Below are 144,179 nucleotides of genomic sequence, written 5' to 3' on the forward strand. Positions count from 1 at the left end.
TTTAATTTCCAGACTATCATTTTACAGATGTATGTTGAAAAAGTTTTTGGGAGATGCGATGAATCATTGGGGATCATTCAATATTCCCTTACTTTTGTTGTTCAGTGAAATCACCCATTGTGAAGAGTCAACTCATTATTAAAGTTCAATTCGTAACTACGTTTTTTTCTGTTGGAAGGATTTAATCATTTGCAATTATGTCTACTTATGATAAGGTAAAATGCTTATGTTTCTGTCTCCATATGATATGGTAAATATATCCAATGCAAAAATGGAAAGGGCCTTGCTTTAACAAAGTTAACCATTTTCGCTGTAGTGTCCAAAATGTCTTTCAAGCTGTCAAGCATTCCCTTGGCAGCAAGAGCCTCTTGGTGGATGCTGCAGTGTACCCAAGTGGCGTTGGGAGCAACTGCTTGCACGCACTTACCACTCCACTATGTCTCCCTGTCATGGCGTTTGTGCCATCAGTACAGATACCAACACATCTTGACCACCAAAGTCCATTTAATGTCACAAAGCTGTCCAGTACCTTAAAAATATCCTCTCCTGTTGGCCCGGTTTCCAGTGGTTTGCAGAAGAGGATGTCTTCCTTAATTGACCCCCCATAAACATAATGGACATATACCAGGAGCTGTACCAGGCCCGCCCTGTCTGTTGACTCATCCAGCTGTAACGCATAGAATTCACTGGCTTGTATGCGAAGCAGCAATTGTTTCAAAACATCTCCTGCCATGTCATCAATGCGTCGTGAAACAGTGTTGTTTGATGAAGGCATTGTCTGTATAGTTATTTTGGCCTTTTCCCCAGCATTGTCCCAGCCAAATCCACGGCAGCAGAAAGAATTAAGTCCTACACAATAGTATGGGCTTACCTGTCCTAGCCACTTTGTAGCTCACCATATAAGATGCTTCTAGTCCATTCTTATTAATGGTGTCTGTTGCTTTTATACCTGTCGTAATACTCGAAAGTTGTCTTAATTCTCGCTCAAAAAACTCCCGTGGCTTATTTTTCTAATTGGCATGTTTTGTTTCTAAATGTCTGCGCAAGAGTGAAGGTTTCATCGAGTTGTGAGATAGTACTTTGCACATATAACACACTGTGACGGAGGAAAGGCACTACTCCCAATATAAGTGAACCAAATCAATGTAGTTCTCATCATATTTTCGCCTCTTTGATGGTCCAACGTCCCTGTCTATGAGTTTTTAAAGTACACTTTTCATTCCTCAGTTGTGGACCTCCTGGAACTACTCTCTTATGGACTGCATTCGGTTGCCTGGCTTGCATTTTTAAGTAAAACAAGGCTAAGTTACTCAAGAATGCCCCTTGGTCAACTTCATCGTCTTTATCGACATGTGCATCTGCGAATTGGAATTGCAGGATTTACACCTGTACATTACCAATAAAGCTACTTCCAGCTACCAGCCAGCCTGCAATATTAAATTTACACTACCCCCACCCACCAAATTGCATGCAAATTGAATGCACACAGCTGAAGAGCTATCAAGCTACAGTTACCATGCAACTCATGCCAACCATACAATCTCAAAAAACATTTGGCCCTCCAAATACACCTCCGCTGTCTTCAACCAGGATCTCAGCGATCACTGCCTCATTGCCTGTATCCGCTACGGAGCCGCAGTCAAACGACCACCCCTCATCACTGTCAAACGCTCCCTAAAACACTTCTGTGAGCAGGCCTTTCTAATCGACCTGGCCCGGTATCCTGGAAGGACATTGACCTCATCCCGTCAGTTGAGGATGCCTGGTCATTCTTTAAAAGTAACTTCCTTACCATTTTAGATAAGCATGCTCCGTTCAAAAAATGCAGAACTAAGAACAGATACAGTCCTTGGTTCACCCCAGACCTGACTGCCCTCGACCAGCACAAAAACATCCTGTGGCGGACTGCAATAGCATCGAATAGTCCCCGGGATATGCAACTGTTCAGGGAAGTCCGGAACCAATACACGCAGTCAGTCAGGAAAGCTAAGGCCAGCTTCTTCAGGCAGAAGTTTGCATCCTGTAGCTCCAACTCCAAAAAGTTCTGGGACACTGTGAAGTCCATGGAGAACAAGAGCACCTCCTCCCAGCTGCCCACTGCACTGAGGCTAGGTAACACGGTCACCACCGATAAATCCATGATTATCGAAAACTTCAATAAGCATTTCTCAACGGCTGGCCATGCCTTCCGCCTGGCTACTCCAACCTCGGCCAACAGCTCTGCCCCCGGCAGCTCCTCGCCCAAGCCTCTCCAGGTTCTCCTTTACCCAAATCCAGATAGCAGATGTTCTGAAAGAGCTGCAAAACCTGGACCCGTACAAATCAGCTGGGCTTGACAACCTGGACCCCCTATTTCTGAAACTTTCCGCCGCCATTGTCGCAACCCCTATTACCAGCCTGTTCAACCTCTCTTTCATATCGTCTGAGATCCCCAAGGATTGGAAAGCTGCCGCAGTCATCCCCCTCTTCAAAGGGGGAGACACCCTGGACCCAAACTGTTACAGACCTATATCCATCCTGCCCTGCCTATCTAAGGTCTTCGAAAGCCAAGTCAACAAACAGGTCACTGACCATCTCGAATCCCACCGTACCTTCTCCGCTGTGCAATCTGGTTTCCGAGCCGGTCACGGGTGCACCTCAGCAACACTCAAGGTACTAAACGATATCATAACCGCCATCGATAAAAGACAGTACTGTGCAGCCGTCTTCATTGACCTTGCCAAGGCTTTCGACTCTGTCAATCACCATATTCTTATCGGCAGACTCAGTAGCCTCGGTTTTTCGGATGACTGCCTTGCCTGGTTCACCAATTACTTTGCAGACAGAGTTCAGTGTGTCAAATCGGAGGGCATGCTGTCCGGTCCTCTGGCAGTCTCTATGGGGGTGCCACAGGGTTCAATTCTCGGGCCGACTCTTTTCTCTGTATATATCAATGACGTTGCTCTTGCTGCGGGCGATTCCCTGATCCACCTCTACGCAGACGACACCATTCTATATACTTTCGGCCCGTCATTGGACACTGTGCTATCTAACCTCCAAACAAGCTTCAATGCCATACAACACTCCTTCCGTGGCCTCCAACTGCTCTTAAACGCTAGTAAAACCAAATGCATGCTTTTCAACCGATCGCTGCCTGCACCCGCATGCCCGACTAGCATCACCACCCTGGATGGTTCCGACCTTGAATATGTGGACATCTATAAGTACCTAGGTGTCTGGCTAGACTGCAAACTCTCCTTCCAGACTCATATCAAACATCTCCAATCGAAAATCAAATCAAGAGTCGGCTTTCTATTCCGCAACAAAGCCTCCTTCACTCACGCCGCCAAGCTTACCCTAGTAAAACTGACTATCCTTCCGATCCTCGACTTCGGCGATGTCATCTACAAAATGGCTTCCAACACTCTACTCAGCAAACTGGATGCAGTCTATCACAGTGCCATCCGTTTTGTCACTAAAGCACCTTATACCACCCACCACTGCGACCTGTATGCTCTGGTCGGCTGGCCCTCGTTACATATTCGTCGCCAGACCCACTGGCTCAGGTCATCTACAAGTCCATGCTAGGTAAAGCTCCGCCTTATCTCAGCTCACTGGTCACGATGGCAACACCCATCCGTAGCACGCGCTCCAGCAGGTGTATCTCACTGATCATCCCTAAAGCCAACACCTCATTTGGCCGCCTTTCGTTCCAGTACTCTGCTGCCTGTGACTGGAACGAATTGCAACAATCGCTGAAGCTGGAGACTTTTATCTCCCTCACCAACTTCAAACATCAGCTATCTGAGCAGCTAACCGATCGCTGCTGCTGTACATAGTCTATTGGTAAATAGCCCACCCATTTTCACCTACCTCATCCCCATACTGTTTTTATTTATTTACTTGCTCTTTTGCACACCAATATCTCTACCTGTACATGACCATCTGATCATTTATCACTCCAGTGTTAATCTGCAAAATTGTAATTATTCGCCTACCTCCTCATGCCTTTTGCACACATTGTATATAGACTCCCCCCTTTGTTTTCTACTGTGTTATTGACTTGTTAATTGTTTATTCCATGTGTAACTCTGTGTTGTCTGCTCACACTGCTATGCTTTATCTTGGCCAGGTCGCAGTTGCAAATGAGAACTTGTTCTCAACTGGCCTACCTGGTTAAATAAAGGTGAAATAAAAATAAATAAAAATAAAAATAAAAATTTCTGAAAGATTAGCAAAAGCAAGAGGGAAAATTCTACTCCCGTGGAAAAATGCCACGACCATGGACTTGAATAATGCTGCTAGTTAACCACACAATTTGAGGAAAATGAAAATAAAAGATGACTTTCATATCCTGCATGGGCAAAATACCAGTCTGTGCTGTGCTGAATTAATTAGTGTAATGGATTAAGAAGGATAACACATGCAGAGGGAATATTCCACTACACTTCTACTGTCACAAGCACCCCCAGACTGAATATAGGTACAGTAACCAGAGATATTTAAAGAAAGATGGCCAGTGGAATTCCCATCTCTGAGCTATAGCTAACATTAGCAAGCACTGTTCCCCTTTCATCTGAGATGCCTACCATTCCAACTACAGAATCCCCAAAAAACTATACATCCCAAAGGCAAAATGTCAGTCTGTGCCTGCTGACAAACTAAAGGTGCATTCGACCTAGCTAAACTCTCACTCCCTCCCTAGCGGGATAGTCTTTTTGTGTAGCCTAGTACGACCACTTATGCCAGTAATATCTAATCAAACTTTATTTGTCACATGCGACGAATTCACCAGGTGTAGACCATATTGTGAAATGCTTACTTACAAGCCCTTAACCAACAGCACAGTTCAAGAAAGAGTAAAGTTTTTTTAAAACCAAATTAACTAAAGTAAAAAAATATTAAAAAGTAAAGTAACACAATAAAATAACAATGACGAGACAATATACAGGAGGTACCGGAGTTAATGTGCGGGGGTACAGGTAATTTGTACATGTAGGTAGGGGTGAAGTGACTATGCGTAGATAATAAACAGTGAATAGCTGCAGTGTAAAATCAAATGGGGGGGGGGGTCAATGTAAATAATCTGGTGGCCATTTGATTAATTGTTCAGCAGTCTTATGGCTTGGGAGTAGAAGCTGTTAATTAAGGAGCCTTTTGGTCCTAGATTTGGCGCTTTGGTACCGCTTCTCATGCTGGAGCAGAGAAATACAGTCTATGATGTAGGTGACTGGAGTCTCTGACAATACCAACATTCACACCATGCCACCTGTGTCATGCACCCTCCGGTTAAGTAGCCTATCCAATGAAACACACATTAGGATTTCTGCATGTGGTTAATATTAAAATGATTTGCTCTATAGCTACAATATCTCTGATCATTCTACCAGCAGAAAAGATCAACGTAACAGACCGACATGTCAACTTGGCTTGCTAACACAATCCAAGAAAGCTAGCTAACTAACGTAGCTTGCATATTTTGTATATGGAATTAGTACATACTAGAGGTCGACCGATTATGATTTTTCAACGCCGATACCGATACTGATTATTGGAGGACCAAAAAAGCCGATAGCGATTAATCGGACGATTTTTATTTTTTATTTTTTAATGTATTTGTAATAATGACAATTACAACAATACTGAATGAACACTTATTTGAACTTAATATAATACATCAATAAAATCAATTTAGCCTCAAGTAAATAATGAAACATGTTCAATTTGGTTTAAATAATGCAAAAACAAAGTGTGGAGAAGAAATTAAAAGTGCAATATGTGCTATGTAAGAAAGCTAATGTTAACGTTCCTTGCTCAGAACATGAGAACATATGAAAGCTGGTGGTTCCTTTTAACATGAGTCTTCAATATTCAGAGGTAAGAAGTTTTAGGTTGTAGTTATTTTAGGAATTATAGGAATTTAGGAACTATTTCCCTCCATACCATTTGTATTTAATTAACCGTTGACTATTGGATGTTCTTATAGTCACTTTAGTATTGCCAGTGTAACAATATAGCTACCGTCCCTCTCCTCACTCCTCCCACTCCGTTCAGTTACACCAGCCTCATCTCAGGAGTTGATAGGCTTGAAGTCATAAACAGCGCAATGCTTGACGCACAACGAAGAGCTGCTGGCAAAACAGCATGAGAGTGCTGTTTGAATGTATGTTTACATGCGTGCTTCTGCCTACCACCCCTCAGTCAGATACTTAGATACTTGTATGCTCAGTCAGATTATATGCAATGCAGGACACGCTAGATAATATCTAGCAATATCATCAACCATGTGTAGTTAACTAGTGATTATGATTGATTGTTTTTTATAAGATAAGTTTAATGCTAGCTAGCAACTTACCTTGGCTTACTGCATTTGCGTAACAGGCAGTCTCCTTGTGGAGTGCAACGAGAGAGAGGCAGGTCGTTCTTGCGTTGGACTAGTTAACTGTAAAGTTGCAAGATTGGATCCCCCGAGCTGACAAGGTGAAAATCTGTCTTTCTGCCCCTGAACGAGGCAGTTAACCCACCGTTTCTAGGCCGTCATTGAAAATAACAATGTGTTCTTAACTGACTTGTCTAGTTAAATAAAGATTAAATAAAGGTCTAAAAAAATATATTAAAAAATCCGCAAATCGGCGCCCAAAAATCAGCCATTCTGATTAATCAGTCGACCTCTAGTACATACCTAGCAGCTGCTCAAAAATATTATTATTATTATTAGTTCAGAGCAAGACGACCCGCCTCACCTCTCACTGCAAATTCAAAATCAAGGTGGTACTGAAAATCAAATCAAATGTATTTGTCACATACACGTGGTTAGCAGATGTTAATGCGAGTGGAGCGAAATGCTTGTGCTTCTAGTTCTGACAATGCAGTAATAACCAACGAGTAATCTAACCTAACAATTCCAAAACTACTACCTTATACACACAAGTGTAAAGGGATAAAGAATATGTACATAAAGATATATGAATGAGTGATGGTACAGAACGGCATAGGCAAGATGTAGTAGATGGTATCGAGTACAGTATATACATATGAGATGAGTAATGTAGGGTATGTAAACAAAGTGGCATAGTTTAAAGTGGCTAGTGATACATGTATTACATAAAGATGCAGTAGATGATATAGAGTTCAGTATATACATATACGTATGAGATGAGTAATGTAGGGTATGTAAACATTATATTAAGTAGCATTGTTTAAAGTGGCTAGTGATATATTTTACATCAATTTCCATCAATTCCCATTGAAGATGAGAGATTTGTTTTCAACATGGCTAGCAGCTAGCAAGCCATATTTTGTTATTTAAAATGTTCCGGGTGCCAAATGTCATCAGCAAATAAAAATCGAATAGCATAATCTGAACAATTTAACATGTGGCATAAGATAAGGGCATGATAACATCAATACTGAGGGAGTTGCTGCATATCAATATTTGCTGGTGCTGTAGTGACACCCACTGGACATTAAATAAATTACCATAAGGGGAGAAGACATGACTCTTTCTGCTCCTTTTCTGATAGTATAATAACCAGCAGAGGGGTCAAGTTGCTGTCAGAAATGATGCGGTTGACTTGGTGAGTAAGATCACGGGAGAGTGCACCAATCCTCCCCTGAGATATGAGCTCGATTTCAACATCCATTATTTCACCCGCCCTCGCAAATATGTTGACATTCTCAACTTTATTGATCATGTTCACAATGTATTTTATTTTGAATTCAACACATATGGTGTGACATTGACCCCATACTGGACGTCAGATCGTAGGGATTGCTATCACAGCTGTCCGTGGTACTGAATCCCCGATTTTCAAGCCATAGTTTGTTTAGGCTACTGTCTGCTACCATTCTTCACATCGCATGGACACACTCACGATGATGAAATAGTTATTCAGACTTTATGATGCAGTCGGGAGGAGGATGGATAGTAAGGTTTTGTGGTTCATATTCTAATCTAGATGACTATTTCTGAAATCTTATATATGGATGGGATATAACTTTTTTTTACTTTTAAATATATAATCACATAACTATTTTTTTTGAAAATGTCTATTCAACAATCATTTGTCAACAAAGGTTGAGTTTCATGTCTTGCATTTTTCTTGTCTTCTTTTTTCTTGTAAAATACAGGATCATCAAGAAAATTGGAAAAGGGACATTTGCAGATGTTGTAAAGACCAAATGTCTAATGGATGGAAAGTAGGACTACTCTGCCTGTAAGACAATAAAGCAGCCTTTAGAAAGGTAATTCAGCTCACAGACCAGCAGAGATGTGCACCTTGTAATACAGATATTTATACACACTCTCTCACACACAGCATTATTTGACATTGTGATTAAAAGTTAAAAGTGATTAAAAGCTGTTCGTCAAACATCTAATTCCAAAATCATGGGCATTAATATGGACTTGGTCTCCCCTTTGCTGCTATAACAGCCTCCACTCTTCTGGGAAGGTTTTCTACTAGATGTTGGAAATATTGCTGCTGGGACTTGCTTACATTCAGCCACAAGATCATTGGTGAGGTCCGACACTGATTTTGGGCGATTAGGCCTGGCTCGCAGTCGTCGTTCCAATTCATCCCAAAGGTGTTCGATAGGGTTGAGGTCAGAGCTCTGTGCAGGCCAGTCATGTTCTTTCTCACAGATCTCAACAAACCATTTCTGTATGGACCTCGCTTTGTGCACAGGGACATTGTCATGTTGAAACAGGAAAGGGCCTTCCCCAAAGTTTTGCCACAAAGTTGGAAGTGCAGAATTGTCTAGAAGTCATTGTATGCTATAGCGTTAAGATTTCTCTTCATTGGAACTACAGGCCTAGCCCAAACCTTAAAAAACAACCCCAGACAATTATCCCTCCTACACCAAACTTTACAGTTGGCACTATGCATTGGGGCAGGTAGAGTTCTCCTAGAATCCGCCAAACCCAGATTAATCCATCGGACTGCCAGATGGTGAAGCGTGATTCATCACTTCAGAGAACGCATTTCCACTGCTCCAGAGTCCAATGGCGGGGAGCTTTACGCCACTCCAGCAGACGCTTGTCATTGCACATGGTGATCTTAGGCTTGTGTGCGGCTGCTCAGCCATGGAAACGTTGCTTTCAGAGGCAGTTTGTAACTTGATAATGAGTGTTGCAACTGAGGACAGACGATTTTTAACGCTACACGCTTCAGCACTTGGCCGTCCTGTTCTGTGAGACCTTCCACTTCGCGGCTGAGCTGTTGTTGCTCCTAGACGTTTTCACTTCACAGTAACAGCACTTACAGATGAGCGGGGCAGCTCTAGCAGGGCAAAAATGTGACGAATGGACTTGTTGGAAAGGTGGCATCCTATGACGGTGCCACGTTGAAAGTCACTGAGGTCTTCAGTAAGGCCATTGTACTGCCAATTTTTGTCTATGGAGATTGCATAGCTGTGTGTTCGATTTTATTCACCTGTCAGCAACAGGTGTGGTTGAAATATACTAATTTGAAAAGGTGTCCACATACTTTTGTAATATATAGTGTACGTAGATGTTTGTTAGTGACTGTGTTCTGGTTCAGCTCAGGGCATGTCTGTAACCTGAGGGAGGTCCAGGCTAACAGGAGACCGAGTTCTCATCTCAACATCCTGCAACTACGTCAGATCATCTTGTGAGGAACACTGAATGTGTCTGTCCATTCCATAGGCCATCTAAGGCGACAAGCCTCAGTCACAGGCATTCGTAATTGTTACTAACATTTTATTTTTGGATAGAGGTTTAGTTACGTTAAATCTACATGGTTGTCTCAGCTCCTATTTTGAACGCATGTCACTTCAAATAAGCATCAGTTAACTGACTAGTTATGTTCTGTTCTTAAACAGAATAACTCTTCTGTACTACTTACCAAGAATTCCTTTCTGAAGTCATCATACTGAGGATAAACATTTAATATCAAGGCACACATGCTAGTTTCTTTCCCATTGCCACACTCTTCTTCTTCTGTCTGATGTATCCTGTCAGTGATGAGAACAGTGGTGCCATAGAGAGACAGTTGAAGTCGGAAGTTTACATACATCTTAGCCAAACACATTTAAACTCAGTTTTTCACAATTCCTGACATTTAATCGTAGTAAAAATTCCCTGTCTTAGGTCAGTTAGGATCACCACTTTATTTTAAGAATGTGAAATGTCAGAATAATTGTAGAGAGAATTATTTATTTCAGCTTTTATTTCTTTCATCACATTCCCAGTGGGTCAGAAGTTTACATAGACACAATTAGTATTTGGTAGTATTGCCTTTAAATTGTTTAACTTGGGTCAAACATTTTGGGTAGCCTTCCACAAGCTTCCCACAATAAGTTGGGTGAATTTTGGCCCATTCCTCCTGAAAGAGCTGGTGTAACGGAGTCAGGTTTGTAAGGCCTCCTTGCTCGCACACGCTTTTTCAGTTCTGCCCATACATTTTCTATAGATTGAGGTCAGGGCTTTGTGATGGCCACTCCAATACCTTGACTTTGTTGTCCTTAAGCCATTTTGCCACAACTTTGGAGGTATGCTTGGGGTTATTGTCCATTTGGAAGACCCATTTGCAACCAAGCTTTAACTTCCTGACTGATGTCTTGAGATGTTGCTTCAATATATTCAAATAACTTTCTATTTTGTGAAGTGCACCATTCCCTCCTGCAGCAAAGCACCCCCACAACATGATGCTGCCACCCCCGTGCTTCACAGTTGGGATGGTGTTCTTCGGCTTGCAAGCCTCCCCCTTTTTCCTCCAAACATAACGATAGTCATTATGGCCAAATAGTTCTATTTTTGTTTCATCCGACCAGAGGACATTTCTCCAAAAATAACTGTCTGGCTTTTTTATGGCAGTTTTGGAGCAGTGGCTTCTTCCTTGCTGAGCGGCCTTTCAGGTTATGTCGATATAGGACTCGTTTTACTGTGGATATAGATACTTTTGTACCGGTTTCCTCCAGCATCTTCACACGGTCCTTTGCTGTTGTTTTGGGATTGATTTGCACTTTTCGCACCAAAGTACATTCATCTCTAGGAGACAGAACGCGTCTCCTTCCTGAGCGGTATGACGGCTGTGTGGTCCCATGGTGTTTATACTTGCATACTATTGTTTGTACAGATGAACGTGGTACCGTCAGGCGTTTGGAATTTGCTCCCAAGGATGAACCAGACTTGTGGAGGTCTAAGATTTTTTTTCTGAGGTCTTGGCTGATTTCTTTTGAGTTTACCATGATGTCAAGCAAAGAGGCAGAGTTTGAAGGTAGGCCTTGATAAACATCCACAGTTACACCTCCAATTGACTCAAATTATGTCAATTAGCCTATCAGAAGCTTCTAAAGCCATGACATCATTTTTTTAAATTTTCCAAGCTGTTTCAAGGCACAGTCAACTTAGTGTATGTAAACTTCTGACCCACTGGAATTGTGATACGGTGAATTATAAGTGAAATAATGTCTGTAAACAATTGTTGGAAAAATTACTTGTGTCATACACAAAGTAGATGTCCTAACTGACTTGCCAAAACTATAGTTTGTTAACAAGAAATGTGTGGAGTGGTTGAAAAACAAGTTTTAATGACTCCAACCTAAGTGTATTTGTGTAAACTTCCGACTTCAACTGTCTGTGAGCTGATTAAAGGTCAGTGAAGGTTTATGTAGTCTTAGTCTACACTTAGTATATGGCTGCATTTCATTTCAAAACATTGTTCCCTTCCTTCTTCATTTCTCTTCATAGATCTCAGACTGGTGGTCATAACCAGTTTTTCCATCTAGTTTCCCGCCATATTTCTTCTACATATCCAACCCCATCAGAGTGAAAGCGGGCAAAAGGGAAGGAACGTTCACAACTGCCGGGAATGAAATGAAATCTTTGCCTTTGTTGGAATTTAAAATGCTTTCAGCAGTAAACAGGTGATTCTTATCAGGTGTGAGGTGTAAATACTATGCTTCATTACTACCATAACCCCTGACCTCTGAGTTAGCCCGACACTACTCCATGCCAGAGAGCAGGCCCCACAACTTCATGTACCAGCTCTGCAAGTCTCTGGACCACATGTACAGGTAAGCACAGATGAGCATAGGAGAGCAGGCTCACTTCTGATACTGTGTCAAGGGTACTTTCAGTTGATTTCTGTGACGTGTAGATTCTCTCCTCACAGTTGTGGGCTCTTCCACCAGGATGTGAAACCAGAGAACATTCTGATCAAGGTGAGACAGACTCCCTCAGACAAAGATCTATTGAGTTTAGCAGAGAACTCCATTGCATCCATCATGGTGGCACTAAGAATGCCATGACAAACACAGTACATTTCCATCTCTGTACGAACAAGTTATATTCTACCCTACTCCGATAGATGATTATAGGCTCTGTCTACTTGTCCCTCTAGCCCAGAGAGGAGTCCCATCGCCCCCCTGGGCTGCACATGTGGAGGGGTCCACAAAGACCCAAAACACTAATAGCTTCACTACTCCTAGGTCCATAATGTTTGGGTGGGGTAGGTGGAGACACAATGTTGTGGTTTAAATTGTTCCAAGAAACCATTTCCGCTTTTTTAGTCATAACGCTATTGAACAGTTGGTCAAACAAAACATTATGTTGAGTGATTTGAGACAGTCGTCTGTTCAAATGAAATTGAAGTGTCATTTGTCCACTCAATACTACCAAAACAAGAGTGTCACAGCTACAATCATAATTGTTTAATTCAAGTGTGAATAGAACAGAATTGAGAGGGAACTTTTGACTGACTGTCCATTCATACTCATTCAGCCCATAGGCCTACTAGTAAAGACTGGAGGTCGGAGACAACGAGGTCTGTCAAAGTTGTTTAATAGGTGTCACATGGAGGAAAAAAATAATACTCCCACAGTTAGACCTTGGAGAATCCTCACACTGCCTACCTGGGTGCTTCACAAAACTCCCTCATCTCCTGGGGTGGGTTCAGGGAGGTGAAACACTCGGGTGCAAGTTTCCCGGACGCTTCACAGCGCTAAAATAATTGTTATAGACGTCCATTGTAGGCAATGGTTGTAAGATGATCTCAGTGCCATGAAGCTTTCGGAAAACGCTCAGCTGAAATGAGCACCTAGAAATGTCATGAATAGAGCTAACTCCAGTCCCCATCTACACGACAGATATTCCCATATCTTTTCTAGACAATACATTTCTATGTGAACGTTTCATAATGTTGCACCCCCGTAAACAAGGCCCAGCACTCATATCGCCATCAAGTAGTGACGTTTATCAACAGTGTCAGTTGACCAGAAATGTGGTTGACACACAGTCCCATTGTCATTACTCATGTAGCGGCCATAGTCCACACACACCTATAACACCGGTTTAGTCATATTTGTATACTAGGTAGGTGAATTCACAGATATTTTATGTACTGGGGCCTAATAATGGGTAAGAGAATTATGTTAGCGTTAGTCTTCCGTGGTTTACCTGAGCTCTGAGTGATGGCTGAATTAGACAGCTCCTACCTTAGCCTACGGCCCAGTCCCAAAACAACCACTAGCACCTAAGCCCTGTGACACTTGTGGCGATCTAAGAAGATTGGATAGGTATATGAGCAATATGGTAAAGTATATATCTAGTCTTTCAATTTCCACATTTCCTATACAATCCTCTCAGCATAGCATAGAGAAAAATATTACTCAGAACCCCGTCGACAGCACCCCCAACCCAAAACTTCCCGCGGCCATGCTCTCAGGACTTCACAAGTGCATAGGGAGCAGGAGCGAGTTTGGGACTGGGAAAACTTTTCTACATAGAGGAGTCTGCAGCGACAGGCTAGCTTTCAGCACTACCTACTAGATAAAGAGGATTCCATAGAGACATCTCCTATAACAAACATTTCATTATGAAAAATACACCTGAATTCTCTTTATGTACAACAGAAAGGAAAAAACATGAACCTGCATATTCAAGATTCATTTTTAATATTATGTATATTTTTCTGAATTAGAAATATCACTATTTTCTGAAATGAAGAACTTCAAACTAGTGTAACAATGAAAATTTCACCAAATCATTGAAGTACAATATTTACATATAATACAGAGCCCATGTTTTAAATCTGAAACAATATTAAAATAAATGTTCAATAGATAAAGGTTTTTAATTCTATTTATATTTTTAACAACCTTGTCGGGGGAGTCCTTGCACACTCCAAAATTGTAAAGCCATTCTCTTCTAACAAACTATTAAGTGCAAACATTTCTCTTTTTCTTTAAAAAAAACAACTATGATTTTAGCATCCAGACAGAGATTACTCGCCACAACCCAAGTGCATCCAAAGGCTATCTTCAACCATCTTGTTTTTGTCATAATTATGAATAAAAATTTACATAAACAATAAAATCAGTGCAACGTACTCAAGCTGTGATATTCTGATTTAAATTCAAAAATATTTTTTTTATTGTAGTTATAGGAAGCTAACTGCTCCGGTCTCCCTTTGCTATGAACATGTGATCCAACTCCACCAGGGTTAGTCATGGATGAGGATCAAGCTAAAAGCGATAGCACCTGTCCCAAGACAACACCTAGCCCCTAATACCTAGGCTAGATCTGAGAGAACTGAATAGTGGAGAAATGTGCCTACTACCATAATGATTAAACCTATCCAAGGTCTTTCAGATCTACATGAAGAGCCTAGGGGGTAGTAGTGGCTAGGGGTGGTTTCTGGAGGAGGCCACGCTATTAGAGACAAGCCCAGTCTGAAAACAAGCTGTAGCTTGGGGGTTGTTTTTGGACCGGGAAAGAGAATGTTGAGAGAGGAAGGGAGGTGAAAACAAAGTAAACACATCGCAGCCAGCCTCCCTCTCTGAACAACACTTTAAATCCTCCTGGACGATTTCAAGCATTCTGCACCTTTCACACGATCCTTTACACTCTTTTCAGACGGTGGGCCAACCCATCTACCCTCAATGGCCCACGTTAGCTATCCATCTTTCTATCTAAAGATTAACAGAACAAAAAGAGCTTCAGTAGTGGTGATTTTGATGAAGGTGTGAGAGAGAGAGAACAGCGCTGCAGGGCTGTGGCGAGGTGTGGCCAGGTCATCCTGTCCTGTCATGTCTGGTGGAGCTCGGTTTAGTTTAGCAGCACTAGCACCAGGGCTATACAACAGTCCCACTAGGAGAGTTGGCCGGGTTCTGAGATGATAGTAAGCCCTGTGGAGGAAGAGAGCAGAGGGGAATGAGTTAGAGGAGAAGAGATGGTTTTTGGACACTCAGAACGGTAAAACAATTTGAATTCAAACTTAGGTAATTGAGGGGAAACGGTACGTTTTCATCATCATAAAGAAAATCAAATTAAGTTCCTGGATTGATAATCACCCTTGTAAGCGAATCACAGTGGGCAAAAGAGGATCCTGCGTCGCAAACCCCAACTCACTCAATCATTTTCAGAGATTTATGATGTGTCTAGTCTAGGTGTTAGATGTCAAACTGAAGTGTCTGGGGTTGAAAGTGGCTTGGGGTTAAGACTCACCACTTTCCAAGGCCTGGCCCATATGTCTAGGGGTTAGGGGTTGTAACAGACTCACCACTTTACCGGGCCTGGCCCATGTGCAAATGAAGCCCTCCTGGCAGGCTGTGACCAGACAGTCCTCCAGGAAGATTAACACAGTGAGTCTTTCGTGAGCAATCTTCTTACACACCAGCGGCTCCAGCAGAGGAACCTCCTCCATGCGCGGGCACAGCAGCGTGCCCAGAGTCTTAGCGGCGTCCGCCTTGGCCGTCCGCGCCGCAGAGCTCAGTTGGTTGAGCTTATCGCTGCTCTTGCTGCTGATGTGGCCCATGCTGTGGTTGCGTTTGTGGTCCTTCTCGTGGCGCTCCTTGCGTGTGTCGTGCAGCGACAGTGTAGCGAACTTGCTGACGCCCGTGGCAATGAAGGTGCTGTCGATAATGCTGCTTCCTTTGCTGCTGCTCGTGTGACAGTTAGGCGTGGTGTTGCCCCCTGCGGGGCCGGAGGAGTGTGGCAGGCTGTTGGAGCGCGGCAGGGGGGCGGGGAGCGAGTTAGCTGGGGCGCCACTGTTACCACTACTATTGCTCACTGTGTTGTTGCCATTGGTACCAGGTGGGTTAGTAGTAGGAGTAGCAGCAGTAGTAGCAGTAGTAGTAGCAGTAGTAGTAGTAGTAGTAGTAGTGGTAGTAGCAGCAGCAGCAGTAGTAGTAGTATTAGTAGTGCCCGCCCCAGTAGCCGGGGGGCTGGTGGCACTCATGACGTTAGTGTGAGTTCTGGTACGTGACAGGGGCAGGTGGGGAAACAGGATGTCCTCAGTCAGGTCCCACAGACACAGCTGGGTGTCCTGGCCCACCGAGCCAAAGCGATAGGTCACGCTGACTGGCCTGCCGTCTGTAGAGTTCCTCTTGGAAAGATGTGATTGGGAACTATTAGCCCGGTCCCGCCCCCCTCCAAAGTGGATCTGCTCGTGGAACTCCTCGTCACTCCCGCTGAATTCGGCGGGTGGGTCGCTGTCCTCCACGCTGGTAGTACAGTGATCAAACGCCACCACGCTCACCCACGACTTGTGGCCGTGGCCCCTGGCGATCACCCTGCAGTCTGAGAAGGACCAGACGGTCACTAGGTCGTCCTCCCCCCCGGCCACTATATATCGTCCGTCCGGGCTCCAGCACACGCACAACAACCCTCCGAAGTAGCTCTTCATTGTGCCGTGCAGCTCGGCTGCGTCGAAGCCAAACACGCGCAGGAAGCCGTCCTGGCTGGCGCACGCAAGGAACTTCCCATCGGGGGAAAAGGCAAACTCGTTCAGCGCCCCCTCACCTACTGTCCAGCGTAGTAGGGGGTTGCGGGCCGACTTGCTCTTGCAGGTGTGCACGGCGTAGCCATCGCCCTGTTTGAGAAGCTGGTAGTGGGGTGGCGTGGTGCCACAGGTGTGCTCTACGTTGTACAGGTACAGGCTGCCGCTGGAGTGGGCCACTAGGAAGAGGCTCTCTGAGCCAGGAACCCACCGTACACATGTCACACGAGACTTGTCTATCAGTCTCTGAGGGAGAGAGGGGGAGACAATGATTGTCAGCGAGAGACAAATAACTCAAGTGTCAAACATGCATTCCAACAAGATATCAACACTAGCGTTACACTTAAATGCATGCCTAATACATTGGATATTGGAACAGAACCTTTACTCTCATTTTGCATTAGAAAACAGTTTCCTCCCAGTAGGCAGTCAACATCATACATTGATATTCAACCACAGGACACCCATCTTAGCCAGCTTGGCTAAAGTAAACGCTGTTAAACCTACCTCCTCATTGAAGAGCTTGCTGGTCTCCTTCTTGATTGGGTCAATGAGCTGCACCTGGCCGGCCGAGAAACCCACGAGCAGGGAGACGCTCTCCGCTGTGGCTGTGAGGGGGTTGAAGTCATGACACGTGGGCTGCGTTCCTTTGTAGATCCTCTTGTCTATGGGCTTGCTCAGGTCAGCCGCCTAGAAACGTGGAGAAACACAGGACACAACGTCTGACTCACAGGTAGAGCAATTATCTTGAACATACACCTCAGTTATTTTACAAAGCCATTCCTCCTGTCTATATAACACTTGCAGATCATCATTGACCTAATGAGAAATAGTATCATTTCCATGTAAAAGGACCCATGATCACCAACATGTGAAGTTCATAGGAGAATATCAAATTGAGTGTCAAATGAGTCTATAATGTTGAGGGATTAAGGGACATGTAAATTGTTCAACCATTTTCCATCCTAAAAACTTGGAATAATCAAAGGCTTTGAATTCTGGTCAAACAGATAGAAAACGGGTCTTAGAAAACATCTACCAGAAAAATAAGTCTTAAAAGGTATTAGAAATACATTTTTTCCCAGCATTTAATAAACATTGCCTTGTGCTTTAACGCCGTTATCAAAAACCCACATATCTAAGATATTTTCAAATCGCACTCCCTCACGAGGGAGAATAATGAAAGTTCACAGATGTAACAAGGTAGACCTTTCAATTAGTTAAGTGTTTTTACTGATAGCAAACGTGTTCATTAATTGTTAAGCGATTAAAACTAAATTCCGTTACAAAATTAGTAATGTAATTACTAAACAAAAATCGGTAACAGACTGTCTACAATTGAATTGGCTACAACAGTAAATCATAGTAGTCACAAACCACAGTAGAGTTCACAAGTTTGGACTGTACAGCACAGTAAAGAAAAGTAGAGTACAGCTCACTAAAGTACATAGCACACACTAGAGTTGAGTATACTATAATGTACTGTACTCTACTTTGATGTCCAAACTTGTGAAACAGATGTCTATGATTGGTGACGAGTTGGTGCAGTCCAAACATTGTTAAAAGCCTTCCTTGTGCATAGTTGTATGGATTGTTAAACTTTGAAATCAATGTTTTTTGTTAGGCATACATTTTAAGTGACAAATCAGAGTCTCAGCACAATTCCCATACCGTGGAATTGCCCTATAGCAACAATATTAGTAGAGATGTAACGATTCACCACCGATAAGCCATGTCCCCAGTTCAAAAGTTTAAGATACGACTGCATCGGCCTGCGTCCGCTCTTTCAGTGTCGAGCTAAGTATGTCATTATGTTGACAGTCATTGATCTACAAATCATTTTTCATATCGAACAACGCCAGGCAATATCAGTAGCCTAGTCAAAATGCACTGCGTCGAGAGCTGACCAATAAGGAGGTAGGCCTATTCCTGATCTGGCACATCTGTGCGTCACCTTCAGCATTAAAATGTTTGTAAAAATGGCTTGGGGAACATAAGGCTTTATTAGTTGAATGACAACCCAATGTCATTTGATAGGTTATTTTTTATCATGTGTGTTAAATTGTGTTTTACTGGAATAAAAATAGCCTAAGCTACCACCGGTGCCAACTCATCTGACTATATGTAGGCTACACGCTGATCAGGGCTGACATGAGATTTTATTTGATTGCTCAGATCTTCCATCACCAATAGGTTTGGTAGTTTTTCTTGAAACAATCCGTATATATGCTGGCGCGGATCCACGAGGGGGCAAACAGGGGCTTAGCACCCTCAGTGAAGTTTTATATGCCAATATATTGAAAGAAGCTAAAAAGTTCTACTGATTGAGTGACAAGTTGGCACAGAATCTGTATCTCCGCTGCGTTAGCACCATAGACAGCGCACGCTGCTGTGTGTATAGGGGGACTATGGAAAGCCACTGGGGTGGGTTAGGTATGACTCCTTTGGGTTTCCATAAAAAGCAGGGGGTGCTTATCTGTGGTAAGCTAAGTGAATAACATGACACGCCTCCACCTGTAATATTTGATTTAGATTTAAGGGCGGGGGGTCAAGTTCACCATTGAAGCTGCTTCTCAACTCTGCCTCATGCCCCACCACTACAGAGTTTAGTTAGCTTCTTAGCTTGCTGTATAATTTTGTATTTTTTTTAAAAGTCAGCCTATTTAGCTAGCTCGAACCAGCTAATCTGCCACGGTGGATATCAGAAATTGGCTTCGATAAAGTACTCAAACAAAGCCAAAGGAGAAGGGGACACATGGCAACTGTGTCAGTGGTTGTTAAAAGTTGACAGCATTGTGAAGTTTCTCTGTGACATCAAATGACCATTTTTGTACAACACAGAAGTAAGCTTCGAGGCTACAGGGCTGCTGAAGGCAGTGACGGACCCTGGCTTGAAATTTACAGCCACCATAGAACAGAATCAGTCTTCTCGATCCTCCAAACAAATTACCCCATGCAAAAGCAACAGATCTTTAGACTAGAGTCAAAGTGGTCCGCAGTGCGTTGGAGTGTGTTGAGAAGCTGAGGTGTGACAGCGAGTTCGAAACCATTTGGGCACAGTTCCGTGCCAGTGGCACTGACTCACCACCAGCTCCAAGCAAACGACAACGTTATGTAAGTACATATCTCCAGCAATACATGGTGGACAGTACAGTAGGCCTATGAGGACAGAGAAAAGACAGTGTAAAAAGACTTCTTGGACGCGTTCATTGGTGAAATGTCAGAATGATTCAGCGAACGCAACAGCCAACTGGTGGAGGCCCTGTGTGCCCTGAGAGCCATGACTTTCCAGATGTGAAAACGTGAAACCACTGCTGGATCTAAGCAAAACAGATTTGGTGGAAGCTGAGGTTAGTGTCACTTGCCAGTTTTTGCGCCAATGAGGACAAATGAACCCACTTGATATCCTGCAAACGAATCTCTGGGCCTCTCTCCGCTATGCCGACAGTGCTTACTGCACATGGATTGACTTTTGGGGCATCCACAGCTTCATGTGAGAACTCCTTTTCCACTTTGACAAATGTGTTCAGTCAGCACAGAAGAAGCATGCTACACCCAAGGAAAACTAAAACAACTGGCATTTGAGGGGGATCTTACAAGAAGATTGAGAATGGAATGACCGATTATTCAGGACGTTCCACAGAGGATCTTTTGAAAAGGTAAACAATCTAGCTGTTTGATTTTTCAAAAAATCTTTGTGGTATAGCCAGCAGCGTCATTTCGGCAAAAACCTAGGGTATGGAGTGATAAAATTACTTCCTTAACGAGCCTAAGTTTTCAACAGCCTTGCTTTAGTGTGTAGGGTGCTTGCTCAAAAGCAATCAATGGTCTCAGCATTTGAACTTACATTTATTATGGTATAGCGGGATAAGTTTTTTTTTTTTTTTAGTATTCCAATTTTTCATTTCTTTAGCACTATCACATATCATTATAGACGGTAATTTTTACAATACATACTGGTATGTGGCTGCATAGTCAGATCCACCATCCCTCACACACAGTTAAAAAAAATCATAACCTAGCAAGTAGCAACATTGTCAAACTTGCCCAAGGACAATCATATCAAGGGCATTAGAGGTATCGCATGTCTGTAAATTCATTATCTCCAGAGGCACAAGACGCTGGTCCTACTGCCTTCCTGATGCCCGACCAATCATTAGCAGAGCGAGCGAGAGCGAGAGCTGCAATGTCTACCAACAGGTGGCTAGGGCAGAGACGCACCTCTGGGGTGACAACTTGACTCTAAATCAGAGAGATGCTGCCGTATAAACACTATAAGAGGGGTCATTTGTAATGTCGGTAATTTAACAGCGGTTGTCAAATTCATGGATGTAAAACATTTAAGAGTAAGGGTTTGTGGACAGCTGGTCGGTACTAGGCAGTGAGTGCTACAGTAGGTCACTGCAGCTGGATTTGAGGCCCCCCGAAGGTATAGGGTAGGTTATCACTTGTAAGATAAGTAGCTATATTGTTGACGATTAGGCCAAGAATTTTTCCTGTCCATGTGAACTGAACAGGAAAAACACCTGGCCATAGTTTTACCTTTTCTGAGGAAATTCAGAAAAACTCCTGGCCCAAGGGATGATACTGTAGGAGTCAGTCTGAGACCCCGGTGATGCAACTGAGTGGAGGGTCATCGGAGGCAGCGAGGGAGATTATATGGCTGTCATAAGACTGCTGACAGATCTGTCAGAGCACGGCCAGCACACTTTGATATGCCAAGAGTCCATGCTGCTCCAAAGCCCTCAACAAACTAATGACCATAGGCCTTTTCTATCCATGGCACTTTAAACTTTAACTCATGTCATGTGAAACTCATTCCAAACACACAAAAGACAGGCAATTGATTAGGCCAAGCCTATGTCTGAGAGAATAATGCAGAGTTCCACTCAGGATCAGATCTTGCTGATCTGTGGACCCTCAGATGAAAGACACCATGACAAATTCAATCACACACACCAAGAGCCACAACAGGGCATAAATGCTCTGTCAGACCTGCTAACTCCGAGCTCCAGCATGAGTGATGACAGTGAGTGATTGAAAATTAATGTCAATAACCAGGTTTCTATTAGGGGTGTGAACATTTTAAAGTTAAAAACTTTGAAATAAAAGTGTGATCTTTAACATTGAAGGAAAATGTAAATAGTGCAGTATTCACAAAACATGATTATCGGTGTTATAGCCTAACTAGACGATAGGCTATAAGGCCTGGGGAAAATTGTGTAATTTAAATAGAACTTTAGGCTACTTTGGTAAATATATGCAAGGCATGCTAAACAGATTAACAAGACATTCGCATCACAGCTTTTTCTGCCTGCCCCTTCCTTGCACCGGCTCTCCTAGGGCGTATTCATTATGCCGATTCTGTTTCAAACCATTTCTTAAACGGAAGCAAACAGGGAGCAACCTACCAGCATTTATACAATAGAAATCTTGTTTTAGTTGCAAAATGTTTTGAGCCGAGATCTACCGCTCAATATGTTACTTTTTGGCCGACCCAACCAAAATCACATAGAAATGTGAGCTATAGATCTGTCACTCATTAATAGCAAGTCTAAGAAGCGGTAAATATGTTCTATGATTCAGGTTCTTAAGTTTGGTTTTTGTAAAATATTTCACATGGGTTTAGATGGTACAATAATTCTCTACACTACACACTGCTTGTTTAGTCACAAACTGAAATTGGGTAAACTGTTAGAATTTTAGCAACCAGGAAATGGCGGAGCAATTTTGCACCTTTAATAACCTATTAAAAACCGTTCTGTAGCAATGAGGTTTGTGCAGGCTATAGGCCCAATACATTATCACTGCATTTTGGCTATGCTTGAATTGCCCTGCCAGTGTTGTTATTCTCAGACCATTTAAAAATGATATTTCAAAACTTGAGGCATATGAATACACTGGTAATATATCATTTGTTGCATTACTTGTGAGGCACAGCTGAGTGAACAAAAACTAAAATAATTCCTTTTAATTTTACTGGACTGATTGTGCCTGCATCTGATGGCCAGCCTCTCACAGTTCCTCAGCTCTCGTTTCCTCCGCTGAGACTGACCAAAAAGGGGCCACCGTCTTGCACCACATTTCATTATTTCTGCCTCATACATGAATACATGTTCTTACTACTATCACCAGAGAACATGAAATATTCCTCAATATTAAAAAAGGCAAGCCGCTAATAACATAAGCCAATCGATACTTTGTAGCGGGAGTGGATAGGGAGAAGCACATTTTCTGGCTTATATAAGTGTTGACAGTGCTGAAAAAAAATACAAACATTCATTCACTCAGAAAAACAGCTGTTCTTTGCGGTATTAGTTGAGTCTCTAGTCATGGTTTTAAAGGTTTAGAAATGTCAGTATCAACTTCGCTATGGGCTCGTGGAAGCTGCAGACATGGTGATCTGATTAGCCAGCAGTAGGCCTATAAGGGCACTTGATTTGCTCTCCCGGCCTTCCGGGTAGTAGTTTTTACATTCAGACAGATTAAATAGCTCAAAATGGGAACACTTTTACTACCTAGCATGCAGGGCAGCTGAATCCAGTACACCTACCGCAAAACTAATAATACTTAATCTGTTTTTTATTTTATATAGAAATGTTTGGTGATGGACTGATTGGTGACCACTGGATTAGACTAAATTACACCCCTGCTCTTTCTCTTCGCTAATGATACAAGTGTGTTCAGTCTTCGGTCTGTTGCGTGTAGAATATCTTAGCCTATTCATTGATAGGACCTGCTTTACTGAAATCGCAAGCCAAGAAATTGTGAGATACATCATTCCATTGCGAGATACAGCTTTGGTTGTCAGATAGAACCGCGCACTACGCCGGTCTGTCTGCCTGCCTGGTGGCAGACCTGCCTATGTTGTGCTCCTCCCCTTACTCTCACACCATGCCCAAACGCGTCAGCCATCGTGCGCAAATTGATTTTGTCCCCCCCCACACCAAATGCGACCACAGCACGCAGATTGAAATATCAAAACAAACTCTGAACCAATTATCTTAATTTGGGGACAGGTCGAAAGCATTAAACATTTATGGCAATTTAGCTAGTTAGCTTGCAGTTGCTAGCTAATTTGTCCTGGGATATAAACGTTGAGTTATTTTACCTGAAAATGCACAAGGTCCTCTACTCCGACAATTAATCCACAAATAAAACAGTCAACCGATTTGTTTCTAGTCATCTCTCCTCCTTCCAGGCTTTTTCCTTCTTTGGACTTTATATGGCGATTGGCATCTAACTTTCATAATAGGTGTATTACCAAAACCAACCGACTGACCTCAGTTCATTTTTTAATCACCCACGTGGGTATAACTAATGAGATGGCACGTGGGTATATGCTTCTATGAGAGAGGCAGGACTTGCACCATGTTCAGCGTCACAAATAGAACTGACTACTGTTTGGCAACACAGACGCTTGTTGGCGCGTGCGAGCAGTGTGGGTGCAATGATTGAATAACGTGTATATTTATTTTGCGACGCAAGCGGTGTGGTCAGAATGTCAGTCCCTCATTGCTCGCTATGAAAGTTGTGAGTATTTGTGTTCTCGGAAGTACAGCAACTAATCAGTCTCCTTTCCAAAAAGACTTAACATTAAGAGTCGGTTCAGAGCTGAATCGAGTCCTGACACACAGAAATGGGAGTAGACGTGCAATGATTAGAGGAATAAATTATTTTGGAGTAGACTTTCTACCACTACGCCACCGTCGTTAACAGTTTTTTTGACCTTTTTATGCAATTAAAGTAAAAGTACATGTTGGATTAAAACAAAAAGTCAAGACAGGCCTGACGGAAACAGATAATTTGTCAGTAAACTTTCCAAACGTCCAAAAAAAAAAAAACCTAGACAAGATGGGATCTTGGTAAAAATGAATAATGTGATAAATGGTGGTAGAAATGCCTTTATGGGCAAATATTGATATAATAACCATCATATCGAAGTCAACTTCGAGTCACACGATGTGTTGTGTGGTCCTCCCACTACGATTTGGGAATTGATGCAGTTTATTACGCTACAGCTGAAATAAATTATTCCAATAAATATCAAGGGTCTTATTCTGGTGACATGATAATCAATGCTTGGCTGGCGTTTGACAAATACAAAGAATCTCGCTCTTTTGTCCATAATAATCTGATCATGTAGGCCTAGGCTATACCGCACTGTCTGTGAGCGGTTGGCTAGAGCGCACATGGCAAGACCAGAGTGGGAACATTCACTATATATATATATATATATAATAAATAAAACACACAATTTGTGATAAAACCATCAGCAGAGTTGAAAATCCATTTAACAAAAGTTATTTTTCTATACACTACGTGATCATGCATTTTATCCACAACAAGTCAATTGCATGGAAACATCTCTGGTGGGAAAATGCAGATATTGTTTGAATGATTTTAGAATATTCACATGTAAATCTGTCTCCAAATGGAACGATAGCTATCTAGTGACAACAAAAATCAGATTAGCCAATTAGACTGGAGGGTGCTTAGCCTTCTGCCTCCTTGTCTTTAACTGAGAAAAGTCCACACCGACACTGCTAAAATATAATCCAATGCCACTATTACACTCATTTCGAGATTCTCTGGTAATGAGCGAGGGACTGTAGTCCTACTCCCTGCTATAAAATGACTTATCACAGGGAAACAAATGCATCTCCTGCTTTAAACCAACCCAATGAAACCAAACAGCACCCTCAAAACTAATCAACGGGCATTAGGTCTGCAGCCCTATTTACCTAGGGGTGTTCTACAAAACAAGATCAATGAGTTAGCCACCTACCTCTAATAAAACTGCAGAAATAACCATTGATTTTCTTGTTAATAAAAAAAAAAGCTAAACTTAGATGTGTTATAGTTTGTTTAATCAATTAGACCACACGCATTTCAAGCTTCTCTCTCTCAAAAAAAAGTTATATCAGAAGATTTAGGCAAGTTAGCTGGCTTGTGGTATACCCTTCTGGCATGCTTCACTGACTACAGGAAGGACTACATAGAGACCTGCTGAGTCCAGTCCTGGGGAGGGCAGGTTTGCCAATCTTACCGACCTGTGCTAAGAGAGCACTGTTTACAGGAAATAACAATGTGACAGGAGTGAACTCAGTGAAGAAGTAGGCCTTTATGATGCATTAAACCAGTCTGTCCCTTAAATTATTTTCCAGACAGGGCACAGAGGCCTCCAAAGCAACATCCAGGCCCTCTTATACAAAAGATTTTGTGCCAATTGTGTCAAGGTCAGTAGACCATTTGTCAGGAACACTTGCAAAACTTGGTGACAAGTGTTAAAATATCTTACAATCTCCCACACAGATCTACTCCATCCAAGAAGTGGCCCACAAGTTCCCCATGTTAAATGGGCAGTGCAGTCAAAAACATGACTTTCCCGTGTTTAACAGTGACTTTGGAAAGTATTCAGACTCCCTGACTTTTTCCACATTTTGTTAGGTTACAGCCTTATTCTAAAATTGATGACAGTTTTTTTCCCCCTCCAATTTACACACACAATACCCCATAATGACAAAGCAAAAGCAGGCAAAAAAAAAAAATTTGCCAATTTATATAAAAAAAAAAAAAACTGATATCACATTTAACACAAGTATTCAGAACCTTTACTCTGTACTTTGTTGAAACACCTTTGGCAGTGATTACAGCCTTGATTATTCTTGGATATGAAGCTACATGCTTGGAACACATGTATGGGAGTATCTCCCATTCTTCTCTGCAGATTCACTCAAGCTCTGTCCGGTTGAATGGGGAGCGTTGCTGCACAGCTATTTTCAGTTCTCTCCAGAGATTTCGGTCAGGTTCAAGTCCGGTCTCTGGCTGGACCACTCAAGGACATTCAGAGACTTGTCCCGAAGCCACTCCTGCGTTGTATTAGCTGTGTGGGAACGTTGTCCTGTTGGAAGGTGAATCTTAGCCCCAGTCTGATGTCCTGAGTGCTCTGGAGCAGGTTTTCTTCAAGGATCTCTGTACTTTGCTCAGTTCATCTTTCCCTCGATCCTGACTAGTCTCCCAGTCCCTACAGCTGAAAAACCTCCACACAGAATGATGCTGCAACCACCATGCTTCACCGTAGGGATGGTGCCAGGTTTCCTCCAGACGTGATGCTTGGCATTCAGGCCAAAGAGTTTAATCTTGGTTTCATCAGACCAGAGAATCTTGTTTCTCATGGTCTGAGAGTCCTTTAGGTGCCTTTTGGCAAACTCCAAGCTGGCAGTCATGTGCCTTTTACTGAAGAGTGGCTTCCATCTGGCCACTATACCAAACAGGCTTGATTGGTGGAGTGCTGCAGAGATGTTTTTCCCATCTCCACAGAGGAACGCTGGAGTTCTGTCAAGAGTGACCGTCCGGTACTTGGTTACCTCCCTGACCAAGGCCCTTCTCCCCCGATTGCTCGGTTTGGCCTGGCGGCCAGCTCTAGGAAGAGTTGGTCATTCCAAACTTCTTCCATTTAAGAATGATGGCAGCCACTGTGTTCTTGGGGACGTTCAATGTTACAGCAAATTTTTCATACCCTTCCCCAGATCTGTGCCTCGACACAACCCTGTCTCGGAGCTCTACGGACAATTCCTTCGACCTCATGGCTTGGTTTTTGCTCTGACATGCACTGTCAACTGTGGGACCTTATATAGACAGGTGTGTGCTTTTCAAAATCATGTCCAATCAATTGAATTTACCACAGGTGGACTCCAATCAAGTTGTTGAAACATCAAGGATCATCAATGGAAACAGGATGCACCGGAGTTCAACTTCGAGTCTCATAGCAAAGAGTCTGAATACTTACAGTACCAGTCAAGTTTGGATATACCTCCTTATTCAGGGTTTTTCTTTACTTTCATTATTTTCTATATTGTAGAATAATAGTGAAGACATCAAAACTATGAAATAACACATACGGAATCATGTAGTAACCAGAAAAAAAACTGTTTAATCAAAATGTTATATTTGAGATTCTTTAAAGTAGCCACCCTTTGCCTTGATGAGAGCTTTGCACACTCACGGCATTCTCTCAACCAGCTTCATGATGTAGTCCCCTGGAATCCATTTCAGTTAACAGGTGTGCCTTGTTAAGTGAATTTGTGGAATCTCTTTCTTACCGAATTTGAGCCAATAATTTTTCTGTGACAAGGTAGATGTGGCATACCGAAGATATACCAAATAGGGCTAACACCAAGTCCATATTATTGCAACAGCTCAAATAAGCAAAGAGAAATGACAGTCCATCATTACTTTAAGACGTCAAAGTCAATCAATGAGAAATTTCAACAACTTTGAAAATGTATTCAAAAGCATTCGCAAAAGCCTATACTCTTCTGTAAACTAGTCATCTCTGTATACCCGTCGCAAGACCTACTCAGGGCTCTATGGTGCTACCATTTTGGTCACATTGGCTCCTAAATATTTTGCTGTACTACCTGACATTTTTATTTGGAAGCGCCAGTGCCCCTACAGTACTTGGATAACATTTAGTGCAACAAAAATACATTAAAAGGTATAGCCTCTTCAGGAGATGTTTTCATGTGCTCCTACATGTTTCAACTGAGGTGCACATGTGCTCCTCGTCAAAAATCTCAGCGTAGAGCCCTGCCACTGGTTGTTGCTTATTTATGAAACCCTCTTAGGCCTCACTCCCCCCTATCTGAGATATAAACTGCAGCCCTAATCCTCCACATCAAATCAAAACAAATCAAATACAACACCCGTTCTGCCAGTCACATTCTGTTGAAGGTCCCCAAAGCACACACATCGCTGAGTCGCTCGGCTTTTCAGTTCGCTGCAACAAACACTCAAACTGGACAGTTTTTATCTCAATCTCTTAATTCAAAGACTCAATCATGTACACTTACTGACAGTTGTGGCTGCTTTGCGTGATGTATTCTCTACCTTCTTGCTCTTTGTGCTGTTGTCTGTGCCCAAAAATGTTTTTACCCTGTTTTGTACTGCTAACATGTTGTGAGCTGCCATGTTGTGTTGCTACCATGCTGTTGTCATGTGTTGCTGCCATGCTATGTTGTCGTCTTAGGTCTCTCCTTATGTCGTGATGTGTGTTTTGTCCTATATTTTATTTATTTTTTAATCCCAGCCCCGCAGAAGGCCTTTTGCCATTTGGTAGGCTGTCACTGTAAATAAGAATTTGATCTTAACTGACTTGCCTAGTTAAATAAATCAAATAAAAATGTGCAAAAGCCATCAAGCACTCATGAGGACAGCCACAGGAAAGGAAGACCCAGAGTTACATCTGCTGCAGAGGATAAGTTCATTAGAGTTCCCAGACTCAGAAATTGCAGCCCAAATAAATGCTTCAGAGTTCAAGTAACAGACACATCTCTACATCAACTGTTCAGAGGAGACTGCGTGAAATTAGGCCTTCATGGTCCAATTGCTATAAAGAAACCACTACTAAAAGGACACCAATAATAAGAATAGATTTGCTTGGGCCAAGAAACACAAGCGATGGACATAAGACCAATGGAAACCTGTCCTTTGGTCTGATGAGTCCAAATGTGAGATTTTTGATTCCAACCGCAGTGTCTTTGTGAGACGCAGAGTAGGTGAATGGATGATCTCAGCATGTGTGGTTCCCAACGTGTAGAATGGCAGAGGTGTGATGGTGCTTTGCTGGTGACACTGTCTGCGATTTATTTAGAATTCAAGGCACACTTAACCAGCATGGCTACCACAGCATTCTGTTATTCAAAAGGACAATGAGGGGTGGCATGTAGCCTAGTGGTTAGAGCGGTGGGTCAGTAACCTAAAGGTTGCCAGATCAAATCCCTGAGTTGACGAGGTAAAAATCTGTCGTTCTGCCAACCCACTGTTCCTAGGCCGTCATCTGAAATAAGAAATTGTTAACGGACTTGCCTAGTTAATTTTTTTTTTTTAAATTACCCAACACACCTCCTTGACCAAGAAGGAGAGTGATGCATCAGATGACCTGGCCTCCACAATCACCTGACATCAACCTAATTGAGAGGGTTTGGGATGAGTTGGACTGCAGAGTGAAGAAAAAGCAGCCAACAAGTGCTCAACATATGTGGGAAGCTCCAGGTGAAGTTGGTTGAGAGAACGGCAAGAGTGTACAAAGCTGTCAAAGGCAAAGGGTGGCTACTTTGACGAATCTAAAATAACATTTTGATTTGTTTAACAGTTTTTTGGTTACTACATGATTCCATGTGTTATTTCATAGTTTTTACAAATGTAGAAAATTCATTAGGCCCTTATCTATGGATTTCGCATAACTGGGAATACAGATATGCATTTGTTGGTCACAGATACCTTTAAAAAAAATGTTTTTAAAAGTAGAGGCATGGATCAGAAAACCAGTCAGTATCTGCTTCATGCTGTAGGAAACACCTCCTTTGCATCGAGTTGGTCAGGCTATTGATTGTGGCCTGTAGAATGTTGTCCCACTCATCTTCAATGGCTGTACGAACTTGCTGGATATTGGCGGGAACTGGAACACGCTGGCTTACACGTCGATCCAGAGCATACCAAACATGCTCAGTGGGTGACATGTTTGCGTATGGAAGCCATGGAAGAACTGGGACATTTTCAGCTTTCAGGAATTGTGTAGAAATCCTTGCGATATGGGGATTAAACATGAGGTAATGGCGGTGGAATGGCATGACAATGGACCTTAGGATCTCTGTGGCAATTGTGTTCGTTGTCCGTAGTTTCTGCCTGCCCATACCATAATCCCACTGCCACCATGGGGCACTTTGATCACAATGTTGACATCAGCAAACCACTTTCCCACACGATGCCATACACATGGTCTGCGGTGGTAAGGCCGGTTGGACATACTGCCAAATTCTCTAAAACAACGTTGGAGGCGGCTTATGGTAATGAAATGAACATTCAATCATCTGGCAACAGCTCTGGTGGACATTCCTGCAGTCAGCATGTAATTTTCACACTCCCTCAAAACTTGAGACATCTGTGGCATTGTGTGTTGTGTGACAAAACAGCACATTTTAGAATGGTCTTTATTGTCCCCAGAATAATGTACACCTGTGTAATGATCAGGCCGTTTAATCAGCTTCTCCATGGGGCGGCAGGTAGCCTAGTGGTTAGAGCGTTGGGCCAGTAAATTCTGTTATCTTTTATTTAATCTCATGAAACCAACACTTTACATATTGCATTTATATTTTTGTTCAGTGTATATTTGCACACTAAGAGGTTTGAATAATACTTGGGGGGTGCATCCAGTACAGTAGGTGGCGGTAATGTACTATAACGTTGGATGCCAACAGCCAATTAACCCCACAGAAGAAGCTAGCTAGGACAATGGGAGACAGTGTCCTTTGCCCCACCTGTCAGGCACTGCTTTCCTGCAGTTCTGTTAATGACGGCAAGGGGCAGGTGTTCAACAGGCTGAAGCGAAGGACAGACACTTTGCTAGCTAGGAAGACTCTGGTACACAGCAGATACTTTTATTTTCCTTTTAATTAAGCCACATTTTTAGTAGCAAGGACAATCAGGAAAAATACAGAATACCATTAGTGTCACACAAGCATGAAGATGCTGTGCTCGAAAGGGGGGCATTCATGCAGGAACCAATGGGACGCTCGAGGGAGGAGGAATTTATTATTGTTTTGGTCTGCCTCGTTAAAGCTAATAGACCAAAAACAAAGAGTTCCCAATAACAGCTCATTTTCTAGTTACACATCAGACAGGGGAGGAGATATTAATAATACTCGGGGTAAAAGAGAATGTTTTGGGATTTTCACCCTCCAGACATTATTTCCTAAAGGACTTAATGATGAAATGCCTATGTATGTTATGTTGTGAATTTGAACATGAAATATGTGTCTCTTGTAGATTATTCTGACGTTTTTCGTATGATGTACCCTATGACTAATGAAAATTTGCTATGTCCTCATTGAGATTTTACAGACGTGTTTAATACGCCTTATTCATACACTTTTGTAATATTTATGAAATGCATATTGTTATATTTGGTAGCACTTGTATATTTTTCCTTTGCCTCCAACCCCCTTCGATGTGTAGAACGGATGTGGGTGGGGCCAGGTCCACAAAATGGTGCAACTTTCAAAAAATCCCAAAAGCTCTGACGAAGGCCGTGTGGCCGATACGTAAGCTTATTAAAGATCGGTGATACTATCAAGAGCAGTGTGTGGTTTCCTTTTTCCTTCATCTTGTTACATATCCCTCCCATTCAGCTCCTCCAATTAGGTACCTCTCTGAAGACTACTCGTGCAAAATTCTTGCGTGAGAAATAGCTTATCAAAAGCTACGAGTTTCTTTTTGACAATTTTAATTGAAAACAAATCACAGTAAGATAATTAATTGTTAGGCAGAAATGATTTGATATTGTGATAAAAACAGCTGCAATGGACCTTTTATAACCAACTAGGCCAACACAGTAAGTCATGGAAGTGGTAAAACATCTTCCTCATCATAACACTAGAAAGCCCCTAGCAACCAATGGATTATTTACTGGTGTCTGATAATGGTCTAAGTTGAACTTGTTTTATGATTTAAACATGTTTAGAAATGTGTGGATCAGACATGTGATCACCATCATCGTCACTAGATACCGTAAACAAGCATACAGCTCGATGCAGTGACATCCCCAAATGTTGCATCACCACCACTGTCAGAACCAGACAGATCACTTGCATGACATCATCATCCCGAATCATCAACAAACACAGCTTACTTCCAACCTAACACACATCCACAATACTGTACAGCGCTGGCTTTGGGGCCTTGAAGTACTAGCAGCATATCACACATAACTAGCTTGCTATGCAATGGTCAACTATTCTATGATTGCAAAGAACCTGTGCAGAATCAATTAAACAAGAGCACTAAAAACACAACCAGTTAATTATCACTAACGTCAAAATACACTATGTCAACGAGGAAACGTGTCTTATTTAACATACTCTGAAACTGCAGATGTCAATCAACATGTCAGAACTGAAGACGGGCACGAGCCTTTGCCCACACTCCAAGGTTAAATCGTACATATTCATATAGAGCAAATAGGCATCACACAAGAGTAATCTCATGCCTATGCGTAAACAGTCCACCATAACAGAAGGAGGGCCCTTCGCTTGAATTGAACTGGTTAACTGACCAGCTAGATAGCTAAGTAGGTGGGTGACATGTAAACCAGCATATCTCCACAAGGTGCGGGCAAAACAAACTGTGGCGATGCTAGCTAGCTAGCCACCATAGCTAAGTGGCCTAGTCTGGCTATCTGCGCACGTCAGTGAAAATACCATACTGGACAGCAAATTACTATGCGTTTGAACACACACATTCACTTCTTGATAATACAGGCATTGTCACCTGAGTGCTATGTACCTTTCTTACGCCTTTGTAGATATAAAAATACAGTTCCCGGCCCACATTGAAACAGATTCTGTCGCCGTTGCCGGACTGGTCGTTGACGTTCACGAAGGAGACTTTCACCGGATTCGAGCCCTGTGAATTGAAAGGCACCCTGTTTGGGCGGCTATATTCGGAGTGAGTGAGGAGTTTATAGACACCTTCCCGAGTGGTGAATTGAGTTTTAATTTCGTTCATCTCCTTCCCTCCTCCCTCCGCCGCCATCTTGGAAATTGGCGTTCATCCTGTCCAAAACCCGGATCTTACCCACAGAGCATGCGCTCGGCAATTGATTCTAGAACCCATGCGCTAAAAGCATCAATGAACGTTAGAAGTGACGCTCTAGTTTAGCGAAAGCAGTGAGGTATTTGATGAAGACGAAATTCACTTCTAAACCCTCGACAAAAATACATTTAATAGTTTAATCTAGTTTAAACGCTCTTGTGGAATTGCATGGATGAGTACTTTCTTATTGGGGATCTGTGGGTCCTTGAATCATGGTGGACCTTTGGAATATAATATCCTCCTGAACACGCTCGAGAATGTCGTAAAGAAAAAAAGTATTCTTTCAATTTGAATACAATCCCCCGACATTTATATTAATGTTGTGAATATGAATATGTGATGAATATTTGATTGATTAGTTACATAAATGTATGACATTGAAATTGCAAACTCTAGTCATCCACTCCAATCATCATAGTTGCAAGCAATTCAATGTATTCCTTCTTGTTCATTATTTGTTCTGTCCAGATGTTCTCTGTAGTGTGACCATAGTCTAAATCTAATTATTCTGTCTCCTCTCGATGTTTACATCCACTAGGGGAGATACAGTAACTTCTCGAAACAACTAGATATGTTTTAATAACTCGTCTGTTGCTAATAGTGCCATCGTCTGGTCAGTCTGCGGTCAAACACTGTGCAGTATACCCATGCCTGAGAATTCTGGTATTTTCTATGATTTGACATGAAAGATTTTCTAATTTCTTCTTTATAATCAAGATGTGTATTGTATATGTGTTAGCCTACTCATGTCAAACTCCTCACACAAAATCAACATATTGCAAGTCATGTTAATATTACCATTATAACTAAATGAGCAGTAGTGTCACCATTAGGACACAAAACACGCCCTCTTGTTGGGATAAAACCACACAAAAGAGTGTATTTCTATAGGCCTACAAGTGTTTTATTGGTTGGCGGGATTAAAGAATGTAGAAGTAAACTCTTTATCCAATTTGTCAACACAGTTTCTGTGGCCTAGAACTGAACCATTACTTGAACACATCTATTCTTTTCCAATCTCACAGGCCCCAAAAAATACTTGTGGCCAGCCTGTTATCTTTCCAGAGTCCTTCTGCCCTGCGTCTGTCTGTCCGGATGGTTCAATGGGAGCAGGTGGTTTGAAAGGCTGCGCACAGCTGTGACATTGCTGACACGCCATAGGGGTGTATGGTGGGGCCTAGTGGGCCAGGCCTGACACACTATCATGACGCCTCAGGCCCCCGAGTGGCAGGCACCCCTTATGACTGTGCTGCCCTATAAGGACACATGTGGTTTATGGCGCGGACCCCTCACAGCTTTCACTGTCACCCCCACCCTACTGGTCATTTCTCTCTTAGCCTGTACTGTAGTGGGACTGGGCATTCCTTCTGGAAGCTTCTGAATGGGGGCTTCGAGAAAGCTGCCCCTTGTATAAAAAGAATGGACTAGGCCCAGGGGTACTCAGATACAGAAAGTGAGAAGACATTCACCTGAAGCCATAGAGGATTTAGGAGCAGTGAAATACAGAGATTTAAAGACTACCTTAATCTGCAGAGGAACAGAAGTGACGCTCAGAGATTCAATCTACAGCGATCAGCAAACGAGAAGTGAAGCACAGGAGCTCATTCTTATCTATTCAAGGTAAGAGAGAGAGGGTATCAGGGAGAAAGGTAAACCAAATATGTAGCTACTTGCAGATCAGGGGCACAAGGAAGATCAATTGACAATATTCTGGAAATACATTATGCATTGATATTATAAAGGTGAAACACCAGCAGGAAGTAAGCAGCCTACAGTATATATTGATACTCTAAATTGAATAATATATCATGGGGATGAATTGCACTGTATTAATCTGAAATGGCATTAAATCAGTGAGGAGACTTTGATAGACAGTTACCCTGGATCTGGTAAAAACCCTTTTGTGGGTGCATGGCAAGAGATGAGCACATGGCATGGAATATGACCCTGGTTAGAAGGAGCAAGGGACATGGCAGTTGAAGAGAAAGAAGAGAGGCCTGGCAGTCAGCACAAATAATTATTACAATCAAGTTATCTATACCAAGTTATTAAATAATGCATTTATTAGACTTGAAAGTGTCTCAGACCAGAATTCTACTGGTTCATGTAGTGAATTTGAAGCCAAGGACCAGGAAGGATTCATTTATTCATTCATTGAACTGGAAAAATGCCTTTGATGTTTTTTATTGATAAGCAGCTACTTTAGGAAAAGGTATCTTTCATGGGAAAGAGTGTTAATGGCATTTGATGAATACTTCTCAGTATATCAGTGCTGTTAAACAATCATAACTTTTAAGAGCAACTCTAATATTTTTGCTGAAAGTTAATAACATATAAAACCCTATACTTGAGAGAAAAATGCAATGTTGAAGACAGCCTATGGGTGGATTTACATGAGTAAAATATGTCTAGTGAGATCTATCTCTCTTCAACACCAGATTTGCAAATGTTCTGTTTACACTAGCCTTGGATGTGGTGTGGCCAAATCCACATTCTTGCTTAAAGTGTGACTGCAGCTATTAATTAACATACCGTAAAAACCATAGTATATAGACAAACAAAATAAGGGTAGCAATTCAAACTATACAGGCGCTTCTCATCTAAACCATATTGCACAGTGTACATATTGCACACTTTATTCATGCAATGATTCACAAATGTGCAGATATTTTAAAAGCCTTTCATTTTCTATTTGGCTAACAGAGCAAAAATGCTCTCTACTGGTGTTAAGGTCATTGTTGCAGGGATATGTGGTGTGGGAGAGCTATTGTCTTTACACTGTACAACTCAGAGGAGGATATGTTGTGTAGATGTCTTGCACACTACCTGCAGAGGTAGCGTGGGAGAAATCTCTTAAAAAGAGAGATTTTAATATAGATCCGTCTCTTTACACTAGACAACTATATCTCCTGGACCTAGTTTGTGTCATTTAAGTAGTGTAGTGTGAAGAAGCTCTATTAATACAACTCTACATTACTCTATTCAAGCCAAGTCTTGCTTCATCTTAATACTCCATTTCAAAGAAAGGGTATCACATGGCATGACTGCAGCTGTTGGCAAGGGGGTGTGAAAAGGTCTGGAAACTCCGACAGTTTTTCAAATGGCAGAGGCCTTGATTGACAGATGTGGCCTGTGCAATAGGAGCCTCTGACGGAGGGCTGTAACAGGTGCCTCTATTCCTCAATACTTCAATCGCTTATTGCCTCATTGTCATGTGGTCTGACTAGACTAGAGGCTGTATACAAAAAAGCAGGTGTTTCTGGCTTTAAAAGCTGTAAAATATAAAAGTCCACATTTCAGACATGATCATTTGCAAACTACTATAAGTTGTATTATTTTTTTATTTAGCTGAAGCAAGTCTTATTGCAAAATGCAGAAAAAAGCCTTATGTGCTTTTCAAAAACATGTCTTCTGAATAGCCTTATTAATACAATATTCATCCATTGTTAGGATAATTGAAGAACAATTCAAACCTAAGTGTTGAGGCATCAAAGTCTCCATCAGTCTGAAGTACAAACTCTGCTATTTTGTTTCTCCTTCCAGATGCCAGAGAAAGCCGGCCACACCATGGATGAGGAAGTGGAGACCTTTGCCTTCCAGGCTGAGATCGCCCAGCTGATGTCTCTGATCATCAACACCTTCTATTCCAACAAAGAGATCTTCCTTAGGGAGCTCATCTCCAACTCTTCAGATGTGAGTAGATTAATCATAATGCTGAATTGACCAATGTAACATTTTACCTTAATAAGCAGCCACTTATACACTGCTCTCTGAGCCAATATAGTAAAACAAGCTATATCCCAGAGTTAACCTGCTAAACACTTTGTTAAATTCGCTCAAGGTATCAACCATGACACTTTTCTTTTACCCTTGTGACCTCTTTTTGCCATGATCTGACAGGCTTTGGACAAGATCAGATACGAGAGCTTGACAGACCCAACCAAATTGGATTCTTGCAAGGAGCTGAAGATCGAGGTCACCCCTGACCTGCGCACTCGTACCCTGACCCTGGTTGACACCGGCATCGGCATGACCAAGGCCGACCTGATCAACAACCTGGGAACCATTGCAAAGTCTGGCACCAAGGCCTTCATGGAGGCCCTGCAGGCTGGAGCTGACATCTCCATGATCGGGCAGTTCGGTGTGGGTTTCTACTCTGCCTACCTGGTGGCTGAGAGGGTGACTGTCATCACCAAGCACAATGATGATGAGCAGTACATCTGGGAGTCTGCAGCTGGTGGCTCTTTCACTGTCAAAGTTGACACTGGTAAGCATCTTCAACAGTATTGATTAATATGCTGCTGCAATTACTTTTCTCCAATACAACACCATCAACCTACATCCTGGATCAGTTGAATCTTCTTTTCAACAATGTCATTCAAAAGGAAGTAAGCTTAGATCCAATGACTAAGTCTGATTTTTCTGATCTGAAGGTGAGTCCATTGGCCGTGGCACCAGAGTAATACTGCACATGAAGGAGGACCAGTTTGAATACTGTGAGGAGAAGCGCGTCAAGGAGGTTGTGAAGAAGCACTCTCAGTTCATTGGCTATCCCATCACACTCTTTGTAAGTTCAAATAGAACTTTATATTTCTTTGGTTGTAACAATGTAACAACATAATGCGGAGATTGACTGAAATCTGCTGTAAGAACTAGGAAAGTAACCTGTTAAAAAAAGTGGATCCAAACATTGCTCCCCATACTGGACAAATCCTTCAACTTTTTAATAACAAACATTTTCAACCAGGTGGAGAAGTCTAGAGAGAAAGAGGTGGACCTTGAGGAGGGAGAAAAGGATGAGGAGGCTGATAAAGATTCTGCAGCTGAGGACCAAGATAAGCCCAAGATCGAAGATGTCGGTTCTGATGAGGATGAGGACACCAAGGATTCCAAGAACAAGAGGAAGAAGAAGGTCAAGGAGAAGTACATTGATGCAGAAGAGCTGAATAAGACCAAGCCTATCTGGACCCGTAACCCTGATGACATCACCAATGAGGAGTACGGAGAGTTCTACAAGAGTCTGACCAACGACTGGGAGGACCACCTGGCTATCAAGGTGAGTCTCTATGATGGCAAACTGAAAATCAAAACTCAAACCTTATGGGTTTGTCTTGATCCAACCTATGAATTAATATATTAGTATGACTGTATGAGTCAACGTTTATCCCATTATTCCTACAGCATTTCTCAGTGGAGGGCCAGCTGGAGTTCCGCGCTCTGCTTTTTGTGCCAAGGAGGGCTTCCTTCGACCTCTTCGAGAACAAGAAGAAGAAGAACAACATCAAGCTGTACGTGCGCAGGGTGTTCATCATGGACAACTGTGACGAGCTGATGCCAGAGTATCTCAGTGAGTACTGTACCTTGAACCTTTAGCCTTTCAGGGATACCTCTTCAGCACCGCACTCAAGCATGACATTGAGTAAAGCTGTAAGTAAGATGTCTGACCAGTTGCCATTCTCTTATCTCCAGACTTCATTAAGGGTGTGGTGGACTCTGAGGATCTCCCCCTGAACATCTCCAGAGAGATGCTGCAGCAGAGCAAGATCCTCAAGGTGATCCGCAAGAACCTGGTCAAAAAGTGTATGGATCTTTTCGTCGAGCTCTCAGAAGACAAGGACAACTACAAGAAGTTCTATGAGCAGTTCTCCAAGAACATCAAGGTAAGGTCTTCCTCCCTTTGAAATGGATTTTCCAAGTTCCTGAAACTCTTCAACCAGAACTTCTCCTTCTCTTTTTGAGGGACCTTCAGCTTGAACATTTTCCATCTTTCCATTAGCTGGGAATCCATGAAGATGCTCAGAACCGCAAGAAGCTGTCAGACATGCTGCGCTACTACACCTCCAACTCCAACGCTGACGAAATGGTCTCCCTGAAGGAGTATGTTTCTCGCATGAAGGACACCCAGAAACACATCTACTACATAACTGGTGAGCTGCTATCTATTTTCACTCTCCATTATTCCTCCTTTGTTAAATCCATGTGACATAAAAATACATCATTTAAACCAGGGTATTCTAACTGTTAATAACTGTGTATTCTCTTCTAGGTGAGACCAAGGAACAGGTCGCCAACTCTTCCTTTGTAGAGCGCCTCCGCAAGGCCGGCTTGGAAGTAATCTACATGATTGAACCCATTGATGAGTACTGTGTCCAGCAGCTGAAGGAGTATGATGGCAAGAACCTGGTCTCTGTGACCAAGGAGGGTCTGGAGCTGCCTGAGGATGAGGATGAGAAGAAGAAGCAGGAGGAGCTGAACACTAAATTCGAGAACCTCTGCAAGACCATGAAGGACATCCTGGACAAGAAGATTGAGAAGGTACAAGCACAACTCACCTGAACCCAATCCCTCTGCAATGTGTCTACGCCTTTTAATAACATACCACTTCATACACAACTGTCAATATGTCTACAGGTTTCAGTTTCCAACCGCCTGGTCTCCTCCCCCTGTTGCATCGTCACCAGTACATACGGCTGGACGGCCAACATGGAGAGAATCATGAAATCTCAAGCTCTCAGAGACAACTCCACCATGGGCTACATGACAGCCAAGAAGCACCTGGAGATCAACCCAACCCACCCTATTGTCGAGACTTTGAGAGAGAAAGCTGAAGCTGACAAGAACGACAAAGCCGTAAAGGACTTGGTCATCTTGCTGTTCGAGACTGCTCTATTGTCATCTGGGTTCACGCTGGACGACCCTCAGACCCATGCAAACCGCATTTACAGGATGATTAAGCTTGGCCTGGGTGAGTTGCTTTGCCTTAATGCATTATTTGCCCTCAACTTTTGTCTTGGTTGATGGGGTTTAAAGGCTCCTCCTAGAGCAATTTACAGTACAGGTCTGCAAACACCAAGTAACTTACAGGACTATCATGGTAGTACAATGGTTAGGAATAAGGCTTTTGTTTTTTCCCATACTTTGGCTGTCTGAATAGCAGATTGTACACGATGTGAATATGTTTTTCTAATGTTGCCTCTACAGGCATCGATGGTGATGACTCAGCTGTGGAGGAAATCCTCCAGCCCAGTGAGGATGACATGCCTGTCTTGGAGGGAGATGATGACACATCAAGAATGGAGGAAGTTGACTAAAGATATATCAGAAGTACATCATTTTTTCCCTTTTTAACATTTCATTTTTTAAGTTACTTCATTGTGTCCCAAATAGACTTTACATTTTCATGACTGTTGAGTCGTAGGGAAAGTGTTGTAATTAATTCATCATAATTAATGAATACCATAATTATATAGTATATCTACTGCTTTCAACCCTATTCAACTGTAAAAGTCAACAGGGATTTGACTTGTGTCTTTATCTATTTCTGTAAGCTATTTTCTATGAAAAACGACAAGGTTTATAATAAAAAAATATTTTGAAACATATTTGACATGTTTTCTCTTTATCAAATAGTCTGGATTATTGTGATGGCATGTTTAGAATTCCATACTGGACTATCTATTTTGCATCTTCATTCATACTTTTGCAATCACCTTACCCCCATAAGAACTCCCTGTATTTCAGATCTTTTTAGAGTAAACTTTTAGGTAAAAAGTTTATTTTAATTGTGAAATCTTGTGAGGGTCATGAATGATGATGAATATCCCAGGTACACTATATACCCACTGTACAGATTTGATATCGCCACGCCCATAGACCCGCCTTCACGATAGAGTTAAATGAAGGAGGGGCGTGGACAGAGAAACAGTAGGGTTTGATTGATATTCCATCGCTCCTCTCAGTGTACACGCTCATCCTACACACAGTAGAAGCGTCAGGAAGATTCCAGACGGTTCTGGAAGCTGATTTCTCGAACACTCTCAGCGTCTATAAAACCTAGCCAGTTATCATCTCCCCATCTTCTCCGATAGCTGGCTAGGTTTCGTTTCGTTGGCGACCAACTTCTGAAGAAGAATTCAGGGATATTTCCACAGCAAGGTAAGACATGAAATAACATTTATGTTCCAACATGATGATGCGAGTGTCATTATCCAATTAATATAGTCAATGGAAGTTTAGAATATCAACATAATATCATCAAATATCGTTTTTACTCTCAGAATAATCCACTCGAAACATTATTTTAAATTTTGTTGCAATGAATTGCATTGTACATTTCCTAATTTGTAGGTCTCTAACGACGTTATTTCAGAATGAACTTCGTCCGCTATTTCAGAATAGGCTACCACATTTTCTATTAAAGTTGACCTATAAAACCTAGGCCAATACATCCACATTTGGGTCTTGACTGCCACACATGCTTTGATAATCCTTTTCATAAAAGTATTTTCATTCACGTCACTTCACTGTCGACATGACAACTATTCATCACGATTTGGCTCATATTTATTCAAATAGGAAAATTCATCAAGATTCACATTCAAACTCGTTATGGTACGGGGTCGCGAGATTGAGAAAGGATGGAAACGTTTGATCGATCGTTCTGGTAGTTTCTAGAATCATGTTATTAGCTGCGCGAACCGGCAGGTGGAGTATGTTTTGCCGTTGCGCTTGGTCAGTTTACACTGGGATATGGAATAATGAATGAAAGCCAATGAAATATATCCGTCCCTTCAAAAACTGTGCATCATCATTATGGCTGGTTCTTACATAGTCTACCAGCAATGTGGAATGTAGAATATTTGATTCCATTTGATTATATTCTAGTGTGCCTGTCCAAAGTACAAAATTATCAATTTATGATTTGCCTATCAATTTCCTTACAAGGAACTAATTTCAGTTTATTGGAGAACATTTTCCTAAAACCCTTTCCTCTGTGGAAAGGGTTCTACATGGAACCAAAACGGTGTCACCTGGAACCAACAAGGGTTCTCTTATGGGGACAGCAGAAGGATCCTTTCAGAACCCTTTTTTTCTAAGAGTGTAGCGAGTCCCACTGATTCCCATTGACCTGATTCCCGTTGACCTGAAGTAGGCTTGTGGACTGTCATAACCATACTGTGACTAACATGCTGATAAACAGTTGTTTATTTGGGGATGGAATATTTGATGGTTGCAAGGGGCAACCAAACCATGCTTTAAGTGGCTGTGCTAACAGCCAAAGGAGTGATGCAAGCTGTCAGAAGACAATGCAGTGCCAGGGTGTTTTGTAGTGTTATGCCTCCTTCTCAGTATGTGCTAACGCTTAACCCTTATTCATGACTCCAATTCCATTGTATTACATTAACCTATTGGACGCCCCCTTTACAGTGTCTCTGAAGACAATGTGGGCGGTAAAACTACGGAAAGCCATTAATTTCCAATGGAAGAGAAGCAAAGTGGGTGGAGGACCTTTGGGGCGATGCGAGCATGGGCGAGGGACGTGAACTGAGCGGCACCAAAGTTGGGGAAAGCTGAACTTTATGCAAATACTCCACGACATTGTGGCACGCTCCTTTCTTAACTCAGAGGCGCAACATCGCAAGACTTCCAGGAACGCTTGAGAAACAGATCAAACAGACTAGGCCGAGGTTTAGGAAATCAATGAGAGAAGCGTAAAATTCTTAAGTTGTTAATTATCTCTAAAACAAAAGGCACAACGTAGGTTTTGAACCAATGTCTTAAGTAGTTGAACATGTTTTTACTCCAAGCAATCTGTGAAAGTGACAAACTGACATGTTTAATTTGTCAGAAGCAACTTTATATTGAAGGAGAACCTTTGATTTGAGGACCTGATTACATATTTTGCGCATGAGGTTTGCGAGCCAACGTCACCATGACAATGCCTACAAGTATGATCTGGGATTTCGATTGGAGATACAGTTTTTGCCAATATTCATGCTGTACTCTCTTTGTGGCGAGGCGGAATATAAGTACTAGTTAAAACGATCTGTTAGCCTTGTGAGAGAAATGCTCCGACGCTGCTCCAGTGCCTTGCACTCGATACATTTGGAACTTAACTTTAAGTGAGAAATCGTTTAAAAAATACAAAAGATACACATACTGTACGCAGTTTAGGAAAGTTGCACCTGGCTGTATTTTCAAGAACACTGCCTCCAACCGAGAATACACTTCCTCCCCTCCATTTTTTTGATTCAAACTTCTCCTATGGAGCGTATCTGGGGAGGAGGTTTCGTATCACTGCTTGGGGCTGTGTTTTAAACAATTCTGCAGGGTGTAACCAGGATGCAACTTTGCTGAACTGCGTACAGTAAGTGCATCATTTGTTTTTGAAAGATTATTTACTGCTGTTATGAAAGTTAAGTTACAAATGTTTCCAAAACTGTACCACAAGCAAGGATTATTCGTTTCTAAATGTTAAAACAAAGCGTTGGGATTGTAGTTCACATGGAACCAGCTGTCCTCCATACCATCAGCTGAGAACCTAAGGCGGGGACTGGCTGTAAGCCACCTTGGGCCCCCTTGTCACCACAGTGTGTTTACAGTATATTCATTCAGTATGTGTGTTGTGTCTCCACAGATGCCGGAAGCCCATGACGCCCCGATGGAGGAAGAGGCAGAGACCTTTGCCTTCCAGGCTGAGATCGCCCAGCTGATGTCCCTGATCATCAACACTTTCTACTCCAACAAAGAGATTTTCCTTAGGGAGCTCATCTCCAACTCCTCAGATGTGAGTACTTCAGGCACCACAGGCGTTTAGACTACTTGGTAGTTTAGTATTATTTGATGATTTACAAAATACACACAGGCATATTACTTTCAATACTTGTTTATTACACCACTATTCATATTTTATTACATATCTATAGATAGTTTATTAGGAGGTATTCATATTTTATTACATAAAATATTGACGTAGCCTGCAGAATACATTTACATATAATTAAGAGTTTTGTTAATCTAGTGACGTCAAAAACAGATTTATTTAGACCTACGTATTTTCATTCAACTAGGCTCTAGACAAAATCCGCTATGAAAGCCTCACAGACCCATCCAAGATGGACTCTGGCAAGGACCTGAAGATCGAGGTCATTCCCAACAAGGAGGAGCGCACCCTGACCCTGGTTGACACCGGCATCGGCATGACCAAGGCTGACCTGATCAACAACCTGGGAACCATTGCAAAGTCTGGCACCAAGGCCTTCATGGAGGCCCTGCAGGCTGGGGCTGACATCTCCATGATTGGGCAGTTCGGTGTGGGTTTCTACTCTGCCTACCTGGTGGCTGAGAGGGTGACCGTCATCACCAAGCACAACGATGATGAGCAGTACATCTGGGAATCATCCGCTGGCGGATCCTTCACCGTCAAAGTCGACCCGTCAGGTAAGGACAGATTATAGTTTTACACGTAACTTAACCAGAGCTTGTTATTATATTAATATATTTTATATAAATTGTGTGAACTGAAGAGGCCTACAGTTACAGACTATTGTTTTCCTGGTGTGGTCTGTTCTTAACACCCACTAAACTCCCATGTCACTACTATAGCTGAGTCTATTGGTCGTGGGACCAAGGTGATTCTGTACCTGAAGGATGACCAGACAGAATACTGTGAGGAGAAACGTGTCAAAGAGATCGTGAAGAAGCACTCCCAGTTCATCGGATACCCCATCACACTCTTTGTAAGAGCTAGCAGGCATGAGATAGTGGAAACTCCACTGAGTGATTACCAAATTGTTGTACTACATCTGAAACTTCCTTTCAGGTTTACATAAGAGGTGTCAAGGGAGGGGCTAGGAGTTGATTTCAGATTGGACAAGTAAATGACTGGATGATAAATTGATGCAGATATCTTTCACTTTTAGCATTTTTTTATTGAATGAAAAACAGGCACAGTGAATGAAATATTTTAGACAACTACCCACTTAAAGTCAGCTACAGTACATCAACACATTGAATGTGTCCCCTAACATTCTCATGATCCTCTCTGTTCAGGTGGAGAAGGAGCGTGACAAGGAAGTGAGTGACGATGAGGCAGAGGAGGAAGAGGAGAAGAAGGATGGGGAAGAAGCAGAGAAGAGAGAGGTTGACAAACCCGAGATCGAGGACGTAGGCTCAGACGAGGAGGATCACCATGACCATGACCACGACAGTGCATGCGGTGACAAGAAGAAGAAGAAGAAGAAGATCAAGGAGAAATACATTGACCAGGAGGAGCTGAACAAGACCAAGCCCCTGTGGACCCGTAACCCCGATGACATCACCAACGAGGAGTATGGAGAGTTCTACAAGAGTCTGACCAACGACTGGGAGGAACACCTGGCTGTCAAGGTGAGGATATTCTATTTATATTGGCCAACAGAATAAGTTCCCACGCTGTTTATTTACTAAGTTTCCCTCGCTGATGTGTGAAGTCATAGATAGTACCAGTATTAGTCAGCTGATAATGGGTGAGGTAATTTCATAACGACAAATATACATGTACATTAAGGTTTCAGCAGTTGGCATTCTGTTTGTTTACTTACACAGCACTTCTCAGTTGAGGGCCAGCTGGAGTTCCGTGCCCTGCTCTTTGTGCCTCGCCGTGCACCCTTTGACCTCTTTGAAAACAAGAAGAAGAAGAACAATATCAAGCTGTACGTCAGGAGGGTCTTCATCATGGACAACTGTGATGATCTTATCCCTGAGTACCTCAGTGAGTCAGACAGAACTGAAGCAGATGCTCACGTAGATCTGGGAATGAGCTATAATCTAATTGAAAAGGTGTCTGACCAATTGTCTCTGTCATTTTCTCCAGACTTCATCAAGGGTGTGGTGGACTCTGAGGATCTCCCCCTAAACATCTCCAGAGAGATGCTGCAGCAGAGCAAGATCCTCAAGGTGATCCGCAAGAACCTGGTCAAGAAGTGTATAGAGCTCTTCACTGAGCTGTCAGAGGACAAAGAAAACTACAAGAAGTACTACGAGCAGTTCTCCAAGAACATCAAGGTCAGTTTCATACTTTTTAACGCAACAGTATAGAACATAGTAATAATGGATTGCATTATTTATACAGATATTCTCACTAGTTCTTTCTGACAATTGATGTTGCAGCAGCACCCACCACATGGGTGATACAAGGCTGCCATTTTGTGCTAGCAGGTTCACCACGAGTCAGCTTTCATCATTATGTAACATTGCCTTAAAGGTCAACCTAAACTGAACTTAGGATGCATTGTATTTAGTGGTAGACATGATCTAGGTGGAGACTACGATGACCCTTATCACCACCTGTTCTTTTAAAAATCCTTGGAACATTCTGAATGGTGTAGTTGTTGAATGTTCCACTAACCTTTAACTGGTCACCACCCGTCTGATCCCCTCGCCATCTTGTCTCCTCTAAACCTGATATAAGCGGCTTAGGGCCCAGTCCTTCACAGAGCTCCTTACCACCATCCTCTGGCTTTCTGTAATGTGTTTAAATGACTAGACAGACTCTATGGCATATCGTTAGTTAAGGTAAACCTTGGATTCCATGTGGAAATAATCTGCAGGGGGTGCAACTTTGTCATGTCTGCTGAAATTATGTGAAATCTATCTGGTTTTAATCTTAAAGGGGACGTTTACCCCGTTTATATATATTTTTGCCTAAGTACACTAATTACATAGTCAGAAAAACCTTACTGACAAGTCAACAACACGCCCCTTGTTGGTATCATATTTACTGAACTTAGGTTACTTCCTGGAAAATGTTGTAACACATCAAGATATTTTTGGGACAGTTGTTATTTAACCTTTTACTGCAATGGGATAAATCATGGTCATACAGATTGATTATTGGTAGTCTTAAACAAATCTACTTTGAAACAAGAGTATGAACATCACACACATGGTTATGGGCTTAAAAAAAGTCTGTACCATGTCAGATTTAGAGTTGAAATGTATTCAATTTTGAGTTTGCATCTGTAACGTGTATGCTGGGAGTCAGGAAGCAAGTATAGGGAGTGTATTTAATAACTAAATTAACATAGATCAAAACAAGAAACACAAGGAGAGTACAGATATGGAACAGTCAGTAATGCCTAGGGAAAGAACCAAAGGGTGTGACAGATATAGGGAAGGTAATCAGGAAGGTGATGGAGTCCAGGTCAATCAATCGTGTTTATAAAGCCCTTTTTACATCAGCCGATGTCACAAAGTGCTATACAGAAACCCAGCCTAAAACCCCAAACTTCAAGCAATGCAGATGTAGAGAAGCACGGTGGCTAGGAAAAACTCCCTAGAAAGGCTGGAACCTAGGAAGAAACCTAGAGAGGAACCAGGCTCTGAGGGGTGGCCAGTCATCTTCTGGCTGTGCTGGGTAGAGATTATAACAGTACATGGCCAAGATGTTCAAACGTTCATAGATGACCAGCAGGTTCAAATAATAATAATCACAGTTGTAGACTGTGTGACATGAGTAAATGTCAGTTGGCTTTTCATAGCCAAGCATTCAGAGTTAGAGACAGCAGGTGAGAGAGTGCACGTCCGGTGAACAGGTCAGGGTTCCATAGCCGCAGGCCAGTTGAAACTGGAGCAGCAGCATGACCAGGTGTCTGGGGACAGCAAGGAGTCATCAGGCCAGATAGTCCTGAGGCATGGTCCTAGGACTCAGGTACTCCAAGAGGAAGAATTAGAGGGAGCATACTTAAATTCACACAGGACACTGGATAAGACAGGAAAAATACTTACGATATAAAACACAAACTATTGCAGCATATATACTGGAGGCTGAGACAGGAGGGGTCGGGAGACACTGTGGCCCCTCCTGACGATATCCCCGGACAGGACCAACCAGGCAGGATATAACCTTCACCCACTTTACCAAAGCACAGTCCCCACACCAATAGAGGGATATCTTCAAATCACCAACTTACTACCCTGAGACTAGGCTGAGTATAGCCCATGAAGATCTCCCCCACGGCACAAACTCAAGGGGGGCGCCAACCCGGACAGGAAGATCACGTCAGTGACTAAACTCACTTAAGTGACGCACCCCTCCTAGGAACGGCATGGAAGAGCGCCAGTGACTCAGCCCCTGTAATAGCGTTGGATGCAGAGTATCCCAGTGGAGAGAGGGGAACCGGCCAGTCGCTCCATTGCCTTTCCGTTCACCTTCACAACCCTGGGCCAGACTACACTCAATCATAGGACCTACTGAATAGATGAGTCTTCAATAAAGACTTAAAGGTTGAGACCGAGTCTGCGTCTTTCACATGGATAGGCAGACCATTCCATAAAAGTGAAGCTCTATAGGAGAAAGCCCTGCCTCCAGCTGTTTGCTTAGAAATTCTAGGAACAATAAGGAGGCCTACGTCTTGACCGTAGCGTACGTGTAGGTATGTACGGCAGGATCAAATCGGAGAGATAGGTAGGAGCAAGCCCTTGTAATGCTTTGTAGGTTAGCTGTAAAACCAGTATAGAGAGGCTAGCACTGGCGAAATGTGATCAAATGTTTTGGTTCTAATCAAGATTCTAGCAGCTGTGTTTAGCGCTAACTGAAGTTTATTTAGTGCTTTACCTAGGTAGCCGGAAAGTAGTCTAATCTGAGTCTGAGACGCTGTTGCGAGTAACGATGTGACAGGTGTGCGTAATAAGCAGACTGGCGACCTCGAGTGCTTGAGAGGGAGTATACGTGAGGGTACACCCTCCCTGACGCGCGGCCTAAGCCACAGGACACCGACCAGACGGATGGTCCCAGGGACCAGGAGCGAGCCGATCGCTTCTGCTGAGGCTCGGGAACCTGTCAAGCCAGCTGAGGCATGGGAGCCTGACGAGCTAGCTGAGGCATCCTCCAAGTCTTGTAAACCTGACAAGCCCGCTGAGGCATCCCCGGTTGCTCCTGTAGTGGTACCCGGACCCGGCGTAACCTACAAAAACACTCCCTGATGCGCCCCTATGGTGAGGTGATATTCTGTAACGTATATGCTGGGAAGCAAGTACAGGGAGTGTATTTAATAAAAAAATGAACAAAGAACAGCCGGCTCGTCGGGCTCCCGCGTCTCAGCTGGTTCTACGGGTTCCCGCGCCTCAGCAGAGGCGACCGGCCCGCTTCAGGTCCCTGGGACCGTCTCTCTCGTCGACGTGCTGTGGATGGAGCCACGCGTCAGGGAGGGGGTACTGTCACATCTACTCCCACTCCCCCTGTCTGGCTCTCGTTGTCGCCAGTTTATTCATTAGTACGCACACCTGCCACCATCGTTACACGTACCTGCGCTTCATGAGACTCAACTGGACTCCATTACCTTCCTGATTACCTTCCCTTTATCTGTCACTTCCTTTGGTTCTTTCCCCAGACGTTATTAACTCTGTTCCATGTCTGTACGCTACTTGTGTTGCTTGTATTGGTCCATGTTTGTTTATATATTAAATATTCACCTGTACTTGCTTCTAGACTCCTAGCGTACACGTTAAATCATCCCAATATTACACTTTTATACATCACAGAAGACTGAAATATAACAACTGTTTGACATAGAAACACCAGATTTTCATAGTTTCATAATCTTTTATGAAAAATATTAATAAAATTCCACCCATGAGGCCAAAGAGGGTGGTTTTTGTCATTGACTGCAGGAAAGGACCACATAACCTATCCTGTGTTTTCTCTCTCCCAGCTGGGGATCCATGAGGACTCTCAGAACCGTAAGAGGCTGTCAGACATGCTGCGCTACTACTCCTCAGCCTCAGGGGACGAGATGGTATCCCTCAAAGACTATGTCACACGCATGAAGGAAACCCAGAAACATATCTACTACATCACTGGTGAGGAAACACACTTCTCTCTGTACAGCCCAGTTCATAGGTTGTCACATGATAAGAACCTGATTTCTCAAGTTGCTTTATCTACTGTATGTTTCAGGCGAGACCAGAGACCAGGTGGCTAACTCTGCATTTGTGGAACGCCTTCGAAAGGCCGGCCTGGAAGTAATCTACATGATTGAGCCTATTGATGAGTACTGTGTCCAGCAGCTGAAGGAGTATGATGGCAAGACCCTTGTCTCTGTGACCAAGGAGGGTCTGGAGCTGCCTGAGGACGAGGACATGAAGAAGAGGCATGAAGAACAGAAGTCTCAGTTTGAGAACCTCTGCAAGATCATGAAGGACATCTTGGAGAAGAAAGTGGAGAAGGTAAGAACGCTTAATCACATTGCTTACATATATAATGTTGCTGAAGGGGTCCTTTATGTTAAGACAAATGTCAGGAGGCTTGACATTACCTTAAAAATGCCACCAATATTTGCCACTGTATTTACATGTTCACTGCCAGTACAATGATTGCCTGGTTCAATGTTGTTCTGATCATCTCCCTAATAACCAACCTCTCCTATCTTCTTCCCCCCCTTTATAGGTGACAGTGTCCAACCGCCTGGTCTCCTCCCCCTGCTGCATTGTGACCAGCACCTATGGCTGGACGGCCAACATGGAGAGGATCATGAAGGCCCAGGCCCTGAGGGACAACTCCACCATGGGCTACATGGCTGCCAAGAAGCACCTGGAGATCAACCCAGACCACCCCATTGTGGAGACCCTGAGGCAGAAGGCAGAGGCTGATAAGAATGATAAATCAGTGAAGGACCTAGTCCTTCTGCTGTTTGAGACGGCTCTGTTGTCCTCTGGGTTCACCTTGGATGACCCTCAGACACACTCCAACCGCATCTACAGAATGATCAAGCTAGGACTGGGTGAGTTTGTCTAAACAAGAACCATGTTTGCTGTCAATATATGATCAATGCTAGCCCCTTGTCTGTATTCCTTTTGTGTTTGCTGATCTGAAGGACCCATGTTGGTGTAATAATGGCTCCATCTAGCCCTCCTTCATTTTCTCAGCATTAAGTGGTCTAGATATGAGCGAACATTGTTTAAGCTTCAGTAACTGACTGACACTCTATTCCCTCCCTTCCCCTGTCCAGGTATTGATGAGGATGACCTGACCCCCGAGGAGCCAACCTCAGCCCCTGTGGAGGACATGCCTCCCCTGGAGGGAGACGAGGACACATCCAGGATGGAGGAGGTTGACTAGACCAGCTGCAGTGTTACTGTAACTACACCAGTTTGCTCTGACACTAGTAGTGTTGTAAATTAAGACAGGATGACTTTGTTTGTTCATGAACCTGGAATTTCCCCCCTTGCCCTCCTTCTCGATCCACAAAATCCCTTGACCTGCATTGAGCATATGCAGTTTAGATTTATTCCCATAAGTGTTAGTGTTTACAAAACAAGAGCCTGTTGAGACTTTTTTTGTATCTTGAGTTGTATCAATGATTTTTTTTTTATTGACATTCCAACTTTCTTTTGTGTGTTGACTTGGCTGTAAATATTTTCTGAAATTGATACTGTAACTTGAAATGGTGGGACCCCAAAATAAAGTTGCCCATGTTAACAAATTCCATTGCTTCATTTTCGCTATTTATGTTGTTGAATGAAATGAGCTCTTTTAGAGGTTTAGTTAGATACTGTACAAATACTCAAGTTTGAGGTGATGCGAGTTTATTTGGTCACTTACTGTGCTGAGAAATACTTTATTACAATTTAGTCTACACCAATTGCACAATACATAATTAGAGTTGCATATCCTGTGCATGCACACCACGAATGGAAAAAAACTCCATAATCTGAATAAATATGCACAGCAGTCAGCGAAACCTACAATCTTGCGTCAGACAGCTTGGCCACCAGATGGCATCTGCGTCCATGACTACCCCACACAGTGACTGAAAGAGGTCGGCATATTGAACATGTTTAAGGCACTAACTACAGTAGCTACTAGTAATAGCTACATACACGTATTTGCTAATGTGCATCGTTATTTATTTGTGAAATATATGTCAGAGCATCTGACACAAATACAAATAATTTATAGATAACTGACAATTCTGGTCTCCAGCAGATTAATAAAAAATTGAAGTTAGCCCCACACATTAAAAGAAACTGCTACCTGCCACGTTGGAGAGGGAACAAGACCCACCCAATGACTGTATACTTGACTTATGCTGTAATTTGTCTCGCTGGCAGGGTGCTTCCATCAGGAAGGTATAAAGAACTCCCTCCGATGCACTCTTTTAGAGCACGTTGAGTCACCTGACAGATATCAGCCTATCATATCCGAGAGGATAGGCGAACGGCTAGTGCAGTGGAGAGTTGTCAGGATTTAGCTTCGGTGTGTCAAAACGGGAACGACGGCGGTTATTTTTGTGCAATGCCGAATAAAGCGAAAAAAGAGAAGGTGAGTTAGGAGTTTGCTTGTAAAACAGTTGATACTAGTGCAGAGTACTAACGAGCTATTTTTTTTATGTTTTAAAACTACGAACAGACACCCATCGACGCGATATTTGTAATGTCCCATCAACGCATCATCAGCTAGCTAACTAGGCTTGCTAGCTACCTGAGTGTTTTAGTGAAGCTAGCTATAGTTTGAGTAACGTTAATATCTAACGTTACCGTATGTACGTTTTGTGGTACAAGAAAACGCTAGCTAACGTTTGCTACAAAATTCACTTTTTAAAGTCAACTTGTTTAACTAACCACAACTGTCAAACAGTTTAGTTAGCGGAAAAGTTAAAGTACTAGCTAAATTAACGTTAGTCTAAACTTGCCTCTGTCCCTTCACATTAGCTGACTGGTGAATAATGCATCTCCATTTTTTTACAGGACTCTCCTAAATATGGAAAAGTTAACAAAACTGGAGGACAAGAGAACTCGGACATTGAGGTAACTTTATAACACGTGCATGCTGACCACACCGCTTGCGTGCGCCAACGTTTGCATGTTGATTTTGTCCACCAGCAACAGACTCTACTTAAAAATGAAACGTTTAATTTCACCTTTATTTAACTAGGCAAATCGGGTAATAACAAATGTATTATTTACAATGGCCTACACCGGCCAAACCCAAACGTCGTTTGGCCAATTGTGCGCTGCCCTGTGGGACTCAAAATCACAGCTGGATCTGTGATAAACTGAACCAACTATATTAATTTGGGGACAGGTCAAAAAGCATTAAACTTTTATGGAAATGTAGCGAGCTTGCTATTACTGGCAAATTTGTCCTTGGATTTAAACATTGGTTGTTATTTTACCTGAAATGCACAAGGTCCTCTACTCAGACAATTAATCCACAGATAAAAGGGTAAACAGTTTTTAGTAATCTCTCTTCCTTCAGGATTGTTCTTTGGACTTTATAGTGGTTGGCAAACAACTTTTAAGCTGCATTACAACCACCAACTGGAGTGTGGACCTCAGTTCATCTTTTAATCACCCATGTGGGTAAATCCTCCTAAAAACCAATGGGGAGTTGGGAGAGGCGGGACTTGCAGCGCATCACAAATAGAACCAAGTTTTATTTTAGCGCCTGGCTATGCAGACACTCGTTGGCGCACAAAATGATTGAATAACATGTATGTGTACATTTATTTGCAGCGCATGCGGCATGTGCTATAATGTCAGCATGTTAGCTAATGTTATATAACCAACTAAATATGAATTAACTTTGGTTTTGAATAAAAGTGTTTCCATTTGGATGCCATTTGGTCTATCCAAGTAGCTGTTTTCAACCTGAATCACATGGAGATGACACTGGTTGTTAGTGTTGAAGTCAGTTTCAAAAACATGGTAGCCACTACAATACTTTCCTGTGGATATTGTCTCACATTTTAGAGTGGCCAATCATAAATGCATCTATTTTGTCCAATAGGTCAAATGTTTATTGTGTAGATACTCTCATAAGAACACCAATGGTCCAAACTTCATGTCTCTAACATAATTTGTTCAAACGTTATGGGTGTTATTACTCTTGTATGATGGCCATTATTATGGTGACTAATGAAGGCCAGAGAAAAAAGTGCTACAAAATCAGGAAAATTGTGTCGTGTCAGCTAGGCTGGGTTCTGTGCAAGAATTAAAGATGGATTATGCAGAAATTTCTTTGCCATTTTGTGGTTGCAAAAATTCTAATAGTTTGCCTAATTTCAGTTTGTGACAAAACAAGCAAGTATATTGTAGGGAATCAAAGTACCTTCTAAACCTCTGAATTATATTTTCCATAACCAAAAATATTGTTTTCAGTTATTTGAAGCTGGTGTACAAAACCTAAAAGTTAAAGACTCAAGTTTATTTATTTTTTTATTTTATAAAAATATTTTTTTTTAAATAATAATAATAATACTATTTTTTTTTAAATAATATTTTTTTTTTCCCACCCCAATTACGTGGTATCCAATTGGTAGTTAGTCTTGTCACATCGCTGCAACTCCCGTACGGACTCAGGAGAGGTGAAGGTCGAGAGCCGTGCGTCCTCCAAAACACAACCAAGCCGCACTGCTTCTTGACACAATGCCCACTTAACCCGGAAGCCAGTTGCACCAATGTGTCAGAGGAAACACCGTTACCCTGGCGACAGTGTCAGCATGCACTGCGCCCAGCCCGCCACAGGAGTCGCTAGTGCGCGATGGGATAAGGACAACCCTCCCCTAACCGGACAACCCAATAGTGGGTCTCCCGGTCATGGCAGGCTGTGTCAGAGCCTGGACTCAATCCCAAAATCTCTAGTGGCACAGCTAGCACTGCGATGCAGTGCCTTAGACCACTGCGCCACTCGGGAGGCCCTGCAAAAACTAAATTTAAGAACGGGAAGCATAGAAATAGCCCACATAACATATCTATTGCTTTTTAGACTTGCTTTCAATGAGTGACAGATCTATAACGCGTACTTCTATGTGAATCTAGTCAGGTTCCTCCAAAAGTTATATATTTCAGCTTTAAGGCTGCTCTACCTGACAGGCTCCACTTTCTCATTGAATTCGTCATATCATATCTGCAGGACATAAAACAATAGAGGTTAGATGGACATTTTGAGACATGACATGTAGTATTTGTTTTATGGACTGGTTGGCTGACAACACAAATGCTGTGCGCATCGATGTGGCTGGAAGGCATGCGTTATGATTCTAAATGGTCAGCCCTAGCAACAATGACAAGAAGCTGCCGTGTGGGGAATCGTAGGTGGCTCGTGTCTTATGGATACCATGTCTTGTTTTGAGGTGTTGACTGATGTCATGTCTATGCTAATATGGCAATTATTTGTTAACTAACCAACAACAACTGTATTTGAGAGACAAGTGCTCATTGTGCAAATGTATTTGTTTTCAATAAATATTTGGAAACAAAATAAGGTTTGCATGTTTTCAACTGTCTAAGCCAACTGCCTGTTTTGCCTCGTAATTGCGCACGTGTCAGTTTCTGTTGTTAAACAACCAACAAGTCTATTTTTAGTATATACTTTTCATATTAATTTGAAATCTCTCCCCCCCCCAAAAAATGGATGATTTCTCATAAAAACAAGCGTATCGCTGTGAAATATTTTTTGATAAAATGTTAAAGACCCCACTGAACGATTCAGAACATGAATAATCATATTTGTCTTGGTAAATTGTATTTAAAACAGAAGGAAGTGAAATTGAATCACCAAAGCTCGCTTTCACAGTTGAAAGACATACCGCACAGACAACCGGCAGAGTAGGGTTAAATGTAATTTTATATAACATTCTGGCTTGTAATTAACATTTACATGATTTTTGCAGGCAGTTTCAGACTGTATTAACGCCTGATTTAAGCAGACTAGGTAGCCACTATCCCTTCAGAATGGATGGTAAAAATAATGTTTGCAAAACATTAGCTACTACCATTGTGCGCTGAGACCACTTGAGATGATTAGCTATGTCTGTTCAAATCAGAAAATATACTGAAGACCAAAACGAAGATGTGGCCTTAAACCCACAGAAACACACAAACCGATCGGTAATGAAAAAAGCTCATAGAATGGAAGATGTCCCTTGTTAACACCCAGTAATGCATTTCTTTATTTTGTGTAGTCTGCTCTTCTCTCTGGGGCTATAACCCTGGATTATGTTTCTGTGTGTCATCAGCCATGAGGCAGATCTGCTAATGTGCCAACCTTGTGTCAAATTTAAATCGATGGACAACAAGCTGTTGCTGTATTACTCCCCCACCCCTTCCCTGCGTACAGCCAGGCTCCACTCTCCTCACGGATGCTTGTGGGCACTAGGGCTCTAAGCTTTCGACGTCAATGGGACAACGACAAAAACATGAGTCATATTAAGACAGGCTGATTCAGGCTTGGTAATTTCCTTTGTTTAAGTGCCAATGGTCTGTGAGCTGGCATTATCTTCTCATTGTTTGAGCAAGGTTAAAAAGGGCACTAAAAGTAAGCAAAGAGGTCTGTTAATATGTATTCTGCTGGTTTCTGAACCGACATTTCTGCCTCTGGTTGATATAGCTAAACCTATTTTCTATCCATCTTGTGTGTTTTGGATGTATGAACCACTCCTCTTATTCAATCTCTAACCCAAGGGCCTGACGAGCCGCAGTATGAAGAGAATACAGTATATGAAGCTATTAAGACCAGACATTTATGAAGCTAATGCTGTTATTTGAAGGTAAAAAGAAGCTGGCACAGTAAGAAACTGGCACACATTGGGTAAATGAATCAGCGGGAGAAAAGACCTTCGGTTGGGTCACATGCGTCAGTAATCCAGGCCCATCACGGGGTTCAGCAGCTTTAGTCTCCCAGACAGTCAGCCAGCCGGCGGCTCACTAAGAAGGCCTAAAACCCTAAACCCCTGTCTTGTAGTGTGAAGGGCAAAATTAGTTGAGGTTCTAAGTTCATTTGACAATTCCCACCCCCCTTGTTGTCGTGTGTGTGGTGATGAATGGATCCCAGCAGGCAGATGGGACAAGACAGGAGAAACTGCCCACATTCACCAGATTACATATCTAACCTAGGGGAGATTGGGGACAACACTGGGTTGTGCTAAAACCTTTTGAAATGAATAGTCCCTCCCCGTTTGTCTTTTTTCTTTGTTTGGTGTCTCATGAACAAACCCAGGTGCATGCTCTGATCCACCTCTACTCTTTCCCTCCCTTCATACAGCAGGGCTCCAACAGAAAAGGCAGTAACAGTGTCCCTCCTACCACTCAGCTGCTGAAGGGCAAGCAGCTGGGTTCCCAGATGCCTGTCAAGAAGGACAAGAGGCAGAGCTCGTCCCGCTTCAGCCTCAGCAACAACAGAGAGCTGCAAAAGCTGCCCGCCTTCAAAGGTATGACTGGACCTAATCTAGTCTATTCCTTGCCTTGCTGTAATGCAGCCCATTCTTTTGCCTTCAAAAGTATGACTGCGTAGTACGCCACTACTAGGCTAGTTGGGGCTGGGGGATATATCGAGTTAAATAAATTTGTTTTTGACGATATGTCAAATGCCTGTATTGCAAGAATCAATTTATTTATATTTATGAGCCACTTGTTCACATGTTTTTGGTCTCGCCCCCTTCGCTCCTTCTGAGGTGTGCACATTCCCATTTACGTCAGAGATCTGTATATAATGATGAGATGCGCATGTCTCCACCCTAACAATGGAAGTCGTTGTCCCAAAGGCGGGAAGGGTGGCTGCAAGCTTAGGTCCAAAATAACCCATAGAAATGCATTAGGCTTATTTTTGTGCAGATTTGTGAGATTGAAACCTCTCGCTTCACCTCTTCCTCTTTGTTTACACACACACACACCAAGCCTCTAACCTGCCACTCACAGCAACAAAGATGGGAGATCAATTCTTCCTCTGACAAGCGGTTTCAACTCGCTATTTGCATTTTGTTGAGTTTTTACTTTTTTTTCACCTTTATTATTTAACCAGGTAGGCAAGTTGAGAACAAGTTCTCATTTACAATTGCGACCTGGCCAAGATAAAGCAAAGCAGGTCGACACCTACAACAACATAGTTACACATGGAGTAAAACAAGCATACAGTCAATAATACAGTAGAAAAATAAGTCTATATACGATGTGAGCAAATGAGGTGTGAAGTGAGGTAAAGGCAAAAAAAAGGTAATGGTGGGGAAGTAAATGCTATATAGCAAGTAAAACACTAGAATGGTAGATTTGCAGTGGAAGAATGTGCAAAGTAGAAATCGAAATAATGGGGTGCAAAGGAGCTAAATAAATTAATACAGTAGGGGAAGAGTAGTTGTTTGGGCTAAATTATAGATGGGCTATGTACAGGTGCAGTAATCTGTGAGCTGCTCTGACCGCTGGTGCCTAAAGCCAGTGAGGAAGATAAGTGTTTCCAGTTTCAGAAGTTTTTGTAGTTCGTTCCAGTCATTCGCAGCAGAGAACTGGAAGAGGCGGCCAAAGGAAGAATTGGTTTTGGGGGTGACCAGAGAGATATACCTGCTGGAGTGTGTGCTACAGGTGGGTGCTGCTATGGTGACCAGCGAGCTGAGATAAGGGGGGACTTTACCTAGCAGGGTCTTGTAGATGACCTGGAGCCAGTGGGTTTGGCGACGAGTATGAAGTGAGGGCCAGCCAACAAGTGCGTACAGGTCGCAGTGGTGGGTAGTATATGGGGCTTTGGTGACAAAACGGATGGCACTGTGATAGACTGCATCCAATTTATTAAGTAGGGTATTGGAGGCTATTTTGTAAATGACATCGCCGAAGTCGAGGATCGGTAGGATGGTCAGTTTTATGAGGGTATGTTTGGCAGCATGAGTGAAGGACTCTTATTCCTGGCATGAGTAGCAGGACTTTGAAATTTTGCGCGAATATATATATTTAAATGAGAGCGGGAGGGGGAAAGGCAGCTAAAATCATCAAGGTTCCCATCTGCAGAGCACGCAACTCTGCTGTCCCCAGAACTGGATAATTATTTTAATTTCACATCGCTGACTAATTTTACATTCTTATTAGGCCTGGGCTTCTATACGTTGTAGCCTACATTGCTAACAATAGGCAATGGAAATAGGCCTAATCTACATGTCTTTTCATAAGCTTTACTCAGCTGTATCTTTTGTCTTCTCATTAGATTTTTCCATCTTGATCTTGTTTGCTCAATTTCACTTCTTGTTGCCTGTAATATTTGTCATTCAAAATAAAGCTGTGAGAGAGAATCACCTGTAGACTCTGACTTTAACGATTGTTCCCATTTTGAAAGCTGCAACTTTAGGACATTAAACACTTTATTAGAATAGCTTATTTGAGAATTACTTTTCATAACTAACTTAATGCTTTTGATAGGTTGTTTTTTAATTAGTAGGATTTGGCTTTTGGCCATTTTGTTCACAACAGCAATGATGGGTGCATGAATAATTTATTGTATAATAGACTAGGCTTTCAACTGTAAGGTTTGTTCAAACTATCTTTTGATTTTTCTATCTTGCTCTTGTTTGTTCTACCGCTCTCATTATTACCTTAGGCCAATCATGTTTTTATGTTATTCATAAACAACTTAACTTTCTTATAGCCTAGAACTCCGTTAGATAATTCATTGTTTGATCATGAGGTAGCGTGGCGAGACAAAGCCAGCATGCATAAAAAACCGAAGTCATATTCATATCTAATGAAGAGAAAATACCAAATTTGGCTCTTTGGCTATATGACCCAGATCTTCCAACATTCAGAGAGGGAGTTTGGGGGGGGTTTGACTGGACATTTTGCACTGCTTGGTGTAAATCTTACATCTGTCTACATTGTTCTCTTGCATTCTGTAAATTGTTTAACATCTTGAAATAATAGGTTATGCAGGTTATAGCAAAGAAATAGGCCACTTGGCATGGCCCTGCTGTGCGCTGCCCGGTCAGCTCCTTACTGCGTGGTGCTGGTCAAGTTGAAATGGGCTATACATTGTCTGTCACGTCACGATGTCGTCGCCATCTTCAATATCCGATACTAACAGAAGATTTCCCAACCCTTTTGAACCACTTTTGATTGACTAGTCAACTAGTCGTTCAGGACAGAACCATGTATAGGCTTGGTAAGGTTTGGTTTCCCAGCCCACCTTACTGATGCCTGTCCCCTGGCCTTGGCTTAGCCTTTAAGTTCAGCCTTAACATAGCTGCCTGCCATCTCAGTCTGCTTGCATTCTTATCTGATGTAAATCACACCGTGTCTATCCCTCTCTTCTCTCTCTGTGTGTGTCTGAAAATCCACACTGCTCTGCTATAAAATGCACCGCCACGGTGGTGCGCAAGCCATGGTAACATTAAATGTAAGTGACTGACTGTGCTTGATTTAACCCAAGTGTCTATATTTAGGGAAAATCCAGAGATAAGGCTTTAATGCTGCGGGTCCTTGTGTTTCAGGATGCTGCCAGTGCCTAGATAAGTGGGTGGCTGGCAGGGAGCTACAGTGTACAACTGCAACCCACCTCTCATCCCCTGCTCCTCTCATGGAAAATGTCAGCACTGGCAGATGCATGTCCAATGCTATGCTATCATGTTACTACTTTGAGTGACTGGCACTAAGTTGGCTCTCCATGGCCAAACTTTTAAAGATGTGGAAAGTGCACAGTGAGCAAATCCAGCCGATTTTACAGGAGAGATGATGCAGTCTTGCAAAGTCCATAATAATGTTAGTGTTTAGGAGCTTCTAGAGTTTTAATGTAGCTGTGTTTGGACCACTGTGTGGATCCTCTCCATGCTAATCTACCATGACCTGAACCACCAAACCTCTCTAGGGCAAAGTAGAGAGCCGCTATCTGGCTTCAACTCAGTCTAGACTGGAGCTTTGGCAACAATCCAGCCGTACACACACACCACAGTTGCCTTGTTACAGTTGCCAACCAAGCCAGCTACCTCAGTAGTGATATGGTGTCATGACCTGTATTCACCTCTCATTCTTCCCTATGTCTTCTGTCAGACCGCAGTGCTTCCCTCTTGGATTTTTTTCAGCAACGGTGGCAATGGTTTGAGGGGGTGCATGGCTGCTAGGGTTAGTGAATTGCTTGTTAGCGCATTGACATGCTAGCTGTTCTTATAGACTTCAAGTCATTTGAGCTAACGACTATCCATTTAAAAGCTTGTCTCTTTAGAGCCACCGCTGCTAAATTTTAATACTTGGGAAACACTGGACAGAATACATTGTCAGACACAAAGGACTGTTTTCTCTGATCATGGAGGACCTTTTATCTTGGTTTTACTATGGTCTTTACAACACATTCCATAAGCTTTGATTTGTGATAACAGCTGGGCATGTCCAGCGGCCCAGCAACAAGGGCTTCTCCAAGTATTGTCCCATGGGCCATGGATGTTGTCAGTGGTCCTGTCCTGACAGGTAGTCCAGGAAAGGCTTGTTTTCAGAGTTTTACCAAAGTGCTCACTCTGGAGACTTGGGCTACATGAAGTAGTAGAGGGCTGCTTTTGGAAAGTTAGTTCTTCTAGTAAGTGCCTCTTTTGGACAGCAGTCTATAGGCAGGAAAAGATGCCTGATACCACCTCACATTATTGCTGAGTGGAAGATGCGGTATGCATTGTGTTCATTTGGTGATTAATGCTTGAAAAGAGCTGTGCCACAGTCGCAGGATAATTGATAAGCATGACAAACATGCTATTTTGGGGGACAGCAGCACCACAGCGTTTCAGACGGGTGCCTTTAAAAATATATTTTAAAATTCACCTCAACTCTCCAGCTGCAAGTGTTTGCCAAAAGGTAGTGAACGAACAAACAGCTGGTTATAGTGTGAAAAGAGGAACTGTCCTGGGAGGGATAGTTTCTCACGCTCGGTCTCCCTCTGTTGGGGGGAATGGGAACTGTGGTCTCATAGTGGATAAAGTTCACTGACGTGGTTGGATGATAAATAGCTTCAAGTTCCGTAATCGAGGTCAGTAGAATCTCGAGGGTCAGCGGTCTCAGTCTTCAATTCCTGTCGTTGACTCCTCTTTGAAATCGCTACAAAACAGACTTTGTTAATGTTAATAGCCAGAGTCAGTCACAAGATCAACCCTGTCGTTCTGCACAGATGTAGAGGCTGAGTTTATAAATAACTGGAGCCCGGTTACGTGTGCCAAAGTAGAGGATAACCGCAGACCGCTGGAGAGAAAGTGTGTTCGTTCACGCAGGCGTGCGCTTATTTGGTCTGTATCAGAAGAACAACAGCTCTTCAGACAGGAGAATGCCCCATGACTAGACAGTGGGAGGATAGTGAGTGGACTCGTTTGAAGGATTTCCAGTTGAGTCAAATCTGTCCACGGCATGAGAGTGCTACAACATCTGCTTTATGTTTGGTGAGACTGAGCAGAACAGATGGAGCTCCAAATGTAGTTAACAAAGGACAAGGCTGCAGGTCTCTATCAATAACTTGAGAAATGAGTCAATAGCAACATCAATGCTTCCTCACACCTTCCTGTAGCCACCCAGCCCAGGACCTACAAAGTTCAGACTGAAAACATTCAGCAGCTAACCTGACGGGTCAAGTTCTGTTTTACCTGTTACAAACAAAGCCAAGAAGTCCCGCTTAGAGTTGGGGTGTTTTCTGTTCACTGGATGCACTATGACTAACTTCACCTAAGGATTTAGGTCATCAACAACAGTAGGAGGAATACATTGACTCTTCTATTTTATTTTCTCTATGCACTCTCACTCCATATGCGCACACTACACACTTACTCGCACAGTCACACTGACACTCCAACACACTCACTAAATTTGCTCACACTCTCGCATACAGTCATCATATACACTGATGCTACTCTGTTTATCATATCCTGATGCGTAGTCACCTTACCCCTATGCATGCATACATGCATACAGTAGCAACCTCTATCACTCCAGTGTCCCTGCACGTTGTAAATATGGTATTGGAACTGAACTTGTATACACTGTAGCTTACTTTCTCAGGTTTTTATTTCTATCTCTAGTGTTTTTGTTCCACTTTTTTATGTATGTATTCATTTTTTTTATAGTACTACAGATATTGATTACTGCATTGTTGGGAAAGCATGAGCAAGAAAGGCAATTTGCTGTAATTGTGCATGTGACATTAAAAACATAACTTGCCTCTTACAATGAACGTGGTTAGTCAGTCTACACTCGTGTCAAAGTCTTATAAAGCAGAAAAGTCTGATACACAACTAAGAACAATAGACGGATGTGAGCCATTGCTGTGTGTGCACTATGTGGTGCAGATGGGGACATTGCGTTGGTGTTCAGCACTGTAACTGCTCTCTCTGGGAGAGCAGCTGAGGCAGAGCACACTCGCTCACTGGCTTCCTGTTTTTTGTATAATCGTGGCTTCCTGTTTCTCACACCTGGGCCATCTGTCCACACGTCAGCAGTGAATTCTGTGTTTATAACAGCCTTTTACTGAATGATAATCAATGCTTCCCTTCAAGTGTTGGTTATTTTTCACATCTCTAATTGTTCACTGTCATTGTATGATGTTTGAGGGGAAATCCAGGTGTTGTGGCTCCAGAAAGGCCAGATAAAGAGAGCCTAAAAATGTGTGGTGTGTGTGTGTGTGTGTGTGTGTGTGTGTGTGTATAGAACTGACCTTTCTATGATGTATCAATGGACTCTATGCTTTTCCTGGAGTGAAGATAAGGGAGGTGATATGTATTAGGATAAGCCATAAACTCTGCTTGTTGGGAATGTAATTTATTGTAGGGTAGACATGTGTGAGCCTGAGGGAAATAAAAAATAAATGAGGGGAAAGGTTAGCTGTGCCTCAGTTAGCCAGACCTCCTGCCTCTGCTCCAATCACAGCCAATCCCCTGCCCCAGCCCACCAGCCAATCCCCTGCCTCAGCCCACTAGCCAATCCCCTGCCTCATGTTATGTATTCTGACAGGCTTCCCCATGTGACCCAGGTTGGCCAATCGGGCTCCTTCCTAGAGGGATGACATCACTAACTAGCCTGTTCCCTCCAGCAGCAGGGCAGAGCTTTATTTTCTGCTCTGAGTGTTTGATGCTAAAATGGAGGCTGGCTCCTCGACTTAGCCTGGGCTATCGCTATCTCTTCTACCCCAGCCCCTAGATGTTGACATGTACTAGAGCTGCCAGTGCGATGGTTCTGGATTCACCCAACTCAAATGGGCCTTTCCAGCCTGTGGCCCTCATGCATTTTAGAGGTGAGCAACGCTAGCTGGCTGGCTTTTTGTTTGTGTGTGTGTGTGTGTGTGTTTAGGGGGAGGTGGACAAGAATGTTGCGATTTACAATCTGTAGCTTTTTAGTGTACTTTGGAGATAAACAGTTTTGAAAGTAAAGCCTGCTTTAGGAGACAGGGAAGGGTGTCTTTTATCTTTGTCTGCGTAACTGGGGTGTATTTGAAGCAGGAAAAGGTTGTGCGTGTTTGTCCTATGAAAACGACTAGGATCGCTTAGTGAGAGACAGCGATGGGAGGGGGGCTAGTTTTACTGCCTTCTGCCTCTCCCATCCCCCACCAAGACTGCTGACGTCAAAGGAAGTGAGGTCACAGCCGTTTGCATGTGTTTAGTGTTACCCTAAAGCGGCAGTGCCCTTTGGCTATGTTCTGTCTTGCAGTCCTCCCTTCACAGAGGAAATGGTTTCTTTTTCATACGTCCCCTCGGTGTTACACTGTAGCTTTTGAAGGGGAAAATTAGTACAACAGTAGCAGACGTAGACTATCATGTGCGTGACTTTTGAGATGAATAAATTGATGTAATTTTGCTTCTGGGTTGACTGTATCAGAACACCGTAGATATCAACATAAATTGTCCCCTGTTAAATGTAGGCCCCACATAAGCGGAGATTAACACTTCAAGTCAGTGTGTGTCTACTGTCATTGCCTCCTGTAATAATCCTGTTTGGTTTCCTTGTTGCAATATGAGTAAATGTTTATAGATACCATACTATGTGCTGATGGGGACACTTATCTCGTTTTATTATGCACATACAGTACCAGTCAAAAGTTTGGATACCTACTCATTCAAGGTTTCTTCTTTACTTTTACTGTTTTCTACATTGTAGAATAATAGCAAAGACCATCACACTAATGACATAACATTTGGAATCATGTAGTAACCAAAGTGTTAAAACAAATAAAAATATGAGATTCTTCAAATAGCCACCCTTTGCTTTAATAACAGCTTTGCACACTTGACATTCTCTCATCCATGAGGTTGTCTCAAGGAATGCCTTTCAATTAACATGTGTGCCTTGTTAACTTGTGAAATTTCTTTCAGGGGTGGAATACAGAAGATATCCCTATTTGGTAAAATACCAAGTCCATATTATGTCAAGAACAGCTCAAATAAGCAAAGAGAAATGACAGTCCATTACTTTTAAGACCTGGTCAGTCAATCTGGAAAAAATCTGGAAAGTTTCTTGAAGTGCGTTCGCAAAAACGATCAAGCGCTCTGATGAAACTGGTCTCATGAGAACCGCCACATGAAAGGAAGACCCAGAGTTTCCTCTGCTGCAGAGGATAAGTTCATTATATTTGCCAGCCTGAGGAATTGCAGCCCAAATAAATGCTTCAGACTTCAAGTAACAGACACATCTCAACATCAACTGTTCAGAGGAGATTGCGTGAATCAGGCCTTCGTGGTCGAATTGCTGCAAAGAAACCACTACTAAAGGAGACCAATAAGGAGACTTGCTTGGGCCAAGAATCACGAGCAATGGACATTCGACTGGAAATCTCTCTTTTGGTCTGATGAGTGCAAATTTGTGATTTTTGGTTCCAACCGCTGTGTCTTTGTGAGACGCAGAGTAGGTGAACGGATATTCTCGGCATGTGTGGTTACAACGGTGCAGCATGGAGGTGTGAGCGTGCTTTGCTGGTGGTACTGTCTGCGATTTATTTAGAATTCAAGGTACACTTAACCACCATGGCTACCACAGCATTCTGCAGCGATACGCCATGCCATCTGGTTTGCGCTTAGTCCCAGTATCATTTGTTTTTCAACAGGACAATGACCAACACACCTCCAGGCTGTGTAAGGGCTATTTGACCAAGAAGACGAGTGATGTAGTGCTGCAGCAGATGACCTGGCTGGCACAATCATGCGACCTCAACCTAATTGAGAGGGTTTGGGTTGAATTGGACCGCAGAGTGAAGAAAAAGCAGCCAACAAGTGCTCAACATATGTGGGAGCTCCTTCAAGAATGTTGGAAAAGCATTCCAGGTGAAGCTGCTTGAGAGAATGCCAAGAGTGCAAACTGTTATCAAGGCAACAGGTGGCTACTTCAAGAATCTAAAATTGAACATTATTTTGATTTGTTTAACCTGTTTTTGGTTGCCTCATGATTCCATATGTTATTTCATAGTTTTGATGTCTTCACTATTCTACAATGTAGAATATATTAAAAAATAAAAACCCTTGAATGAGTAGGTGTCCAGACTTTTGACTAGTACTGTAAATTATGCTAAGACACCTGCGGCCTCAGATGTCATTACATTTTTTTTGTGGGGTTAATGCATTAAGTATCAGCACTCTTTCAAATATTCATAGAAGCTAATGGCCACTGGCACTGTTGCGAATAGTTTAGTGAGACACTGCAGCAGTGACACTGCCATTTTGGCTTCGAGGTGGGGACTTGTTACTATACCTATTCATGAGAAATGCATATTTGGCATCTAAATGGTGTAAACATTCAAAGCAGTTTGTTTAGGGAGGGCACTCCACACTTTCATCTGGGCCTAAAGTATTGAGAGCAGGCACTTCTAGCCACACTACGGGGCTGTTGCAGAGACTCAGTTTAAGCTTGTTACTGGAGTTAAACTTTTTTTCAACAGACTTTCCACTGCAAGTGCCGTGGCTGAATCTGGGTCTGTGCAACAACCACCCTTCAGATGTGCTTGTGTTCACTGGGAGTTCTGATGAAGCGGATCCTTGATCTCTTGCCTTTTACACCTGTCAAATGTTCAGATGCTTTCTCTTAAACTGTAAATGCCTGTGGGGGCATAAAGGTCATGTGTCCGTGTCTGTCTGTTAGCTGTGTGTGGCGCCACAGTGCATCCCTTGAATGTTTTAGGTGTGTTGAGAAACACTAATGCTGTTGTAAGGAGAGCAGGGGTATGGTAGGCATGGAGGATCATAGGACAACCGTGTAAGCGCAACATGTGCCTCAACACACCTGACACCGGCATGTACCATAGCAGGAGCAGTGTTGGGAAACAGGAGATTGACAGGGACATGTTAGAACAGGGCTGTCAGGTAGTGTATTTTTACTTTGTGAAAAACATAGGTTTAGGCTTAGTTATGTTATGGAATTTTCCAGTTTGGCCAATCATTAGGGTTGGTGCATTACTCATATTTCATACGCAAATGTATTACATTTTGAGTGAAATGCTCGATTTGCTGTGTTCTATGATCAACAGCCCCCGTCCCAGATTGCGCAACCTTTTCTTCAGGATTTTCTATGGGGTTGCGTCAGAAAAATGGGTTCTAGTAAATTCCATTCCATAGGGAAAAGGGTACCATTTCGGACACAGCCTCTTGGTCATGCTGTGGGAACTGGGAAAATCTGACATTGCCAGGCAGTTTTTTTTCCCCCCTCTGTGATAAGGTTGTGTGCTTGGTGTGATGTTATTGTTGAATGTTCAGTCTCCCTCCTCCAGTATCATGTGTTTTTGTGTTAGGGCTTAGCCCATCCAGCATATCTGTATACACTCCCCTACATATGTGTTTGTACAGTGATGCTATTCTCTCTTCCAACATTTAGGAATTGACATCAAATGTTTCATGAGGTGACTGTACAGATTCTCACCTTTTTATTTAACATCTCTGGGATATGCCAGGGAAAATGCAGAGCGCCAAATTCAAATAAATTACTATAAAAATCAAACTTTCATTAAAGCTACACTTGTTGTGAATCCAGCCAACATGTCAGATTTCAAAAGGGCTTTTCGGCGAAAGCAAACAAGGCTAACGATCACAAATTGTCATTTTGTTTGATTAATTCCGTCTATATATATATATATATATATATTGCTCAAAAAAATAAAGGGAACATTTAAACAATACAATGTAACTCCAAGTCAATCACTTCTGTGAAATCAAACTGTCCACTTAGGAAGCAACACTGATTGACAAATTTCACATGCTCTTGTGCAAATGGAATAGACAACAGGTGGAAATTATAAGCAATTAGCAAGACACCCCCAATAAAGGAGTGGTTCTGCAGGTGGTGACCACAGACCACTTCTCAGTTCCTATGCTTCCTGGCTGATGTTTTGGTTACTTTTGAATGCTGGCGGTGCTTTCACTCTAGTAGTAGCATGAGATGGAGTCTACAACCCACACAAGTGGCTCAGGTAGTGCAGCTCATCCAGGATGGCACATCAATGTGAGCTGTGGCAAGAAGGTTCGCTGTGTCTGTCAGCGTAGTGTCCAGAGCGTGGAGGCGCTACCAGGAGACAGGCCAGTACATCAGGAGACGTGGAGGAGGCCGTAGGAAGGAAACAACCCAGAAGCAGGACCTCTGCCTTTGTGCAAGGAGGAGCAGGAGGAGCACTGCCAGAGCCCTGCAAAATGACCTCCAGCAGGCCACAAATGTGCATGTGTCTGTTTCTGACCGTTTGAGCAGACTCCATGAGGGTGGTATGAGGGCCTGACGACCACAGGCGGGGGTTGTGCTTACAGCCCAACACCGTGCAGGACGTTTGGCATTTGCCAGAGAACACAAAGATTGGCAAATTTGCCACTGGCGCCCTGTGCTCTTCACAACTGATAGCAGGTTCACACTGAGCACATGTGACAGTCTGGAGATGCCGTGAAGAATGTTCTGCTGCCTGCAACATCCTCCAGCATGACCGGTTTGGCGGTGGGTCAGTCATCGTGTGGGGTGGCATTTCTTTGGGGGGCCGCACAGCCCTCCATGTGCTCGCCAGAGGTAGCCTGACTGCCATTAGGTACCGAGATGAGATCCTCAGACCCCTTGTGAGACCATATGCTGGTGCGGTTGGCCCTGGGTTCCTCCAAATGCAAGACAATGCTAGACCTCCTATGGCTGGAGTGTGTCAGCAGTTCCTGCAAGAGGAAGGCATTGATGCTATGTACTGTTCCCCAGACCTGAATCCAATTGAGCACATCTGGGACATCATGTCTCGCTCCATCCACCAACGCCACGTTGCACCACAGACTGTCCAGGAGTTGGCGGATGCTTTAGTCCAGGTCTGGGAGGAGATCCCTCAGGAGACCATCCGCCACCTCATCAGGAGCATGCCCAGGCGTTGTAGGGAGGTCATACAGGCACGTAGAGGCCACACACACTACTGAGCCTCATTTTGACTTGTTTTAAGGACATTCCATCAAAGTTGGATCAGCCTGTAGTGTGGTTTTCCACTTTAATTTTGAGTGTGACTCCAAATCCAGACCTCCATGGGTTGATAAATTGGATTTCCATTGATCATTTTTGTGTGATTTTGTTGTCAGCACATTCAACTATGTAAAGAAAAAGTATTTAATAAGAATATTTAATTCATTCAGATCTAGGATGTTTATTAGTGTTCCTTTTTTTTTAGCTGTGTGTGTGTACCCGAAATGTCAATTTATTTGGCGCCTTTGATCCAGAAAAACACTGGTTCCAACTTGCTCAACGTGACTACAAAATATCTCAAAAGTTACCTGTAAACTTTGCCAAAACATTTCAAACTACTTTTGTAAATTAACGTAAATAATCTATAAAATTAAAGACTGGATGATCTGTGTTCAATACAGGAAGAAAACAAACTGTAGCATGCTTTCTGGTCTCGCGCCTCTAACAGTACACTTCAAATGACCCTTGTTCAAGATGGCCGTACTTCTTCATTACACAAAGGAATAACCTCAACCAATTTCTAAAGACTGACATCCAGTGGAAGCGATAGGACTTGCAAGAAGGTCCCTTAGAAATCTGGATTCCCAATGAAAACGCATTGAAAAGAGTGACCTCAAAAAATATATATATTTTGGCCCAATATGAATGGTTTGTCCTTGGTTTCACCTGCTAAATAAGTTCTGTTATACTCAGACATGATTCAAACAGTTTTAGAAACTTCATTGTTTTCTATCCAAATCTACTAATAATATGTATATCTTATCTTCTGGGGATTGAGTAGCAGGCAGTTGAATTTGGGCATGCATTTCATCCGGACGTGAAAATACTGCCCATTCACCAATAAGTTAAGGGTATTGTCATAAATATCTGACTTTACTCTTTACAAATGACAGCAATTTATATATTTAGTCCCCCATTTTAAAGAAGTCCTAAGTGTTTGGACAAATCTCACAAATGCTGACCACACCGTGAGTGTTGCAAAATAAATGTACACCAGTCAAAAGTTTGGACATCTACTCATTTCAGCATTTTTAATATATCTTTACTATATTCTACATTGTAGAATAATAGTGAAGACATCAAAACGATGGAATCATGTAAGTAACCAAAAAAGTGTTGAATCAAAATATATTTGAGAATTCAAAGTAGTCATTCTCTCAACCAGCTTCACCTCGAATGTTTTTCCAAACCTTTTGACTGATACTGTACATGTTATTCAATCATTGCACCCACACTGCTCACGTCCGTCTGCGTAGCCAGGCGCTAAAATATAACTTGGTTCTATATGTGAAGCTTGTTGCGCTGAAAGTCCCACCTCTCCCATCTCCTCATTGGTTTTTAGGAGCATATACCCATGTGGGTGATTGAAAGATGAACTGAGGTCCACAGTCCAGTTGGTGGTGGTGGTAATGCACCTTTATAGTTGGTTGCCAACCGCCATACGAAGTCCAAAGAAGAAGCCTGAAGGAAGAGAGATTACTAAAAACGAACTGTTTACCCTTTTATCTGTGGATTAATTGTCGGAGTAGAGGACCTAGTGCATTTCAGGTAAAATAACATCCCAATGTTTATATCCCAGGACAAATTAGCTAGCAATAGCAAGCTAGCTAGCTAAATTGCCATGAATGTTTAATGTGTTTCGACCTGTCCCCAAATTAATATAGTTGGTTCAGAGTTTGTTTTGATATTTCAACCTGTGTGTCCTGTTCGTCTGTTGGGGGTGGGCAAAATCAACATGTGCGCAATGGCGCACGGTCTGGTCAGCATGTTAGTGTACCATATTCCTAGCACGCAATGACTACATCAAGCTTGTGACTCCACAACCTCGTTGGATACATTCGCAGTTTGTTTTAATTCAGTTTTTTGGGCATGTTTTGCGCAATAAGTACTGCCCTTTAGGTTACTGGCCCAATGCTCTTAACTGCTAGGCTACCTGCCGCCAGGGTCCCTCTAACTTTCTCACTCATCACCATTCATGATTGTCATTGTTATCTGTAGTCATGGTAGGAACCACATTCATGCTTACATACAATAAAATGACTAAAATGACACCATTATTTATCATTCACTTCCTATTGGACAAAACATAATCTGAAACACAACCAAAACAAGCTTTAAATCTACCAAACAAGTTTGTAGAGTCACAAGCTTGATAGTCATTGTGTGTAAGGAATATGGGACCAAATAATACACGTTTTACTTCTTTAATAAATACTTATACATTTTCAAATGGGGGACTAGATGTATAAAGTGCTTTTGTTTCTAAACAGTAAAGCACTGATGTATGAAAATTCTGGAGTTTAGAGCCATATTTAAATATTAGTGTCACTGTCCAAATACATAGGTAGTGTAGATGCCTTGATCTCCATTAACTTTGTGTGTGTGTCAGAACAGAACAGGGTTCCATCTTGGATAACTGCATCTTCAAGTCTAAGCTAGCCAGGCATGGTTAGGCTACCCATCATGCGAGTGTAGTTTAGCCAAAAACAACAACTTCCCTGGGTATTGCTATCTGTGGGACTAGAATTGTCATCTGTGGCCATAGATCAGCACTTGATACATATCTATCATCGGGGCCTACTGTCCATACATTTGTGATCTAAAAGGTACAACTCATCCTAGAGCAGCGCTCCTGGTCTCTTGCCTGTCTCAGTGGTGATGGTGATGCATAGATAGAAGTAGTCAGATACAGGTGGGTCAGTAAAGCACTAACCTACGCTGACAAGTTGAAAAAAAATGAACGGCAGACATTTCTTAAAGAAACATTTTGTCTACTTGAACAGGTTAAAAGCAACATTCTGAGTGGTTTACCAGAATGCACTGTCTGAGGCCACGGGAGACCCATGTCAGACTGCATCTGTATCCTCTGCAGATTGGCATGGCTGTGTAGTGTACGAGGCTGCTTTGTTCTAAACCTTGATTTCTGTCCGGCTGTTTTTTGTGGTCGGTCATCACATGCACAGAAGGCTGCTGCTCTGCAATGATGAGTGTGCAATAGCTAGCTATCTACATGAGGTGAGCGTTCATCCAGAAAAATGAGACTGATAACGAGTGGCTATTTGTGAGTTAATGGTTCTGTGGTGGCTGTCACGCTCTGTTCTCCTGGAGCATGATTGAAAGTGTTTTACATTTTGTATTCATTCAGCAAGCACTGCTGTCAGGAGTGCCTCAGGGTCTGAGACTGATACTCTAATCGTAGGCAATCATTTGCTCATTCCCGTTCTGTGCATGTTATTTTACACTTTTTTAGGAAGCTGCTGCCCACCCTCCCCCTCATCACATTTCTTATGTATCTGCTGCTCAACCACCGTCTTCTGAACCTTCAACCAATTTGATCAACATGATGTAGCCTATGTTTCTGCCTCAAATTTCTGAACAACAGAAATAAAAACCCAGCGGCTATTTGAATTGACCTTCCAAAAATAAATACGTTTTGTAGGGGGATTTAGGCTACAACCTTCTCTGTTGTAACTAAGGATATTGCAGTAGCATAATATCCTTAGTCTACATATTGTTTTGCCACAAAGCAATCTGTTTTAAGCACTAGTGTTGTACTTTAGGGCTGGGAAATGCCAGGGACCTCACGAAACAATAACATGATACTTGGGTGTGATGTGTTGCTATGGTGTTTTTTATGTGATTAGCACAGCAAATAACACCACAGAGCTAGTGTGATGGCCACATTGTTTACATCAAAAGTTAGTGGGGTATTTACTGCTGATCGCTATCAACACCTCATCAATCTGTCAATCAGCACCTCGTCTGCTTCCTCCAAAATGCAACTATATTTTGCCCAGGTGTATTTACCACTTAGTTTCTATTAACACTAGAAAAGTCTGGTCTCTTTGTACCCCCGTTGAGGCCAATGAGTAGTCATTTTTACTCAACATTCTAATAGTAATAAATACATTTCATGTATGCTACGGGGAGAATAATATTTTGCTTGTGTTTATGAAGGTCTTGGGTAACAAGGAAAAAATCAATCTTAACTACCATTTTCATCAGTTTGTTACTGTACTCTGTTTGTTGCCGTGTGCTCACTTGTGGAGCGCATGGAACATATTGAGTTACTTGGCAATGGTAAGTGTTTTGGAAATCTCAATATGCTCTTTCTGATAGTATATATAAATGTAACCGTTTTACCTGCATGTGATGTTTCGATTGACATGTCTTCTTAACTGCTTATAACACATTGTTTGTGATATTGAAATTCTAACATGCGTGTGTTAAATAGAGTCAAGGATGGTGGGGACATAAATACATTTTAAATGTTAAATTAATATGGGGTCAAAATGAGCCCTTTGGCCTTCATAGTGTTAAAATAAAAACGTACTGTAGTTTTAACTTCTTGGTGACAGGGGGAAGTATTGAGTAGCTTGGCTGAATAAGGTGCCCATAGTAAACTGCCTGCTACTCTGTCCCTGATGCTAATATATGCATATTATTAGTAGTATTGGATAGAAAACACTCGGAAGTTTCTAAAACTGTTTGAATGATGTCTGTGAGTATAACAAAACTCATATGGCAGGTGAAAACCTGAGAAAAATCACACCCGGAAGTGGGAAATCTGACGTTTGTAGTTTTTCTTCTCTTTGCCATTCCAATATACAGTGTAAATGGTGTCATATTGCACTTCCTAAGGCTTCCATTAGATGTCAACAGTCTTTAGAACTTTGAGGCTTCTACTGTGAAGTGGGGGCGAATGAGAGGGGATTGAGCCAGGTGTCTGGCAGCAGCCTCGATATCAGTGACGCGCATTCACATGAGGTAGCTCTCGTTCCATTGCTTTTCTACAGACAATGGAATTCTCCGGTAGGAACAGTATTGAAGATTTATGATTTAAAAACAGCCTAAAGATTGATTCTATACTTAGTTCGACAAGTTTCTACGACTTGTAATAACTTTTTGTCTGACGTTCGGCTGGACCTGAACGCGTGTTTGGATTTGTTTACCAAACGCCCTAACAAAAGAAGCTATTTGGACATAAATGATGGATATTGTCGAACAAAACAAAAAATTATTGTGGAACTGCGATTCCTGGCAGTGTATTCTAATGAAGATCATCAAAGGTAAGTGAATATTTATAATGCTATTTCTGCTATTTTTGTTGCTTTTTCCGTAACGTGTTTTTGATATCTGACACAGCGGTAGCATTAAGGAGAAGTATATCTCCAATTCCATGTACAGACTTGTGTTTTCATCAACATTTATGATGATGTATTTCTGTAAATTGGATGTGGCTCTGCACAATCACCACATGTTTTAGAACTACTGAACCTAACGTGCCAATGTAAAATGAGACTTTTTTTGGTATAAATATGTACTTTAGCGAACAAAACATACATGAAGTCCTATGAGTGTCATCTGATGATCATCAAAGGTTAGTGATTAATTTTATCTATTTGTGCTTTTTGTGACTCCTCTCTTTGGCTGGAAAAATGACTGGGTTTTTCTGTGAGTTGGTGGTGACCTAACATAATCGTTTGTGGAGCTTTTGCTGTAAAGCCTTTTTGAAATCACACTGTGGCTGGAATAACGAGAATTTTATCTTTAAAATGGTGTAAAATACTTGGATGCTTGAGGAATTTTAATTGAGATTTTTGTTTTGAATTTGGCGCCCTGCACTTTCACTGGCTGTTGGCGAGGTGGGGCGCTACCGTCCCTCATAACCTCTCTGGGATAATGAACCGCTAGCTTGCTCTAGTCATGGATTATCGACCAGGGTAGCCTAGTGGTTAGAGTGTTGGACTAGTAACCGAAAGGTTGCAAGTTCAAATCCCCGAGCTGACAAGATACAAATCTGTCGTTCTGCCCCTGAACATGCAGTTAACCCACTGTTCCTAGGCTGTCATTGAAAATAAGAATTTGTTCTTAACTGACTTGCCTAGTTAAATAAAGGTAAAATAAAAAATTATGAGACCTAGACAGTGGTTTGTTTACAGTAAAGCTAGACTATACAGATGCTAGCACTGACGCCTTGTGGTGTTCATTTTGAACTGCACACAAGGATGGTACATAATATTAACTTTATTTCAAGCAGCATTTGGTGATTATTTTTTATTTTTTTAAATATTTTTTTTATATTTTTTTTGTATTTTGCAATTAAATCAAATTAACCTTCAAATATTCCTTTCTACACACCCTCACGATTGTGGTATTTGCTAATAATGTCTCCTGTGTGTCACCCCTTAAGGCCTACTTTCATTACGAGGGTAAGGCTAGCTACAGATTTCACACCAAATAATGTGATTTAACCAAAACGGGATTCTCAATGTCAGTGACCAGTTGCAGGGGTTCCATTTTTAAATTAGAAAATGCCCCGTTATTAAATTTGTTTTTGCTCCATGAAGTAATCCAACACTGTATACGCGGTCTCATTGATTGAGACCGGTGGGTCCACCCTAAAGTGCCACATTTCATGACACTCACCTGTCTCTTACAATGAGAGAATATTTGAAATAGACAAGATGGTGGCGTACACGTTGTTTGATTTACTTCATGGGGCAAATATGTATTTATTTTAGTAACAGAGCATTTTCTAAGTTAAAATGGGCCCCCTGCAACTGGACATGGACATTGAGACTCCTGTTTCCGTGAATTGAGAACAAAGATAATATCGCCAATACCAGGTTAGTTGAAACATCGGATGTTTTGTGTAGGCAAACCTGTAACTCCCAGTATAATGGATACCAACATTTTGGGGTTAAATCACATTATCTGGCTTTAACATCTGTAGCAAGGGTAGGGCTTGCACAAATATATTTCATGACTGCATGTACAGTAGCTGGCGAAGTCAAATCGGTTATTCTTCGACAGCCTCATAAAATGAAAAACCCACACACATCTTTCCAGTATCAGCCTTTTTCTTTTTTAATTAAGTTATCATCAAATGATTCCTACACACTTTACCTTAGATGTGAGTGCTTTTACTATGTCTAATATCATTTTAAATGGAGAACTGTTTACATTTAGTTGAGAAGTGAGAATTTATTAGTCCTGTTTCAGTATAGAAATGACAAGCCACATGCATTGCACATGCCCACAAGGGCAATACTAATCCCATCAGTTAAATTACCATAAAATTCACTATACTGAAGTCAAAGAAGGAACACTTTCATATCATGCAAAGACCACCACCTACAGTGTTCGGCCACTTGAATTTTTCCACATTTTGTTACGTTTGTCTTATTCTTCTAAAGTTAATTAAATAAAACGATTTCCTCATCTATCTACACACACTACCCCATAATGACAAAGCAAAAACAGGTTTTTATAATGTTTAGCAAATGTATTACAAATAATAAACACCACCTTATTTACGTAAGTATTTAGACCCTAGAAATTGAGCTCAGGTGCTTCCTGTTTCCATTGATCAACCTTGATGTTTCTACAACTTGGAGTCCACCTGTGGTCAATTCAATTTATTGGACATATAATTTGGGAAGGCACACCTGTCTACATAAGGTCCCCACAGTGGATGTCAGAGCAAAAACCAAGCCGTGAGATCAAAGGAATTGTCCGTAGAGCACTGAGACAGGATTGTGTCGAGACAGATCTGGGGAAGGGTACCGGGACATTTTTGCAGCATTGAAGGTCCCCAAGAACACCGTGAGAATGTTTTTCAGGGCAGGAACTGGGAGACTAGTCAGAATCAAGGGAAAGATGAGCGGAGCAAATGGGGAGAGATCCTTGATAAACCTGCTCCAGAGCGCTCAGGACCTTAGACTGGGGCGAAGGTTCACCTTCCAACAGGACAATGAATCTAAGCACCCATCCAAGACCACACAGAAGTGGCTTCGGGACAAGTCTCTGAATGTTCTTCAGTGGCCCAGCCAGAGCCCGGACTTGAACCCGATCAAACATCTCTGGAGAGACCTGGAAATAGCTGTGCAGCAACACTCCCTATCTAACCTGAGGATCTGCAGAGAAGAATGGGAGGAAGTCCCCAATTACAGGTGTGCCAAGCTTGTAGTGTCATACCCAAGAATACTACAGACTAATCGCTGCCCAAAGTGCTTCAACAAGTACTGAGTAAAGGGTCTGAATACTTATGCAAATGTGATATTTCAGTTGATTTAAATTGCAAAAATTTCTAAACCATTTTTTGCTTTGTCATTGTGGGGTATTTTTTAGATTGATGGGGAAATTATTTATTTGTATTTATTTACAAGAAAAAGGGGGCAGCTCTTGGGAACTGTGGGGAGGATATTGGCCTGGCGGTTGGGAGCTTTGGCCAGTGGCTGATGGTTCGGGTCCTTGTTTTTGACCTTGTGGGAGATCTGTCTACATGCCCTTGAGCAGGGCGTTGACCCTGGTTGCTTCTGTGTGTCGCTCTGATGTGAGTCTGTTAGATGACTAATGTGATGTAGTTGTTGAGCGCTTTCACTGCAAGTATGTTTTAAATAATAATAAAACATTTCGAAAAACTTACCGTGTGCTACACGTCATCCTGGCGCCGCCACCTCCTGCGGTTAACGTTACTATCTGTGCAGGCACTGCATCCCGCTGCCATTCTTTGGGAAATCTTAACTTTTTAATTTTGAAAAATAGATTCCTTCCCGGTCGTAAGGACGATCCCACCTGTGAATAATATGGTCAATTGCGCATTTTGACCTTGAAAACAACTAGACTGTTTACACACCAGCAGTTCTTTGGGTTCCAGGAATTACTTCTGCTGCTCCTCAAAGCAATTAAAAGATGTACAGTTATGCTGCCATATCATAACCTTAATTGCTGGAAAATAACACTTACTTTGACTGCTTGTCTGCCCCCCTGCTTTGACCATGTTTGCAATGAAAAAATAACATTGCTGCTTCGACTACCTGTCTGTCTTGCTTGTGTTTTGATATGCTGCTTTTAGCTTGCCTAAATAGCTGCATGTACTCCCTCCTGAAAAAACATGAAATCACTATATTGGGAAGAAGGGTCCAGGAAAAGTTGGATCCCCAGCCTCTCCATTTCATTATTTTGCCTACAGCCTGTGCTGCAAATTTGTTTTCTGTGTATTTTGTCAAGCAGTGAAAAGGAATTTCCCTCGTGAGGCGACAACGTATGAATCTGACTCTCTCTCTCTTTCTTTCTCTCTTTCTCTCTCTTAGATGTCCCTGCGGCGGAGCAGGAGAAGCTGTTTGTCCAGAAGCTGCGTCAGTGCTGTGTCCTCTTTGACTTTTTGTCGGATCCTCTGAGCGACCTGAAATGGAAGGAGGTGAAGCGGGCTGCGCTCAGCGAGATGGTGGAGTACATCACCCACAATAGGAACGTCATCACAGAGCCCATCTACCCAGAGGTGGTGCATGTGGTCAGTAGACACACAGTGGACAAGGCCTTGCCTCATGCACTTACAAATGCCTATCTTGCAGTTTCCCTTCCATGCTGATTGTGTGGTGAACATAGGACTAGTCACAACGACATTTGATTCTGTCCTCATAAATTTGCTATTAATGGTCACCAGAGACAACCCAGTGTTCCCCTAGAGGTCTTGTCCTGGGTCAGGTGTAGGTAGACCTAATAAGCCCCTCATACAAACAAATATTTTGTGCATGGTTCTGTCTCTGGCTTTATTCACATCATAACCCTGCCATCCTCAATCACAAAAGCTATAAATCAATTCAACTGTCAGAAGCTATTATAAAAATACACTGTTGAGGTTGCCTGTTACAGGTTATTTCAGTTCTATTTAGATATTGTATTTTGGTTCCTGAGGCATAGGGAATGGGATGTGCCTATCAGATGAACTATGTGAACCCAGGGTATGACAAAATAAAATTGCTTTAAGGCATCTGCATGCTTCCCAGCCCAAACAGTTCAGAAGAGTGCGTTCATATATTATGGTGACGTTTTGGACTTCGGTGAAGTTTGGTGCCGACATCCTACTCCCTTTCGTCGGTGATTGGTCAACAGTAGGGATTCTTCAGTCTTTGTCATTCAACGAGAGACGACCTCGTTCTCATGCACATTTTTTCATTGAGAAATACTGCACCATGTAACATTAGTCAGATGTAAAAATGCGTGATTTAAGATCTAAATGGCAAAAACGTCAAAATGATTGACAGATTTCTTGAGTTGTCATAGATTAATAATTACTATTTTAAGGAAGTGTACACTGGCTACGGTCTCTCAGAAAGGACAAACAGTACTTGCTGCTTTTTTTCTAGTTTCTCAAGCCAAGGTCTTTTTAAGGGAGTATGTGAGCACACTCGTTCGGTTTGCCTAGCCGACTTCGGCTAGCCGCCAGCTGAATTGAAGCATACTGAAGCCTTTACACTCACTGGACTTAAATCTTATCGGTTAGCTCTAGGCCTCTTATCTACCAGTATTAACTTGCTAGCTGTTATCAGCCAAGGGCTACTACTGTGGCCTGAATCTGTTTCAGTCCACATAGTTGACAAAAAATCGAATTGGTGTTCGTCATCATGGGTTCACCTACCTCTAACAGATATAGCCTCCTCGTTGTCCCCTCAGTTCAGCCCTGGTTAGCAGGCCAGGCCGCCTACTACCTGTAGCTGAGTGAATGAAATACTGAGTCTGTGGGGTAGTCTAAATGTAAATGAGTCCAGTGTGGACATGGCTGCAGATGTTAAGTGCTGCCTGCGTGCCTGTCAGCCAGCCAGGTCTGAATTAAAGCCTTTGATGTTTATCAAAGCAGGCCTCAATGCTGCGCAGGAAACCGAGGATGATCGAGGTGCAGATTTCCCCCTATTCTCCTGATCCTGTCTCTATTTTGATCAGTGCAGCAGAAAATGCAAGGCTGCTGCCAAATCGGCATAACAATGTTCTTGGTTTACTTTAGTTCTCCCCTTCTTGCCCCTTCACTTTGAAGTGTTCACTGCTTTTAACATCAAAGTATGGAGAGAGATGGACGAAGCGCATTCTAAAAGGTGTTCTTTATGGTTATAATAGGCCACAACGGACAGCTCTTTGATAAGTGCGCTATTGTTAGACGTATTAGCTTCAGATTGGTAAAGCACTCCCTGTTCATGTGCCTTGGTGGTCCATTAGACTGACAGTGACACACTCGGAAAATAAAATGGGTTCTCAGAACGTTAACATTGACAAGTGAGTGCACGCTAACCTCAGGCCTGCAAGGGGTGTGGCGGGATGTAGTGTTCTTTGAGAGGTGAGAAAAGGCTGTGAGATAAAGAGAAGCCTGCGTCTACTCTGACTGACGGAGTGATGAGGGATGTCTGCTGCTTATTCGTTATGGGAGATTGAGAGACTGGTGAAAAGAAAGCAACTATCTAGGCTACTTGTTTTTTTTGACAGAGCTGGAGAGCGAGAGGCCAGGTAAATGTCATCTTGACGGTCGTGTCATTTCTTCCTCCTCTGTCTAGTCGGCAGCAGTCGTGGTTTGTGCTTCATCTTTTGGCTGCGTTGACAAAATGTTTTGAAATCTAAAAATGGGCACATAAATGAACAGGAATAAACAGGCTGATGGGTGAAGAGGTCCGATGAAAGTCTGTACCGTTATCTTCTATTTAGTTTGATACACATTAATCAAAATGTCTGTTTTCACGTTTGTGTGCCGGAGTTGGTTTGAAATCTAATCTTTGACCCCTGTCATGATTATTTTTTTCAATAGCTCTGATGGTGGTAATGTGTGGCGTTCTGTGTAGTGACTTGTCTGTCTCTGTCCTTCAGTTTGCAGTGAACATGTTCAGGACGTTGCCTCCATCGTCCAACCCCACAGGGGCGGAGTTTGACCCGGAGGAGGATGAGCCCACGCTAGAGGCAGCGTGGCCACACCTACAGGTACACACACACACACACACACACACACACACACGAATGAACACACACTGTTTCATACCAGTGATGTGTACACCTCTGCTCCTCTTTCTCCAGCTCGTCTACGAGTTCTTCCTCCGGTTTCTAGAGTCTCCAGACTTTCAACCAAATGTAGCCAAGAAGTATATCGACCAGAAATTTGTAATGCAGGTAAGCACGGGTCCTTTCTCACTGGAAGTAAAACAACATGGGATGTGATGTTGTCTGTGTGGGACTGGCTGTGTCTGTGTGTTGTGAACAGGTGTTGTAAGCCTAAGGTCACTGTGTTGTCTCCACAGCTATTGGACCTGTTTGACAGTGAAGACCCCAGGGAAAGGGACTTTCTAAAGACCACTCTGCATCGCATCTATGGCAAGTTCCTGGGCCTGAGAGCGTACATCAGGAAACAGATAAATAACATATTTTATAGGTGAGTAAATAGCCCTAATAGAGCACTGTGAGATTAGTTATATGTTGGCAATGTTTTTAAATGACCATTAATTTCACTAGTCTGTTTCGCTTGGGTCTTTGGTAATTTTAATTGATAGAACTGTCATTTCTTCGCAGCTTCATTTATGAAACGGAACATCATAATGGAATAGCAGAGTTATTGGAAATATTAGGAAGGTATGTCAATTTGTAATTATTTCAAATAGTTTTTGTGCCTACGTTGTTTTGCCAATCTCCCCGTATTAGATTTGCTGATCACAAACCTTTTGTCTTTCTGTTTGCAGCATAATCAATGGGTTTGCCTTACCGTTGAAAGAGGAGCACAAGATATTCCTGTTGAAGGTGTTGCTGCCTTTACACAAAGTCAAGTCCCTTAGTGTCTATCACCCGCAGGTATAGCATCTAGACCCATTACTGTTAAAGAAGCCTTAGGCCTACTTTAGAACAAAACCTTTTGATATAGACCTACAGTGTTATAGGCTGGAATACATGTTCATTCCAGTTCTAGTCAGCGTTGTTAACATGATAGTTGTAGTTAATATGCTCTTTTGTGTCCGTCTGTGTCTTTCTAGCTGGCGTACTGTGTGGTGCAGTTTCTAGAGAAGGACAGCACCCTCACGGAACCGGTAAGACCTCTTCCAGTTCGCTGGGCAAGAATCACCAGTACACTGTTTGAGATTAGTACATTGCTCCAATGCTGGTTCAGTTATCATGTGTAAATCATCTCCATAGGCAGTGATGGCTCTGTTAAAGTACTGGCCAAAGACCAATAGCTCTGTGTGTGACTAGTTAGTGCAGTGTTAAAGTATGGCTCTACTCTTCTCGCCTACAGACAGTGATGGCTCTGTTGAAGTACTGGCCAAAGACCCACAGTCCAAAGGAGGTGATGTTCCTCAACGAGCTGGAGGAGATTTTGGACGTCATCGAACCCTCTGAGTTTGTCAAGGTCATGGAGCCCCTCTTCAGACAGCTGGCCAAGTGCGTGTCCAGCCCACACTTCCAGGTGTGTTATGTTGTTTGCTCAAGTGTTGTGTGTTGCTTGTGTGTGTTAGTGGTTATGTGTGCTAAGACGTTACCTGACCAATGATTCCTCATGTGTCAGGTGGCAGAGAGGGCGCTGTACTACTGGAACAACGAGTACATAATGAGTCTGATCAGTGACAATGCCGCCAGAATCCTCCCTATCATGTTCCCCTCGCTCTACCGCAACTCCAAGACCCACTGGAACAAGTGAGTCACTCTGCTAACAACTAACTACCACTATGGAGCTTGCCTCTCTTTCTGCCTATCGGTTTTCTGCCCTATTATAAGAAAGTTAACAACCGTTTGTTTTTATTGTTATGTATTCCTGGGTTCATACGAATTTGTGTGTGCGTGTCTCTCTGCATGTCTGTGTGTACAGGACGATCCACGGTCTGATCTACAACGCCCTGAAGCTCTTCATGGAGATGAACCAGAAGCTATTCGACGACTGCACACAGCAGTTCCGAGCAGAGAAGAACAAGTAAGAAGCTTTAAACTTAAAACATCCACCCACGTGTTGCCCATGACTCTGAAATGACTGTTCCCCTGTCGTCGTGTGTGCGCAGAGAGAAGGCCAAGTGGAAAGAGCGAGAAGAAGCGTGGGTGAAGATCGAGAATCTGGCCAAGTCCAATCCTCAGGTGAGCATGCATCGTCACTATTCGTCTCTATTCGTCTCTGTGCGGGCATGTTACTCCAGCCCCGGTGTCTCTTCCCCTCTCAACCCAGTAGTACTGCACCTAGTCCCCCATCTCAGGACAGAACAGCCCAGGCAGCAACAGATAAATGGATGTACGCTATGGCTGTACTCTGTGTATTGCTCAGAGCCCAACAACCACTTAGCAGAACTGGACACACAGTCATCATATATTTTGACCAAATTATCTAAAAGGGTATATTTGTTATCTTTGGTTCTGGGAGTCCTTCACCTCTTTCTCTTGCTGGTTTTTACTTCCTGTGTCTCATTATAATCCCCCTCCCTTTCACTCTCCATGTTTAGTTCCTGGTGTACGTGGACCAGTCAGGCCTGGGTAGTCCCATGGAGACAGACGGACCAATGATAGAGGACTTCAACATGCTGAAGAGGACTATAGAGGAAGAGGCCACACAGGTACTGTGGGTGTGGGACTGTGTGTTCCTTTCCTGCTGACCACCTCCATGCTGTTGTGTGTTCACGTGAACGTCCAGAGCAGTGTCTTCCTCACTGTGTGAAATGTAGCACCAGTGTGACATTAGTAGAACTAATCTTGTGGATCCTCTCACACCTTGTTGCAGTTTTTAAATATGTGGAGAGACAGACGTGTGTTTGAACAGGAGCAGGGTAGCATGGGCCCTGGTCAAAAGTAGTTCACTACATGGGGAATAGTGTGCAATTTGGGACGTAGTCTAGGTTGTAGGTGAAGAACAGGTTCAGGGAGAGGACTGAGTGACGCACTTATTGACAGGATCAGATATAGGCAGGCTCACATTTCAAAGGCAGTGGAGAGCTTACATTAATTAATTAATTAATTAAACACCGTACTCTAGTGTACACCCTACAGCAGTTGTTTTCAACCTGTGGTCCGCAGGGGTACTGCAAGTGGTATACAAATGATTATATAAAAAATATGTTTGGAGTATTAATAGTATTATAAACCTTTTTACGTATCACAATGCACATTTGTTTATTCTAATAATAATAAGCCTTTAATTTGTTACATTCAACGCAAATATTTACAAAATATGACTGCCAAGATATTTTATGTAAATTAAATATATATATTTTTGACTCGTCGAATGATTGTCCTCGGGAGCTTTTGACAGTGATTTGGTGGTCCCGGAAAAGGCTGAGAACCGCTGTCCTACAATGCACAGCATAGTGTACACTTCCTACTAGACTACTACATGTCTAGGAGGGTTTAGTGATCACTGATGGATTGGGCTGAGTTAGCGATACAGTATGAATCACTGAGTTGAGATCTCGTCAAGATGTGATGGACCTAGTGAAACTTGTTATTTGAATTTTAGCGGTACTGAAGAGTATTAAGGACTAGAGAACGTTTGTGTTGAGGGGGTGAACTCACTCTGTGTAACTGTTCCTTTGTCTCTTGGTGCAGAGGAACCAGTATGGGTGTGTGACCAGTCCAATGCTTTGATTACACCAGGCACCATCTCTAACGATAAACTGCTGGAGATAATTTGTTTTTCAATGGGGGGAGGAGACGAGGATACATTCAGCAACTTAGCGGTCGACGACTATGAGTCCCATGTTTATGCAAATTAGCAGCAACCAATAACCATTCGGTGGAGGGTCTAGTTAGCTAGCTTCGGCACTGTGCTGGATAGGCCAACAGCCAACGTGAAGTTGTGCATGCTATTTGGAAAATACACCCAAAAATGGGAGTGCTTGTAGCTTTTGGTATGACTGGACTATGCTTAACTGTTCTCTCTCTGTTCCTGCCTGTCCCTGATAGCTCCAGAGGAACGAGCGTAAGGAGCGTCCGCTGGTCAGGAGGAAGTCTGAGCTGCCTCAAGACATTTCCACCGTCAATGCCCTGGAGACGCACAGGAGGGCCGAGGACATGGTAACACCACACGACGGCCACTAGAGACCACACACAGTACAGTCCGATGCACACTGACAGTCCGATGCACACTGACAGTCCGATGCACACTGACAGTCCGATACGGACGGAAGGACACGACAGACGGACCAGCACAGAAGAGAAGAGAACAGAATGACCTGGCTGAAAAAATCTGGAGCTCAAACCAAATCAGCACAACTCTACTTAGCCCAGTCCAACTATGACAGTTGATCCCCAGTCCACTCCAGCCCTGCGCAACAGATGTCAATGGCACAGGACGTTATGGCATGACCAAACATGACATTGTTTCCCTCGCCCCACCTCCCTATCCCTCTGTTCTGCTCTCGCTGTCTTGTAAAAGCGCTCTAGGGTGCAGTGGTGTCCCCTTCTGGTTATTTCTCTCAGGTTTTCTTGTTTTTATTTGTTGGTTTGTTTCTGTTCTTTTTCTCTCATTAATGATGTCATGTTCTTTGGAAATCCGACTGGCGAACAGACATGTATTATAGGCACATGCTGTACGTAATGGGCGAAGGAAGAAGCAGCTTGGTTGAAGACCACTTTTTATTTTCTTCCAATCTCTACTTGAGCATAGAAAGGAAAGCGCCGTACTTCTTCCTCAGAGCCCCATTACAGCTGCTTTTACCATGAGCTTTACCCTTCTCTCTCTGTGTGCATTTTTCTTTGTTCTGCTATGATTGGTTAGGAGGAGAAGCAAGGGGGACAGTCGGCGGACTGTCTGTTGGTCAACAGACGTTGTTGTAATGGAGTTGTGGGGATTTAAATGTGCTGGCCTGAGGAAGGTTGAGGCTGAGGGACAGGAAGGGGTTCTTCTGTCCTCGACTGGATATCTGCTGGTCTGTACAAACATAGTTTGGTGCCAACTTCACTTTTTTTTATCTGAATGATATTGTAGGCAATAAGTTGACCCAGGTTGCAGTGTGTTTGGGTTGTTCACACAATGGTCAATGGTTTTCTGGAGCCATTGGAGTTTACTGTCCATGTAAAAACAAAAGACACAGACTCCGTCTGTGTACTTCACAATCCCCATCAGTCTTTCAGTCCTCATTAATATTGATCAATGTTATCCAACTCCTGTCATGTTATTGATGTGAAAACTCCAAGGTCTAATTTTATAGTTCAGTGTTTATAGACTCCCATTTTGAGTTTTAGTGTGTGTGAGTGGGACAAGAGGAACCGAACTGGGCTACACACAGAGGAATACTCATCGCTGGTTTTTCTACTCTTCATAGCCAAAATCCCTTTCTTTCTGATGTTGCTGTTATGTGTTAGCAAGTAGTAGGCTAGTTCAGCCATATAAAGACCATTCTGTCTGGAGAAACCGAGTCAAATTTGAACACAAGCCTTTCTTTTCATAGTGCCTTTATTGTACATGGGGGACATCGGCTAAACTGGGAAAGAATAGAAGACTAACGTTATTTGAAGGCCAAACCATGTTACATTCATCATTAGCTTCCTAACAGACCAGAGAGAGAGAGACGTCGAAACACACTGCCCCAGAATATTGTTAAATCTACAAAGCTGATGATGGTGGTCAAGCTAGAGAGGAGTGGAGTAGCCCCAATGACTTAACATGGAAGGACTTCCTGATTTTTAAAACATGAACAATAAAAATATCCAAAATGAGTCAGTCATGCTGTGTGGTCTGCTCGGTTCTGTCAGTCCCTCTGTGTGCCCGCTGAATAACGTGTAGAGAAGGATGCTTCCCAATTAACCTCTAATTCCCTGTTCCATTTAGGATCTATCCCAAATGGCAACTTATTCCCCTAGAGCCCTATAGACCTTGATCAAAAGTAGTGCACTATATAGGAAATAGTGTGCCATTTGAGATTCTATCAAGAGTGTTGATGTATGTTGCAGTACCATTGTTTGCACCCCCAGACAGACAAGAACTCTGGCTGTATCCCTGTAGAGAAGCTCACCATCCAGGTGGTGCTGCTGTGTATGTTTGTGTGAGACTGTTTCGGGATGCTTGCAGGGTCTATTCCTTTGCCTGCAAATTCTATTATTTGCCTGTTCAAATTATTATCTTTTTTTTTAACCTTTTATTTTACTAGGCAAGTCAGTTAAGAACAAATTCTTATTTTCAATGACGGCCTAGGAACAGTGGGTTAACTGCCTGTTCAGGGGCAGAACGACAGATTTGTACCATGTCAGCTCGGGGATTTGAACTTGCAAACTTTCGGTTACTAGACCAACGCTCTAACCACAAGCCTAGTTGAAGGTGCGAATGGTAGATTTACTACCATGATCACGTTTTGCGGTTTCTTTTTCGTTTCTTTTTTTAAGAAATAACATTCACCCATTTATGCCATCCCCTTCCACTCCCAACTATTTTGCTGTACAATTACTATAAGGAAGTCTAGAGTGCTTTATAGATGGCACAAACAACTGGATGGCTCCAGGGTTGTGGTCAATTCACTTACATTTTCTTAAATTAAGGAAGTAAACTTAAATTCCAATTCATTGCTTCTCAAAGAAGAGAATTGGCTCTTCAGTTGACTTCCTGAATTGACAAAGTAGAATGGTTCCCAACCCTGTCTATTCCAATGTCCTGAGAACCGAGGACTTCACTTTGGTGATATCAAATGACTTTAATATTATAGTTTCTTTGGAGCCCTCTTTATATTTTACATAAGCACATTTTTTTCAATTTTTTTTCCAAAAGAATAATACTGCAAGTGTCCTTTTAGTAGACATCCTGTACTAAATGGCTTAATCTACTATTGTACATATAATGTACTTTTATTTGATCTGTGTATTATTAAATGGTAGATGCCCCTGTGTACATACAGGAAACAAAGGTTATTAGCTACTGCAGACAGTTTGGATGTGGCACAGACTACAATATGTGACTATTTTGCATTTAGAGCAGTTAAGAATTTGAATTATAATATTTTTTTATCGCTTTGTAATTAAACAATTTGTTTTACAGCATTTAAAAAATGTGAAGTGATCCTACATTAGCATTTTGTGAGTGTTTTTATGAGAAAAAAAAACAGCTGTGTACATCAACATATGGTAAATAAAGAATGTGTTTTTTTATATTTTCATCCAAGAACAGCCATTGAGTGCATTCATGATTTGCCTCATTCCTCCTTGACTAGCCTTGGAACCCCATGAGACGAGATCAGAAAGGATGGCCACGGGAGACTACTCCTTGACGGCTTGCATCTCCTATCCCTATTATTTAGTTCGGTATCCGTGGACACAGATCACTTATCAAGGTTTCAGTCTCAAATCTCCATCATTCAAAATCTGGAGATGACCTTTTTAATACATCTCTACACCACAGCACATCAACCCTGAAAGAATATTTACAAATCAAACACCAGACTTGTTTTTATTGGCTCTGTACCAAGCCTACCATTTAGAATGAGCCCATGGGTACGAATTTAGCCTGCAGTCATGATGCGTTGTACGAGTCATTTCATTTAACCTTTATTTAGGTAGGCATAGTCAAATCAAATCAAATTTTATTTGTCACATACACATGGTTAGCAGATGTTAATGCGAGTGTAGCGAAATGCTTGTGCTTCTAGTTCCGACAATGCAGTAATAACGAACAAGTAATCTAACTAACAATTCCAAAAAAAAAACTACTGTCTTATACACAGTGTAAGGGGATAAAGAATATGTACATAAGGATATATGAATGAGTGATGGTACAGAGCAGCATAGGCAAGATACGGTAGATGATATCGAGTACAGTATATACATATGAGATGAGTATGTAAACCAAGTGGCATAGTTAAAGTGGCTAGTGATACATGTATTACATAAGGATGCAGTCGATGATATAGAGTACAGTATCTACGTGTGCATATGAGATGAATAATGTAGGGTAAGTAACATTATATAAGGTAGCATTGTTTAAAGTGGCTAGTGATATATTTACATCATTTCCCATCAATTCCCATTATTAAAGTGGCTGGAGTAGAGTCAGTGTCATTGACAGTGTGTTGGCAGTAGCCACTCAATGTTAGTGGTGGCTGTTTAACAGTCTGATGGCCTTGAGATAGAAGCTGTTTTTCAGTCTCTCGGTCCCAGCTTTGATGCACCTGTACTGACCTCGCCTTCTGGATGACAGCGGGGTGAACAGGCAGTGGCTCGGGTGGTTGATGTCCTTGATGATCTTTATGGCCTTCCTGTAGCATCGGGTGGTGTAGGTGTCCTGGAGGGCAGGTAGTTTGCCCCCGGTGATGCGTTGTGCAGACCTCACTACCCTCTGGAGAGCCTTACGGTTGAGGGCGGTGCAGTTGCCATACCAGGCGGTGATACAGCCCGCCAGGATGCTCTCGATTGTGCATCTGTAGAAGTTTGTGAGTGCTTTTGGTGACAAGCCGAATTTCTTCAGCCTCCTGAGGTTGAAGAGGCGCTGCTGCGCCTTCCTCACGATGCTGTCTGTGTGAGTGGACCAATTCAGTTTGTCTGTGATGTGTATGCCGAGGAACTTAAAACTTGCTACCCTCTCCACTACTGTTCCATCGATGTGGATGGGGGGGTGTTCCCTCTGCTGTTTCCTGAAGTCCACAATCATCTCCTTAGTTTTGTTGACGTTGAGTGTGAGGTTATTTTCCTGACACCACACTCCGAGGGCCCTCACCTCCTCCCTGTAGGTAATCAAGCCTACCACTGTTGTGTCGTCCGCAAACTTGATGATTGAGTTGGAGGCGTGCATGGCCACGCAGTCGTGGGTGAACAGGGAGTACAGGAGAGGGCTCAGAACGCACCCTTGTGGGGCCCCAGTGTTGAGGATCAGCGGGGAGGAGATGTTGTTGCCTACCCTCACCACCTGGGGGCGGCCCGTCAGGAAGTCCAGAACCCAGTTGCACAGGGCGGGGTCGAGACCCAGGGTCTCGAGCTTGATGACGAGCTTGGAGGGTACTATGGTGTTGAATGCCGAGCTGTAGTCGATGAACAGCATTCTCACATAGGTATTCCTCTTGTCCAGATGGGTTAGGGCAGTGTGCAGTGTGGTTGAGATTGCATCGTCTGTGGACCTATTTGGGCGGTAAGCAAATTGGAGTGGGTCTAGGGTGTCAGGTAGGGTGGAGGTGATATGGTCCTTGACTAGTCTCTCAAAGCACTTCATGATGACGGATGTGAGTGCTACGGGCGGTAGTCGTTTAGCTCAGTTACCTTAGCTTTCTTGGGAACAGGAACAATGGTGGCCCTCTTGAAGCATGTGGGAACAGCAGACTGGTATAGGGATTGATTGAATATGTCCGTAAACACACCGGCCAGCTGGTCTGCGCATGCTCTGAGGGCGCGGCTGGGGACGCCGTCTGGGCCTGCAGCCTTGCGAGGGTTAACACGTTTAAATGTCTTACTCACTTCGGCTGCAGTGAAGGAGAGACCGCATGTTTTCGTTGCAGGCCGTGTCAGTGGCACTGTATTGTCCTCAAAGCGGGCAAAAAGTTATTTAGTCTGCCTGGGAGCAAGACATCCTGGTCCGTGACTGGGCTGGGTTTCTTCCTGTAGTCCGTGATTGACTGTAGACCCTGCCACATGCCTCTTGTGTCTGAGCCGTTGAATTGAGATTCTACTTTGTCTCTGTACTGGCGCTTAGCTTTTTTGATAGCCTTGCGGAGGGAATAGCTGCACTGTTTGTATTCAGCCATGTTACCAGACACCTTGCCCTGATTAAAAGCAGTGGTTCGTGCCTTCAGTTTCACACGAATGCTGCCATCAATCCAAGGTTTCTGGTTAGGGAATGTTTTAATCGTTGCTATGGGAACGACATCTTCAACGCAAGTTCTAATGAACTCGCACACCGAATCAGCGTATTCGTCAATGTTGTTGTCTGACGCAATACGAAACATCTCCCAGTCCACGTGATGGAAGCAGTCTTGGAGTGTGGAGTCAGTTTGGTCGGACCAGCGTTGAACAGACCTCAGCGTGGGAGCTTCTTGTTTTAGTTTCTGTCTGTAGGCAGGGATCAACAAAATGGAGTCGTGGTCAGCTTTTCCGAAAGTGGGGGCGGTTGAGAACAAATTCTTATATACAATGACGGCCTGGCAAAAGTCCTCTTGCGGGGACGGGATGGGATTAAACATGTATTTAATTAAAAAAATGGAACAAAACACATCACAAGTGAGACAACACTACATAGAGACCTAAAATGACAACATAGCATGGCAGCAACAGTTACTAGTATTTGACACCCCTAGTGTTGTATAATCAAATGCTTAGGGGTGTATTCTATACTGGTACGAGGATATTGGAATGTAGGCAATTATTCTCACTTTTTAAAAAATGTATATGTTAGACCACCTACAATTTCCTGAAGCAAGCAAGCATTTTCCTAGCTTTGAAACAGGTCCCAGGATCAAGCTGCTAGACTAGAGATTCCTACTAACACTCTGCTACCATCTTGTGGTTTAAAACGGTTACTTTAATACTGAGCTCCGGGAACCAAATACTTAAGCTTTCGATCAAAGTGAACTCACTGAACCAGTGACATTCTGAAGCGATTTGCTAGTCTGCCATTTGGTGTACTAGGCAAGGGGCCAGTTGCATAAAACTGATTCAGTGGAGCAGACAGGGAGGGCCTTGTTATTGTTTTGACATACTAGACTAATTTCAGTTAGCCTGTTGCGTAAATGGGATGACCTATTGACTGTTGGAGGGCTTAGTCAAAGTCTGGGGGCTACACAACTGAATCAGACCTGGGTACAATCAAATACTTTTGAGATTAGTCCAGATTAAAGCGTTCACTCACATTGGGTAAGAGGTCTCTATTCACGAGATTATGTATGATGTGGTCAAACAGGCTCCCTTCCATTGTCCATAGCATACCACTTATTGTGTATTTGATACACAGTGAACAATGGACATTTGTCACCCAGCCCAGGATTTGTACCGGTGACCTTATGCCTACAGGTCTGCCTCCTTAGCCTTTGGGCTAGTGAACCTCAGAGCACCAATTCATAACCTTGAGGCAAAAGCTGTACCTCTTAGCTGTTATTGACCAATATAACCTCATAGATGAGGTAAGTGTAGGCTATTTCTGTGCCGTGTTGTCCCTGTGCAATCTCAGTAGTGGTGTAGTGAGACAATTGGCTACACGGTGCCAGCTCCGAACTTAATTGGTTGTTCTAGGGTCATGCGGTCCCCCAGCCCCTTAGAGAGCAGACAGGGCTGACTGTGGTGGGGGGGACGCTACCCCTATGCACACTGTGTCTAGCACATCTGCTGAGCCCTGCTCTGCTCCCACACCATCCAGCCATCCAACAGACCAACACACTCAGCCACTCAGGGAATCATGTCTATAATTATTATGCTCACTCAAACCCATGATCATTATCAGGATGATAATAATTGTGATGGTTGTGATTGACACAGTCATTTTTGTTTTCTGGCCTCGGTATTGTGGAGGTGATGACGTGTGTGTGTGTACGTCCGTAGAGCCGTCCTCTATAGACAGTGTGGATCACTCCCAGTAAGAACAACATTAGGCATAGGCGAACAAATCGTTTTCGGTTAGCAGGGAAAAAGGAATCGGTGGTCAACTTCTGAAAACTGAAACTGAAAACTTCTGTCCCCGTTGGGGCGGCAGGGTAGCCTAGTGGTTAGAGTGTTGGACTAGTAACCGGAAGGTTGTGAGTTCAAACCCCCGAGCTGACAAGGTACAAATCTGTCGTTCTGCCCCTGAACAGGCAGTTAACCCACTGTTCCCAGGCCGTCATTGAAAATAAGAATGTGTTCTTAACTGACTTGCCTGGTTAAATAAAGGTAAAATTAAATAAAAAATTTGACCCTTATTGGTGTTTATTATGAACAAATAATTTGCTTTATCATCGACACATTGCTTCGCATTTATCCCAAAACATATGTTCTCTGAGGAATCTGAGATGTTGAAAATAACTAAATAAACTGGTTGTCTAATGGTTCTCTCTCTCTCCCTCCCCCCCTGTGGTTACCCTCCCTCTTTCCTCTCTCGCTCTCTCCCCATGTAGGTACCCTCCCTTTTTCCTCCCTCGCTCTCTCTATCTTTCTTCATCTCTGTCTCTCAGAGGAGGTCGTTTAAGATGCTGAATGTTTTTGCCGACAGCTGTAGCGTTTTGTTTAGGCTACCAGAGATTTTCAAAAAGGATCATGTACTAGTTATGTGCCTGTCCTCCTGTATACCTCCCTCCACCTCCAGTGTTAGATCTTACGGCTGCGGTGCTACCCCAGGTCTCTGTATATAAAGACATTTTGTCACGACGGGATGGTGTCAGCTCCTATTGCCATGGAAACATGACTTGGAACTTTTAAGCATCGACTCCATTGTGATTGCGTTCAATAATACACTGCTCAAAAAAATAAAGGGAACACTTAAACAACACATTGTAACTCCAAGTCAATCACACTTCTGTGAAATCAAACTGTCCACTTAGGAAGCAACACTGATTGACAATAAATTTCACATGCTGTTGTGCAAATGGAATAGACAACAAGAATTTATGTGGAATTTATGTGGGGGTTGTGCTTACAGCCCAACACCGTGCAGGACATTTGGCATTTGCCAGAGAACACCAAGATTGACAAATTTGCCACTGGCGCCCTGTGCTCTTCACAGATGATAGCAGGTTCACACTGAGCACATGTGACAGACGTGACAGTCTGGAGACGCCGTGGAGAACGTTCTGCTGCCTGCAACATCCTCCAGCATGATCTGTTTGGTGGTGGGTCAGTCATGGTGTCCGGTGGCATTTCTTTGGGGGGCCGCACAGCCCTCCATGTGCTCGCCAGAGGTAGCCTGACTGCCATTAGGTACCGAGATGAGATCCTCAGACCCCTTGTGAGACCATATGCTGGTGCGGTTGGCCCTGGGTTCCTCCAAATGCAAGACAATGCTAGACCTCATGTGGCTGGAGTGTGTCAGCAGTTCCTGCAAGAGGAAGGCATTGATGCTATGGACTGGCCCGCCTGTTCCCCAGACCTGAATCCAATTGAGCACATCTGGGACATCATGTCTCGCTCCATCCACTAATGCCACATTGCACCACAGACTGTCCAGGAGTTGGCGGATGCTTTAGTCCAGGTCTGGGAGGAGATCCCTCAGGAGACCATCCGCCACCTCATCAGGAGCATGCCCAGGCGTTGTAGGGAGGTCATACAGTTACGTGGAGGCCACACACACTACTGAGCCTCATTTTGACTTGTTTTAAGGACATTACATCAAAGTTGGATCAGCCTGTAGTGTGGTTTTCCACTTTAATTTTGAGTGTGACTCCAAATCCAGACCTCCATGGGTTGATAAATTTGATTTCCATTGATAATTTTTGTGTGATTTTGTTGTCAGCACATTCAACTATGTAAAGAAATAAGTATTTAATCAGAATATTTCATTCATTCAGATCTAGGATGTGTTATTTTAGTGTTCCCTGTATATTAGGAAGAGCATTTGACAATGAGCATTACTTTCGTTGCAATTGCTGTGTGTGTGGTGTGTGGTGTGTGTGTGTGTGTGTGTGTGTGTGTGTGTTACTCCCCCGCATCTCCATGACTCAGCAACCCTCTCCAGCAGTCTGTGGATGAATGGGATAGGGAAGGGGGATGGAGGGGGCCAGCTACCAAGGAAGGAGCTACTGAGAATCAGGAAACGGACTCACACTGCCCTGAAGGTCTGGAACGGCAGTGATGTGACTCCCTCTTGTTTAATTCTCTGTCTTCAACTGTGCTGCTTCTTAGAGAGGGATGTGTTTGTTTTCCCTTACTTACTTTCTGTCTGTTCCCTCTGTCATCATGGGACCATGTGATCCATTCACTAAGTCATCCACCACTAAAGCAGCTCTCTCTGTGATCAGCACACTGACTGGAGTGGTGTGGCATGGAGCAGGGAGGGTGACACAGAAGGAAGGAAAGGGGGGGAGGAAGAGAGGGATGGAAAAGGAAAGAATAAGAAGGCGATCAAGTGAGGGAAAGGGGTACGCCTAGTCAGTTGAACAACTGAATACATTCAACTGAAATGTGTCTTCCACATTTAACCCAACCCCTTTGAATCTGAGAGGTGTGGAGGGCTGCCTTAATCAACATGCACGTCTTCGAGAGGGGAACAGTTGTGACACTGACACTACTCAGAGAGGAAGTGCGGGGTGGAGTGGTAGAGCAATAGAAAGATATAAGGAGAGGGAGAGTGTAAATGAGTGGCTTAATTAAGGGGCATATCTAGTTTAGGATTTGCTACCTGTGGTGCTCTTGCTTTAATAATAACCATCCTTACTGGTGCAGGAGCAAGGTCCTGTGTATCTCTCAGCTGAGGGGTTATATTTGTAGCCTCCACTTCATGAAACACACTTAATTGACCTGGAAGAAAACGATGAAAAGAAAGAGGGAGCGAGGTGGAGTGAATGAGAGAGTGAGCGGCAGCATCGACTTAACATGAGCTTCAACAGAGTGGGTGGAGTCGAGCCAACGTCCCTCTCTCACCCTGTCCGAGGCCACAACAGGACAGCAACCTCGAGACTGGCTTTTGGTCCAGTCTACATGTAGATAACCATTACACAAGATGTCTGCTGAAGCCTCTAAAGTCAGTCACACCTTATCATAGCTTCAGTCTCCTTTGTCTCCGTATTGAATAAAAGAGGCTGTAAATTCGGAAATAGGCTTCAAAGGGTTATTCAGACTGAGACTTCAGTAGCCTATTTCAATGAACTATGCCTTTAACAAAGAAATGCATTTCCTGCTGAAACCCCTAGTATAGACCAACCTAAAATTTCAAGTTGGTCTAGCTGGTTAGGCTGGCTGACCATCTGTTCAAGCTAGTGATGCTGGTGACTAGCTCATGCTGGTATGCTGGTGATGCTTGGTATGCTAGACCTAGCTGGTCTAGCTGGTCAAGATGGTCTGGCAAAACCACACCCATAATATTTCCCAGCATGCTCTATTGCTCTTTGTTTTGTTTGTTTTTGCATGTGCATTGATTGATTCGTTAATCTTATCATACACAAAGATAAATACCATACATTTTGATAAACTCATCCAATCTGTTAGTTGGACTTATTACACCTGTTACTGAAATGGTTGTTACAGTTGAGATGGTTTAGGAAGTCTATGACCCCGGCAGTCATTCTGAATGCAGATTGTGGGTGAATAAAAGTTCCAGTTGTTGGATATCCCCACTCTGGCTGGATTCCTATAGGAATTCAACATAACTTTGCAAGTCAGTGGAAGGTACCCTGGCAGTTAGAGTGTTGGGCCAGTAACTGAAATCCCTGAGCCGACAAGGTAAAAAAAATCTGTTGACGTGCCCTTGAGCAAGGCACTTAACCCTAATTGCTCCTGGGTCACTGTTGATAATGGCTGACCCTGGCCGTGACCTCACTCTCCGACGGTGCCTCAAGGAGAGAAGGGATGCGCAAAAAAGCACATTTTCAATTCACACAAGCGTATAATACACACTTGTCCATAAAATTGGACAAATATAAGCACTCTAAATGATTTCTTATTTTAATGTGGCTTGCAGGCCAGATGTGGCCACTGTATGAGTGAAAAACTAGGCCTTTAAAGTAAGGCTGTATGTAATGTATTGTCCTAAATAATTAAGCACTTCGATGCTGGTTTTGCTAGTGGCGAGCATATGTTTGTATGCTGGTGACCAGTGTCCAAAACACAGTGAAGGCTGGTCACCTGCAAAAACACAGTGACGACACCAGCAAAAAAACTGTGAATGCTGGTCTCCAGCAAAAGCACAGTGAAGACTGGTCACAAGTGTCCAAAACAGAGAAAGCCTATGCTGGTCTGTGATGTTTTTTTTTTAGCATGGTTAAACAGAAACAAACATTTTTGGTGAGCTACGGTATCAATTCAGTATGTTAAAGTGGGTGTAGTTACTCCTGACAGGTTTTTACCAGGGACAGATATTTAGCGATGTTTTGTTCTGTCCTGAAGGGAGGGTTACATTGCTAATAATGCGCCGCGAATGAGGCCATTGTGAAGGCCACACAGAGAAAGGACAATAGATGGAAAGCAGAGAGTCCATGGGGTTGGGGTCCATGGGGTTGGGGTCTCTGAGAGGGGCGAATCCCAGTTCTTTGGTTTATGAATCTGCTGTTAAGTGTTGCGATGGTGCTCTATGAACTTGGTTTGAACTCACTCAGAGTTCACTCTAGTCATAATAATAGAAATGGGCCGGTGACAGGCTAGACTTGCAGTTCACACCTCCCTTTTCCCTACAGACCAAGAGTGATACTTGGCTCTGAAAAGAAGAAAAGACAGCTCGACAATGTTCTAGTCTAGTTCTTGAAAATAATAGAAGGCGTCTTTTCCTCCTCATGGTCTTGGAAGTGATTACTTGGAAATGTTTACTGATCAGAGCTGACTGGGTAATGGATGTCGTGGCATCTTGGCTATCTAAGTGTGTTCTCTAACTATCCAAGAAAGGAAGGGCGAAGCATGTCTATAGTATTAGAACAGGCTTGTCGTCTAAAACTGCTCTGTAAATACCCATTGGATGTTGACTTTGTACATTGTAATTGCAAGGAAATAAGGCATACAACTTTGACCAAGTACAGTTATTAGCGACTATGTTGTTTTTTGTTAGGAAATCTCTCACTTCTTAACAAGAGAAGAGGGTGACTTCCACGAACTCGTGTCTTCTAGGAGCAGAGAGGTCTTCTGTGAATAGTGTATATTTTCTTGCTGAACTCTTGCCCAGGAACTGTCTTAAAGATTTGTTCCAAGAGCTGTATTTTGTGCTGGAGTGGGAGCCAGGAGGGTGTGGGGGTGTGTGGGGGGAGTATGTTTAAGAACTTGAGTGCCGAGAGTTCGTCTGAGGTGAGGCGAGGTGAGAGGAGGGAGACGCAGTGATCTGAGTTGAACTGATAAGGCGGGACAGGAGGTGCATTTTGTGTGTGTGTGTGTTTGTGAGGTGGATAAAGCTGTGTTGGTATCCTCAGCCGTAATCCAATCAACAGGGACGCTGGAACCGCTGTCTGTCAGGATATGACAGAGTTACACCAGGACACTCTGCAGCTGTCACCCTCAGTAGCAGAACACATATGCACAAGCACACACACATACAAACACAAAATGTTTACTGGAAAATGTTTACTTATCAGAGCTGACTGGGTTAATGGGTGATGGGCATTCCAGGTATGTTTGGTGAGCCAGATCTTTTGGCTCCGCTCACCAAAATGAGCCATTAATTTGGCTCCTAAAAAAGCTCAATGGGGTTCAAATGGATGAAAAACCATGAAAAATAGCACATTTCTAATGTAAAGCATGAAAGGTTGCCTACCCTTATGTCAGATTGTGAAATATGAGTTCCAATACATTTTACCTGCCAAAATTTGTTTGCTTGTGACAATCATTATTTTGTATTATTTTACACATTATTGTTCCTGTAAGTGAGGAATTGCCATCTTCAGATAATGTTTTTATAACACACACCCACAGCCACACCCAGGGACTATGCTATTGTCCACCAGAGTCAAATGGGAACAACAACAACACCCTCTCTGTGTGAGAGTCTGAGGGACAGGTAAGTGTGTGTCTTGCTGCCCCTGCAGCTGTACTGTATAAGGGACAACGGTACATTCAGACCACACTGGAAAACCACAGGTAACCAAGACCACACTCTGACTGTCAGAAGCAGGAGTGGGCAATCTTACTCTGCCAGTGTATGTGTGTGTGTGTGGGTCCAGGCTTTTGTTCCAGCCAAGCTTTAACACACCTGATTATATTACTCAAAGCCTTGATTAAAGACTATGATAAGTTGATTCGAAGAATCCGGTGTGTGTCTGCTTGGATAGAGCATTTGTACATTTCAGTAAGAAGAATTACATGTAGACTGATGAGTATTTGTAAATGCCAAGTGCAACATCTCTAAGGTGCATTGACAAATACATTATATTTCCAGCATGGTGATTAACTAATTATCAATTTGATACAATGACAATTTATTTCAGACACCAAAAGATCCGGCATTGGGGTGGAACGAGATTGAGAAGACAGCCCAGAACAGGGAGCGATGTAGAGGAGTTGATTGATTGCCTATGGTCTCTATGAGCCTACGTATTACGTAAGTAAGGCATTTTATCACAGTTTTTACCATCCAATTGATCAAGATGATCACACTATTGTGTCACGCCCTGACCATAGAGATCTCTTTATTCTCTATGTTGGTTAGGTCAAGGTGTGATTAAGGGTGGTTTATCTAGGGGTATTGTATATCTATGTTGGCCTGGTATGGTTCCCAATCAGAGTCAGCTGTTTATCGTTGTCTCTGATTGGGGATCATATTTAGGTAGCCATTTCCACACTTGTAACATATTGTAAGATTAATTTAATTTTTAGTTTCATTAAAATTCAATTCTGCACTATAATGACGAATCAACAAAATAAACGTTTTATGAAATACCATCAGAACATTGAAATAAACAGAAACACCTGCTTCATTGTTAAGCTGTTTGAGCAGACAGTGTACTTGACAGATCTGCCGTAATGAATGTCTTTGATGTGTAAGGGGAATAATGGATAAATTACCATTTTGCCAGGCTCACAGTGAAACTACTTTGAATCATTCATTGTTCTTAGAAGTACAGTATCAATGCAGTTCATTTTGGTCTCCCTCTGTCAGTTAATATATCAATTTATTAAATGCAGATGAAATCCAAGATGCCTCAGACTTGTAATAATGTGTCAATCCCAGGGTGTTTCTTCCGTGTTGAACAGAACCTATTCTCCTGATTAATATTGCAACAAGCCATCTCTCCATCTCTCTCTCTCAATTTCTCTTGGGGGGATGCAGTCGAAAGATTGAGTGGCCACATGACATCAGGGGTGTAACCTCTGGCGACAGGTTCAGATGTTCAGCTGTGAGCCATGGTTACAGTTCCTTCAGAAAAGTTTTCACACTCCTTGACTTGTTTTGTTTTGTGTTACAGCCTGAATTTAAAATGGATTCAATTGAGATGTGTCACTGGGTTTAATGGTTGCGATAGGAGAACACTGAGGAGGGATCAACAACATTGTAGTTTCTCCACAATACTAACTAAATGACCGAATTGAAAGAAGAAAGCCCGTACAGAATACGAATATTCCAAAACATGCATCCTGTTTGCAATAAGGCACTAAAGTAAAACTGCAAAAATATGGCAAAGAAATGAACTCTATGTCCTGAATACAAAGTGTTATGTTTGGGGCAAATCCAAACAACACATCACTGAGTACCACTCTTCATATTTTCAAGCATGATGGTGGCTGCATCATGTTATGGGTATGTTATCGGTAAGGACTAGGGAGTTAATTTTTTAATAAAAAGAAACAGAATACAGATAAGCACAGGCAAAATCCAAGAGGAAAACCTGGTTCAGTCTGCTTTCCAACAGACGCTGGGAGACAAATTCACCTTTCAGCAGGACAATAACCTAAAACACAAGGCCGAATATACACTGGAGTTGCTTCAATGTTCCTGAGTGGCCTAGTTACAGCTTTGACTTATTGAATCGGCTTGAAAATATATGGCAAGACCTGAAAATGGCTGTCTGGAAATGATCAATAACCAACCTGACAGGGCTTGGAGACATTTAAAAAGAATAATGTACAAATATTGTACAATCCGGGTGTGCTAAATTCTTAGAGACTTTCCCAGAAAGACTCACAGCTGTAGTCACTGCCAAACAGGATTCTAACATGTATTGACAAGGGGTGTGAATACTTATGTATATGAGATATTTATTTATTTGATTTTCAATAGATTTGCTAACATTTCTAAGAACATTTTGTCATTAGGTAGGTCATCATTGCAAATAAGAATGAGTTCTTAACTGATTTGCCTAGCTAAATAAAGGTTAAATAAAATAAATTAAATAAAATGAAGGGGTATGTATACTTTTTGAAGGCACTGAATGTCATTAACACCAGACAGGAGAAGTTTAGGATCCATGGTGGGCTATTGGAACAGAGACTGTAACTTTCACATTGATTTTGTGATATCCACAGATTGATTCTGTTGTGACACGTTATCAATTCCCTGTGGCTTAAACTCTAAAGAGAAAAGCCGACCAGAGACTCAGAGTTCCTGCATAATGTCTTGAAGACCTGGATCCTATGCCTCCTTTTCCTCTCACAATCCAACCTCTGACAACAACCTTCTTCAGATTCAGGTGGGATGGTACAGGCTGCATTGTGCTACGTAGACTTCAGTCACTTTACTGAAAAAAGTCAAAACAGTTTGTGTGCTCCCCATTTCCCTCCAGAGTTTGGTTTATAACCAGGACCATAGTCACTTTCTGTGTCTGACCCTAACCATTGACCCATGACCCTAACCCTGAGGTCTTCTTAAACATGTATGTGTGTGTGCGTTAAATTCCCATTGTGTGTCCAATTCCCGTTGTGTGAAGACCAATTTTCAATTGTGACAAGTGGACAATAACTTTATATTGAATTGTATTGTATTGTATTGTAGATTCTGCCAACAACTGTGGCTGTGATTTATATCTCCGAGTACAACATAGGGTCGGTCGTATGAGGCCAGAGGCTCTAACATTCATGTAACATGAGACTATCTCGAGGCCAGGGCCACGCTTAGCACAAAGCCTTGACAATCAAACTCTCTCAACCCCACCTCCATCCTACACACACACACACACACGCACACACACACACACACACACACATACATACACACACACACACACACACACACACACACACACACACACACACACACACACACACACACACACACACAGTTTTGTAGAACTAGCCTTGTGGACACAATTCAGTCCCATTCAAAATTGTATTTACCCTAACCCCATAACCTCAACCCTAAACCTAACCCCAGTTCCTAACCCTAAAAGTAACCCTAGTTCCTAACCCAAATTCTAACCTAAAATTAAATCTAACCTTGAGCATACCCCACCTAGAAATAGCATTTGACCTTGTGGGGACTTTCTCTCTCTGACTGTGCCTTTAAACAGCTTAGAATATTCAAAAAAATTGTCATGGCTTTAGAAAGTTCTGATAGGCTAATTGACAACATTTGAGTCAATTGGAGGTGTACCTGTGGATGTTTATCAAGGCCTACCTTCAAACTCAGTGCCTCTTTGCTTGACATCATGGTAAAATCAAAACAAATCAGCCAAGACCTCAGAAAGAAAATTGTAGACCTCCACCAGTATGGTTCATCCTTGGGAGCAATTTCCAAACGCCTGAAAGTACCACATTCATCTGTACAAACAATAGTATGCAAGTATAAACACCATGGGACCACACAGCCGTCATACCGCTCAGGAAGGAGACGTGTTCTGTCTCCTAGAGATGAACGTACTTTGGTGCGAAAAGTGCAAATCAATCCCAGAACAACAGCAAAGGACCTTGTGAAGATGCTGGAGGAAACAGGTACAAAAGTATCTATATCCACAGCAAAACGAGTCCTATATCGTCATAACCTGAAAGGCCGCTCAGCAAGGAAGAAGCCACTTGCTCAAATACCGCCATAAAATAGCCAGACTACGGTTTGCAACTGCACATGGGGACAAAGTTCATACTTTTTGGAGAGATGTCCTCTGGTCTGATGAAACAAAAATAGAACTGTTTGGCCATAATGACCATCATTATGTTTGGAGGAAAAGGGGGAGGCTTGCAAGCCCGAAGAACACCATCCCAACCGGGAAGCAAGGGGGTGGCAGCATCATGTTGTGGGGGTGCTTTGCTGCAGGAGGGACTGGTGCACTTCACAAAATTTGTGGGCAGAACTGAAAAGGCGTGTGCGAGCAAGGAGGCCTACAAACCTGACTCAGTTACACCAGCTCTGTCAGGAGGAATGGGCCAAAATTCACCCAACTTATTGTGAGAAGCTTGTGGAAGGCTACCCGAAATGTTTCACCCAAATTAAACAATTTAAAGGAAATGCTGCCAAATACCAATTGAGTGTATGTAAACTTCTGACCTACTGGGAATGTGATGGAAGAAATAAAAGCTGAAATAAATCATTCTCTCTACTATTATTCTGACATTTCACATTCTTAAAATAAAGTGGTGACTGACTGACCTAAGACAGGGAATTTTTACTCGGAGTAAATGTCAGGAATTGTGAAAAACTGAGTTTAAATGTATTTGGCTAAAGTGTATGTAAACTTCCGACTTCAACTGTAGGTAGTTGAGTGTACTGTATGTTGACAGCTAGCCAGGGCTCTTACACCACCCCACGTCAAAGGTACTGGGCCAAGCGTCATACGGGGACACCATGATTCGCAGGAGAGTCCCTGGGATACGCAGGGAAGGGGGAAAAGAGGGAAGGAAACGGGGGAGGGGGACAGTCTGTTGGGTGGAATGCTATTCTCAATGGGCACTAGCAGATGGCCAGACAGACAGGTCTTGGTTGTGTAGTAGATGACTGCTAATCATTACTAGCTACGCAGAGTGTAAAAGCTAGGAGGTCGAGTTTTAACTGTATGTAACTGAGTCCGTTTTGAGAGGAGAGGAGAGGCATCCGCAAGCCACCGTGTGATCTAAAGATGGATTGATCTCATAGCAACCACGTCGCCATGGCAATCCGGGATACAGAGTGATTGGATGCTACATGACCCAAAATAACTGACGACATCGTCTCGTCTTCTTTTCGCTTCCTTCTTTTCTTCTGTTCTCCATCTCTCCATCGCAATATTCATACCATCCCCTGACAGTTCTCTAATAGGCTATTATTAGATTACATCCACTTTAGACTGTAGTGTAATTATCACGTGTGTAATTACCTAAACTTCAACTTGCGTCTTACAATAATTGTCTTAGACATATTTTTCGCACCATTCTATATTCACCAGATTGGTTAGAGAATAGATATCCACTTAAAGATGTGTTACGCTTTCATAACAGCATAAGTTCCTGTATCCAATCAGAACACTGGTCCTGTGTTTTACAGACAGAGTCTGAGGGACTGGCTGGAACAACACTTATAGCCACCTCTCCTGTCCATGTGTCTTCCACCCAGGCTTTCATCTATCTTTAAGTCACCCTGGAGGAGAGGAGTGTTTGATCACAAGAAATATTATCATAAAAGGTCAACAGATTATCGAGGGAAATGTCATCCCACCAGAAATCTGCTCCTCTCTCGCTCTCTTGCTCTCTCTCTCCTCCACAGTCTGTCTGCCGTGTGTGTTGTGTGTATGTACTGGTTCTGACTGATGAGTTTGAATGCCATATAGTACATACCTTTGTGCCACAAGCAGAGTGGATGAGCAACAAGTTCTGAACATGTCTTGTATACTCATGTTCGGTCCTGTTCTGTAACATGCACATACGTGGTACCATTTTGACACATAACATGCATTCAACCAGGTAGATACAAAGCCATATATTAAAATAATAACTGACCAGTGAAATTCTCACTTTTAAAAGTTCATCCCCAAATAATGCTGTTGACTCATCCTATACTGGTGATTGTAGCCAAAGCATAAATTGGAGAAACAAAAACACTTTAAAAACCCCAACTCAAAATTGTATCTCAAACAGCGTTTCAGAAATGCTTGCCATTAATATTGTGAATGACCAGTATACCCACACATTGTAATTAAATATAGTTCATATTTCATTGAAATCTGGGAATACTGGACAGTTACTTACTTATACAGCAGCCATATGTATTTATAGGAATACAAAGAGTGTACAAAATATTAGGAACATCTTTCTAATATTGAGTTGCTCTGTAACGGTTTTCTAGTGGTGATGAAGGAGAGTCGGACCAAACTGCAGCGTGTCGATTGCGATCCATATTTATTAAACAAAACGTAAACACGACTAAACACTAAACACTACAAAACAATAAACGTAATGAAAACCGAAAACAGCCTATCTAGTGCAAACTAACAGAGAGTACAAGTAAGACACTAAGGACAATCACCCACGACAAACTCAAAGAATATGGCTGCCTAAATATGGTTCCCAATCAGAGACAACGATAAGCACCTGCCTCTGATTGAGAACCACTCCAGACAGCCATAGACCTTGCTAGACAACCCACTAAGCTACAATCCCAATACCACCACCAAAACCCCAAGACAAACACCCCACAATTACAAAAACCCCATGCCACACCCTGGCCTGACCAAATACATAAAGATAAACACAAAATACTTTGACCAGGGCGTGACATGCACCCCCTTTTGCACCCCCTTTTTTATCTTCTTGATTCCTGCTTACAAGCAAAACTTAAAGCAGGAAGCACCATTGACTCGGCCAATAAAAAAGTGGTCAGATGAAGCAGATGCTAAAAGACTGTCCAGTCTGTGCTAACAAAACAGGACTGTTTTGCAAGCAGAGACTGGAATATGTTCAGGGATTCTCCCGAAGGCATTGAGGAGTACACTACATCAGTCACTGGCTTCATCAATAAGTGCATCGATGATGTCATCCCCACAATGACTGTGCATACATACCCCAACCAGAAGCCATGGATTACAGGCAACATCCGCACTGAGCTAAAGGGTAGAGCTGCCGCTTTCAAGGAGCGGGAATCTAACCCGGAAGCTTATAAGAAATCCCGCTATCCTCTCTGACGAACCATCAAACAGGAAAAGCATCAATACAGGACTAAGATCGAATTGTACTACACCGGCTCCGACGCTCGTCGGATGTGACAGGGCTTGCAAACTATTACAGACTTCAAAGGGAAGCACAGCCGAAAGCTGCCCAGTGACACGAGCCTACCAGACGAGCTAACCTACTTCTATGCTCGCTTAAATGCAAATAAAACTGAAACATGCTTGAGAGCATCAGCTGTTCTGGAAGACTGTGTGATCACGCTCTCCGCAGCCGATATGAGTAAGACCTTTAAACAGGCCAACATTCACAAGGCCGCAGAGCCAGACTGACTACCAGGACGTTTACTCCGACCAACTGGCAAGTGTCTTCACTGACATTTATAACCTCTCCTTGTCTGAGTCTGTAATACCAACATGTTTCAAGCAGACCACCATAGTCCCTGTGCCCAAGAACACTAAGGTAAGCTGCCTAAATGACTACCGACCCGTAGCACTCACGTCTGTAGCCATGAAGTGCTTTGAAAGGCTGGTCATGGCTCACATCAACACCATTATCCCAGAAACCCCAGACCCTCTCCAATAAGGATACCGCCCCAACATATCCACAGATGACACAATCTCTATTGCAGTCCACACTGCCCTTTCACATCTGGACAAAAGGAACATCTATTTGATAATGCTATTCATTGACTACAGCTACATACTACAGTATTCAACACCATAGTGCCCTCAAAGCTCATCACTAAGCTAAGCTGGGACTAAACACCTCCCTCTGCAACTGGATTGTGGACTTCTTGACAGGCCGCCCGCAGGTGGTAATGGTAGGTAACAACACATCCACCACGCTGAACCACAACACAGGGGCCCCTCAGGGGTGCGTGCTAAGTCCCCTCCTGTACTCCCTGTTCACTCATGACTGCATGACCACGCAAAACTCCAACACCATCATTAAGTTTGCCAATGACACAACAGTGGTAGGCCTGATCACTGACAAGGACAACAAACTCTCCCTCAATGTGATCAACGCTGCTGCTACTCTCTGTTATTATCTATGCATAGTCACTTTAATAACTCTTCATAACCTACATGTACATATTACCTTAATTACCTTGACTACCCGGTGCCCCTGCACATTGACTCTGTTCCGGTACCCCCTGTATGTAGCCTCGCTATTGTTATTTTACTGCTGCTCTTTAATTATTTGTTACTTATGTATATATTCTGTGGTATTTTTCTTAAAACTGCATTGTTGGTTAAGCGCTTGTAAGTAAGCATTTCACTGTACCTGTTGTATTCGGCGCATGTGAAAAAATACATTTATTTGATTTTAATATTGAGTTGCACCCCCCTTTTGCCCTCAGAACATCTTCAATTCAGCGGGGCATGGACTCTTCAAAGTGTCAAGCGTTTCACAGGGATGCGGGCCCATGTTGACTCCAATGCTTCCCACAGTTGGGTCAAGTTGGAAGGATGTCCTTTGGGTGGTGGACCATTCTTGATACACACGGGAAACTGCATGAAATACCCAGCAGTGTTGCAATTCTTGACACGCCCAAACCGGTCCATCTGGCACCTACTTTCATACCCTGTTCAAAAGGCACTCAAATCCTTTGTCTTGCCAATTCACCCTCTGAATGGCACAAAATCCATATCTCAATTGTCTCTAAGCTTAAAAATCCTTCTTTAACCTGTCTCCTCCCCTTCATCTACATGGATTAACGTGGATGTAACAAGTGACATTAATAAGAGATCATAGCTTTCACCTGGATTCACCTGGTCATGTTATGGAAAGAGCAGGTGTCAATGTTTTGTACACAGAATAAGTATTAACTTGACCATGCTTAAAGATATATTCAATGTCTGATTCGTTATTGTTACCCATCTACCAATCACTGCCCTGCTTTATGAGGCTTTAGAAAAGCTCCCTGGTCTTTGTAGTTGAATCTGTGCTTGAAATTCAATAATTGACTGAGGGCCCTTACAGATGTTTTATGTGTGGGTCCATGTAACTAATTATGTGATTTGTTAATAAGCCACATTTTACTCCTGAACTAATTTAGGCTTGCCTAAACAAAGGGTCTGAATCCTTTTGCAATTATTACATTTTAGTTATACATTTTTTATTTAAATCCCACTTTGTAACACAATAAAATGTGTTCCGCATAACACAAAAAAATATCCTTTATTTAACTAGGCAGGTCAGTTAAGAACAAATTCCTATTTTCAATGACAGCCTAGGAACAGTGGGTTAACTGCCTTGTTCAGGGGTAGAACAACAGATTTTTACCTTCTCAGCTCTGGGATTTGATCTTGCAACCTTTCGGTTACTAGTCCAACGCTCTAACCACTAGGCTACCTGCCACCCCACTATAGTGTTTGCGAATAGCACTGTCCATGACCAAAATCCCCAAGTCTACCAGTATTTTTTAATGTTTCCAGTAGATTTTCTGTTCCTTCTGAAAGCCCTAATCTGCTCACTTAAATAAATAGAGATCCTGGTTATGGTGCTACAGTATGTTGTTACAGCATAATCAAAGTGAGGACTATCGGCCTCCCTCTCCGGCCTCTAGGTCACCAGGCTGCTTATTATTGCGCACCTGTCACCATCGGCTCGCGCATCAGTGCCTAATGACACTCACCTGGACTCCATCACCTCCCTGATTACCTGCCTTATATATGTCACTCCCTTTGGTTCCTTCCCCAGGCGTTATTGTTTCTGTTTTAGTTTCATGGCTCTGCGTGGTTCGTGTTGCTTGTTTTGTATTATGTTTAGTTCATTTATTAAATGATTCACTCCCTGAACTTGCTTCCCGACTCCCAGCACACACGTTACAGGCGATCTGCTGTATACATATGTCCTACTGTAACCTGAAATTCACACCTTTCCAGTACTCCTCACCCCGCCCCAAACTCCACCCTTAACACAGTTACCATTCAAAAACGAGCTGTTTAAAAAAAAAGACGTTGCAACCAAAGAGAACAGACTAAATGGTCATCAAGCCAGCTTCTTTCTATGGTGCTACCTGACCGGTCACGTTACACAGCACCATTATATAACGGCCTATTCTGGTCAAACCCGGACGACGTTGGGACAATTGTGCGCCGCCCTATGGGACTCCCAATCACGGCTGTTTGTTCTTGGTAAGAGTCAATTGTCATGCTATCAGAAAGAATGTTGGTACATATTTATTTTGATTCAAAGCCATTCAAAGCCATGAATGAGTGAGTCACTCAGCTTTATGTAGGTGCCGAGGCTATATGACTGTACCATCAACTTGATTATTTAGCAGACATCATTTGCTTATGTTCAGTCAATTCTTAGAATAAAAACCTTAGTGGAACAACAGTTTTAGCAAGTAATACTGATGAGTAGAAACAAAACAAATCAGTGTCTTTTCTGGGTGTGCACGTGCAGGACAGAGGAAAAGCAATTCTTACACTATTGTTCTAAATTCAATCACCTTCTTCATCTTCATTAAGTTCATTGAAATTCAATTTTGAAGTCATGCACAATTATCAGTTTTTATTTGGTTTATGTTGCCCATTCATTGTCAGTTAGAGACACATTAGTGCCTTTGGACCTAAAAGCATAATCAGTGCTCTAACTCCCCCTTGGGCTGGTCTGGAGCAATAAAGCAGTGACGCAGGGTACCGTACTAAACCACAAATTACCTCTAAATCCCGCAGCATAATCTCAAAATTGTTAGTTGAGCAACCACTGTATAATACCAGTCAAAATTTTGGACACACCTACTCATACCAGGGTTTTTCTTTCTTTTTACTATTTTCTACATTGTAGAATAACAGTGAAGACATCAAAACTATGAAATAACACATATGGAATCATGTAGTAACCCAAAAAAGTGTTAAACAAATCAAAGTAGCCACCCTTTGCCTTGATGACAGCTTTGCATACTCTTGGCATTCTCTCAACCAGCTTCATGAGGTAGTCACCTGGAATGCATTTCAGTTAACAGGTGTGTCTTATTAAAAGTTTATTTGTGGAATTTATTTCCTTCTTCATACATTTCATGCAATCAGTTGTGTTGTGACAAGGTAGGTATACGGAAGATACCCATATTTGGTAAAAGAACAAGTCCATATTAAGAACAGCTCAAATAAGCAAAGAGAAATGACAGTCCATCATTACTTTAAGACATGAAGGTCAGTCAATCAGGAACATTTCAAATACTTTGAAAGTTCCTTTAAGCGCAGTCACAAAACCATCTCGAGTTATGATGAGGCTCACATGAAGACCTCCACAGGAAAGGAAGACCCAGAGTTACCTCTGCTGCAGAGGATTAGAGTTACCAGCCTCAGAAATTATAGCCCAAATAAATGCTTCACAGAGTTCAAGTAACAGACACATCTCAACATCAACTGTTCAGAGCAGACTATGTGAATCAGGCCTTCATGGTCGAATTGCTGTAAAGAAACCAATATTAAAGGACACCAATAATAAGAAGAGACTTTCTTGGGCGAAGAAACATGAGCAATGGCCATTAGACTGGTGGAAATATCTCCTTTGGCCTGATGAGTCCAAATTTGGGATTTTTGGTTCTAACGGTTGTGTCTTTGTGAGACGCAGAGTAGGTGAACGGATGATCTCCACATGTGTGGTTCCCACCGTGAAGCATGGAGGAGGAGGTGTGATGGTGTGGGGGTGCTTTGCTGGTGACACTGTCTGTGATTGATTTAGAATTCAAGGCAGTCTTAAACAGCGTGGATACCACCGCATTCTGCAGCGAAACGCCATCCCATCTGGTTTGCGCTTAGTTGGACTATCGGTTGTTTTTCAACAGGACAATGACCCAACACACCTCCAGGCGGTGTAAGGCCTATTTGACCAAGAAGGAGAGTGATGTGGTGCTGCATCAGATGACCTGGCTTCCACAATCACCCGACTTCATCCCAATTGAGATGGTTTGGGATGAGTTGGACTGCAGAGGGAAGGAAAAGCAGCCAACAAGTGCTCACCATATGTGGGAGCTCCTTCAAGACTGTTGGAAATGCATTACAGGTGAAGCTGGTTGAGACAATGCCAAGAGTGTGCAAAGCTGTCATCAAGGCAAAGGCTGGCTACTTTGAAGAATCTAAAATAGAAAATATATTTTGATTTGTTTAACACTTTTTGGGTTACTACCATGATTCCATGTGTTATGTGTTATTTCGTAGTTCTGATGTCTTCACTATTATTCTGCAATGTAGAAAATAGTTAAAATGAAGAAAATCCCTTGAATGAGTAGGTGTGTCCAAACTTCTGACTGGTACTGTATGTAATAAAATGATCCAAAAAATTTGTTTGATAGAACTCCAAATCTATCTACAACATTGAAGCTGATCAAATAACAAATGAATACATATTCAGTATGTAATCGTAAAAACTATCACAAACTCTGAGTTACACAATTCAGCAAACCTCCACTGTGCGTCACTTTATTGGAGCATGTTCCATGTGAGGCCGTTTCATAAGATCCAATTTATGCCGGAGATGACAAGCAATGTACAGACCACTCACGCAATATCAGTGTAATTTCACAGTGGTCCGCATGGGGCCGGAGAATTACACATTAAGCATGACACACACACACACACACACACCCATACATTCATACATACATACATACATACATACATACATACATACATACATACAGATAGGACCGTTGTTATGACTTTCTGATTCCATCCTACTCTGGGACATATACTGCTGGTGTATAGCTTCTAGTTCTGTCCAATTGCTTGTTTGTCCATCCTCTCAAATAGGGATGGATCATTACATTGTAAAAATTTAATCAAATAAAAAAATTGATTGTGATGTAATATTTTTTTGGGAAAAGGAGTTAAATCAGTTGGTTTGAACTCAGTTGGTTTGTGCTCATTCCAGCACAGATGTCTCGTGCACACTGTCCCGTGCACACTGCCTGGCGTGCCCTGAGATGTCCCAGATCTGTGACCAACACTCTCTTATGACTCCAGTCACCTGGTTCTGTTCTACCCACAGATAGTGACGCTGTCACTTTCTTTGATGGTTCAGGGTGTGGGGAACATTTCATATCCCCTGCTTCTCCATATGACACAGGTTTGCATATACAGGTACAGAGCACTGTTTCTCAAACTCAAATGGCTTTATGTAACGCAGGTGGTTTTGTGTAACAACTACCTGCGTGATGCACACTGCGCAGTGGCCCTTTTGCACCAGAATCCTCTCCACTGATTGGCTTAGTAATTTGCTGGGGGGGTTGGGAGAGTTGAAGGGTGTTGATTTTTGTTCACCCGCTCAGCTGAGACCATGGGAATGTGGTTTTCTAAGAACTCAGAGACTGATATGTCAAAGGAGTCACTGTTCAGCAGGAGGAGCAGTGACGAAGGTTTTAAACACATTTTACCACGTCAAAGATCTGATTTAGATGTTTTGATCTGAATTAGATGTGTGTGTGTGCATGTGTGCGTGTGTGTGTGTACAGTATTTGTATGGTTCACACAAGATTTTCAGTGGGCTCCACTAAAAAAGATTCTCTGGAAAACCCCGTAAACCAGTCAGCTAAATGTAATGTTCGTCAAGTGAGTTTATACGCTTACCATAACCAATGACCATAACTTTTGATGTTGTGTGAGGACACTTATTAAGGGGTAATCACGAGCTAAATGAAACAGCAACAAGGGTGCATCTAACACATACCTAAATAGTTTGAAGGTCTCTGTCTGTTGGGTGTAGTACAGCAGGCAGACATGTTCTCCATGGCACCAGAGAAGAAGAGTGAACTCAACATAGCCTGGAAATCTGCTCAGAGTTTATTAAAGGGATGCAGCCTACTGCGGTTCCTCATGTATTAACTGTCCCCCTTAGTCTCTGCTCTGTTATAGTACTCTGGTCCACGATGTAGAATCATTTTCTATCAAATGAATGATTTTTTATCAATAAAATTTTCCCCTCAATCAATAGAATTTCATATAAATTAATATTTGTTTAATATCAATATACCTAATCATACGTTTTTTTTTTGACATTATTCCTTGTTTTTTTAAGAACCTGCAAAAAGTACTGCATGATTAATAAACTAATAAACAACCAAAGTACTGCTATTGTTTTCCTGTTTTGACTGTATGTTTTAAACCAATGGTTCCCAAACTGTTTATTGTCCCGTACCCCTTCAAACACTCAACCTCCAGCTGCGTACCCCCTCTAGCACCAGGGTCAGCACACTCTCAAATGTTGTTATTTGCCATCATTGTAAGCCTGCCACAAACACACTATACGATACATTTATTAAACATAAGAATGAGTGTGAGTTTTTGTCACCATCTGGCTCATGGGAAGTGACAAAGAGCTCTTATAGCACCAGGGCACAAATAATAATATAATAATAATCAATAATTTTGCTCTTTATTTAGCCATCTTACATATAAAACCTTATTTGTTCATCAAAAATTGTGAATAATTCACCCCGGGTTCATGAGAATGGTGTGCTTGAAAGGATGTACATAACTCTGCAATGTTCGGTTGTATTGGAGAGAGTCTCAGTGTCAAATAATTTTCTGTGCCTGTTTTTAATTTTCCTGCTGTTGACGGCTGAGAATCCACTCTCACATAGGTACGTGCGCACCACCGCTAACTAAGCTAGCATTTCACATCCGTTACATTCACCCCCCTTTTGACCTCCTCCTTTTCCGCAGCAACCAGTGATCCGGGTCAACAGCATCAATGTAACAGTATAACTTTAGACCGTCCCCTCGCCCATAGCCGGGCGTGAACCAGGGACCCTCTGCACACATCAATAACAGTCACCCTCAAAGCATCGTTACCCATCGCTCCAGAAAAGCCACGGCCCTTGCAGAGCAAGGGGAACTACTACTTCAAGGTCTCAGAGCAAGTGACGTCACCGATTGAAACACTATTTAGTGCGCACCACCGCTGTCTAAGCTAGCGTTTCACATCCATTACAATTGCATAATGCAGAAAATACATTGGAGTTCAGGGGCCTTGCTAGAACAAAGTTAACCATTTTCACTGTAGTGTCCAAAACATCTTTCAAGCTGTCAGGCATTCCCTTGGCAGCAAGTGCCTCTCGGTGGATGCTGCAGTGTACCCAAGTGGCATCGGGAGCCACTGCTTGCACGTGTGTTACCACTCCACTATGTCTCCCTGTCATGGCTTTTGCACCATCAGTATACATACCAACACATCTTGACCACCAAAGTCCATTTGATGTCACCAAGCTATCCAGTACTTAAAAAATATCCCCTTATGTTGCAGAATAGGAGGTCTTCCTTAATTGACCCCCCATAAACGTAACGGACATATACCAGGAACTGTGCCAGGCCCACCACGTCTGTTGACTCATCCAGCTGTAACACATATAATTATCTGGCGTGTATGTGTCACAGTTTCTGTGTTATTTGATTGTTGTTTCCTTAGGTTACCGCTGGAGGGCACCCTTACCCTGTTTTCTAGTTTCCAGGTTATCCTGATTTTTAGTTATTGGATTCACCCGGGTTTTATTACCTTCTCTGTTCACCTGGTTGCCTTGTTATTTAGATTCCTCGGTTGGCCTGTATCTTTGCTTAGGTCTCATGTTTTATTAGTGTGCTCTTGTGATATTGTAAAAGTTCTGGATTTACCCTTACCTCTGCTTGCTGTTTCTCTGTGCCTGGGTTCGAGTTCATACTAGCATTATTGTTACAGTAGACCTAAGCTTACAATGGACCCAGCAGAGATTTCACAGTTGTCCGAGGAACATTCCAAACTTCAACATTTACGGTCGGCTCTCACCCACCATGGAACTGTGATTGGTCGCCATGAGGCGTGGCTGCAGACATTGTCGGATGATTTAAGAACTCGTGTCCACTCTGCAGACAGAACAGGCGGGAGCAACGGCTGCTGCACCTGTGGCTGTTCCTAATCCTCCACTCCATACCAGCTCAGCGTCTTCCTCCCCGCGGGAGCCTCATCTCACGGCACCGGAGCGCTATGAGAGGTATCCTGGGAGGTGCCGTGGGTTCCTGCTCCAATGCTCGCTGGCCTTTGAGCTGCAGGCATCAGCGTTTCCCCCCAAGCATAGTGGCATACGTCATCTCCTTGCTCTCAGGACAAGCTCTGGCCTGGGCCACAGCCATATGGGAGCAGCAATCAGACATTTGTTTTAATTGGCAAAGCTTCACCCAGGAGATGAATAGGGTTTTTGATCACTCCATCAGTGGCAGGAACGCTGTTCAAAGACTCATTGCGCTTCAGCAGGGCCGCCAGAGCGTAGCTGATTACACCATTGACTTGGGCAGTTGGACATTCCTACTTTCATAGACTCTGGGGATACCGCGGCTGTTTTCTGGATTGCCTATTAGCTTGCCAACAGGGGCTGCCTCTCACTAAGCTGGACATTCTATTGTTGGTCACTGCGCTGGATGGTCAACCCCTAGGGTCTGGGAAGGTGAAGCAACTCACCATGCCTATTCAGCTACGAGTTCTGGATTATCATGTGGAGTTTATCCAGTAACATTTGGTGGACTCTCCTGAGCTTCCTCTGGTTCTTGGACATCCGTGGCTTTCTATCCATAATCCTGAAATTGATTGGCCCTTGGGAAGAGTTCTCAGATGGAATCCTTCATGCCACTCCAACTACCAGCAGCTCTCTCCACACCTTTCAGGCCCTGCTCGTCAGGAGGCTTCCGATTCTCCTGTTCCCCTGGCTGGGGATGACAAGCCTGATCTTTCCTGCGTACCTCTGGATTACTTGGATCTGGGTCATGTCTTCAGCAAACGAAGGAACAGCGAACTGCCTCCTTACAGGTCTGTGAGCTGCTCTGACAGCTGGTGCCTAAAGCCAGTGAGGAAGATAAGTGTTTCCAGTTTCAGAGATTTTTGTAGTTCGTTCCAGTCATTGCAGTCACAGCAGAGTACTTGAAGGAGAGGCGGCCAAAGGAAGAATTGGTTTTGGAGGTGACCAGAGAGATATAAATGCTGGAGCGCGTGCTACATGTGGGTGCTGCTATGGTGACCAGCGAGCTGAGATAAGGGGGGACTTTACCTAGCAGGGTCTTGTAGATAACCTGGAGCCAGTGGGTTTGGCGATGAGTATGAAGCGAGGGCCAGCCAACGAGAGCGTACAGGTCGCAGTGGTGGGTAGTATATGGGGCTTTGGTGACTAAACGGATGGCACTGTGATAGACTGCATCCAATTTATTAAGTGGGGTATTGGAGGCTATTTTGTAAATGACATCGCCAAAGTCGAGGATCGGTAGGATGGTCAGTTTTACGAGGGCATGTTTGAAGCATGAGTGAAGGTTGCTTTGTTGCAAAATAGGAAGCCAATTATAGATTTAACTTTGGATTGGAGATGTTTGATATGAGTCTGGAAGGAGAGTTTCCAGTCTAACCAGACACCTAGGTATTTGTATTTGTCCACATATTCAGAAGTCAGAACCGTCCAGAGTAGTGATGTTGGACGGGCGGGCAGGTGCAGGCAGTGATCGGTTGAAGAGCATGCATTTAGTTTTACTTGTATTTAAGACCAATTGGAGGCCACAGAAGGAGAGTTGTATGGCATTGAAGCTCGTCTGGAGGGTTGTTAACACAGTGTCCAAAGAAGGGCCAGAAGTATACAGAATGGTGTCGTCTGCATAGAGGTGGATCAGAGACTCACCAGCAGCAAGAGCGACATCATTGATGTATACAGAGAAGAGATTCGGTCCAAGAATTGAACCCTGTGGCACCCCCATGGAGACTACCAGAGGCTCGGACAACAGGCCCTCCGATTTGACACACTGAACTCTATCAGAGAAGTAGTTGGAAAACCAGGCGAAGCAATCATTTGAGAAACCAAGGCTATCGAGTCTGCCGATGAGGATCTGATGTTTGACAGAGTCGAAAGCATTGGTCAGGTCAATGAATACGGCTGCACAGTATTGTTTCTTATCGATGGAGGTTAAGATATCGTTTAGGACCTTGAGCGTGGCTGAGGTGCATCCATGACCAGCTCTGAAATCAGATTGCATAGCGGAGAAGGTATGGTGGGATTCGAAATGGTCGATAATCTTTTTGTTGACTTGGCTTTCGAAGACCTTAGAAAGGCAGGGTAGGATAGATTTAGGTCTATAGCAGCTTGGGTCAAGAGTGTCCCCCCCTTTGAAGAGGGGGATGACCGCAGCTGCTTTCCAATCTTTGGGAATCTCAGACGACACGAAAGAGAGGTTGAACAGGCTAGTAATAGGGGTTGCAATTTCGGCAGATCATTTTAGAAAGAAAGGGTCCAGATTGTCTAGGCCGGCTGATTTGTAGGGGTACAGATTTTGCAGCTCTTTCAGAACATCAGCTGACTGGATTTGAGAGAAGGAGAAATGTGGAAGGCTTTGGCGAGTTGCTGTGGGGGGTGCAGTGCTGTTGACCGGGGTAGGGGTAACCAGGTGGAAAGCATGGCCAGCCGTAGAAAAATGCTTATTGAAATTCTCAATTATAGTGGATTTATCGGTGGTGACAGTGTTTCCTATCCTTAGTGCAGTGGGCAGCTGGGAGGAGGTGTTCTTATTCTCCATGGACTTTACAGTGTCCCAGAACCTTTTTGAGTTTGTGTTGCAGGAATCAAATTTCTGCTTGAAAAAGCTAGCCTTGGCTTTTCTAACTGCCTGTGTATATTGGTTTCTAGCTTCCCTGAAAAGTTGCATATCACGGGGGCTGTTCGATGCTAATGAAGAACGTTATAGGATGTTTTTGTGTTGGTTAAGGGCAGTCAGGTCTGGAGAGAACCAAGGGCTATATCTGTTCCTGGTTCTAGATTTCTTGAATGGGGCATGTTTAGTTAAGATGGTGAGGAAGTCTTTTTTTTTTTTAAATAACCAGGCATCCTCTACTGACGGGATGAGATCAATATCCTTCCAGGATACCCCAGCTAGGTCGATTAGAAAGGCCTGCTCGCTGAAGTGTTTCAGGGAGCTTTTGACAGTTATGAGTGGAGGTCGTTTGACCGCTGACCCATTACGGATGCAGGCAATGAGGCAGTGATTGCTGAGATCTTGGTTGAAAACGGCAGAGGTGTATTTAGTGGGCAAGTTGGTTAGGATGATATCTATGAGGGTGCCTGTGTTTACGGCTTTGGGGTGGTACCTTGTAGGTTCATTGATCATTTGTGTGAGATTGAGGGCATCAAGCTTAGATTGTAGGATGGCTGGGGTGTTAAGCATGTTCCAGTTTAGGTCGCCTAGCAGCAGGAGCTCTGAAGATAGATGGGGTGCAATCAGTTCACATATGGTGTCCAGAGCACAGCTGCGGGCAGAGGGTGGTCTATAGCAGGCGGCAACGGTGAGAGACTTTTTAGAGAGGTGGATTTTTAAAAGTAGAAGTTCAAATTGTTTGGGTACAGACCTGGATAGTAAGACAGAACTCTGCAGGCTATCTTTGCAGTAGATTGCAACATCGCCCCCTTTGGCCGTTCTATCTTGTCTGAAAATTTTGTAGTTAGGGATGGAGATTTCAGAATTTTTGGTGGTCTTCCTAAGCCAGGATTCAGACACGGCTAGAACATCCGTGTTGGCAGAGTGTGCCAAAGCAGTGAATAAAACACATTTAGGGAGGAGGCTTCTAATGTTAACATGCATGAAACCAAGGCTATTACGGTTCCAGAAGTTATCAAAAGAGAGCGCATGGGTAATAGGAGTGGAGCTTGGCACTGCAGGGCCTGGATTCACCTCTATATCACCAGAGGAACAGTGGAGGAGTAGGATAAGGGTACGGCTAAAAGCTATGAGAATTGGTTGTCTAGAACGTCCGGAACAGAGAGTAAAAGGAGGTTTCTGGGGGCGATAAAATAGTTTTGAGGCATAATGTACAGACAAAGGTATGGTAGGATGTGACTACAGTGGAGGTAAACCTAGGTATTGAGTGATGATGAGAGAGATATTGTCTCTAGAAACATCATTGAAACCAGGTGATATCATTGCATGTGTGGGTGGTGGAACTGAAAGGTTGGCTAAGGTATAATGAGCAGGGCTAGAGGCTCTACAGTGAAATAAGCCAATAAACACTAACCAGAACAGCAATGGACAAGGCATATTGACATTAAGGAGAGGCATGCTTAGTTGAGTGATCATAAGGGTCCAGTGAGTAGTGAGATGGTTGGGGTAACGGCAATCCAGACAGCTAGCCGGGCCATCGGTAGCAAGCTAGCATAGGATGGAGGTCTGTTTTTAGCCACCTCGTGCGTTTCCGTCGGTAGATTAGTGGGGTTCCGTGTGGTAGAGGGGACCAATCCAATTGGCAAAATAGATATAGTTTTAGTGACCCAAGAAAAATTGTCCGATAGACCTATTCAGATAGCAGCCGATAAGACAGCTAACGATTAGCGGGCCGCAGATGGGCGTTCAGGTAACGTCGGGATGGAGGGGCCAGTTGGATAACTCCCTCGGGCAGATAACGGTAGTCCAGTCGTGAAGGCCCGGTGGGGCTCCGCATCGGTAGTAAAACGGGTCCGGATAGGTGATTGTAGCCCAGGAGTGGCTGATGGATCTCTTCAGATGGCTAGCTCCGGAATTATTTATGTTTGTGCCGGGATCAACGTAAGCCAATAGTCACACAGATAGCAGCTAGCTAGCTGCGAGATCCAGGTGTAAATGTCCAGAGCTTGAGGTTGAAATCCGGGGATATGGAGAGAAAATAGGTCCGGTATCCTCTGGTCTGAGTCGTGTTATACAAAACTGGTGATAGCTTTTCGAGCTAAAGGATAGCTGATGACCACAAACCGTGGTTAGCTGAATAGTAACGTTAGCCAGTAAACTGGCTAGCTTCTGGCTAGCTTCTGGTTAGTTTCTGGCTATCTTCTGGTTAGTTTCTGGCTATCTTCTATTGTGGATTTCAGATTTGAGGTAAATAATACTTTTTTTTTTAAATTGGTGAGGCGGGTTGCAGGAGAGTGTTTTGAAGTTGAGTTTTTGGAAAATAAAATATATAAAAGAAATGCAAAGAAATACGTAAATATATATATACACGGGACACGACAAGACGAGGACAAAGGACGTCTGACTGCTATGCCATCTTGGTATGAAATGATTACAGGGATTTAAATAACATTACCATCAAGAACCTCTACCCTCTTCCTCTTATGTAATCAGCCTTTGAGAGACTCCAGGGAGCTACGGTTTTCTCAAAATTGAATTTACGGAACACGTACAATCTGGTACGCATGAGACAGGGAGATGAGTGGAATACAGCGTTCAACACCCCAAATGGATATTATGAGTACCGTGTCATGCCGTTTGGACTTACAAATGCTCCAGCCATTTTACAGGCCCAGGTTAATGATGTGCTGCGCGACTTCCTTCACCAGTTCGTGTTGTGTACCTGGATGACATCCTCATCTTCTCCAGGTCCATGGTTGAACACATTCAACATGTTCGCCAGGTTCTTCAAAGACTCCTCTCTCTCACCACTTGTTTGTGAAGGCTGAAAAGTGTGAGTTTCACATTCCTCAGATCTCCTTCCTGGGGTGTCTCAGGGCTGTGTGCGGCTGGCCTCCCAAAAGGTAGAAGCAGTGGTCAACTGGCCACGGCCCAAGACAGTCAAGCAAGTCCAGTGTTTTTGGGGTTTTGCCCATTTCTACCGGAGATATGTGAAAGACCTTAGTTTGGTGGCTGCGCCATTGACAGCGCTCACCAAGGGCTCGGCTGGGCATGTAAGCTGGACCCCTGCTGCTGAGAAGGCATTCCAGGACCTGAAACGTTGGTTTTCTTCTACACACATTCCAGTTCATGCGGATATTCTCTTCGTGGTAGAGGTGGATGCCTCTGACGTTGGCGTGGGTGCAGTTCTGTTTCAGCGCTCTGCTAAAGACCAAAAGCGTCATCCCTTCATTCGAGTTCATACTAGCATTAATGTTACAGATTGCAAAGCAGTAATTGTTTCAAAACATCTCCTGCCATATCACTAATGTGTCGTGAAACAATGTAGTTTGATGAAGGCATTGTCTGTTTGTTTGGCCTTTCTCCCCAGCATTGTCCCAGCCAGAATGAAGTCCAGTCCTGCCTCCCAGGTGGCGCAGTGGTTAAGGGCGCTGTACTGCAGCACCAGCTGTGCCATCAGAGACTCTGGGTTCGTGCCCAGGCTCTGTCGTAACCGGCTGCGACCAGGAGGTCCGCACAATTGGCCTAGCGTCGTCCGGGTTAGGGAAGGTTTGACCGGGCGCACCAGTGACTCCTGTGGTGGGCCGGGCGCAATGCGCGCTAACCAAGGTTGCCAGGTGCAAGGTGTTTCCTCTGACACATTGGTGCGGCTGGCTTCCAGGTTGGATGCGCTGTGTTAAGAAGCAGTGCGGCTTGGTTGGGTTGTGTATCGGAGGACGCATGACTTTCAACCTTTGTCTCTCCCGAGCCCGTACGGGAGTTGTAGCGATGAGACAAGATAGTAGCTACTAAAAACAATTGGATACCACGAAATTGGGGAGAAAAAGGGGTAAAATAAAAAGAATGAAGTCCTCCACAATAATGGGGCTTGGCCACTCGGTAGCTCACCATATAAGATGCTTCTTATTAATGCTTTTATACACGTCTTTATTCTCGCTCAAAAAACTCCTGTGGCTTATTTTTCAAATTGTCATGTTTAGTTTCTAAATATCTGCGCAAGAGCGAAGGATTCCTGCGAGAGAGTAACAGTTAATGTGATTGGATGTTAATTATTTGACTAGGCTTCCTTAAACTAGATGGTTTAATTTCATTTTTGGCAGTGAAACGAGGCTACTTAGGCAAGGAAAAAAAACTCACCCAAATGTATAGCACAGTTGGAAAATATAAATGAACTGTTTAAAAAAAATGTGAATCACATTTTTATTTGGCGTACCCCCTTACAGCATTGTGCGTATCCCAGTTTGGGAATACCTGATTTAAATTAAATAAACCGTTACCTCATCAGTATAGCTGGTAGTTAAAGGGTAGTGTTTACAATGATTCCTCATTATCCTAGCAGATAAAATGCATTTTATAACATAAGGAACGCGCATTTTCACCCATTCCAGGCAGAGTGGGTGGACACACTACCCTTTCATTTAATTTCCTTTTATCTGTTCCTGATATTGTCATTCCTGGTTTTGTCATTCCTGGTTCTGTATCTTTACTGGCAGATCCAGGGCCAAGAAGCCCACTGTTATTCTGAATTCCTTAATGACAGTTCCTGTTGGTACGCCTCTCTTTGATTGGTTGTGATGTCTTCACGGCAACACAAGGTGCAGCTCTGTTGTTACAACTGCATGGGTCAAGCAGATTCACCTTTTGAAAGGGTTAACAAGCCCCAGGAGTATAGGATGAGGTCTGGCCATGGGGGTCAAGGTTCAGGTATAAGGTATACACACAAAGAACATTAGGTGAATACAAACACTGTGTGAATGGTGTGGAGATGGAGTGAGTTGTACAGGTGATTATGGGGATGAAGGAGCACGTGTGTGTGTGTGTGTGTGTGTGTGTGTGTGTGTGTGTGTGTGTGTGTGTGTGTGTGTGTGTGTGTGTGTGTGTGTGTGTGTGTGTGTGTGTGTGTGTGTGTGTGTGTGTGTGTGTGTGTGTGTGTGTGTGTGTGTGTGTGTGTGTGTGTGTGTGTGTGTGTGTGTGTGTGTGTGTGTATAAAAACCTTCTAAGCCTGTAGTTGATTGATACACACAAAGAACATTAGGTGAATACAAACACTGTGTGAATGGTGTGGAGATGGAGTGAGTTGTACAGGTGATTATGGGGATGAAGGAGCACGTGTGTGTGTGTGTGTGTGTGTGTGTGTGTGTGTGTGTGTGTGTGTGTGTGTGTGTGTGTGTGTGTGTGTGTGTGTGTGTGTGTGTGTGTGTGTGTGTGTGTGTGTGTGTGTGTGTGTGTGTGTGTGTGTGTGTGTATAAAAGCCTTCTAAGCCTGTAGTTGATTGATCTAGCCCCAGGACTTACTATGGTCTGTATTTTAGAGGGACTTTGCATCACAGCAACACACACACACATACACACAGAGAGAGAGAGAGAGCTAATACGGATAGAGATTAAGTGGCTACTAACAGAGTTGATAACATTAAATCAAGGATGGCACAGGCCACTTGGATCTTAATCGTGTCGCTGATTCATGGCGTGTGTGAGAGAGAGAGAAAGAGATCACCTTGGGGCTAAAAAAAACACAGCATTAAGTGCCTTCCATTATAGGGGATTCCCAATCACCCATCAACATGACATATAATACTACACAATGGTTTCACTTCATCAAATCAATATACTGTAGCTGTGTATACTTGGTGTTCACGATCTGGATACAATTGAGGTGGTGCCAAGGATCAATTTCACTTGAATTCGGGACATGAACTAGATATGAAGAAACAATTTGTCACAAAATCACTGTACAGAGATGGGCAAAAAAAGCATGCTCTGGCCCTTCCTCTTCTAATTAGCTATTAAGGGACATTAAATTGCAGGAGCTCGCCTCCTTAAATTGGTTTAAAGCTAGGGACAATGAAGTCGGGGGCGGGCAATGTTTTGAACCCTAGATGCATCACACCTCCCCAAATAATTTGTGCCTTATTGGCATCCTCATGCTTCCCATCCGAAACAGTTTGGAACAGTTTGTGCATAAATTATGAAGACATTGTGTGATGTTTTTGTTCGTTTTGTTCTTCTGCAAGGTTTTTTTTGCGTGGTCGTGCACACGAAGTCTTTGCCCCTTCAATGGTCATTGGTCAACAGTAGGGATTCTTCAATTAAATGTTTGTTGTCATTCAAAGATAGACGACTCGTTTTCATGCACATTTTTTCACTGGACCAAACATATTAGTTAGATGTAAAATTGCATGACTAAGAGCTCCTCTGCAAAATGTTTAAACTGTACTGCTCTGTGTTTTATATTATAGATGGGTCTAAAACTTTGTGTGCTGCTATTTTAGTCAGGTCTCTTTTAGATTTTTAATATCAATGAGACTAATCTGGTAAAATAAAGCTAAAATAAAATGAATACATTAAAACACAAAACGTCAACAATTTTCACTTGAATTTGAACTGATTTCTTGATTTCGGTTGAATTAAAAAGGAATTGAATGGTTAACATACGCCTACTTAATCATTGCCACCTAATCAATGATAACCACAGACACATCAGCGCTATTAGCTGTCTTTCTCTCTCCCTCTGAACGTGCACGTGAAGTGGACAATTTGCATTGAAAAGATAAGGATGACATAACATCATCGTATGATAATGAACAAATAGGCCTAGATTTACTTGCCAGTAAGATGCACTCAGGAGTCATAAGATCAATGTGTTCTAACATTTATTACAAATATTTGTTCAATAAAATATAAACAATTTACAGAACCGTTTGGCAATTTGTTCGTTGAAGACATTGCTAGTCGCCAAGTACTCTAGTATCAAACAACATCAGTATCAGTTTCCTGGTTTAAAACCCTTTAAAAACCGAACTTCACAACAACACTAGAGTAAAAGGTATTAGCCATTTAGCTTCACGCACGCACGCACACTCTCTCTCTCTCTCTCTCTCTCTCTCTCTCTCTCTCTCTCTCTCTCACACACACACACACACACACACACACACACACACACACACACACACACACACACACACACACACACACACGGTAGAGACCATATAGTATAAAAATAAAGTGATCATAATCAAATGAAGGTCAAACTGAAATAAGTCAAACTTTTGCACAGGTTCAAATCAAAGACAGCTCCTTACAAAAACAAACAAACAACCAAACAAATAATTAGTGTCAAGACGAGCACAACTGAACAACTAAGCCTATCGTGCGTTTTACATCATAATAAACATTACTAATATGTGTACTAATTCTATAATGCTTCTGAACCAAAACAACATGTATAGGCCTAGTCATATGTGCAGTGTGTCAAGAGTTTGTAGCAGCATCTGAATACTTCTTCACTGTGTGGACACTTCACGCGCCTAATGGTTATCTTTAAGTTAAACGTGGACCACCACTGTTCTGCTGGAATTCTCCAAATCATTCCGGTATTGCTCGAGCCAGTTCCTAAGCTCTGATATCCGGTAGCCCTCCGGTCCCCTGCCCCCCTGATACACGACCCGCTCATCCCTCAGGATATAAAGTCTCTCAAAATAGGCTCCGTAAGCCGCGTTGGACGAGTTGTCCATAGTATCCACCACCACACTGCTGCAGGGAACCTCCGAGTGCATCAGCTGAGCGGCTTTCAGTCTGTCCTCCAGACAGCAGTGCTTGGGGATCTGGTATGGCGCGTCGGAGCTCACCCAGCCGTCCGAGGGATGCGCCTCCTCGATATATACAAGCAGGGAGTCGGCGATGTCCGCATACTGGCTCGCGACGCGCTGAAACGCAGCCAGGCGCGTCATGAACGGTGGTCAGGAGCAACTGCCGAAGTTGAGGATGAGAGGTCTCCTCCCTTTCACATAGTCTAGGACCCTGACCCTGCGCCGCTCCTGCAGCTGCACAACCTCAGTGTTGGGCGCGATAAGTCCAAGGTGCGCGGATTTGAAAAAGTCTAATTTCTGCCCGTACCACACCGCCCTGAGCGACTCCAGGGTGAACATCTTGTTGGAGTCGGAGACGCAGACAGGCGGGTCTTCGGGGCTGCTGCCCTCCATCTTCAGCAGCACTTTCCTCCTGATACACAGGACGTCCAGGAGACACAGCATCAGCGCTGCCAGGAGGAACCGGGGCAGCAGAATCAGACATAGAGCTGTGTGTTTCAGGGCCAGCACCGTCAGGACACCTGCAGACTTCTGCATCTCGCCCTGCCGATGATGTCTGGCCGGCAATGTAAGCATGCAGATATAGACAATCGTATCAGTCACCTTTTCCCATCTGTTTTCAGGCTCTGTCTCACAGAGTTGTGCTTTTTATAGGTGCAGCAGGATGTGAATGAAAAACAACCCACCTCCACAGCTCGTGCCGCCCTCTCACATGGCGGGGATTACCTCCCGTCAACTGAGAGAGAGAGATGGATAGAGGAAGGGAGAGAGAGATAGAGAGTGTGTGTGTGTGTGTGAGAGAGAGAGAGAGAGAGAGAGAGAGAGGGGGGGGTGATCACGGCCATGGGTCCGTTTTTTTGCAGACTCGAACCTGTCACGTCGATATCTGGCACTTCTTTTGGGGTGAATCATTGTGGTTACCGGTAAATGAACTCCAAATGAAGAAATAGCATGATTTACAACAACACGCGTTTGTGGGTCAGAAAGTGACGTCAAATGAACATTAGCCTATGGTGAATTTAAACTTGACATAAATGTGATCAAAACTCACACATGTAGGTTTAAAAAAACATACCCACCTCTTCAAATCAAACACGATGATAAAGACAGAATCTGTCATTTTTGTGATTAAAACAATTTAGACTGTTGTGATCAGTTTGAGAAGAAATACATATTCCATGTTCATGCTGTTGAATCGGTGACGTATTGAATATAAACGTATAGGAATGAAATAGGTCTAGAGCAATTCATTATTTTTGTTGATTACTTTAAATGTATGCCCAATCATTACGTGTATCTATGCCCTTTGATTACTTGTTTCACGAACCTGGGTGATTTGAAAGAACACGAAAAGGCTTGAACGCTTCTTCTTCTTTGTGTATTTCAGATAAGGGGTTTAACATTGACAAAATCTTTTCACACTAGACGGCGCTCTCGCATACCAATGATGTGCAGTGCGCATTGGGCACCTCCAAAAAAGCCTCGGTTATCTGAGGTCAGTATCCTCCCCTCTCTCGCAACTTTCCCAATGCGACTGTTACGTACCTGATTCCTTCTCAAGGCAATGAGATAGATTACTCACCCCTATAAAACTGAGTTATGAAATGATATCCGGTATGACAGGTGGTGTTACAGACAAGGGAAAATATGATAATTATAATACTATTATTAATAATAATAACAATAATAAATATTGTATTTAACTTATATAAAGCTAGCTATTCATTACATAAAAACATCTCCAAGCGCTGTTAAGCTAAGCAGTAAGCAGCAACAACAGGAAACAAGCAACTTAAAACAACAACATAATTAATCATGAGTTGTCGACGGTCAAGAGACTGAAGGTTGAGACAGTTAATGGCTTGATTGAGGTCAGCGGACAGAGGAGGTGGTCAAATGGGAGAGTCGGTAGCAGGCAGACAGGCAGCACGTTGTCATCGCGGTGTCTAGCCATCCACGGTGTCTAGCCATCCACGCTGTCTGTGGTTTCTTAGTAGAACTCGGTCAGATCAGATGAAGTTCGAGTAAAGTCTAATTGCTGACAAGAAAACCTAAGTTCAGAGAATTTTTGGGGGGTGGATGATGGCCATGCTTAGGGTAACAAACTATAAAGGAAAATACATGGCTACATCTGACTGTTTTTTGTTAAATAACATTTTTTTTTATTTTTTAGGAAAGGGGCATTTTGATCAGCTACCAGGGTAAGAAGATGCCACCACCCCACCTCCACTCCTCTATTGGCGTCAATTTACCCCAACAGAGGATTGTGCCATAGGGTTTCACAGATGTGTCCCTATTTTTACCTCACTTGCACATACATTCTCTTTTTTCTTTGACCTTTTCCTTACAAACATTATGTACAGTTCATCTAAACCCATGATCATTTGAATAAGGCAAGATTTTAAATCCCATCAGTCTTTAAAATGAAATTCAAGAGCAAAAGGTTTTCAATAGTTTGTAATGTTTATACAATTTTTTGAACACATTTATTAGAATATAACTGATTAAATATTGATTAAACACACACACATTTTCAATAGCATTCAGGGCACAACAAAGTACCTCTTGGGGGGTCTTGGGGGGTGTAGTTATTTAAAAATATATGTTATTTTTTCTGAGGGGAGGGGGCTGTGGGGGGGGTTCTCGGATGGTTGAGGGGCAGCTCTTGGGGAACTGTGGGGGATCTTGGAGGGCTGGCGATTGAGATCTTGGGCCGGTGGCTGATGGATCGCTGGTTCAGGTCCCTGTTTTTTGACCTTGTGGGAGATCTGTCGACGTGCCCTTGAGCAGGGCATTGACCCTGGCTGCTTCTGTGTGTCGCTCTGGAATGTAGTCTATTAGATGACTAATGTGATGTAGTTGTTTAGCGGCTTCACTGCAAGTATATGTATATTGTATGTTTTAAACATTCAATATATATATATTTTTTTAAATAAAAAAATCCTATTCTGACCCTAACCCTAAACCGTAACCCCTAATTTGACCCTTACCCCTATTCTAAACCCAACCTCTATTCTGACCCTAACCCTTATTCAAATCAAATCAAATCAAATTTATTTATATAGCCCTTCGTACATCAGCTGATATCTCAAAGTGCTGTACAGAAACCCAGCCTAAAACCCCAAACAGCAAGCAATGCAGGTGTAGAAGCACAGTGGCTAGGAAAAACTCCCTAGAAAGGCCAAAACCTAGGAAGAAACCTAGAGAGGAACCAGGCTATGTGGGGTGGCTTGTGCCGGGTGGAGATTATAACAGAACATGGCCAAGATGTTCAAATGTTCATAAATGACCAGCATGGTCGAATAATAATAAGGCAGAACAGTTGAACTGGAGCAGCAGCACAGTCAGGTGGAAGTTGAAACTGGAGCAGCAGCATGGCCAGGTGGACTGGGGACAGCAAGGAGTCATCATGTCAGGTAGTCCTGGGGCATGGTCCTAGGGCTCAGGTCAGTTGAAACTGGAACAGCAGCATGGCCAGGTGGACTGGGGACAGCAAGGAGTCATCATGTCAGGTAGTCCTGGAGCTCAGGTCCTAGGGCTCAGGTCCTCCGAGAGAGAGAAAGAAAGAGAGAAGGAGAGAATTAGAGAACGCACACTTAGATTCACACAGGACACCGAATAGGACAGGAGAAGTACTCCAGATATAACAAACTGACCCCAGCCCCCGACACATAAACTACTGCAGCATAAATACTGGAGGCTGAGACAGGAGGGGTCAGGAGACACTGTGGCCCCATCCGAGGTCACCCCGGACAGGGCCAAACAGGAAGGATATAACCCCACCCACTTTGCCAAAGCACAGCCCCCACACCACTAGAGGGATATCTTCAACCACCAACTTACCATCCTGAGACAAGGCTGAGTATAGCCCACAAAGATCTCCGCCACGGCACAACCCAAGGGGGGCGCCAACCCAGACAGGATGACCACAACAGTGAATCAACCCACTCAGGTGACGCACCCCCTCCAGGGACGGCATGAGAGAGCCCCAGCAAGCCAGTGACCCAGCCCCTGTAATAGGGTTAGAGGCAGAGAATCCCAGTGGAAAGAGGGGATTATTCTAACTCAGACCCCTAACCCTAATCCTAATCCTGCTAATTGGGGGATAGCTAGCTATGTTAGCAAACATTATCTTATGCTAACTCACTGGCTATCATTTATTTTACCTCAGATTTTCTACTAGTGAGGTTTCTAGCTAGCTAACTGGCAGATGTTAGCTTATGCTAACTAGTTGGCTAGCATTTATTTGACCTCAGACTTTCTGCTAGTGAGGTTGCTAGTTGGCTAATTGGGCTAACAGCCTAACCAGTGAAGGCAGCTGAGGGGAGGACAGCTCATAATAATTGCTAGAATGGAGTCAATGGAGTGGTATCAAACACATGGAAACCATGTGTTTGATGTGTTTGATACCATTCCATTGACTCCATTCCAGCCATTATTATGAGTTTCCTCCCCTCAGCAGCCTCCACTGATACTAACCTAACATATTATTACTTACTCAAAAACAATACGAAACAATTCTCCAAACAAATGGATTTATCTTAAGGCTTCCCTACATGTATATTTAATTGAAAAAAATATGGATCTGATTCATTGGATTATATCTACAACTTTTTGTAAATTACCAAAACTTTGATCAATTTACCTCAAAATTGTTTTGATGGAATGACTTCAACATGTTTTTTGAAACAGAGGAAATTTGTAGTGGCAGCCAGAGGAACTGTTGAACTTTTATTTTTTTGGGGGACATCTCATGTTTTTTGTGATAATAGCAGGGGGGTGTCTTACCCCAAGGGGTCCCATACTACCTTACTAACCAACCACTGGATTAGAATCTAGCTAGCTACTCTTCACTACTATCAAAGTACAGCACACACTTGAGTGATGCTACAGCAGTCACGAGGCGCCAGAAAGCACACCACAATCCATCATAATAACACCATAATCCAGTCAGTGCGTTGAGGAACTAATCAACCATACGTGTCTAGTCACAAAAATATGTTAAATAAATGGACCAAGTCATTTAGGAAACCTACAGGCCTACATTTAAAAATACTTTGACCTTTTTATTTCCATGAACTGATTCAGACTCACTTATATTGTGGTGAAATAACTAATCCAAATAGGCAAGAATGTGCTGATTCGTGTCGATGTAAAAATGGAATAAAGCAGGAAAACATGCTTTATTGCTAATCACAATGGCTATTAAACAACAGGGGGGTCTAATCCTGAATGCTGATTAGTTAAAACCACATTCCAGACGGTGTCTATTCCACAAGTTACCACCGGCTAAATCTATTACGTTAAAATGCCTATTTTAAATGCCTATTTTTTTCAGCAGGTATATCTCTCTGATCACCCCCAAAACCAATTCTTTCTTTGGCCGCCTCTCCTTCCAGTTCTCTGCTGCCAATGACTGGAACTTACTACAAAAATCTCTGAAACTGGAAACACTTATCTCCCTCACTAGCTTTAAGTACCAGCTGTCAGAGCAGCTTACAAATTACTGCACCTGTACATAGCCCATCTATAATTTATCCCAAACAACTACCTCTTCCCCTACTGTATTTATTTATTCATTTATTTTGCTCCTTTGCACCCCATTATTTCTATTTCTACTTTGCACATTCTTCCACTGCAAATCTACCATTCCAGTGTTTTACTTGCTATATTGTATTTACTTCGCCACCATGGCCTTTTTTTGCCTTTACCTCCCTCATCTCACCTCATTTGCTCACATCGTATATAGACTTATTTTTCTACTGTATTATTGACTGTATGTTAGTTTTACTCCATGTGTACCTCTGTGTTGTTGTATGTGTCGAATTGCTTTGCTTTATCTTGGCCAGGTCGCAATTGTAAATGAGAACTTGTTCTCAACTTGCCTACTTGGTTAAATAAAGGTGAAATAAAATAAATACAATTTACTCTGTTCCATCTGACTGTGCAATCCACTGTCTCATCAGCCCAGCCAGGCAATTTATAAACTTGATCTCCAGTAAAAAAAACAACTAGACATTATCTCACATTCTTTTAGACTAACATTTAGCTTTCAACAGTGGAGATTCGTTTAAACCTTGCTGCCTGACTCTCCGACATTTGAAACATTGTTTCTATGTTCAAATTCGATCTCCAGCTATCCCATACTAATGAACGTGTCGGGAGTCAGGACGAGACAGACAGGCAGCGTTTTTTCAGGCAGTCGAAATCATGACTCAACTGGCATCATTTTTATGGATATATACAAAGAAATGTCAATTGAAAAAGATAAAACAGAACGAAGTGCAGCTAGTTTGCAGTCTATCCAGCTTCATTTTGAAGTGTAGTCTGGCCCAGGGGTGCGAAGGTGAACAGAAAGGCACTGGAGCGATGAACCACCCTTGCTGTCTCTGCCTGGCCGGCTCCCCTCTCTCCACTGGGATTCTCTGCCTCTGACCCTATTACAGGGGCTGAGTCATTGGCTTACTAGTGCTCTTCCATGCCGTCAATAGGAGGAGCTCGTCATTTGAGGAGGTTGAGTTACTGACATGGTCTTCCTGTCAGGGTTGGCGCAACCCTCGGGTTCGTGCCGTGGGGGAGATCTTCGTGGGCTATATTCAGCCTTGTCTCAGGGTAGTAAGTTGGTGGTTTGCGGTTATCCCTCTAGTGGTGTGGGGGCTGTGCTTTGGCAAAGTGGGTGGGGTCATATCCTGCCTGGTTGGCCCTGTCCGGGGTGTGTCTCCCGACCCCTCCTGTCTCAGCCTCCAGTATCTATGCTGCAATAGTTTATGTGTTGGGGGGCTAGAGTCAGTCTGTTATATCTGGTGTAATTCTCCTGTCTTATCCGGAGTCCTGTGTGAATTTAAGTATGCGCCCTCTAGTTCTTTCTTTCCCTCTATCTCCCCTCCCGGATGACCTGAGCCCTGGGACCATGCCTCAGGACTACCTTGGCTTGATGACTCCTTGCCGTTCCGGATATGCTGTTTTTTTAATCTCTCTCTCTACCGCACCTGCTGACACGAACTCTGAATGCTCGTCTATGAAAAGCCAACTGACATTTACTCCTGAGGTGCTGACCTGTTACACCCTCTGTTGCACCCTTTACAACCACTGTGATTATTATTATTTGACCCTGCTGGTCATCTAAGAACCTTTGAACATCTTGGCCATGTACTGTTATAGTCTCCACCTGCCACAGCCAGAAGAGGACTAGCCACCCCTCATAGCCTGGTTCCTCTCTAGGATTCTTCCTAGGATCCTGCCGTTCTAGAGTTTTTCCTGGCCACCATGCTTCTACATCTGCATTGCTTGCTGATTGGGGTTTTAGGCTGGGTTTCTGTATATCACTTTGTGACATCGGCTGATGTAAAAAGGGCTTTATAAATACATTTGATTGATTGTGTTAGCTGTGTTGTTGGCTAGCTCCTCTGAACAAGTGTCCTGACGAGTGAGCACAATTTCCATGTTCACTCCTTGTTATGGATGTATCCAAATAAATGTCACTAGAAAACAGCTTAAACAAATGCACATCCAGCTACTTTGCTGTTGTTCTGGCTGCACTTTTTGACGTGACTGTAAGTTAGCCATAATTTTTATTTTGTATTTTATTAAGGATCCCCACTAGCTGCTGGATAACTAGCAAGCAAGGGACAAGAACGTTGCCAGCCAGTATGGCAATGGAACATTTAGACTGAACGACTGGGTCGCCTCTCTGGCAACCGAACCGATAGAATGAATTAACGGCCGGCTTGGGTAGCAACTCTAGATTTGTGTCGGAACTATATCTTGTGGAAGGATGAAATAGTATGAATAAATTCATAAAAGTAACATTTTTTATAAAGATATGTCAATCATTATTTGAATATGTTGGTAATCTGTTGTATAAAAGGGATAATGCCCTCGAAGCCAGTGTTTGGAGGATATATTGGCACGTTTTGCCTCAACTTCGTCTCGGCCTAACAACACCCATTCCAATATATCCAAACACCGGATTCTCGGCACTATCACTTAGAGATCGATTATGATGTCATGACATTTTGATTAGATGTAAATTGGTGAAATAGAAATATGTTGCTGCTTTGGACAGTGTGTCCTTGACCGTGCATGCGTCATACACTGGCCAGACGTAGGCCTATATAACATGCGTAGGCCTATATAATATGCGCATCCACCGGCCAGACGTAGGCCTATATAACAATCTCTATTTAGATCATATTATATTGTGGGGAATCAGGATATCTGTTTCAATTGATCTCTATTTCAGTGCTGTCTTCAATTCAAACACAATTTAACATATCTTAACATAGATAAGTATAAGAATTAGTTCAACACCCCATTGTTTTCAGCCCCAGAATAATTCATGCCATTATAATGAACCTGTTAAAAATAATGCAATAGTGTCACTGTCAAATATCTATGCACATCTCCATGTTGCACTTTCCATTCTCCAATAATAGGCTTCGATGGTCTATTTTGGTATACTCTTTGTAGGTCTATGCACATAGCCGCAGGAAGTAGGGCTATTGAGGGTGCTGCGGCACCCCTTGAAATGTTTCATTGTAATTGTATTTGATTTTACCTTTATTTAACCAGGCATGTCAGTTAAGAACAAATTCTAATTTACAATGATGGCCTACCAAAAGGGGGACTGGGATTAAAAATTAAAAATATAGGACAAAACACACATCACGACAAGAGAGACACCACAACACTACATAAACAGAGACCTAAAACAACAACATAGCACGGCAACAACACAGCATAGTAGCAAGACAACATGACAACAACATGGTCGCAACACAACATGGCAGCAGCACAACATATTAGTAGCACAAAACACGGTACAAAATTATTGGGCAAAGACAACAGCAGAAAGGGCAAGAATCATAATAATAGAAAAATGATTATATAAAAAAATTATATATTTGAGAATTTACAAAAAAAATCTCACAAAAGCAGTGCACTGGGCCTTTACTAGCTCTGTATTAGCAGACCGATATCACCATCTGTAGCAAGGAAAAACTGTATTAATTCTACAACCCCCTGAGAAAAGATTCTCAGCCCCCCTTCCCTATCTTGTGATTTATCTGTTAATTGATCTTGTTAATTGATAGCATAAAGCAGATGTGCTTTGCCAAACAACACTTAGTTGCCTGACCGATCACATGATACTTTGTGTAGCTCAGGCTAAATGCAGTCTTGACTTTTGAAGATGACCTGGCTTCCATGTACCAGTCTGCTACATTGGTACCCGTGACCCGGATTATACAGTGATGTATGTCAAACAGCTGCTAGTTTTACCACTGAGAGAGAAGGAGGAGGTGTTTCCTTGAACTATGTAACCTTGAAACCTGGGAGGTGAGGATGTGAAGTGACAAAGTCACACACACAAACATTATTACTTTAGTGCCCTGTTGCATAAAATATGCAAGTATTCTGTATATTTGTATTCTTCATTTCACTCTGTCATTTAGGTCATTATTGAGGAGTCACTACAATGTCATTGATCCATCCTTAGTTTTCTACCATCACAGACATTGAACTCTGTACATGTTTTAAAATCCCCAATGGCCTTATTGTAACATCCCTGAGCAGTTGAATTCCTGCAGATCAGTTCAGAAGGACGACTGAAACTTTGATGTGCCTGTGTTGTTTAATATACACTGAGTGTGCAAAACACCTTTAGCCCACAGAACAGCCTCAATTTACCAGGTCATGGACTACAAGGTGTCAAAAAGGTTCCACAGGTATGCTGGCCCATGTTGACTCCAATGCTTCCCACAGTTGTGTCAATTTGGCTGTATGTCTTTTGGGTGGTGGACCATTCTTGATACACAAGGGAAACTGTTGAGTATAAAAAACCCAGCAGCGTTACAGTTCTTGACACACTCATGCCGCTGCGCCTGGCACGTACTACCATACCCTTTTCAAAGGCACTTAAATATTCTGTCTTGCCCAATCACCTTCTGAATGGCACACATGCACAATCCATGTCTCAATTGTCTCAAGGCATAAAAATCTTTGTTTAACCTGTCTCCGCCCCTTCATCTACACTGATTTAAGTGGACGTAACAGGTGACATCAATAAGGGATCATAGGTTTTACCTAGTCAGTCTATGTCATGGAAAGAGCAGGTGTTCCTAATGTTTTATACACTCAGTGTATAATCCACCGAATAATTATTAACTTGACCATGCTTAAAGATATCTGATTCGTTATTGTTACCCATCTACCAATTACTGCCCTTCTTTATGAGGCTTTAGAAAAGCTCCCTGGTCTTTGTAGGTGTATCTGTGCTTGAAATTCTATACTTGACTGAGGGACCTTACAGATGTTATATGTGTGGGGGACAGAGGATCATGTCAACCCCTGTTATTTCACACAGAGTGAGTCCATGTAACTTATTATGTGATTTGTTAAGCCATGTTTTACTCCTGAACTAATTTAGGCTTGCCTAAACAAAGGGTCTGAATCCTTATGCAATTACTACATTTTAGTTATACATTTTGTGTTTAAATCCCACTTTGTAACACAATAAAATGTGAAGAAATCCAAGGGGTCTGGGCACTTTTGCAAGGCAGAGTCCATAGAAAGCACAGGTCAGAGGGGGATCAGACTGTAAATGTGCTGACACGGACAAGGGGTGTAAGAAATGATCCTATAGCCTCTTAAACTCTGCTAACTCTACTACATTTTTCACACAGCAATTATAATCACCCACTCAACATGTTTAAATGGCAGATTAGTTTCAAAGTACATCCTATCTCTGTGGTCAAATAACACCCTCTTTTTCATTAGGTGTGCTTGCTGAAAGGCAAGCACATCTCTGGGAATTGTCATACTTTTTCCTTTTTTAGCCTTCTGCAGCCACCTTAAACGCCATAACTGTAAAGCTACCAACACCAAAAAACGTTTTTTAACTACTTTTAAAGGCTCAAAATGCCAGATCAGCCTTTGTCTCCCTGAGAAACATCTGGAGATTCAAAATAACAACCCACACAAAAATCTGGCTTTTTAATGTAATGTCAAATCAGTACTGCTCTATGGATTAGAAACATGGAGGACAAAAAAACAACAACAATAAAGTCAACCCAAATGTTCCTTAATAAGTGCCTATGACAGATCCCTCACATCAGTTGGTCTGACAAGGTCACCAACATCATTCCTGTGGAAGAGGACATCCGAAGGAGAAGACAGGGATGGATCGACTACACCCTCTGAAAGCCCCCTCCAACATCACCAGGCAAACCCTATCCTGGAACCAGCGAGGAAAACGGAAGAGGGGTCACCCAAGAAACACCTGGAGGCGGGAGGTCTAGGCAGACACCAAAATATCCTGCATGGGGTGGAACTAGATTGAGAAGACAGCCCAGAACTGAGTATGATGGAGAGGAGTTGTCAATGGCATATGCTCCCTAGGAAGCCACGGGTCTAAGTACGTAAGTATACTTTTAACACTGCAACCAGTGTTTGCATAATCCCAATACATTTCAATGGCCATACACTTGAATGGTAAAAGTTTGCACCGTAACTAATCTTCAACCGTTTAAGCTGGAAGGGTCATTCAAACTTTTAAACGTGCAGACTGGTCTGGAATAGGTTGTTTGTGTACAGCCTTTTGGACTGTATCCATTTCAAATGTTCATAAAAGCTCCATGGGCTTGAATGGGAAGCATTTGGATTTGCCACTTCTCTTGAACCGTTAAAGCTACAAATACCAAACCAATGTTGATATGTAAAGACTAACTCCTTTTAGATTGCTATAGGTACTTTTTGAGCTATAACCGTTTTCAATTTGCACAAAAGGTCTAAAGTCTTCTGAGGCAAAATTTGGATTTGTCACTGCTCTTGATCCATTTCAGCGACTAACACCAATCTGACGTTAAAATATACCGTCTGACTCAACATAGATGGCTTCAACACAGCCTTTTACTACCATTCATAAATCTTAGACTATAAAGCTTGTTGTATTCCCATTCATTTCAATGGGTAAATGCAGGCTTCAACATTCTGAACTGAAATCATTTTCACAAAACTTTCAGAATGTTCAAACTAAAACCTTTTGAGAGCTTTCAAATGCATCCTATGGTTTATGATGATTTATAAAACGGGTTGTTTGGATCCTGTATGCTGATTAGTTGATAGCAGGGAATTGTTCACCACAATCCCTGGGTAATGCACCTTAACATTGTCAATGTGCATCCACTGTCCCACAAGCGCAGCCAGGCAATCCATACTTCATCTCCCATGGAAAAATTGTCTAGACATTAGTTCCCCATGCTACTAGGCTAGCATTTGGTTTGCATTTGCATTTGTCTAAATCTTGCTGTCTGCCTCTCCACCCTGTGCCATAGAGAGACTGAACTCGCAGAACTAACAGATTCTCTGAGCCAGGCGAATTCATTTATCAGGATGATTATAATGGATATATTCAAAGAATAACAAAGGGTAAAGCAAACAAAAATGTACATAGTTTGCTGTCATTTCAGCTTTAATGTGATTGTGTGTACGCTTTAGTTGGCTAGCTAGCGGAGGAGAAGTAGCTAGCCTGCATGGCAACTTTTTTTGCTTAGAACGTTTGGAATGGACAACCAGCCCGTTTGGCTAGCAACTTCAGAATCTCAGAACTAATAAATATCTTTTGCCTGGACTATATTGTTTGGTAGAAGGATGAAACAAAACAAATGTACTCATTAAAATAATGTTTTTAATGAAAACATATCATTAGTCTTTTAAAAATATTTTGGCAAGCATTTTATATAAGCAATAAGGCACTCGAACCCGGGAATTATTGCAAAAAAACACCCTCCTGTTTCCCCGGGCCTTCGCTTCATGTCGGGCCTAAGAACAACCCTTTGCCAGGAGTTATTCCAACAATAATTCTTGGGTTCTCATGCCTTATTGTTAAATAGTGCTCACTCGAGCCTAATATACTAGCCCACCATAGATGCGGTAAAGGCGTCAATGGAACGCAGAGGTTGCATTGACCAGATTGGCACACATTCAACAAATCTGATATAACAAAGTGGATATCCGTCAAATCCGTTATGATTTATGTATTGTAACAGGCCCACAATGTGGTTATTTAAGTCTGATTTGGATATATTTGTCTGTTTTTCACTGCATAATATGTAAAAGTAGTCCCTTTTCAGGTTTAGAAGAAGTGACTGCTAAATGCTAACTCTCGTTCGTATAAGCTGGTTTGCGTAGCTAGCATACAGAAATCAGTGGTGGTAGTCAAAGTCTTTTCTAACTGAAATGCAGTTGATTAGTTACAATGACATGAACATGTGTTGTGGTTGACATCCATACAAGCATTATACTCAGATATTTTTCTCAACATAGTGTGAAATACACATATTAAGAATAGCCTAAATTTAGGGTAATTCTGCTGGGGGACAATGAGGCGATTCAGATCTTTCCTCCACGCATTTCCATGGCAATTACATTGTGTTGGTTGAGTTCAACTGACCTCTTTACTCCATCTATATAACAAATGACCATCATGTCTCAATAGCAAGCAAATTTAGTTCCGGGTGGCGAATGCTGCGTTCAGTGCGCGGTTCTGTGCATGTGTCTGATATGGAACATTTTTTGATATTGATTGATGATTGATTGTTTTTTTTACTGTTTTTTTTTACTGTTGTAACACTTACAGTACCTCATCCTGCTTGATATTTAATCAAATATGAAACATCACACTTAGTGTAAATCTTTTTAGTACGCATTCACCATCACTTGTATTTGAAAATGATATTGTAAAATAAATGTTCATTGATGCTATTGAAGCTATGAAATGATTCCAATGTCTCGGGTAACATTGACCTTTTTTTTAAATGAAATTGAGCACATCAACTTTGATTAAGACCATAATAGAAACTGTACAGCTTACAACCTTTGTTTGATGCCAGTCTTCATTGGAGACTACCTGTGCTGGAAGACATCTGCAAGAGGATGCTGGCAGACTTACATTTGAAGTGAATGTCAAGTCAATTATCCAATTTGTTGTTATTTTTGTTTGCTTTGTTGTAAAACATTACCAAGCTTCATTTGAAACTTGTACTTAAGTCGTTTTTTTAAGAGGGCTACTTTTCATTTTACTTGAGTAAATTACAATCTAAGTAACAGCACTTTTACTTAAGTACATTTTTTCAATACTCTACCCACCTCAGCTACTACTACCATTACTACTGCCATCACTGCCACTACCACTTCCACCACCGCGACCACTACTATTTCACAACCATGAACACTAGCAAGCACACACATTCACTTCAGTAAATGCCCTTTTCTAGTAAAGATGTAGTTGTTTATTATGATCAGCCCTGTTATCTGAACATCAGTCAGGCTGCTTCACTTCAACCGAGGGAATGGACTATGTCATGATTCTGCTTACGTACTACGATCACTATGAGCCGGCAGGCTCTGTCGATTATTCTTTATCATCAAATAATTTGTTGCTGAAATACAGTGCTGGCTCCTCAGTTACCTTTATTAGGCCCTGCTCGGCGCTTGGCAAGGGAACCCAGGTCACACAAGGACAGCCCAGAATAGGAAAAACAGCCCAGCCAGAGCCTGCAGCCTGCAGCCAAGCTATAAGAGTGGCAGAATTCCAGCAGCACCAACTACTGTTAGTACATCAGCCAGAGAGAGAGAGAACAACCCCAAGACCATTTACCAAGGAACCACTGGGCAGAGAAACACACACTTCAACTACTATACACTATAGGCCTACCACCAGAGCCAGATATATGATAAGCACCATACATGGATCAGTTACAGTGCATTTGGAAAGTATTCAGACCTCTTGACTTTCCCACATTTTGTTACTTTACAGCCTTATTCTAAAATGTATGTGTATTTTTTTGGTCTCCTGAGTGGCGCAGCGGTCTATGGCACTACATCACAGTGCTAGAGGTATTACTACAGACCCGGGTTCATTCCCGGGCTGTGCCGCAACCGGCTGTGGCCGGGAGTCCCGTAATACAGCGCACAATTGGCCCAGCATCGTCTGGGTTAGAGGAGGGTTTGACCGGTGGGGCTTTATGTGGCTCAACGCTCTCTAGCGACTCCTTGTGGTGGGCCGGGTTCCTGCAGGCTGATCCAGGACGAGCGGTGTTTCCTCTGACACATTGGTGCTTCCGTGTTAAGCTGGCAGGTGTTAAGAAGTTCGGTTAGGCGGATCATGTTTCGGAGGACGCATGACTAGCCTCTCCTGAGCCTGTTGTGGCAATGAGACAAGATTGAAAAAGGTGGATAAAATATTTTAAAAACTATTTGTTTTTTTCTCATCAATCCACACACAATACCCCATAATGACAAAGCTAAAGCAGGTTTTTAGAAATGTTTTCAAAAAATGAAATATTATATTTAAATAACTATTCTAACCCTTTAGTCAGTACTTCGCTGAATCACCTTTGGCAGCAATTATGGTCTCGAGTCTTCTTGGGTATGACACTACAAGCTTGGCACACCTGTACTTGGGAAGTGTCTCCCATTCTTCACTGCAGATCCTCTCAAGCTCTGTTAGAGATGTTCGATTGGGTTCAAGTCCGGGCTCTGGCTGGGCCACTCAAGGACATTCAGAAACTTGTCCCTGAGCCACTCCTGTGTTGTCTAGGCTGTGTGCTTAGGGTCTTTGTCCTGTTGGAAGGTGAACCATCACCCCCAGTCTGAGGTCCTGAGCACTCTGGAGCAGGTTTTCAACAAGGATCTCTCTGTACTTTGCTCCGTTCATCTTTCCCTCGATCCTGACTAGTCTCCCAGTCCCTGCCACTGAAAAATATCCCCACAGCATGATGCTGCCACCACTATGCTTCACTGCAGGGATGCTGCCAGGTTTCCTCCAGAAGTGATGTTTGGCATTCAGGCCAAAGAGTTCAAACTTGCTTTCATCAGACCAGAGAATCTTGTTTTTCATGGTCTGAGAGTCCTTTAGGTGGCTTTTGGCAAATTCCAAGCTGGATGTCATGTGCCTTTTACTGAGGAGTGGCTTCTATCTGGCCACTACCATAAAGGCCTGATTGGTGGAGTGCTGTAGAGATGGTTGTCCTTCTGGATGGTTCTCCCATTTCCACAGAGGAACTCTGGAATTCTGTCAGAGTGACCATCGGGTTCTTGGTCACCTCCATGACCAAGACCCTCCTCCCCCGATTACTCAGTTTGGCCGGGCGGCCAGCTATAGGAAGTGTCTTGGTGGTTCCAAACTTCTTTCATTTAAGAATGATGGAGGCTATTGTGTTCTTTGGGACCTTCAATGCTGCAAAAATGTTTTTACCCTCCCCAGATCTGTACTTCGTCACAATCCTTTCTCTGAGCTCTACGGACAATTCCTTTGACCTCATGGCTTGGTTTTTGCTCTGACATGCACTGTCAACTGTGGGACCTTATATAGACAGGTGTGTGCCTTTCCAAATCATGTCCAATCAATTGAATCACAGGTGGACTTCAATCAAGTTGTAGAAACATCTCAAGGATAATCAATGGAACCAGGATGCACCTGAGCTCAATTTCGAGTCTCATAGCAAAGGGTCTGAATACTAATGTTTTTTTAATTTTTTATTAATTTGTACAAAATTCTAAAAACCTCTTCGGCTTTGTTGTTATGGGGTATTGTGTGTAGATTGATGAGGGAAAAAAATATTTAATCAATTTCAGAATAAGGCAGTAACGTAACAAAATGTGGAAAAAATCAAGAGGTCTGAATACTTTCTGAATGCACTGTATATACATTTGATGTGGCCTGTAGTGTATCTGTGTGTATTTTCCCTCTTTGGGCTGAATGATAAAATCCTGTGATTCCCTCCCCTTAGCCACAGTCAACATGCTACTCTGTCCCTCAGCTTTCATGAGCAGTTGAGTAGGTTTGTGGTTACTAAGCAACCATCATCAAGTCCCACTCAGGCTAATCCAGCTATCAAGGCCAGGATCTCGCCTTGACTGGAGCCTGGCAGAGGGCTGATAGGCTACGTAACGCCACCCTCCCCCTCTCCCTCTACCCGTCCCTCTCTCTCTTTTGTCCACAAGGAAAGTGCTGCTAATAGATACTGTCTTATGTATGTTACTGAATGCCAGCTAAAATCATAGCAATTCACTACATTACAGCAGGTCTATGATAGTATTTTGCTGAACCTGATAATCTTTGCACAATAAAATCTGAGTGTACAATAAATGCTAATGAGACTGGCGTTGAAGACACTAAGATGGTGATAACAGTGCTGTCGTTAGCTTGGAAAGAGGCTGTTAAAACCTGACGAGTACTACATAGATAACCTCAAACTCTAACCGCAGTGTATAGTAGAAGGTATTGAGCTTGGTGTTCAGAAAGGGCATTAGATAGCCATTAGATAGCAGTACAGTAGACAGTGGTAGAAAAAATACCCAATTGTCATACTTGAGTAAAAAATAAAAGATACCTTAATAGAAAATGACTCAAGTAAAAGTGAAAGTCACCCAGTAAAATACTAACTGAGTAAAAGACTAAAAGTATTTGGTTTTAAATATACAGTTGAAGTCGGAAGTTTACATACACCTTTGCCAAATATATTTAAACTCAGTTTTTCACAATTCCTGACATTGAGTAAAAAAACATCCCTGTTTTATGTCAGTTAGGATCACCACTTTATTTTAAGAATGTGAAATGTCAGAATAATAGTAGAGAGAAAGATTTATTTCAGCTTTTATTTCTTTCACCACATTCCCAGTGGGTCATAAGATTACATACACTAAATTAGTACTTGGTAGCATTGCCTTTAAATTGTTTAACTTTGGTCAAACATTTCGGGTAGCCTTCCACAAGCTTCCCACAATAAGTTGGGTGAATTTTGGCCCATTCCTCCTGACAGAGCTGGTGTAACTGAGTCAGGTTTGTAGGCCTCCTTGCTCGCACACGCTTTTTCAGTTCTGCCCACAAATATTCTATAGGTTTGAGGTCAGGGCTTTGTGATGGCCACTCCAATACCTTGACTTTGTTGTCCTTAAGCCATTTTGCCACTACTTTGGAAGTATGCTTGGGGTCATTGTTCATTTGGAAGACCCATTTGCGACCAAGATTTAACTTCCTGACTGAGGTCTTGAGATTTTGCTTCAATATATACACATAATTGTCCTCCCTCATGATGCCATCTATTTTGTGAAGTGCACCATGTCCCTCCTGCAGCAAAGCACCCCCACAACATGATGCTGCCACCCCTACAACATGATGCTGCCACCCCTGTGCTTCACAGTTGGGATGGTGTTCTCTGGCTTGTGCCTTCCCCTTTTTCCTCCAAACATAATGATGGTCATTATGGCCAAACAGTTCTATTTCTGTTTCATCAGACCAGAGGACATTTCTCCAAAAAGTATGATCTTTATCCCCATGTGCAGTTGCAAACCGTAGTCTGGCTTTTAATGGCAGTTTTGGAGCAATGGCTTCTTCCTTGCTGAGCGGCCTTTCAGGTTATGTCGATATAGGGCCCGTTTTACTGTGGATATGGATACTTTCCTCCAGCATCTTCCCATCCAGCACCATACCACCCTGCATACCACTGCTGGCTTGCTTCTGAAGCTAAGCAGGGTTGGTCCTGGTCAGTCCCTTGATGGAAGACCAGATGCTGCTGGAAGTGGTGTTGGAGGGCCAGTGGGAGCCACTCTTTCTTCTGGTCTAAAAAAATATCCAGAGGGCAGTGATTGGGGATGCTTTCTTTTGGATGGGATGTTAAACGGGTGTCCTGACTCTCTGAGGTCAATTAAGATCCTATGGCACATATTGTAGGGGTGTTAACCCTGGTGTCCTGGCTAAATCCCCAATCTGGCCCTCAAACCATCACGGTCACCTAATAGTCCCTAGTTTACAATTGGCTCATTCATCCTCCTCTCCACTGTAACTATTCCCCAGGGTGTTGCTGTACATGAGAATGTGTTCTCAGTCAACTTACCTGGTTAAATAAAAAAAAAGGTATTTTGCTGTTGTTCTGGGATTGATTTGCACTTTTCGCACCAAAGTACGTTCATCTCTAGGAGACAGAACGCGTCTCCTTCCTGAGCGGTATGATGGCTGCGTGGTCCCATGATGTTTATACTTGCGTACTATTATTTGTACAGATGAATGTGGTACCTTCAGGCGTTTGAATATTGCTCCCAAGGATGAACCAGACTTGTGGAGGTGTACCATTTTCTTCTGAGGTCTTGGCTGATTTGTTTTGATTTTACCATGATGTCAAGCAATCCACAGGTACACCTCCAATTGACTCAAATTATGTCAATAAGCCTATCAGAAGCTTCTAAAGCCATGACATCATTTTCTGGAATTTTCCAAGCTGTTTAAAGGCACAGTCAACTTAGTTTATGTAAACTTCTGACCCACTGGAATTGTGATACAGTGAATTAGAAGTGAAACAATCTGTCTGTAAACAATTGTTGGAAAAATTACTTGTGTCATGCACA

General features: G+C 42.8%; 4 protein-coding genes and 1 pseudogene across 7 annotated transcripts; 3 read left to right on the forward strand and 2 right to left on the reverse strand.

Moving 5' to 3' along the window:
* Positions 1-12,767: 12,767 nt before the first annotated feature.
* On the reverse strand, positions 12,768-33,394 carry LOC112250543 (WD repeat-containing protein 20). Its single transcript, XM_024420787.2, has 4 exons — positions 33,066-33,394; positions 17,229-17,411; positions 15,504-16,967; positions 12,768-15,129 (listed from the first exon to the last, which is right to left on the reverse strand). The coding sequence occupies exons 1-4, from the start codon at positions 33,312-33,314 to the stop codon at positions 15,076-15,078; spliced, it is 1,950 nt and encodes a 649-aa protein (XP_024276555.1). The 5' UTR covers positions 33,315-33,394; the 3' UTR covers positions 12,768-15,075.
* Positions 33,395-34,709: 1,315 nt separating this feature from the next.
* hsp90aa1.1 (heat shock protein 90, alpha (cytosolic), class A member 1, tandem duplicate 1) lies at positions 34,710-40,756 on the forward strand. The gene is made up of 11 exons (XM_024420786.2): positions 34,710-34,994; positions 36,918-37,067; positions 37,275-37,641; positions 37,808-37,941; positions 38,122-38,430; positions 38,556-38,721; positions 38,844-39,034; positions 39,151-39,301; positions 39,421-39,689; positions 39,786-40,119; positions 40,356-40,756. Exons 2-11 carry the CDS (start codon positions 36,918-36,920, stop codon positions 40,463-40,465), a joined length of 2,181 nt encoding a protein of 726 aa, XP_024276554.1. The 5' UTR covers positions 34,710-34,994; the 3' UTR covers positions 40,466-40,756.
* Positions 40,757-41,154: 398 nt separating this feature from the next.
* LOC112250541 (heat shock protein HSP 90-alpha) lies at positions 41,155-51,619 on the forward strand. Its single transcript, XM_024420785.2, has 11 exons — positions 41,155-41,309; positions 43,792-43,941; positions 44,225-44,594; positions 44,760-44,893; positions 45,207-45,542; positions 45,741-45,906; positions 46,009-46,199; positions 49,847-49,994; positions 50,092-50,360; positions 50,581-50,914; positions 51,143-51,619. The coding sequence occupies exons 2-11, from the start codon at positions 43,792-43,794 to the stop codon at positions 51,250-51,252; spliced, it is 2,208 nt and encodes a 735-aa protein (XP_024276553.1). The 5' UTR covers positions 41,155-41,309; the 3' UTR covers positions 51,253-51,619.
* A 646-nt stretch (positions 51,620-52,265) lies between these two features.
* LOC112250544 (serine/threonine-protein phosphatase 2A 56 kDa regulatory subunit gamma isoform) lies at positions 52,266-88,167 on the forward strand. Of its 4 annotated transcripts, none has more exons than XM_024420789.2 (16): positions 52,266-52,455; positions 52,881-52,940; positions 57,181-57,343; positions 78,392-78,591; positions 80,931-81,041; positions 81,135-81,227; positions 81,356-81,486; positions 81,624-81,683; positions 81,791-81,899; positions 82,079-82,132; positions 82,339-82,509; positions 82,609-82,736; positions 82,909-83,010; positions 83,096-83,168; positions 83,528-83,638; positions 84,981-88,167. In XM_024420789.2, the coding sequence occupies exons 1-16, from the start codon at positions 52,429-52,431 to the stop codon at positions 85,113-85,115; spliced, it is 1,728 nt and encodes a 575-aa protein (XP_024276557.1). In that variant the 5' UTR covers positions 52,266-52,428; the 3' UTR covers positions 85,116-88,167. The 4 variants fall into 4 exon arrangements, with proteins under 4 accessions (XP_024276557.1, XP_024276556.1, XP_042177766.1 ...); XM_024420788.2 differs by having other exon boundaries at positions 52,268-52,455; positions 57,178-57,343; XM_042321832.1 differs by lacking the exons at positions 52,266-52,455; positions 52,881-52,940; positions 57,181-57,343 and adding an exon at positions 61,881-62,601.
* Positions 88,168-123,822: 35,655 nt separating this feature from the next.
* On the reverse strand, positions 123,823-125,541 carry LOC112218113 (annotated as a pseudogene).
* Between the last annotated feature and the right edge of the window lie 18,638 nt (positions 125,542-144,179).

Source organism: Oncorhynchus tshawytscha, linkage group LG05 (genome assembly GCF_018296145.1).
Source record: "Oncorhynchus tshawytscha isolate Ot180627B linkage group LG05, Otsh_v2.0, whole genome shotgun sequence".
Classification (NCBI taxonomy): Eukaryota; Metazoa; Chordata; class Actinopteri; order Salmoniformes; family Salmonidae; genus Oncorhynchus; species Oncorhynchus tshawytscha.

Coding starts and splice junctions, on each gene's coding strand:
- LOC112250543 (XM_024420787.2), bottom strand. CDS start 33,314: ATGGCGGCGGAGGGAGGAGGGAAGGAGATGAACGAAATTAAAACTCAA. Junction 17,412..33,065: donor TCTACAAAGGCGTAAGAAAG/GTACATAGCACT, acceptor CCACGTTTCTAG/GCGGCTGACCTGAGCAAGCC. Junction 16,968..17,228: donor GCAAGCTCTTCAATGAGGAG/GTAGGTTTAACA, acceptor TCTCTCCCTCAG/AGACTGATAGACAAGTCTCG.
- hsp90aa1.1 (XM_024420786.2), top strand. CDS start 36,918: ATGCCAGAGAAAGCCGGCCACACCATGGATGAGGAAGTGGAGACCTTT. Junction 38,431..38,555: donor AGGACCACCTGGCTATCAAG/GTGAGTCTCTAT, acceptor TTATTCCTACAG/CATTTCTCAGTGGAGGGCCA. Junction 40,120..40,355: donor GATGATTAAGCTTGGCCTGG/GTGAGTTGCTTT, acceptor TTGCCTCTACAG/GCATCGATGGTGATGACTCA.
- LOC112250541 (XM_024420785.2), top strand. CDS start 43,792: ATGCCGGAAGCCCATGACGCCCCGATGGAGGAAGAGGCAGAGACCTTT. Junction 45,543..45,740: donor AGGAACACCTGGCTGTCAAG/GTGAGGATATTC, acceptor TTACTTACACAG/CACTTCTCAGTTGAGGGCCA. Junction 49,995..50,091: donor ACATATCTACTACATCACTG/GTGAGGAAACAC, acceptor TGTATGTTTCAG/GCGAGACCAGAGACCAGGTG.
- LOC112250544 (XM_024420788.2), top strand. CDS start 52,429: ATGCCGAATAAAGCGAAAAAAGAGAAG. Junction 52,941..57,177: donor AAGAGAACTCGGACATTGAG/GTAACTTTATAA, acceptor CCCTTCATACAG/CAGGGCTCCAACAGAAAAGG. Junction 82,510..82,608: donor TGTCCAGCCCACACTTCCAG/GTGTGTTATGTT, acceptor CTCATGTGTCAG/GTGGCAGAGAGGGCGCTGTA.